Raw genomic sequence first — 144,179 nt, 5'->3', positions numbered from 1 at the left:
GTGTCGATATCTGCAGTTAAGGCGAGGTAGTCTGCTACCTGTCGGTCGAGTCGCTCTCTGAGGGTGGATCCCGAAGGGATGTGGCAATGCATAGGACTTAAAAAGGTCTGCATGTCCTCCATCAACAACACGTATTTAATGCGTCCTGTCCTTGCCGGCGTGGTCGTGGGAGGAGGAGGAGGATGACTTCCACTTCTCCCCCTGTTAGATTCCCGTAGTGCTGTGACATCACCCCTATAAGCTGTGTAAAGCATACTTTTTAATTTATTTTGCAAATGCTGCATCCTTTCCCACTTGTTGTAATTCGGTAACATTTCTGCCACTTTCTGCTTATACCGGGGGTCTAGTAGCGTGGAATCCCAGTACAGGTCGTTCTCCTTCAGCCTTTTTATACGAGGGTCCCTCAACAGGCAGGACAGCATGAAAGACCCCATTTGCACAAGGTTGGATGCCGAGCTACTTATTTCCCGTTCCTCCTCCTCACTGATGTCATTGAAGGTATGTTCTTCCCCCCAGCCACGTACAACACCACAGGTACCAGATAGGTGACAACGAGCACCCTGGGATGCCTGTTGTGTTTGGTCTTGCTCCTCCTCCTCCTCCTCCTCAAAGCTACATTCCTCCTCTGACTCCTCTTCCTCACAATCCTCTTCCAGCGTTGCCGCAGGTCCAGCAAGCGATGCTGATAAGGCTGTTTCTGGTGGTGATGGTGACCACAACTCTTCCTCTTCCTCTTCACGCTCATCTACAGCCTGATCCAGCACTCTTCGCAGGGCACGCTCCAGGAAGAAAACAAATGGTATGATGTCGCTGATGGTGCCTTCGTTGCGACTGACTAGGTTTGTCACCTCCTCAAAAGGACGCATGAGCCTACAGGCATTGCGCATGAGCGTCCAGTAACGTGGCAAAAAAATTCCCAGCTCCCCAGAGGCTGTCCTAGCACCCCGGTCATACAAATATTCATTAACAGCTTTTTCTTGTTGGAGCAGGCGGTCGAACATTAGGAGTGTGGAATTCCAACGTGTAGGGCTGTCGCAAATCAAGCGCCTCACTGGCATATTGTTTCGCCGCTGGATATCGGCAAAGTGAGCCATGGCCATGTAGGAACGCCTGAAATGGCCACACACCTTCCTGGCCTGCTTCAGGACGTCCTGTAAGCCTGTGTACTTATGCACAAAGCGTTGTACAATCAGATTACACACATGTGCCATGCACGGCACATGTGTCAACTTGCCCAACTTCAATGCCGCTATCAAATTCTTTCCATTGTCACACACCACTTTGCCGATATCCAGTTGCTGCAGAGTCAGCCACTTTTCCACCTGTGCGTTCAGGGCGGACAGGAGTGCTTGTCCGGTGTGACTCTCTGCTTTCAAGCAAGTCAAACCCAAGACGGCGTGACACTGCCGTATCCGGGATGTGGAATAGTACCTGGGGAGCTGGGAGGGTGCCGTTGATGTGGAGCAAGACGCAGCAGCACAAGAGGACTCAGCCGAGGAGGTTATGGAAGAGGATGGAGTAGGAGGAGTAGAGGAGGTGGCAGCAGGACTGCCTGCAATTCGTGGCGGTGTCACCAACTCCTCTGCAATGCCACGCATTCCTTGCTTGTCAGCCGTCAGCAGGTTTACCCCATGCACAGTGTAGGTGATATACCTGCCCTGACCATGCTTTGCAGACCAGGTATCAGTGGTCAGATGGACCCTTGCCCCAACACTGTGTGCCAGACATGCCATGACTTCCTTTTGCACAATCGAGTACAAGTTGGGGATTGCCTTTTGTGAAAAGAAATTCCGGCCGGGTACCTTCCACTGCGGTGTCCCAATAGCTACAAATTTTTTGAAAGCCTCAGACTCAACCAGATTGTATGGTAAAAGCTGGCGGGCTAATAGTTCGGACAAGCCAGCTGTCAGACGCTGGGCAAGGGGGTGACTTGGTGACATTGGCTTCTTACGCTCAAACATGTCCTTGACAGACACATGACTGTGGGCAGATGAGCGGGAACTGCTCAAGGCGGGAGACGAAGTGGCGGATGGTTGAGAGGGGGCAAGAAGGACAGCAGTGGTTGACGTGGCTGAAGATGCTAGGCCAGGAGGAGGATGGCGGCTTAGAGTAGGCGTGCTGCTTGTACTCATGTGTTGATCCCATAGGCGTTTGTGATGTGAGATCATGTGCCTACGCAAAGCAGTTGTACCTAGGTGGGTGTTGGACCTCCCACGACGCAGTTTCCTTTGGCACAGGTTGCAAATGGCATCGCTGTTGTCCGAGGCAGACACACAAAAAAAATGCCACACTGCTGAGCTCTGCAATGACGGCATTCTGGTGGTGGACACAGCATGCGTTGATTGGCGTGCTGTCGGGCTGACCCCGGGTGCCAATGCATGCTGTCTGACTGTGCCACTAGCTCCTTGCGACGACCCCCCCCCTGCTTCCAACTAGTCTCCTCCTCCTCTCTGTCTCCCCATCTGAACTTTCGCCCTGTTCTTCTTCTTGCCGAGCGGGCACCCACGTGACATCCATGGACGCATCGTCATCATCAACCGCTTCGCTTGTATCTGACAACTCAGAAAAGGAAGCAGCAGCGGGTACAACATCATCATCATCACACCGTACCTCCATGTGTTTAATGCTGCCTGCCTGATACATATCCCTGTTATCTACATCCTCTAGCAATAATGGATGCGCATCACTCATTTCTTCAAACGGGTGTGTGAATAACTCCTCTGACATACCAAGTAAAGCGGCTGTGGTGCTAGTTTTGGTGGTGGCGGCAGGCGGGTGAGTGGTATCTTGAGAGGTGCCTGAAGCTAAGCTGGAGGAGGAATGTGCGTCAAGGTTCCGAGCGGAGGCTGTACAAGATTGGGTGTCCTGTGTTAGCCAGTCAACTATGTCCTCAGAACTTTTCAAGTTCAGGGTACGTGGCTTCTGAAAACTGGGCATTATTCTAGGGCAAAAGGGAATCACAGCACCACGACCACGACGGCCCCTGCGGGGTGGCCTGCCTCTGCCTGTCATTTTTTTGGGGATTAGTGGTACTATAAGTGCAAGCTACTTTGAGACCAGATATGATTGGCAGAGCACACACTGTAGGCCTGAGACACCCGCTTGAAGACAAGTAACTGCTATTCAACCTATAACAGTGAAAAACTAATTTTGGTTTTAAAAGCACGCTATAGAGACACCAGATATGATTGACAATGTGCACTGGAACAGTTCTGCAGAGCACACACTGTAGGCCTGACACACCCGCTTGAAGACAAGTAACTGCTATTCAATCTATAACAGTGAAAAAAAAAATTTGGTTTTAAAAGCACGCTATAGAGACACCAGATATGATTGGCAATGTGCACTGGAACAGTTCTGGAGAGCACACGCTGAAGGAAGGACTGACAGAGCCGCTTGAAGGACACTGACTGGCTGCTATTAGCTTACACTAGAAACCTTTTTTCTTTGTAAAAGCACGCTAAAGAGACACCAAATATGATTGGCAACTGTCAAAGCACGCTGGAACAGGTCTACAGAGCACACGCTGAAGTAGGCCTGACACCCAGACGCTTGCAGACAACTAACTGCTCTTCTATTACAGTGAAAAAAAATTATTTCTTTTAAATCTAAAGCTTAAGCTATTGTAAAAACAGATATGAGTGGTGGCACTGACTGTGCAAATGGGCAAGGCATCCAACCTGACACAGAAGCTGGCAGGCAGGCAACTGCTCTTCTATTACAGTGAAAAAAAATGATTTCTTTAAAATCTAAAGCTTAAGCTATTGTTAAAACAGATATGAGTGGTGGCACTGACTGTGCAAATGGGCAAGGCATCCAACCTGACACAGAAGCTGGCAGGCAGGCAACTGCTCTTCTATTACAGTGGAAACAAAATTTTGGTTGTAAAAGCACGCTATAGAGACACCAGATATGAGAGGCAACTGTCAAAGTACGCTGGCAGGGTTGTGCAGGGCACACACTGAAGGAAGGCCTGACAGAGCCGCTTGAAGGACACTGACTGGCTGCTATTAGCTTACACTGGAAACCTTTTTTCTTTGAAAAAGCACGCTATAGAGACACCAGATATGAGTGGCAATTGTCAAAGTACGCTGGCAGGGTTGTGCAGGGCACACGCTGAAGGAAGGCCTGACAGAGCCGCTTGAAGGACACTGACTGGCTGCTATTAGCTTACACTGGAAACCTTTTTTCTTTGTAAAAGCACGCTATAGAGACACCAGATATGAGTGGCAATTGTCAAAGCACGCTGGCAGGGTTGTGCAGGGCACACGCTGAAGGAAGGCCTGACAGAGCCGCTTGAAGGACACTGACTGGCTGCTATTAGCTTACACTGGAAACCTTTTTTCTTTGTAAAAGCACGCTAAAGAGACACCAGATATGATTGGCAACTGTCAAAGCACGCTGGCACAGGTCTGCAGAGCACACGCTGAAGTAGGCCTGACACCCAGACGCTTGCAGACAACTAACTGATCTTCTATTACAGTGAAAAAAAAATGATTTCTTTAAAATCTAAAGCTTAAGCTATTGTTAAAACAGATATGAGTGGTGGCACTGACTGTGCAAATGGGCAAGGCATCCAACCTGACACAGAAGCTGTCAGGCAGGCAACTGCTCTTCTATTACAGTGAAAACAAATTATTTATTTAAAATCTAAAGCTTAACCAATTGTTAAAACAGATATGACTGGTGGCACTGACTGTGCAAATGGGCAAGGCATCCAACCTGACACAGAAGCTGGCAGGCAGGCAACTGCTCTTCTATTACAGTGAAAACAAATTATTTATTTTAAATCTAAAGCTTAACCAATTGTTAAAACAGATATGAGTGGTGGCACTGGGCAAGTAGGCACAGTATCCAATGTGAACCTCACACAGAAGCTGGCAGGCAGGCACCTGCAATTACATTACACAGGGAAAAAAAAAAAAAAAAAGCAGCCTGATGTTATAGCCCTAAAAAGGGCTTTTTGGGGTGCTGTCCTTACAGCAGAGATCAGATGAGTCCTTCAGAATTGTAGTGGACACTGAATACCCTAGCCTAGCTATCAATTTCCCTATCTAATCAGCAGCAGCTAAACTTTCCCTCCTCTCACTAAGCATGCAGCTTCAGAATGAATCGAAAATGGATGCTGGGAGGGAGGTTGGAGGGTGTGGAAGGGAGGGAGTGCTGCTGATTGGCTGGAATGTGTCTGCTGACCGAGAGGCACAGGGTCAAAGTTTGCCCAATGATGACGAATAGGGGGCGGATCGAACCGCCCATGTGTTCGCCCGCGGCGGCGAACGCGAACACGCTAAGTTTGCCGGGAACTGTTCGCCGGCTGACAGTTCGGTACATCACTAACTAGGAGTAAAGGGGAATGTCAAAGAAGGGTAAATGTGGTAGATAGTATATATAAGATATATATGTTTAAATATGTTTAATTGATATTCCCTTTCTATCCTAGACTTAAGATAAGACCCGGGACTAATGAAAGTATTTAGAAAATTGGGCAGAATAGATGGCCCACATGGTTCTTATCTGCCGTTACATTCTATGTTTCTACATTTCTATGAGAGGGAATGCGGCTAAAGTCAAGGAGGGTGGAATGGGGGAAGTGGTAAGATTCTCAAACAGAGCAAGAAGGTATTAATGATATGCTGCTCAAATAAAGTTCAAGAAACAAATTATAACTTTAACCCCTTAAGGTCCAAACTTCTGGAATAAAAGGGAATAATGACATGTCACACATGTCATGTGTCCTTAAGGGGTTAAAGAAGCTTGTGTAGGAAAATGAGGGAGCTTGAGATATGGACCATACAAGGAGCAATATGACTGAGAATTGGTGGGATGAAACACTTCATTGGGATATTAATTTAAAAGGACATGATATAGAAAGGATTAAAATAAAAATAGAAAAGGGGGCCGGGTATGTCTTTAAGTTAAACATGTTTTGAAGCCAAGTGTTAAAGACATTTTCAGTGATGATACAGGTGAGGATGTGGAAGCCTTATGGGTAGAAATATGCATTGCAGGAAATAGGGGATATCCATGAAAAATAGGAATGTTACAAGTCCCCAAACTTAATAATACTATTAGTACTGATGGGTAAAAGCATCGGCTATCTCAAATTAATAAGGTGGCACAATGGGGTAATTTGTTAATCTTGGGAGATTGTAATTATCCAGATATTGATTAGGCCAGAGGGACTAGTAATACAGTTAAGGGAAAGATAATAATTTTAAGTTTTAATTAGTAGAAGCACCAAGAATAAAGAGATGCTTGTCTGGATATTGGCATAACTATTAATGCCCAATTATTTTCAAACATTTAAGTTACGGAGCACTTAAAAAGAATTTACCATAATATGGTATCCGTTGAGATTAACTAAGAAATTTTTTTTTATTTATTTTGGCTGTACAAAAACACTTCATTTCAAAATGGCTAAATTCAATATGAGGGCATCTGTACAACTAATTAACTGGAAGGATATATTCACTGGCAAAACCACAGAGGAAGAGGATAAATGGAAGGTCTTTAACCCCTTAAGGACCAAACGTCTGGAATAAAAGGGAATCATGACATGTCACACATGTCATGTGTCCTTAAGGGGTTAAACAAATTCTACAAATGTACTTTTCTCGAAACATACCATTGGGAAACAAATATAAAAGAAGTAAATTAAAACCAATGTTTAGCCTAGAATAGGTATCACGAACGTGTTTGTACTTTCCCTGTTTTTTGTAATTTCCCTGGTTTTTTGAGACACCTTTGTTTGTTATGTAAACAAAATTGTAAACAAAATTGATAAAAAATAAAAACATTTCTTATGTTTAATTAACCCCTTAACGACCGCTGACGGTTCAGGACCGTCAGCGGTAAAACGTGCGTTTGGACCGCTGACGGTCCTGAACCGTCATAACGGTTTTGGGCTACTTACCTGATCGCCGTCGGTCCCACGGCGGCGATCAGTGCTCCACCCGGTCCAGGGGGGTTGCCTGTCTGCCCAGGCAGTCCCCCTTCGGCAGATCAGGACCCCACGGCCATGTGATCACTCGATCACATGACCGCAATAGGTGTCCATGTGTCTGCCTGCAGGGGGACTGTCTGTGCTGACAGGCAGTCTCCCTGCAAGTAAAAAATCCAAAATAAAGTGTAAAAAAAAAAAATATATGTGTATATATATGCTATATATACATGTATTATATCTATATATACCTATATATAATATATGTATATATATCATATATATAATGTCACACTAAGTGTATTTTTATATTTATATATACGTATATAATTATAAAAATACACTTATATTTAAATTACACACGAATATATACAATATATATAATAACTATATATATGGTATATATATATTATTATAAAATACAAATAATATGTTAATAAAAATAAATAACAAAAAATAAAAATAATTTTTAATAATTAAAAAAAAATTATATATATATATTCAGTTTTATTCTAACAGTATTTTGATATTGATATATATATATTTATATCAAAATATACTTAGAATGTAATGATATATATATCTATGTATAAATAAATAAATAAAAATAATACGAAATATACATATGTCCACATACATAATTACATAAATAATTTCATAAATATACACGTAGACGTCAAATATATAAATATGTATATATATTAAAATTCTACGTGCATATTTATGTAATATTTTTACCTAATTAAGTAATTTTAATGATTGCAATTTGAGGGACCTGCCTGCCAACCCAGGCCAAAAGTACAGATAATTTAATTTGGTAGCACTGTGTTTAACCCTGTAACTTTCTATGACACCCTAAATCCTGTACATGGGGGTACTGTTTTACTCGGGAGACTTCGCTGAACACAAATATTAGTGTTTCAAAACAGTAAAACATATCACAGCGATGATATTGTCAGTGAAAGTGAAGTTTTTTGCATTTTTCACACACAAACAGCTCTTTCACTGAGGATATTATTGCTGTGATATATTTTACTGTTCTGATACACTAATATTTGTGTTCAGCGAAGTCTCCTGAGTATAACAGTACCCCACATGTAGAGGTTTTATAGTGTTTGTGAAAGTTACAGGGTCAAATATAAGGCTTGATTTTACTTTTTTTTTTTTATTGAAATTTGTCAGATTGGTTAGGTTGCCTTTGAGAGCGTATGGTAGCCAAGGAATGAGAATTAGCCCCATGATGGCATACCATTTGCGAAAGAAGACAACCCAAGGTATTGCAAATGGGGTATGTTCAGCTTTTTTTAGTAGCCACTTAGTCACAAACACCGGCCAAAGTTAGCGTTTTTTGCATTTTTAACACACAAACAAATATAAATGCTAACTTTGGCCAGTGTTTGTGACTAGGTGGCTACTAAAAAAAACTGGACATACCCCATTTTGAATACCCTGGGTTGTCTACTTTAAAAAATATGTACATGTTAGGTGTGTTTCGGGGATTTATGACAGATAACGGTGTTACAATGTCACTATTGATACATTTAAAATATATATATATTGAAACAGCAATTTCCTACTTGTATTTATAGGCCTATAACTTGCAAAAAAAAGCAATAAAGCATGTAAACACTGGGTGTTTTTAAACTCGGGACAAAATTTTGAATCTATTTAGCAGTTTTTTTCATTAGCTTTTGTAGATAAGTAAAAGATTTTTCAAGTAAAAGTCCAAAAACATGTTTTTTTTTTATTTTTCACCATATTTTATTATTTTTTTTAAATACAATATATGACATAATATATATACTGGTATGTAAAGAAAGCCCTTCTTGTCGTGAAAAAAACAGTATATAACTTGTATGGGAACCGTAAATGAGAGAGCGGAAAATTACAGCTAAACACAAACACCACAAAAGTGTTAAAACTGCTCTGGTCCTTAACGTACAAACATCGCAAAAACAGGCCGGTCCTGAAGGGGTTAATATTCCCTTTTATGCTTAGCAATACATTACAGACCTTTACTAAGGCAGATTGATAGTTCACACTAAGATTTGTGATATTGAAATCTATGCAGCTGGTCTTGCGATCTTTTGAAAGTGGGTCAGATATCACCAATAAATGGCAAGCATGTTCAAGCCAACTGATTAAAATTTTAAGAGATCGAGACTTATTTTAAAAATGTGAACTTTTAACGTTTAAGGGAATGGACTGGACACTTGTGAATCTGTAATTTGTAGCGGTGGAGTGAGAGCACTTATTGTCCATAGATTGGGCACTTCTGTGGCATAGTACACCGCATAAGCAGGTGTAGATCCAGTGGCTTGGGGATTTCTGGCCCTATTTTATCCAACCTCTCCAAAAAAGCCATGGGACCCAACAGTTTTTAAGGGACACTCTAGACACTATAACCATCTCATTAAATTATAGAGCCTGGAGTGCTGTGGTGCTGTTCCTCCATTCAGTGTTATACAATTATTGAGCAGTTGAAAACTGAATAAGGGTACTTGGCCACCCGTAATATAGGTGGTGAAGGGATCTGGATCCAACCTTCAAGCAATCAGTCTAGTGATATTGTATATGTTCCATGTGTCATGATCTGCTCTGCTCTGTTCTGATGTCTGGACTTGGCTTCTGGTATCCAGTACTCTTTTTGCTATTCTTGCTTAGTTGTCCTTGTTTTTTTGGTTTTCTAGTCTATGTCTGGTTTTCTTCATGCTGGGATTTCTGGGTTCATTCCTATAGTTCGTCCCTGGATTTCCAAGTCTCCAGGTTTCCTTTAAATGTTTGTTTTATGTTGACACACCCGTTTGTTTTCCAACATTCCTTTCTGTTTCAGAGTCCTGCAGGCAGCTGCTCAAAGCTTCTGCCCTTTCTTGCAGGTAAGTGCTATATATGTCTACTTAGGATGTTTTAGCATACATTAGGCAGTGTAGGACCTGCCAGATATGGGGTACATTGGCGTTGTTGGCAGGCTTATGCAATGTATGATCATATAGTGTGACTAAATCCCCATGATTTACATATGTAGTACTTAGTTATTTCTCCTCTTGTTTTGCCTATGTTATCTTGTCTTGTTTTAGTTTGTATACCCAGCCCACAGTGGCGTACATACCAGGGTCGCAGGGGTCGCGGCTGCGACCGGGCCCGGCCCACCAGGGGGCCCGGCCGCCCTGCGACCCAGGTATGTACCCACAGGGCCAGCCTCTTCTGCTGGGGGGCCCAGGAGCCGGCCACCTCCGGGCCCCCAGAGGCTGGCCCTGCTGTCACCCGGCTGGCTGGCGGGCGCGCGAGGGAGCAATTTCCCCTGAGTGCTCCCTCTTCAGCTCCCTCGCGAACCGCACTGAAACCGGAGCCGGAAGATGACGTCATCTTCCGGCTCCGGCATCAGTACGCGGCGCGCGAGGGAGCTGAAGAGGGAGCACTCAGGGGAAAGTGCTCCCTCGCGCGCCCGCCAGCCAGCCGGGTGACAGCAGGGCAAGCAACACCACTGGACCCCAGGGAATCCCCCCAGCTCTCCCACAGGTAAGGAGGCTGGGGGGATTAAATTTAAAAAACAAACAAAAAACGTGTGAGTGTGTTAGTGAGTGTGTGTGTTAGTGAGTGAGTGTGTTAGTGTTAGTGAGTGTGTGTGTTAGTGAGTGTGTTAGTGTGTGTGTGTGTTAGTGAGTGTGTGTGTTAGTGAGTGTGTTAATGTTAGTGAGTGTGTTAATGTTAGTGAGTGTGTTAATGTTAATGAGTGTGTGTGTTAGTGAGTGTGTGTGTTAGTGTGTGTGTTAGTGTTAGCGAGTGTGTGTGTGTTAGTGAGTGTGTGTGTGTGTTAGTGTTAGAGTGAGTGTGTGTGTGTTAGTGAGTGTGTTAGTGTTAGTGAGTGTTAGTGTTAGTGAGTGTGTGTGTTAGTGAGTGTGTGTGTTAGTGTTAGAGTGTGTGTGTTAGTGAGTGTGTTAGTGTTAGTGAGTGTGTGTGTTAGTGTTAGAGTGTGTGTGTTAGTGAGTGTGTTAGTGTTAGTGAGTGTGTTAGTGTTAGTGAGTGTGTGTGTGTGAGTGTGTTAGTGTTAGTGAGTGTGTGTGTTAGTGTTAGAGTGTGTGTGTGTTAGTGTTAGAGTGTGTGTGTGTTAGTGTGTGTGTCTGTTACTGAGTATGTTTGTGTGCGTCTGTCACTGAGTGTGTGTCTGTCAGTAAATGTGTGCGTCTGTTCATGAGAGTGTGTGTGTGTGTCTTAAGCACTAACCTTTCTCCAGCGCCGGACTCCCTTAACGCTGGGGATCTCTCCGTCCCCATCCGCCTCTCAGCTCCGAATGCACATGCGTGGCAAGAGCCACGCGCACATTCAAACCGCCCATAGGAAAGCATTACTCAATGCTTTCCTATGGACGTTCAGCGTGTTCTCACTGTGATTTTCACAGTGAGAATCGCAGAAAATCCTCTAACGGCTGTCAATGAGACAGCCACTAGACGCTGGATTAACCCTCAGTGAAACATAGCAGTTTCTCTGAAACTGCTATGTTTTCAGCTGCAGGGTTAAAACTAGAGAGACCTGGCACCCAGACCACTTCATTGAGTTGATGTGATCTGGGTGTCTGTAGTGGTCCTTTAAGTGTATGTGTTTATGCATGCACTGGCATACATACCGCGGTCGCACGGGTCGCAGCCCTGCGACCAGGTGCCCGCCGCCATGTGTTGCGGCCCCAGCCTGCGCAGAGTAAGCACTCGCGCGGGGGGAGGGGCGGGGGGCCCGGATCAGTTTTCGCACCGGGGCCCCATGTGTTGTGTGTACGCCACTGCCAGCCCATGTACAGTCCTGTCCATTCATGCCCATGTTGTGTTCATGTTTTCCTCATGTCTTGTGTATATGTTCTGGGTTTAGCTTACTATCCTTCTCTGGTTCTGGGTTCTACTAGTTCTGTCTTGTTTTCATGTTTGGTGCCTATCTCTAGTCTAGCCTTGTTTCTAGTACTGGATACAATCTTGCTGCAGAGCCTCCCTATTCAGCTCCTGTGAGGTCTGCTTAATTTCCAAGCGCCTAGTTCCTGTTATCCGCATATGCTGAATCAGGGTCTTGGTATGTGGCTGCACAAACGCTGGTGCTCAACACCAGGGGGCGTGCAGTTACCCTGCACCAGACCCTGCTAATCCACCTCCACGCTGAAGACTCCCACTTAACATCAGGCATATTGGGTCCCGGTCCACGCACCGCCGCCTGGACACTGTGTCTGGGTTCCGGGCACCGGACTACCACCCTGACACCATAAAGCTCTGGTAGCATTGCTGTCCTTTGTGTACTTACTATTTGTGGCTGGTATGATGGTCAAATTTGTTTTTTCTCCAACATTTTCCAGCTTCTTATTTAATCATAAAATAGATGGTCTGTAATAATGCCACGTACTCCAAGATGGCATTTGGGGTCTATATCTAGCATCCAGAAAGATGAAGGAGGCACACCTCAATGCTATATGGGTAACTTTCCATGATTCCATTACACATTTTACTTGTATTTACAAGCAGTCTCAGCAGTAGAGTGAGGTATTCAACTACTGTAGCCTATATAGACCCTACTGTGTCTACTAGATTTCATACCCTTGAGTTGTTTAATATAAACCTTAAGTAGCAGTCTCCACCAGTTTCTGTTCACACAATTCCCTAAATTAGCATACAGTGTGTCTGTCATTCCTTCTCAAACGGACCCACCCCTGAGATTCCTTAGAAACTTTTTCATTATGCTATAGGATAGAATCTTCTTAAAAAAGTCACTTTACATACCCTATGAATTGTTAGAAGTAATAAATAAAAGTAACAAACAGACACACACACAGACAATTCCTTACCTCTGCGGTCATTTGAGTAATGGTCCCAATTCTACCCTGGGTCATAACGCGTCTGGTTGCGTTTTCTGCCATTAACTCAAAATCCCAAATTCTAACATGGCCCCCTTTGTCAAAGAGGATGTTATCAAGCTTGATATCTCTATAGATAAAAAAAAGAAATCTCTGATTAATCTTTTGTTGAAGTTAAAGTTTTTTTATTTTTTTTATTTTTATAAATAAGAAAAATAGCAATAGGCATGGAAAGAGATTGATGCAACCAATCAAAGCATTAAGAGGGAAAAATGACTGGGAAATAGAGAAGAGATACAGCAGAGGAGATTATGACAGAGAGAGAGAGAAAAGCTTAAACACTTTAAGTAAGGCAGAAGCAAGGAGATGGAAGCAGACTAGCTAAAGGATGAAGTACAGAGCAACAAATGAGAAGAACAGACAGAAAAGGAAACGTTCATGGACTAACCGATGGATGATGCTATGTCTGTGATGGAACTCAATGCCACATATCATTTCTGCTGAGTAAAATCTGATTGAAAATGTAAAAAAAAAAGTGTTAAAAGGAATACAACCTAAATAATAATAATAATAATAACAACAAAGTATTTAACCAGGAAAGGTACATTCAGATTACTCTGGTTTTAGGAAGGAAGGATGAAGGGCTGAGTCAACCCTGCCGGGATCTGAATCTGCGATCCAAGGGTTGAACAGATTCTATTGATGATGCATTAGCCCACTCAATGGCTTTGGTAAAAAAACATTGCTCTCATGTATCCTATCTTGTTTATTCATTAAACAGGGGATTTTAGACAATTGACACAGAAATTTGAATATTTAGCGAATCGAGCTGGAATATTTGGAGTTTATGATTTTTTTCAAATTTGACCTTAAACATTTTTATTCATCCACAATTTCCAGTTCATTGAACAAAGTCTCGAATTATATGATTTTCATGTTTCTATTTACCCAATTAGGTGTCAACCCACATTTCTGTCACTCTGTTACTCACATTGCATCATAGGTATCCATGTGATGTTTCTTTTTCAGGTAGGACGACAGGTTGCCACCACACATATAGGACTTCACCAAGAAAGCATGTTTCTGTTTCAGAAAATAGAGACTCAATATATTAAAGGAACATAAAGACTAGCACAAAGTTAAGTGCTCTATGGACAAGATAGTTATGTTTGGAGTAAAACATGAGTTTGAGAGGCGGCCAAACCCAGGCAGAAGAAAAGTCTTTCTGCAGCTATCTATATGGTCCACTGCTCCCTTAGAATATAATCAACTTAACCCCCATCCGCTCTTTGCTCGTGTATGATACCAGCATGACTTGAGAGAAATATCATACCCACTACATGAACCCAAACTGACCTAATCATCATTATATATAAACCAAAGTCTTCGATCTTTGAGTTCAGCTCATGAAAAATGGGGGCAAAACCAAAAGTGTTGCATTTATAATTTTTTCCAGTGTAGATTTTTTTCAGAATTCACCTGCCTACCTTTTCCACTTACCCTTTCTAGCAGTCATCTGTTATGTTATCAAAGGCAATTCTCCCTAATTTGCTACCGTCTGCTGCTTTTCAGAATTGCCGGATAAAAAATATTTTGGGCAGAAAGAGCACACGATTTTGAAATATTGAAAATCGATAAGTTACCTGCACAACATCCCAAATGCCTAAGCACATTTAACCCCTTAAGGACACATGACGTGTGACACGTCATGATTCTCTTTTATTCCAAAAGTTTGGTCCTTAAGGGGTTAAACAAATATAATGCCACCACAATGGAATTAAAGTGTAAGCAAGGCAAACTTCTTAGGTGATTCCCACCTAAACAATTGACCTTGCTTTAGCTAAAAGGCTAAATCTCCGACAGTGTATATGCATGAATTTAAAAAAAAGCAAAACAAAAAGAAAGCTTTTATTGTAACATTTAAAAAAATTATGAATAATGGTAGCTGATAAAGCAATCAAGCATGGCAATTCAAATCGGTGGAAGAAACAAATTATTAGCTAAGGGAAGTGTTTGGGTGTCATTCTTGCGCCTAAAAGTTGAGATAAACTGTTTAGATTAAAATAAATATTACTATTTTAGGCAGTGTATTTACCCAAGTTTCATTTTATGTTTTGGATTTTGGATATATAAATATGAATTCTACAGACATTGTGGAATGCGGCACTCTGCCTTTTAAGAAGACAGATGTGTGTCCATCACCTGCGACAGAAACCTGTTATTGGGCATATCCTCCCTTGAGGAAAACATTAAGGGGGTTTGTATATTTTTGGGGTGTGTTCTCCATTATTCATTCATCAAACTTTACAATAGGCACAATGCAGATTGATAGTGTTCTTCTGGCATTCACCACAACCAGATTCTGCCATCAGACTGTCATATAGTAAAGTGTTCTTCATCAATGCAGCCAAAATGTTTCCAGTGGTCCAGTGTTACACCACTCCAGTTCGCCATTGCGCGTTTTGATGCAAAGATTCTGCACAGCTGCTCGGCCATGGAAACTTTTTTCACGAAGTGATAGTTTGAAACACTGTAGTGATTGATGCAACAGATAAGAGATCTGTATGTGGTTCAGCAGTTAGCACCACCACTCAGAGAATGTGTGTAGTGTACCACTTTGTGGCTGGGTTGTTTCTCCTAGAATCCTTCACTACACAATAATAGCAAAAGCTCTTCACTACAGCCAATTCACTGTCAGTGTATTTCTATGGAGATTTAGCAAAGTGTTTGGTGTAATACCTTAACTCTATTAGTACGGATGTCCATTTTTGGCCATAATTTGTATATTTCTATTGATTCCTATGCTTTTTTTTACTGGTAAAAACATGGCATGGAAGAAAAATAAAAGGCAAATATCTCAATCAAAGTGGGTAGCCAATTTAATATAATTTCTGTGTTCGGTTTTATGGACTGTTATGTAAAAATGGTAATTTTACTGTAATTGAATCTTGCAAAAAAAAAAACAAGTTTTAAATAAAGCTACCATTTTTCCAATCTAATTGTGTATGGAAATAAACCTTTCAAGTGTAATGCACCAAATATGCACCACGTGCTGTTCCACTAGTTTATATTTGACAGGAGACCAGGAAAATTTTTAGAGTGTTCTGAACATAAAAACATAAAATGGTTACTTCTGAGGTTTCTCAATCAAAGGCTACATTATACAACTGACATTAAATTAGCATGAGGTAAATCAAATGCATTAATATTTATTCAGTAACAATGCCAGGTAATATTTTAACTATAATTATAACTATTTCACAAAACAGGATTCTATTTAATATATTATTCTGTCAGTCACCATGAGAGCACAAAAAGGTAATCTGAAGAAATGTCCTTAATTGGCAACTGAAATATAAAACTAAACAAAATAAGGATGTTTGCAAATCTGAGTTTAGAATCTTCATAGTATTTTTCCATCTATAAGACGACCCATATTTCTTTTTTTTTTAAATTCGTGTTTTATTGAGTTTTCAAAACAACCATGTGGGGGGTACAGAAGGGAAGAAGGGGAGGGGTATCCAAACGTATATATTAGACAGTTACAATATAATTGTTACAAATAAATCGTTACAAACATTACGCATTTTGCAGTCGTAAATACATACAGATGTGTATCTAGCCTGTTTTCGTTGGTCGTGCCTTGTATTTCGTGTTTGGGCATACAGTCTTCCCGATGTGCAGAGTAGCCTATATACGCATGGTAAATTATAGTGGGCTCTTAATGTCGGTTAAGTAGTTGCACCATCGTAGCCAATTATTGTGTGTGATGTCTCTATGTCTGGGTGTCGACGTAATCAACATCTCATGTCGCAGATACTGTTGTGCTTTGTGGTGTAGTTGCGTTGGTGTCGGGCAAGTTTGTTGTTTCCAGTGGCACGCTATAAGGTTGCGCGCAGCTAGTACTATTATAATCAATAATTGCTTGTCTTGTGTAGAAACCTGAGCAGGCAGTAGTAGGAAAAGACTGATGGAGGGTGTGAGTGTTCCACTCATAATTCCCAGAGATTTGCCCAGTCGTTGGACTTCTGTCCACAATGGTAGAATATTCGGGCATTCCCACCAAACATGACTCATGGTCCCTATATCATTAGTGCACCGCCAACATGTGTTCGGGGTTGCTGGGTAAATTTTATGCAATTTATGTGGTGTGAGGTACCATCGGTACAAAAGTTTCTTGTGTGCCTCTATGTGGGTGTAGCAAGAGGTTATGCCTTTTAGTGCCCCAAGTGACTTTAGCCATTGATCAGTAGTGAGATTTGGGTGTCCTTCTTTGTGCCATTGGATCGTAAAAGCAAAGTCCGTCAAACGGGGATGTTGCCTTAAGGCGGCATATCCAAGGGATAAAGCTTTGGCTTTGATTGGTGTCCTTTGGCACCTATTATATATAGCTATAAGATCAAGGTTTAGGGTGGGTGCGTGTTGAGTCGGGGCTTGTACCATTTCTTTAATTATGCTATTGAGTTGGAGGTACGGAAATATGTAGTTGGACGGTAAGGCATACCTGAGTTGAATATCAGGAAAGGGTATTATGGCCCCATGTTGATAGATATCAGTGATGTGTGCAACGCCCTTGTTTTTCCATTTATGTAAAGATAACCATGGGGAAATGGAATGCAGCGTTGTTATGGGAGCCCACAGGGAAAATTTCGCAGTGCTTGCTTGCTGTTTGTGGAGGTAGTCCCACATTTGGACTGTGATTCTAGACGTAGGAAGCAGTGAGGTGCTTTTGTCCCTGATATGTTTGGGTGTCCACAGTATGTCTACCACTGAGTAGTGTGGAAAATAATTGTTTTCCATGTCTACCCATTGGAATGTACGTGAGTGGGCATGTAGTTTGATTGCTGCTTCCAGTATTGCAGCCTTGTGGTACAGCATAATATTAGAAGGGCCTGTCCCTCCCCTGTTTACTGGAGTCTGTAGGAGCACACTCGGGAGGCGTGGTCTCCTATTTTCCCAGACGTATGTGTTTATAAGATGTTGGAGTTGTTTGCCTACTGAGGTGGACAAGGGAAGAGGAAGCATCCTAAATACATACAAAAGCTTGGGGAGGATTACCATTTTTACAGCATTAATCCTTCCAAGCCAGGATAACCACACATCTTTCCAGTTGCGTAGTGACCGTTGGCATAGTTGTGGGAGTGAGGAGAAGTTGAGTGTGTTAATTCCTCTAAGTGTGGGTGCAATTTTCACCCCCAGGTACGTTATATGAGTAGTTCTCCAGTCAAATTTATGTTTGTGAATCAATGATTGTACCATCACTGTCTGTAGTCTAATTGGTAGGGCTTGGGTCTTTAATTGATTAAGTTTATAGTAAGAGATCCTACTATACTCCTTGAGAACACCTAGGAGACAGGACAGGGATTTGCCCGGATCTGATAAGGTTATGAAAATGTCATCCGCGAACATAGCCAATTTAAATTCGTTGGGCCCCACTCGTATTCCCTTGATATGAGTATGGTTTCTGATTATATGTGCTAGGGTTCGAGGGAGAGTAAAAATAATAAGGGCGAAAGCGGGCAATCCTGCCTCGTCCCGTTTGTGATAGTGAATGGGCTCGAGACGAAGCCTGCGTTCGTGACTCTGGCTGAAGGCTGTTTATACAACGCCATGACCCCTTTGATAAAGGACGTTGGGAATCCATACTTAAGCAACACCTGTTCCATGTAATGCCAATTTAGTCTATCGAAGGCCTTCTCCGCGTCCAGCGCTAAGAGAAGACCTTCCATATGATGGGATTCCATATGAGCTAAAATATTTAGTATTTTTCTGGTGTTGTCAGACCCCTGTCTCTGTTTAATAAAACCTGATTGGTCATTATGGACAATACGCGTCAGTATTCCTTTCAGCCTCTCTGCTATTAGTTTTGCATATATCTTAGTATCACAGTTCAGGAGGGATATGGGTCGAAAGTTTGGACATACATCGGCAGGTTTGCCTGGTTTTGGCAGTGTGGAGATTGTAACGAGAATATACCCCTACACGCAGGATCCAGCTAAACAGAAGACAGTACAGAGGTGAGATACGTCTACCGGACCTTAGAATGGCCGGACTCGACGTATATAGGAGAAGTACAGAGTCAGGAACGATCCGAGGTCAAGGGCACAAAGTAAACGAGGACTAGCCGGGGTCTGGTACACAGGAAACAGCAAGCCAGCAAACAGAACAGACAAGGATAAAGCGAAAACGAAGTCAGAATACAAAGCCAAGGTCAAATATGGAGGAACACAACTGAACACAACAAGCGCTAAAGGGAACTGAAACAGAAACCACGATAGGGCAAGGAACTAAGGGAAAAGGGTAAGTATAAGTAGCTTCAAAACTAATGTGATTGGCTCCTGTCACTTCCACACCCCCAAAAGGTAAGTGTATGGGGTGTGTGGGATGACAGGGGCCAATGGGAGCCTTTTGGCAATTTAGGATCCCACTGTCTCTTTAAGAGCGCGCCCGGGAGTCGCGGCGCGCTCTTAGATTCAGGCGGGACACGTGACCGCATCTCGCGGTCACTGCCCGCCTTCCTGCCAGAAGCGTCGGATGAGCCGCGCGCGGCTCGTGCAGCCGCAGGACCGCGCGCGGCTTGAAGAGAGGACCGCGGCCGGCCCCTGGGAAAGGTGAGTAACGTTACAGAGATATGCGCTTGAAGCATCTCTTTCGGCATATTGCCGTTGGTGAAGCAGTGGTTTATAAGCTGTGTCATATGTGGAAGTAATGCCCCTGCAAATGTTTGGTAGTATAGGTTTGTAAAACCGTCAGGTCCCGGGGATTTATGTGTGGGCAGTTTAGTTATCACTGCAGCCACCTCTGATTCCGTGAATTTGCTCGTGATCTGTGCTATTTCCTCTTCTGTGAGAGTAGGTAGACTGACTTTGGATAGAAAATCTTGGATCTGGGCGGGGGTGGGAACATGTGTGCTCTCTGCCTCTTTGAGATTGTATAAACTACTGTAGTACTGTGCAAATCGTCTACAATGTGTTGCGGGTGTAGGATTTTTTGTTTGTCAGTGGTCAGTAGGTAGGCTATTTTGGAGTTTGGTAAGCGCTCTTTGAGCTTCGTTGCAAGTGCAGCGCCTGACTTGTTACCATGCGCAAAAAAATCTATGTCGGTACTTGTGTAAAATGTAATTGGTCTTCTCTGTCTCTATGTCACTCAGTTGCGTTTGTAAAGTTTTGAGGGCATCATATTGCGTTTGAGAAGGGTTTTGTTTGTTCGCATGAGTCAACTCCGTTATCTGTTTTATGAGGTCGTTATATTTAGCAGTTCTTTGTTTGTTTTTATAACTGGCATGTTTAATCAGGCTCCCTCTAATTACGTCCTTATGTGCCTGCCAGTTTGTATCAATAGAAGTGTCTCCTGTGTCGTTGAGTTCAAAGAAGGTGTGAATGTCCTCTTCAATGCTGCTAACAATGTGTGGGTCACTTAGTAATGTTTCATTGATTCTCCATGTGCCCTGACCTTTATGTGGGAAATGTTCCTGGAGTGTGATTAGTATAGGCGCATGGTCCGACCATGTTATTATCCCTATCTGGGCATTGCATACTTTACGAGTCATGGCGGTGGGTATTAGGAACCTGTCTATTCTGGAATACGAATTGTAGACCCGTGAGTGAAAGGTGAAATCCTTTTCAGATGGGTGTAATATCCGCCATATGTCCAGTAGGCCTGCTCCATGTATCGTCTGTCGTATTTGTTGTGCAATGTGGGTGCGTTTTTGTGAAGTTGAGTAGTTCACCGTGTGGGTGGAAGTCGTGTCGGCAGTGCAATCCAGTATAAAATTTGTGTCACCCCCAATGATCAAGTTGTTACATGGAAATTTATGGGCCAAGGATATAATTTTGGATACAAAGTCTTTTTGGTTTTCATGTGGGCCATACACGTTCAGTAATGTGAATGGGTCATCGTTTATAGTGCAATGGAGTAGAAGGAACCTGCCCTCTTTGTCTCTAACTTTCTTATAGAGTTTAAAGGTGACATCCTTGTGTATTAAGATAGACACGCCTCTCTTTTTTTTGGCATACCCTGCATGGAATCCTAAGGGGAATTGTTTCGATGCGAATTTGGGCATATTAGTCTTAAGGAAATGGGTTTCTTGGAAGAATGCAATTTGGGCTTTAAACTTAGTAGCCTCAGCTAGTGCGAGTCTCCTTTTGTGAGGGGAGTTAAGACCTTTAGCATTTAGCGACAATATTTTGAGTGTCATCATTGGTGAACATCATAGTTTGCTAGATATTCCTTGGGACATTGTTGGAGACGGTGGGGCAATAACCACCAGTAGACTATAGTGTGACGAGGCGGTGCCCATGCATTCGTATTACCTGCGTTTCCTGTTAATGTTATGAGATCCCCAAAATTAGATTCTATTTGGGTTTCCCACTGTGACATAGTTGTTATACCGTGCTGTAATCCTGTGTGTTTGGTACATTCAAACGTCCTGCTCTGTTTGTACAATTAGTTGTCGGACGTGGGTGTCCAAAGTCACTGTCAGATACCTTGGGGGGGTTTAGGGGGGAAGAAGGGGGGTACAGGGTAGTTAAGTGCCCAAAGGCAACTATGTACAAGATGACGTGCAGATCCGAAGCGTCTGCTGTCTGGTGAAATTTTGTGGCCCTTTAGCGCCTGAGTGGGGGGAGGGTATTCATGCGTGTATGTTTTACCTTTCTTTCTCGAGACCGTCGTGTTCCTGGATATAGGTCAACTATCCCAACAGATTATATTACATCAATAGAACATAAGTGGTTAAAACAGAAAGAAACTTAATAACAAATTAAAGCAATACATTTCCCATATGTGTGAACTGCCGTCAAGCAGTGATATATGCTCACGTATCATCAGGCGATGGGTATAAGAGTGCAGCGTGTCTGCGCTGGAGTATACATGGAATTGTCTTTCACTTGTAGCTAGATACTGTAAGCCAGTCTTTAGATACCATCTTTGAATATTGTCGGTGGGTCCCATCTTCAGTGTACCTGCCTTGTGTGAGTATAGGGAGGTTCCATTCTTCAAGAAGACGGAGTCCTTCTTGTTCCGTGTGAACTTGATGTTCCACTCCATTTCTCCTTATTATGAGGCGGGTGGGATATCCCCATTTATATTTGGAGCCCTGCGTCCCGTAGAGCTGCTGTGAAGGGCGCAAATTCCTTGCGCTTCGCCAATGTAGCCGCCGACAGATCCGTAAATAGTTGAATACCTGTGAATTTTTCCGGTATTGCGCTCGGATTTCTTGCCGTTCTCATAATTTTTTCTTTGGTCGTAAAGTAGTGAACCCGCGTCAGCACATCTCGCGGAGCGGTGGGAGCAAGAAATTTAGGGCGCGGTAGTCGATATATTCTGTCTAGATGCAGTTCTTCATCCTTTAGATCAGGACATAAAGCCTTGAATAGATTTGCGGCATATTCTTGGAGTTCAGCAGGCTTAATCTCTTCAGGTATACCGCGCAGGCGGATGTTGTTTCGCCTGTCGCGGTCCTCATGATCTGCCACTTTTGCTGCAAGTGCATTCAGTCGTGCATCAAATACTTCATAACCTGAGGCAAGATTATTGTGTGCTGATATTATTTCTTCTGTTTTTTTCTTCTAACTGGGAAGTGCGCTCGCAGATAGCTTTAATATCCATGCGGACATCTCTGGCAAGTTTGGAAAACTCAGCTTGTAAGTTATTTTGTAGTTCTTGCATCATTCTTTGCATTGCGGTCTCTGAGGCCAGTACTGTGGGATCCAGTGATATTGAAGTGCTGTTACTCTGTTCGGAGTAAGCTGTAGGGGAGTTAGGGCCGTCGGCGCCATTTTGAGGCTTCCCTCGCGTCGTCGTTAGTGCCGTGATTTGCAGCTCCGCCGGCCGGATTTTCGCTTTTTTCGCCGTGCGTTGGGACAGTCGAAGCAGGTCTCACTGATGCTGGTATTTGTGGGTCCCTTTGTCAGGTATGCTGGTGTAATCGCTGCTATTTTAGTTACCCTCGTCGGAGCTGATCTCTCACGCGTCCATTCTCGTGAGTAGCCAGGCCACGCCCCCGACGACCCATATTTTTGAGTCCAAAATGAAGAAAAAAATATTTTAAGCATCAAATAGAAAAACTTTGAAATTTAGAGTTGAATTCTGAGGAGAACAATACACTTCTGATTCTCATGGCTCCTCTGTGCTACAGTAGTATGTGAAGTTAATAACACCATTGTGGATTCTGAGAGACATCTCCCACAATATAGCAAGTGGTGTGGGGGCATGCTGGAATTCCCTCTGCTCCCTGATCCTCATTTTCTCCCCCATAAATATAAATCAGAAAGGAAGACCTACCTGAGGTGGAGCATACCCTAATATGGCTGCTCCTTTTATGGTGTAGCATGTCTCTGGAGTACCATTGGTGGTAAGTGCTGATGTCTGCTGCAGCTCCCACGCATATAGGGACCACACTATTCAGAAGTGCATCGATGGGAGGAAGACCAGGTATGTGTGAGGGCCGTAGCACACTGAAGCGCGGCAGGCGCCATCTTGGCTTAGGTCCCGCGCACAAGTGTTTTTTTTTGTCCTTGGTGGGGTAGGTAGTGTGTCAGGGTAACTGACACACTACCTACCCCACCAAGGACAGTAACAGCTCGCAAAAAAAAAGTATATGTGGTTATATCAGGGAGACTGAATTACATCTATTGTATTGCTACTTTCTAATATAGTTTCGTCCTAATGCAATACTAAAAGTTATCACAGAAGGGGACGAGGCCTGGCTTCCAAGTGAGCAAGACGTGTGCCGCATGAGCTCCTCAGTTGCAACAATTATTCTCCTCTACATTTGCAATGTTTGCATTGGCTTTGCCTTGCCTTAACTGGATTATGACTTGCTATATTATTAATTTAAAAGAAAATGAAGCATCCCAGGAAGTACAGGTGAACACAAGATATGTTCGAATTTCAATATTTTTTTCAACGGTTAATCCCAGAATAGTGACAGTTCCCACGTTTGGTTTTGGATGTTCAAAAAAACATCCTAGCATATATCTGGAAAATATCTTAAGGAAAATTTGAAAATTAAGTATATTGCCAAGGTGTAATTATGAAAGAAAGGCATTTGGTGTTCTAAATTAAAAGCAATACAATAGATGAATCATATTAACTTCCTCTCTACTAAAGTTACTGCCTTAGGGCCTACGTCCCACATCCACATAAACCACAGAAATAAAAGCTGCATGATCTCACGGAATTAAAACAAAAGGTATATTGGTTCTACAATTTAAAAGAATGTTGATTCTCTGTTAATTCAGTTATAATTCTTGCTATGATGGGATTACTAGCACAATTACTAAAATAGTGTCACTAATTGTTAATGAAGCCATACACTACATTTACCATGTGGGCAGATGCAGGAAAAATAATGTACAGGAAAAGTGAGCCATGAACAAGAAATAGTACTGAGATGAAAATGGCATCATAGGTTTGTTACCATAGTGATAATATGCTGAAATACTTAAATAAAAAAAAGAAGACAATCCCACAAATGCCCATGATAGAGGGTTTACTTGCCCAATTCACCTTGAATAAAAAGCAAAAATCTATGTTCATGGGGACTATGATGACATGCTTTTTCATGTCACACCCAAAAATCTTCTTTTACTGAAAACCTGAAACTACTTTTAAAAAACACTACATTTTTTTTAAATCAGGAGGCACGGGAACACAATGCATCATTTACCTGAAACACTGCACTCCAGTAGCTGGCCAACACCAAGACTTTGAGAACCTAATGTCTCTGGGTGTCTTAGGTTACCCCCCCCCCCCCCCCCCCAAAATTAACAAGTTACACAAAACCCAACCGAATTTCATCAGGGCGTCCTAAAATACTAATAGGTAAGATTTTCAACCCACTGATAAAATATATAACAGATACTGCACCAGTAGCAATTCACAAGTTTGTGTGGGGTGTCACTAACCATGTGAGCTTACAATCAAACAACCAGAAAGATATTAAATTTGAAGGTTAATATTAAAGTTTAACACAGAAAACACAAGTATAAAAGTAAAAGGGGATACAACAAAACGCTAACAATAGTGTTAAATTGTGCAGGAGCATGGCCTCAGCAACTCATCCAGAGTTCTTTTGGGATACATGCTCTCAAGTCTCCAGTTGAAGCAAAGACAGAATGATCATTGACTTTTTTTTTTTTAGCTCTCCATCCTCAATCACTTCACATTTGATGGCCCCATGCTAGGCTAAGACACCCAAAGGGGCAGCTAAAGCGCCAATATAAAGTTTCCATTTTGCTTGTCTCTCTCCCTAGTGACAAGCATCTTAGAAACAGAGCATGCCTCATGCCAATGAAATATCTTACCTAGGATATAATCAGACACCATGATCTCCCAGAATGCATGGGGGTTGCATGCAGGAGGGTTAACACTTACATAGTCCTCTGCAGTCAAATGGTAATTGTGCAGACATACTCAATAGAAAACATGCATACATTCATACAAAGACTGCTCACAAATACAACCTGCAAAGATAGACACGTGGTAGATGTGCAGCTGGCAAAGCATTGTGAGAGTTGGACAATTGATTATCTACTCTTTGGCTACTCTTGCACTAGAGGGGCTAAATGAAATTGTCTTGCAAATAGGGGCCCTCTTTGCATTAGATCTGCCACTGCCTTCCATATGATTATCATAATCTGATCACCTAAGTCAGGCTTCCCCAAACTTTGGCCCTCGAGATGTTTCTGAACTACAACTCCCATGATTCTCTGAATGAAATAGATAGGCTGAGAATCATGGAAGTTGTAGTTCAGCAACATCTGGAGGGCCGGAGTTTAGGGAAGCGTGATCTAAGTTTTAGAGCCACAAGAATGTGAGAGTTCAACAAAAGGAGAACAATTTTCCAAATATATTGATTTCATTTTGCATGAATTAAGGAAGAGAAATTTTAGAACCCACGCAAGAGACTGGCTGCGTGACCTGTAACCTGCAATCCACATCGGTACGAACCGGAGATCGTTGGTTCCCGAGTACTGGTGCTGGACTTACCTTCCAAGGCAGGGCTACCCAACAGGTAGATGCCCAGATGTTGTAGAATTACAAAACCCATGATGCTTTGTCATTGTAAAAGCATTCTAAAGGCATGCAAAGCATCATGGGAGTTGTAGATCAGATCAGTTTCCAAATATATCAGTTTCCAAATATATAAAAATAATGCTTCAATTAACAAAAAAAAAAAAGATTATGCTCTCATAACCCAATACAATGTTAATAGCAAAACAATTTAAATCATTTTAAATAAGTATTAACAAAACAGATGAAATAGTGGGTATCGATTGCTCTCGAGTACCCCCTCACCCAACAACCTAAGCCTAACCACCCTCAACTCAGAGAGGTACCTTAATTCTATTGACCTCCAGCAGCTGTCAGCTGATATTGATTCACAACTCCTATCCATCCCTTCCCTCTCCTGTCCCTCACTGGCTATCTCCACATATAAGACTACCCTAACCTCTGCCTTGAACGCTGCAGCCCTGCTCCAAACATGCACCGCGAGGAGGACACGCCCCCAACCGTGGCATACTAAATAAACACGCTACCTGCAAAGATGCTCCCGTTGTGCTGAACGCTCCTGGAGGAAGTTTCGCACCCAGGCAGACTTTCTCTATTATAGATTCATATTGTGTTCATACAGCACTGCCCTTGCCCTCACCAAACAGTCATACCTTTCCTCTCTCATTAGTTCATGCTCCCGCAATCCCAGGCATCACCTTTAACTCTCTTCTTCGCCCTGCTTTGCCACAGACGAGAGCTTTGCATGCTACTTTACCAACAAGATTGAACAGCTAAGGAAAGAATTCTCCCCACCCTGCCTTTCTCTTTCTCAACCACACGCTAGTGAACAAAAGGTGGCTGCACTTCTCCTTTCCTCTCGCCCTAACACTTGCCCGCTTGATCCTGTCCCATCTCACCTTATCAGATCTCTCTCCCCTTGTCTTGTGCTTTCCTTAACACACATCTTCAACTGCTCTCTCTCTTCTGGCATTGTCCCTGCTGACATTAAACATGCTACTGTAGTACATATCATGAAAAAAACATCCTTTGACCCATCCACCCAGTACAAATATCGTCCCATATCCCTGCTCCCTTTTTCCTCAAAGCATCTGGAAATGCTTGTCTTTACCCATATGTCTCACTTCCTCAATTCCACTCTACTGAGACCGCTCTTACCAAGCTTACTAAGGACCTAATCTCAGCTAAATCCAAAGGCCACTACTCCATACTAATTATTTTTTACCTCTCTGCTGCATTTGACACCGTTGATCATGCTCTCCTTCTTCAAACTCCTTAATTACTCAGTCTCTCTGACACTGTACTGTCATCTCTACCAACACTCATTCAGTGTCTCCTTTTCTAATGATACCTCCTCCATTCATCCTGTCTCTGTCCTTGGTCCCCTTCTATTTTCTCTTTTTACTGCCTCTCTTGGCAAACTTATTGCCTCATTTGGATCCCACTAACACCTGTACACTGATGACACCCAGATATATCTCTCCTCCCTGGACCTCTCCCCTGCTGTCCTGCAACGTGTCACTGCTTGCCTTTCCTACATCTCTGACTAGAAGTCCTCCCGCTTTCGGAAACTAATTATCTCTAAAACTGAACTCCTTGTCTTTATCAGTACTGATCCTCTTCTTTTGCTCTCCATTCAAGTCAGTGGAATCCATATCAGCCCATCCTTGCAAGCACGCTATCTTGGTGTCATATTTAATTCTAGCCTCACCTTTGAGGCTCACATCCAGCAAGTTACCAAATCCTGTAGATTCCATCTTAAAATCATAGCCCCCATGCACCCCTTTCTTACACAAGATGGTACCAAAGAGCTTGCCTATGCTCTAGTAATTTCCCGCATGGATTATTGTAACCCTCTCTTAGACTGTACGCTCGTTTGAGCAGGGTCCTCTTCAACCTATCGCTCCTGTAAGTTTTCTTATAATTGTCCTATTTATAGCTAAATCCCCCCCCCATAATATTGTAAAGCGCTATGGAATCTGTTGGCGCTATATAAATGCCAATAATAATAATAATAATAATAATAATAATAATGTGATCTCTGATTATCCAAAAATGATTTACAGTAAAGCTAATAACGTAAAAAGTAATTTGGCTCATAGCCTTTTACAGAGAAACATTAAACAATGGCAATTTGTTGGAACATAAGTGAGTCATAAATTAGGAACTTGTTCCACATGTAAATATCAGGAGAAAAAAACAAACACAAAAAAAAACAATGACTAACTTTGTTGGTACCCATGACAAAAAAAAGAATATACATTCAAACAATTTTTACATTGTTCCACTACTTATATTTGTTACAATGCAGTTGCGGCGCACAATACATAGGCTTAACAAACTGATGTTAAATTCCTGGAGTATTGTAATAATATTCTTAAGAATAAAAATAAACATAGTGTTACTAAACATTGTAACCCGTCCTTATCTCAATTGGAATATTTTTTTTTCTCAATTCTTTATTTGTGCGTGGAGGAACAACAAGCGAGCAGAGCCACGACAGCAGCTGCGAGCATTTTCATATCATTGCAAAGTGTGGCAATTTAATACAGCACATTTTTTTTTTTTTGTTAACATGAAAATAAGTTATGAGGCGTGAGTAGTTTGTAGTATACATGCCAAGTTAAAGATTCATATGATAACGTTAATTACGTTTAAGCATCTGGTATGATATGTAACATTACGTTTTCAAGAGGGGAGATGAGTATACTTATGGCAATATTACAACGTTATAGAAGATTGCAGTCTAAATGAATGTTTGCTACCGAAGTGATAGGCTAGATAGCCTGAGTTGCCTCTCTATGCGTGTTACATGTTGAGAAATAATAAAAATGAATGATTTTGAAACTAAAGTAAAACAAGCTCAAGTCATACAACTATTATTTGCTAAGCGAGGGGCGTTAGCTTTGAACATGAGAGGCTTCTAAGCGGTTCAGCCACTGAGCCATGGTTGAGCTCAGTAGTCATCCGCTAAGTATAGCCGCCATTTTATAACATGATAAAGACAAGATGGCCATGTCTGGCTACGAGATTAAAACAAGGAGGGTCTAGTTCCGTACATCAAGCTTGTTATGCTCGTTAATTCTTGAGGACCAAGACAGCCAACTAAGCATGTTAGTATATACAAGTGTAACTGTAAATAAACGCGCTATCCAATTTGAAGCTGAGGTGTAGCAGGGTAGGGTATGGTCCTTATTGCATGAGTGTGCCCTGTGTGGGGGACATTAAAGCTGTGTGGTGTAGTCACAGCTGTGGGGGGGGGGGGGGACTGAGCTCTGTCGTGATGGTGACCATTGTGTCTGGTCAGTGTGGGCCGCTTGTGGGTAGTGGGTAATCGCAACGTTGTTTGGGTGACCCCTTAGTCTAAGAGGCATTGAGGTAGTGGGAAGATATATATTAGACATCACAGAATTGTGAGAAAAGGGAGAGGTGTCATCTAAAGTTCGCCTTGGGAAACAGTCCGTGGCCGTATATGGACATCTGGTGCTCTTCTTGGTCGCTGACCCAGCTTTCAGGTCTCAGCTCTGCCGGGCGGGGTGGCCTGTGCGGTCCTAGGAACAAACTTACGGATTCCTGCCGGGTCCAAGCTAGCCATGCTAGGCTCCCCATTCGCAGCCGTCGGCATAATACCCTGGGCTCTTATGAGATCCTCCAGGTCCCGATATGTGCCCGCTCTGTGTGTTGCACCTTTAAAGGTGAGCTGGATGGTGCGTGGTTGGCTCCACCTGTATTGGATGTCCCGGGTCCGGAGCACTTGCAAGAGGGGTCTCAGGGACCGTCGCCAGCTCAGTGTGTGTCTTGTTAGATCCGGAAAGACCAGCAGCGTCGCTCCTTCAAAAGTTATCGGGGTCTTCCCCCGGACAGCCGCCAAAAGTAAGGACCTGTCCTGCAGGGATTGGAATCGGAGGATGAGGTCAGGTGTCATGTCCTGCGGGGCCCCTGCTGGCCTGGGGAGGCGGAACATGCTGTCCAGTTTCATGGCTTTGGCCTGTTTAGGCGGGAGGAAGGCTTCCATGAATCGCCGTATGAAATAAGGTAGGTCTGTAATCCCCTGTGATTCTGGTACTCCCCTTATCTTGAGGTTGTATCGCCTCTGGTGCTCTTCCAGTGTATTAATTTTGCCGTCGGTCTGCTGTAGTTTGTATTGTAGGTTTTCCAGACCTTGTTCTACCGCAGTCAGCCTGGTGGTGTGGTCGTTGTTGGAGATTTCTAGCTGGGTGAGCTTCGAGGTGTTGCTTTCAATCGCCTTTCTAAAATAGGCCATGTCTCCCTGTAGGTTTGCTCGGAGTTCTGCGAGCATCGCCTTTAATTGTGGTGCAGTGACCGGTTCTCTGTCCCCCGCTATTGGGGGGGTAGGTCCCGTTTGTTTTGCTGGAAGTGGCCCCTTCCCTCAGTCCTGGGGAGGATTCCTCCGAGGAGCACGACGAGCCCTCATTCAGGAGCGCCATTTTATCCCAAGCGGCCCTCTGTGAGCAGCGGAATAACTCGCCAATGTCATGGCTTATCGGGCTTTTGTCAGCCTTTGGTCGTTTGTTTTTGCGTCCCATGTTGTCAGGCATATAACAGTGGAGTTTGATTCCCCCTATTTCTTCCAATTTTTCAAGTTTTAGGGCAATAGTTTGCAGAGCACGGGGAAAGTGCGACTGCTCTGGTTCGCTGCTTGGCTCCGCCCCAGTTGGAATCATTTTAAAGCAATAGGCATAGATAAAGTGGAAAAAGTAGTAGAGGAGGATATGGACTACATACTGGACAACAAGGCAGCCCAATGGATTTACAATTGAATCTTTAAATTTTGGATTAAACATGAAAATAGACGAACAGGCCTGATTTCAACTATACAAGAAGTAAGTTGTAGAAATAGTAAAGGGATACACTTTATTAGTATCTTGGTTTCCTTTGAGGGTGAGATGGATGTAGATTATTTTCCTTAATTCTTACTTTTTGGTATATGACATTATTATTTGTAGTTTGTCTTCCATGGATTACACATATAATGCAAAAAGGGTTTTAAATAGTAGGTGAGGGATAGTTAGATAGGTATATATTCATTTGGATGTAAAGAGATTTCTCATTACTATGTATCCTATTATACTTTTTTTATTTTATTTTATTTTTTTCTTTCATTCTGATTCAATTTTTACATACTTTTTAATTTTTCTATTTTATTTTTGTCACTTAATTTAGATATTTTTATTTTCTTTAATTGGTTTAATATATTTTATTTTTCTCTATATTTTCTTCCCCCTTTTTTATATATCCTTTTCTCCTTTTTTCCCTATTTTCATAAGTATTTTTTTTTTTGTCCTTGCTAGATTCCCCCTTTTAGGACACATCCTTGTGGGATTTATCGCTGCATGTAAGTAATTATATACAGGGAGTGCAGAATTATTAGGCAAATGAGTATTTTGACCACATCATCCTCTTTATGCATGGTGTCTTACTCCAAGCTGTATAGGCTTGAAAGCCTACTACCAATTAAGCATATTAGGTGATGTGCATCTCTGTAATGAGAAGGGGTGTGGTCTAATGACATCAACACCCTATATCAGGTGTGCATAATTATTAGGGAACTTCCTTTCCTTTGGCAAAATGGGTCAAAAGAAGGACTTGACAGGCTCAGAAAAGTCAAAAATAGTGAGATATCTTGCAGAGGGATGCAGCACTCTTAAAATTGCAAAGCTTCTTAAGCGTGATCATCGAACAATCAAGCGTTTCATTCAAAATAGTCAACAGGGTCGCAAGAAGCGTGTGGAAAAGCCAAGGCGCAAAATAACTGCCCATGAACTGAGAAAAGTCAAGCGTGCAGCTGCCAAGATGCCACTTGCCACCAGTTTGGCCTTATTTCAGAGCTGCAACATCACTGGAGTGCCCAAAAGCACAAGGTGTGCAATACTCAGAGACATGGCCATGGTAAGAAAGGCTGAAAGACGACCACAACTGAACAAGACACACAAGCTGAAACGTCAAGACTGGGCCAAGAAATATCTCAAGACTGATTTTTCTAAGGTTTTATGGACTGATGAAATGAGAGTGAGTCTTGATGGGCCAGATGGATGGGCCCGTGGCTGCATTGGTAAAGGGCAGATAGCTCCAGTCCGACTCAGACGCCAGCAAGGTGGAGGTGGAGTACTGGTTTGGGCTGGTATCATCAAAGATGAGCTTGTGGGGCCTTTTCGGGTTGAGGATGGAGTCAAGCTCAACTCCCAGTCCTACTGCCAGTTTCTGGAAGACACCTTCTTCAAGCAGTGGTACAGGAAGAAGTCTGCATCCTTCAAGAAAAACATGATTTTCATGCAGGACAATGCTCCATCACACGCGTCCAAGTACTCCACAGCGTGGCTGGCAAGAAAGGGTATAAAAGAAGAAAATCTAATGACATGGCCTCCTTGTTCACCTGATCTGAACCCCATTGAGAACCTGTGGTCCATCATCAAATGTGAGATTTACAAGGAGGGAAAACAGTACACCTCTCTGAACAGTGTCTGGGAGGCTGTGGTTGCTTCTGCACGCAATGTTGATGGTGAACAGATCAAAACACTGACAGAATCCATGGATGGCAGGCTTTTGAGTGTCCTTGCAAAGAAAGGTGGCTATATTGGTCACTGATTTGTTTTTGTTTTGTTTTTGAATGTCAGAAATGTATATTTGTGAATGTTGAGATGTTATATTGGTTTCACTGGAAAAATAAATAATTGAAATGGGTATATATTTGTTTTTTGTTAAGTTGCCTAATAATTATGCACAGTAATAGTCACCTGCACACACAGATATCCCCCTAAAATAGCTATAACTAAAAACAAACTAAAAACTACTTCCAAAAATATTCAGCTTTGATATTAATGAGTTTTTTGGGTTCATTGAGAACATGGTTGTTGTTCAATAATAAAATTAATCCTCAAAAATACAACTTGCCTAATAATTCTGCACTCCCTGTATTGTGTTTTGGTATTGGTTTCATTTTAAATATAAGTCATTATACTTATTGTCTATAGATTTCGCCTATATGAAACATATCTAAGCCACTTGAGATGCTTTCCAGTGTGGAAAGCGGACTTTCTATGGTTGATCATATGTCCTACAGGATGAACTGCAGTGTTTTTGCATGTCCATTCCATTCTGAAACACATGCCATGTTCAAACAAAACATTAAAGAGGAGAAGTGGGAGGGCTCATCTCAAGGAAATTAATATGGATTTCAAGATAGAATGCAAGTGGCAAGGATTGTGCAGGAACACCAATCAAGTTCAACATATTGAGTATCACCCTCAGATGAACATTTATTTTAAAAGGAGAAAAATTACTGTAGGCAAAAAGATGGGTCTTGACCCCTAAACCCCAAACTAAAACAGTTAAATGCAAGAACCACAACATTTTCTCCATATACTCTGCAGTCTATAAAATACTTAAGAAAGTATACTTCATTTAGAATCCAATTCTGTAAATCACACATTCTTATTTTAAAACTGGAATAGGAGTTTTAAGGAGGGCAGAAACATATTTTATCTCATTTGAGGACAGACGTATGGAAGGTGCTCATCTACTTCAGTATCAAATGATACTGTCTGGAATACTGAACAAGTGGACAGTCACTGAATAATGCTCCTTCCAGAACATGCCTTTGTTCCGGTGAAATCATAAAAATTGGCCAGGAATTTCATATGCACCTAATAAAATCCTCTAATGGCTGAAAATAAGGAACAGGGATTTTCTGCTGATGTATGACTCCTGGAAAACTTGGAGGCCATTTCTTAGGGTTGAATTTAGGGTCTTGTGCAGGGTAACCACACAACCCCTGGTGTTGAGCACCAGGGTTTGTGCGGCCACATACCAGAGCCCTGATGCAGCTTAAGCGGATGCCAGGAGCTGATATTAAGCAGATATGTATCCAGTACTAGAAAATAAGGCAAGACTAGAATAGGCACAAAACAAGATAAGACAAAATTAGAAGAACCCAGAACTGGAGCAGGACAGAAAGCAGAACCCAGAACATGTACACAATACATGAGGGAAACATGAACAGGACATGGATAGGGCAGGACAGGACAGGACTGTACATGAACTGGGAATACAAGACAAAATAAAACAAGACAAGAGATACAAGGCAAAACAAGAGGAGATTTACACATACATAAATGGTCAAGATGTATGCAGCACACCGCTGCGCCAAAGTACTCCAATTACGGTGGGTCCTAACTGCCTAGATATGCATGACTAAATATACAACAATAAAACACACACAGTACTTACCTGCAAGGAAAGGAGCAGAGGAAATGAGACCACTGCTAGCAGGAACAGACTGAAACAAAAGGGAATAAATGGCAAAGGAATTTGTTTGGCAACAAAAAACAAACATTTAAAGGAATCCAGGAGACTGGGAATTCCAGGAACGGAATAAAGGAAAACCCAGCAAAAAGAAAACCAGACATAGAATAGAAAACCAGAAAAAACAAGAAAACCTAAACAAGACTTGTAAAAAGAGTACTGGATACCAGAAGCCAAGGCAGACATCTCTACCTTTGCACAGTTTTATCAAAATGTTGATAGACATGCCTGAAATATTGAAATTGTTCTCTTATAACATTTAATGAAAGTATCATTGTGATGGAGAACATTCAGTCACTACTGTCCATTCAGCATGTCAAGTTACAAGATAACTTGCTCATATATGCTCATACAGTCCTTTGAAGGAAGCCTTTCATCTTTCATACAAACTAGAATGACTTTCCTAGATATAGTTCTGAAATGTTTCACTAACTTTGTACTAATTTGTATTGTACTGACGTTTTCTTGTTTTATACCTACAATGAGAAACGTGTTAAACATTTTCATTGTGATACATTTTTAAAATCCATTTTGACATATATACACATCTATGCATGCCATGATTTTGTTTTTCTTTTTTTTTTTGGGTAAATTCTTACAGGCACACTAGATGGACATAATTCATGTTTCTTTCTGAATTATCTTCCAGTCATGTTTCATACAGGAATTTCAGATTCCCTTTGCGGATTAACAAAGAAACGTAAAATTCTCCGATACGTTAAATTCTTGACACATACACTAAAATGTTATACCTCCAATGATGGATTTCAAGTCATTAAAATGAAAAATAGTTCACATTACTGCTATATTTGCTGTAACACTGACCTACATTTATCCTGACATATATTTATAGGTGGACAACAACAAAAAAAAAACACAAGCTGATTACCGTTAAGTAGGCTGTTTCTTTACAAAATGATGTAGTCCGTATCTCGGAATTTGGAATATATGAACTCACATGTTGATTATAGAATACCTCTGTTAATTATGAGTGTTATTTCTGACTACAAAACAGCAAGTGTTATTTCCAATAATATAGAGTTTACTTTTAGGAATAGGAAGTCAGAGTCTCTTGTCTGGTTAAGTCAATAATATAGAAAAGCATGTTTTGTTTGGTTTTCACAAATCTCACACATGGAACTTGACAGTTTTCCAACCTTACTCTAATTGAAGGCTGGAATGTACATAATCCAACCAATAGCAAGTATGTGAAATGACCATTGGTAATGTCGAAATAAATAAGTAGTACAATACAAGATACTAAACAATGTCTAGGCTATAGTAATTTACATCTTGCAGCTAATGACACTGCTTAAATGCAATAGGATGTAGACATCCCACGATATACGAAGAATCTCTATGAAAGTCCTCTTCCCATCTAAAGGACTTCCAAGGTGATATTGAAACTGGAGAGCTTGCAATACTTGAAGGGGTAGAAACATTGGTTGGCTTTGGGGGCCTAGGTGAGCAACATAGTCCAGGCAACTAACTAACAGTTAAAGAGACATCTAGGAATTACACAAAAGCCATATCAGCAGGTAAACTGGAGTTGAGGAAACAGGTGTAACTGTCACGCTGCCCTCTGGGTCCGCTCCTGTTAGAGAGCGGTATGGGTCCCACGGGCGCGCATCGTTGCTGCGGCATTCCCACATGTCAAGGGGACTGCCGCCAGATTCCCGCCGGGTCCGCTCATGCACTGGAGTGGTCTGGAACGGCAGGCACATCTCGGTCCAGCAGCATTCCCACATGGTTATGGGAATGCCGACCATCACTCACCCCCGGTGATGGCTCCTCCTCCTCTCACAGTGGCAGGGTCTGTAATCATTAGAGATGCCGTCCGCTGCAGCTTTGTTAGATTTAAGGGTTTTTTAGTTAACCCTTAAAGTACCATTTCAATATTGCCACACACACACCTACAAACACATGCTTCCCTGCAGCCGATCAGGGAGCACCTTAGATTATTTAAACCTGTTTCGTCCATTGCTCTGTGCCCTGTCATGGTTTTCATTGTGGTTATCCGAGAGCGCGTTCCTTGTATTGATTCTTGTGTATTTAACCTTGACCTTTGGCTTGGCTCCTGACTATTCTGATATCTCCATTCCTTGACTCGTGGCTTGTTTGTTGTTTACGTGATTTCTGCGTTCTTGTCTTTATCCTGTCTTGTGGTTTTTTCCTTTATACATTAAATCTGGCCATTCTAAGGCCCGGTAATACGTCTTAGGATTTTCCTTAATTTTTACTTAAGTTCTGTGTGTTGGGCATCAGCTATTCCTGACAGTAACTCATTAACAAATCCAGAGAAGAGGTCAAATGATTGGAAATCAGGAACAAGGAATAAGGGGGATAAATTCATTGTACACGTATGCAAAGCTCCCTGGGTAATCTATTTTATATATAATTTTATAGCACAAACATATTTTTCAGCACTGTACATTAGATAAACTGCCACACCAAGGCAGTGTGCCTGCAGGGTAGAAGTTATGATGGCTCTGTTGACCTTAAGGAGTTGAGTGGTGGAGAGATTGAGTTTTAAGAATCGTGAAGTCATCCAGTCAGAAACAGAGGATCGGCAGTCGGTGACACATTCCCACACATGGGGAGAACGATCAGACAAGAAGAGGTAGATCTGGGTATCATCAGTGTATAAGTCATATTCTGCAAGTTGGTTTGGGTCTTACCTGGCAGAAGGATAAGGTCATGTTTTTTTCTGAGGTATGGGAAGGAAAATTGCAGTTTCTAACAATTTGGTTTAATCTTCCACATTTAAAACATCTTTGTTCTCAGAATAATGTGTTTAAATTTTCACCCTTCATTGGATAACTCCACCATCGTTCTGACAGAATTTTATATTAACGGCCATTAATTAAAACTCTGGAGCCTTTCTAACCTAATTTTGTTTATAAGAATGCTCTGCATATGAAGCCATGTCAAAGCCTATACATAATGTAACATTAATCCCAGTGCTACGTTGTGGGCAATTCAAAATACATGGACTACTATTGCACAATCATTTAGTTTCTGGATCCTCAATGCCACTGTGCTGTCTAACTGTAGTTTGAAAACAAAGAAAATTAGGGAATAAAAGAGCTTCACGTTTTGCAATGTACGCTGAGCTTCAGTGTCTGTGCAAATGTTCTCCTGTTTTGTAGCTGGGTATGTAGTGTCATAAGAGTAAAAGTAGTGTCACTTTCTCTTGCTTTCATCACCACAGAACAACTCCACTATATCAACCTTTCAAGGCAAATATGATTTATAAACTAAATAAAGTTCTTCCAACCGCTCACCAGGGCTATTAATTAACATTGGAGATTCTGATTTTAGAAGACAAGAAATCAGTGGAAGAACAAGGTTCATGCATTCTTACTATGGTACTATTTGATTTGCTATAAACCTCTCTTAATGGTGCTAGAATTTTGGTGGAGCGCGAGTTGTGTTCTCTGTAGCTACAATAACTCTGTCTCATTTAGAGGTCCCTTAGACCTTGGTATAATTCCTGAAGTTCCTTAAATTTCACCCTGATCTTCTCAAATACGCTGCTCAGTTATTTCCTTACCTCCCATTGCTCAGTTAAGGGCATTTTTTGAGTTAAACGGTATTAACTTTTAATATTTTGTTTAGACAGTTTTAATATAATTTGAAGGTGGTGGAAGTGGAGGGATACTAGGTTAAACTGGTACTGCGGAAAGATTAACATTGTCAGATATTTTGACTTTTTTCTGCTAAATGTTTAGTTCTTTTTTTTTTGGTAAACAGTGTTCGACCAAGATGACTAAAAGGACCACTCCACAACAATAAAGCACTCTAGTGAATTTTCAAAGTTATTATTATATCCATCTAAGTTATTATTTTTATTTATTTTTAAAAGGAGGAAACACATCGTTTGGTGATGTCCATGCATTCCATATTTCAAGCAGTCATTGCCTGCAAATAATTATTGTAAGTATTAAAAATTAACATTTTATTTATGATTGTGTTAATTTGTCCAATTACATTTGATCCCCTAAAATAAAGTATATAAAAATGGTAGTAATTTCAATGATTTCATATAATATTTTTGTTCTACCCCTCAAATTAAAGCTAAAAGTTTGCCCTTCAATTGCCTCTCAGTTGTTTCATTTCAACTCAATTGTGGTGGTGTACATAAATAAATGCCTAAATAATGAAAATTGTACCAGTGTCTAATTATTTCCAGATCTAACTGTACTCATCTTAATACTCCAGGCACCCAGACCACTTCTGTCTATTGGAGTGGTCTGGGTGCCAACTCCCACTACCCTTAACCCTGCAAGTGTAATTTTATAGCATGACAGGAGGCTTCATATTTGCTTAAGTCTCTCTTTACTAGAACTCCACAGCAGCACATTAACATAGAGAGAAAAACACCAAAGACAAAAACATGAGGTATCCATAAAAGGCTCCTCCCTACCAACCATTTCCTCTTTCTTTGCTGCTCCACAGACAGTACAGGTCAGAGTACCACTACCTCCTATTATTTATGGGTGGTTGTGTGTTTTTCTTATCTATAACTTGTAATTGTTATTTGGGTTTGTGTTACAGTATTTCTGTATTTAAGTTCTGTTTGTTAGGTGCCTTTTATTTTCTTTTGGGGATATTTTTTGCCCTGATGATTTAATTTTACTTGCTTTGTTCCCCTGGTGTTATTTGCCTTTGCGGTCGCCGTGCCGACCGTCAGGACCATGGAGTAAGACTCCTGCGGTCCCTCGTATGCTTGCCTTTGATTCCCGCCCGCCGGCTTCGTCCGCCGAGCGGGAATCCTCGTTTTTGCTCCCTGCCATGCTCACGTCCCCGCTCACTTGCTTGCTGTTTCCGGAGTGGGGACGGAGCAGGGAGCTACTCTGATTGCCGTGGGAGCCTCTGCTCCCGGCCGCCCTCCCCCCCGCGACCGCATGGTCGGACAGGGGGAGCGCGGCTCTTCACTGTGTCTGCCACGCATGTCACTGCCTTATTGTCACGTCTAAACATTTGTTATGAAGGAACACAACTGCAGATTTCGTATAGTTGAATATTTATTATAAAAAGTAAAAGGTATTGACTTTGGGGGAGGAGCCTAACCTCGAGCCGGAGCGGTCGCCATCTCCCAACGCTCCGTTCCCGACACGGAAAAACTGCCGATTCTCGGGGGAATCACCCCACACTGGAGCATAGAAACGCCGGCTCTACCAGGGGAGCCCACCAAGAGGCGACCTATGCCATTTTTACAAGCCGCCAAACCGAAACGCCAGAAGCGGAGATCTGGGGCCTACAGACCGCACACAGGCCTGGACCTGTCGGCGCTGCTCCAAGGCCTTGAACCCCTGGCCGACTCAGACTCTGAAGCTTACCTGCCCACCCCACCACCTACCCGGACACCGACTATGGGGCGTCGGACGCAGAAGCAGAATCCAGAGGCACCCACGGGGTCCAGAGACATTGGGTCCATGCTCCAACGGCAGCCACTGACAAAAATGGCGGCAAGGGAGCCTGAAGTCGAGCAGGCCGTAACGGATGGGATACAGGCCGACCCGGCCCCTGACCAGGTACCTCGCCCAGCAGGGGACACAGAGGGATCAGCCGCGGTCACACAACGCGACTTCCGTAACTTGGTTGCAGAGATAAAAGGCCTATTAGCAGCCGATGTGGCAGGAATAAAGAAAGACCTACAAGCGGTAAATGACAGGGTGGCAGTGTCAGAGGGCGACATCACCGACCTCCGTAGGGATCTGACGGTCCTATCGGACACGGTTTCCAACATGCATGCGACTCAACAAGCCCTGGCACTCCATTTCACAGCATTAGATGATAGGTCAAGGCGCAATCATCTTAAAATTCGGGGCATACCCGACCCAATCACGCCTGACGAACTCCCACATTATCTCCGGAGGCTGGTAGCCTCGGTGCTCCCACCAAGCCAGGCAAAGAAGTTTTCCCTTGACGGAACATATCGCCTGCCGTTACCGAGCAACGCACGCTTGCCTGGGACAAGAGATGTCATAGTCCGCTGTTCAACCGCGCAAGATAAGCAAAGCCTGCTGACAGCACTACGAGGAAAGACACCGCTAGCATTCGAAGGCGCCACACTCTCCTTTTATCAAGACCTTACCAGGTCGACTCTGCAGTGGAGAAGATCTCTGAATCCTGTTACCAGCCAGCTGCGAACAGCCGGGATGGAATATCACTGGAGATCACCTAGGTTCCTGGTGGTGTCTCACGAAGGGACGGTACATAAAATATCTACTCTGGCAGAAGCACCACAATTCCTGCGGAAACTGGGCTTAACGGCACCGAAGACAACTCCTGCTCAACAATCAAGCATTCAAGCACGGGTCCCACAGAACACCGACCCCTCCACCTCAAGGAGGCCTCAGACCCCCTCAGCGGAGACTTGAATATAGTGGACTATGTCAATCACGATGATGTAGTCTGAACTCTTTGTGATTAGTGCCATAGCGCACACAGTATGTCTCCCATGTTTTACTAGCGAGTTTTATTGGACTATAGTTTGACCAGAAATAGCTCCATTGCCCACCCCAGTCCAGAACGCTTAAAGGTGCCTAAACACCCTCCCACCCATAGTGAGAAGCTCCGGCTCCCTGAAGCTAGAGTGCCCACCCGTATGGTGGAGTGCACTCCCACACTAAAAAATCCCCCGCTCTCCCCCCCGCTGCCCCGTAGGTTAGGGGTACATTTAGAAGGCAGCTGAACCACTCATTTGATCCTTACTCGCAAAACCGTAGATACGGACTATGCCGCTGCTCTCCCTAAGCTATATTACCCTCATGTCAAAATGTCAATGTATGGTTGTTGTTTATTACTCTTTTCACCAAATTGTCTTTTCATGACATATGTTGTCTCATGTAACGTATTATGCACCCTACCCCTCTTTTATTTTTGTATCCAACCAAACGCTGACATAACAAAAAGAAAACCTTCAATAAAAATTGATTGACAAAAAAAAAAGGTATTGACTTTAATTCCAATTTACAGGTACTGTAGTTTTAAGTAATAAACGATAACTGAAGTCCACAATTATAAGCACTGTAGCTTTAAGTAGTAAATGATAACTGAAGTCCACAATTACAGGCACTGTAGCTTTAAGTAGTAAATGATAACTGAAGTCCACAATTACAGGCACTGTAGCTTTAAGGAGTAAACGATAGTAAATTGCAGACACTGAATCAATAAAGAGTCTCTTAGTAGAATCAACGGTTTAGGTGATAAGCAGTCACAATAGCTGTTCCATAGACTTTAACCGAAGCAAGACAGATGCAGCTAACTGAGATAAAGTATGAGTTGAAGTTAGCTGTAACGGTTTTGTATTATCGAAGGATTTTGGAGACAGGAAATAACAGCTTGAGATGCAATGCTTATCACAGAGGTTTTACTTAGCTTCCGGCACATAGAACACTGGTTCCCGAGATCTCCTCAGAGGCGTATGAAGAGTGTTTAATCTTTAGTCGTGGATGAGGAGAGGTGAAGGGAACTTTGCAGAGTCTTTCAGTCCGGTCTGGTAGCAGAGGCTTTCACAACGAAGTTGTAGCCGGGTTGTGAGTAAGGAACGTAGTTCAATAATCCAGCCTTGATCAGCTGGTGCAGTCAGATTAAATAGGCAGACCGTGTCATACAGGGGTGTGGCTAGGCTCCGTGGAACCAGGAAGTAAGAGGATACCATAGTTAAGGCATGACAGTACCCCCTCTTTAATGAGCAACCTCTGGGTGCTATTGACTTGGTTTAGAAGGGTAACGCTTGTGAAATTTGGAACTCAATTTGTCAGCATGAACAACAGAGGAGTTTTCCCATGTATCTTCATCAATTCCATATCCTTTCCATCTGATGAGGTATTGTAAGGAGCCACGATGGATCCTTGAATCCAGTATACTTTGAATTTCGTATTCTTCTTCACCCTGGACCAATATGGGATCAGGAGAAGTAGTGACATTTCTTTGGAAAGGGTCAGGATGATGAGGCTTCAACAAGGACAATTGATTGGATCGTTGGCATACAGAACAAGATTTGACATAAGATTCGATAGTTTGGTCTTGACGAGGCCACCAACAGTATCTTTTAGACAATTCAAGGGTCCTTTTCATACCTGGATGACCTGCCAGAGGAGAATCATGAATAAATTCAAGTACTTTAATTCTGAAAGAGGGAGGTACATAAATCCGGTCTTTAAAATAGTAGAGACCGTTTTTCTTGGATAATTTCATTGATTTAGGAAGTTCAAGAGCATCTTCACTGAGACCTTTAATGTCGTCAATAAGAGAAGATAAGATTCCAATGACTTTAGGCGAAGGAGGTTCTTGAGGAGTTTTGTGTTGAGAAAGGACAGCTCCAATTGCAAATTCCGAAGCATCCGTTTCAAGGACATAAGGATATGAAGGATTTGGAAGTTGAAGGATAGGAGCTGTTGTAAACTTTCTCTTTAATTCACCAATGACTGTAGGAGGAGGAGACTCCAGTTCGGTGTCAGAACAACATGAGGTTTTAGCTGGTTCTTTCGTAGACTGAAGAATTGGAATTTGCTGTAAACATGTTTCTTTACAATAATGTGAGTTAAAGGTGAGAGAGAAAGGAAACCATGAGATTTGAGGGTTGTGGTTCCTTAACCAGTTGATCCCTAATATAATAGGAAAAAATGGTGATGAGATAACATCAAATATAAGACTTTCCGTATGAGTATGATTGATGGTTACTTTTAGAGGGACGGATTCATGAAGTATTGGTCCCGATGAGATGAGGGACCCGTCAATCACTTTAACAGGTACAGAAGTTCTTTTACGAACACAAGGAATTTTATTCTTTGTTACAAAGGCTGAGTCAATGAATACTCCATTTGCACCGGAATCGATAACAGCCTTGGTTATGATTCTTTTATTGTCCCACTGTAATACAAGAACGATAGGGGACATTTGAGTATTTGCTGTAGAGGGAAGTACACTTAGGATGGAAGAGGCATGAGACTGCCTTCTGCCTTTTATCCGTTTCAATGAAGGACAATCAGAGACTAAATGAACTTGAGAGGCACAATACATGCATAGGTTTAATTGACGTCTTCGATTTTTCTCTTCAGGAGTGAGGGGACTTCTTATTATCCCTATTTCCATAGGTTTGATTGGTTCAGATGGGTTGTCAGGAGGCTTTGGAGCCCCTATTTCCATAGGTTCACTTGGTATGGAAGTCTTATCTGGAGCTTTTGAGGGAGTGAAAGGTTTGCGGTCTTTTGAATGTGAAAGGGCTTTTTCAGCCTTTCTTTCTCTTAATCTTCTGTCAATGCTGATTGATAGGCGAATTAGAGCGTTCAAATTAGTAGGGAGTTCTGTTCTAGATAATTCATCTTTTACAGCTTCCGATAAACCAATTCGAAACTGGTTGCGCAATGTGATGTCATTCTATTGCGTTTCTATAGCCCATCTTTTGAATTCAGCAATGTAATCTTCAACGGGTCTATTTCTTTGCTGTAGTGTTCTGATTGTTAAATCAGCTGTAGCTTGTTTGTTAGGATCTTCATAGAGAAGAGACATGGCTTCAAAAAATTCATCTAGTGAATCTAAAATGGGGTCATCGTTTTCCAGAAAGGAATGAGCCCATGACATAGGTTCACCTCTTAGAAAGGAAATAACCGAACAAACTTTAGTTCTTTCTGTAGGATAGGATCTAGGTTTCAAAGCAATTAAAAGTTTGCAAGAGTTGAGGAACTCCCTGTATCTGGAACGATCTCCATAGAACTTTTCAGGGTTACACACAGCAGGATCACTAGCCGAGTGCAGAGTAGTATGAGGAGTATGAGTTTGTAAATCTCTGATATAAGTGAGAAGTCTTTCATTAGTAACTTGCAGGTCTTGCACACTTTGGGTTAGTGCATTAACTCTTTGATTCAGCGTAGCTATAGTAGAATCGAAATCTGCTGGATCCATTACAATGGCTGGATTATTCTGTCACGTCTAAACATTTGTTATGAAGGAACACAACTGCAGATTTCGTATAGTTGAATATTTATTATAAAAAGTAAAAGGTATTGACTTTAATTCCAATTTACAGGTACTGTAGTTTTAAGTAATAAACGATAACTGAAGTCCACAATTATAAGCACTGTAGCTTTAAGTAGTAAATGATAACTGAAGTCCACAATTACAGGCACTGTAGCTTTAAGTAGTAAATGATAACTGAAGTCCACAATTACAGGCACTGTAGCTTTAAGGAGTAAACTATAGTAAATTGCAGACACTGAATCAATAAAGAGTCTCTTAGTAGAATCAACGGTTTAGGTGATAAGCAGTCACAATAGCTGTTCCATAGACTTTAACCGAAGCAAGACAGATGCAGCTAACTGAGATAAAGTATGAGTTGAAGTTAGCTGTAACGGTTTTGTATTATCGAAGGATTTTGGAGACAGGAAATAACAGCTTGAGATGCAATGCTTATCACAGAGGTTTTACTTAGCTTCCGGCACATAGAACACTGGTTCCCGAGATCTCCTCAGAGGCGTATGAAGAGTGTTTAATCTTTAGTCGTGGATGAGGAGAGGTGAAGGGAACTTTGCAGAGTCTTTCAGTCCGGTCTGGTAGCAGAGGCTTTCACAACGAAGTTGTAGCCGGGTTGTGAGTAAGGAACGTAGTTCAATAATCCAGCCTTGATCAGCTGGTGCAGTCAGATTAAATAGGCAGACCGTGTCATACAGGGGTGTGGCTAGGCTCCGTGGAACCAGGAAGTAAGAGGATACCATAGTTAAGGCATGACACTTATTAAATATACAGTGACCGTTTTTCCTCCAGTTTGTTTCCCTAATTCTTCTCATCTCCTCTGTTTGGGGGACATATCTGTTGGTCCCTGCTTTTGCTCTGGGCATGTGTGGGGTTCAGGTTTTTTGCCTACAGTTTTCTTTTCTCTGCTGCATGTGTGCTAGCCCTGCATGCTTTTTTCTATAGACATTTGTATTGCATGTTACTGGTCTATACTGACTTCTACATTGCACTGCATGCCTCCTGCATGTGACCCTGCTTGGCGTCATTACCCTCTTATTGACCTAGGACTGGTCTGGGACCCGCTTTCATCTCTAGCCTGCAAGCCCTAGAAGTCAAGATTCTACTGCATGTCTATTATAAGGATCTACATTTCCGCCTGCAATATACCACTGGGTCGTGGCCGCCCGTACCCATATACTGGCCTGCTTTGTCTTTGCCTTTATGATTGGCCTGCTTTGTCTGTGCCCCTTGATTGGCCTGCTTTGTCTGTGCCCCATGATTGGCCTGCTTTGTCTGTGCCATATTACGCATGCTATTGGCCTTGTGGCTCCATACCCTGGACTACGGTTTGTTGAGCCTGCATGCGTTTAATACTTGCCTCTTCCATACTAGGGGTGCTGCCCCTACTGCCTGCTAGTGATACCTGTTCTCTATCTCCTTAGGTATCACATACCATCATCTCAGACGTTATGGAAGCCTCTGCACAAGAGCAGAATTTGCAGGCACAGATTAATGCAGCTGTGGCCGCCTCTGTAAAGAAAAAACCTGGCTAGGGCCCTCCCACAAACACAAGCAGACAGGGGTGCGAGAGGAACCCCCCTTTTGGCAGACGACTCGGCTTAGTCAGACTCTCAAGAATTAGAGCAGGCAAGTGCGCAAATGCACTATTGGAAGGGTGAAGGCCCTGAACCACGCTCCCGGAAGGGCAAGGCTCCAGCGAAGCGACATGGTTCGAGGTTATCAACCTCGCCGGCCAGGCGCCGCCGTCTATCGGGCGCAGGGGAGGAGGCCTCCTTACCCCCCCTTCCATGGCCGTGCTGGATGAGTGGCGGGCTGACCAGTTCCCTTCAGATGAAGAAGGTGATTGGGACGAGGACCGTGGGGATGACCCCAGTTGGTGCTGGGAGGATGAAGGCACGCCAGGAACAGAGGCCCCCACGGCGACGCTGGGGGAACGACACCTTTCTGGATGCTACAGGAGAGCCTCTGTTTGACCCTCGGTCTATCCGGCACCCCAGATCCTCAGAATGGTCACTGCCCAACCACTTGGCACAGTTTGTGCACTACTGGGTCCGCAGACCTCTTGAAGGGGAGGCCCGCAAGAAGCTGAGGGCGGAATGCCCCAGACCCATCCTGCCGGACAAGGTGGCAGCGACCCCAGATTTTGACCCCATGGTGGCCACGTATTTGACTCATACGGGTCGGGACCCCAAGAAAGGGGTGGAGCGTAGCCTCCGTTCAGCGCAAGATAAACAGCTGGATATGCTGGGACCCCTGTGCAGGATGTTGGCCTTAGCAGACGAGGCCTACACAGAAGGTACGAGCCTGGACCCGGCCACCATGCGGGACTGGGCACTACGTTCCATTTGCCTGCTAGGCAATGCCAATGTGGCCCTCTGCACAGAGCGCAGGAAGACGGCTCTGTTCCGTATGGACAACAAGCTATCGGGACTGGGGTCCAAAGAATTCTGCCCCCTGGCTAAAGGCCTGCTGTCCGGGGAACCCTTCATTAAGGAGCTACATAAACACGTCAATCTGTTTACTTCCCTGGATAAAGCACAATCCTCCATTAAGAAGGTATTTTGCCCGCAATCATCCCGGGTTTTTGGATTGGCTGGACGACAGCGGGGTCATGTCTCCAGCCGCGGCTGGTCTTCGGGCCGCCACAGATCCCGTGGTCCTTCCTTTTTTCCGTCATACCAATCCAGAACCCCCTACACTCAGAGGGCAGATAGAGGTCATGGATACCGTGCCAGAGGATGGGCAAGATTTCCTACAGGTGAGTGCAACTCCTGCCACTTTCAATCACCCTACATTGCATGCGGGCAGACTGTTTCACTGCAGAGACAGGTGGCGGGAGGTGTCTTCAGATGTATGGGTCCTTCGGACGGTACGGGGTTATGTCATAGATTTCCATTCCCCTCTGACGCATGTTGGACCTCCGAGAGTCCCCATCATCGCAAGGGAACAACAGTCCTTGATAGATACGGAAGTTCGGGCATTGTTCGCCAAAGGCGCAGTCCAACAGGCCCCGGATTTGGGGGGCTTCTTCAGCTCAATTTTCCCAGTGAAGAAAAAGTCCGGAGAGTTCCGCCCAGTGATCAATTTATGGGAATTGAACACCTTCATGGTCTACAACCACTTCAAGATGGAGGGCATTCATCTTCTTCGGGACCTTCTCCGGCCGGGAGACTGGTTCACGAGGCTGGACCTGAAGGACGCTTACCTCTCTGACCCGGTGGACGAGGACTGTCGCAGATTCCTTCGCTTCGTCTGGAAGGGCGTTCCATTAAAATTCACATGCCTTCCCTTCGGCCTCAGCTCGGCTCCTTGGTGCTTTACCAAGCTCCTGAAGCCGGTGGTCTCCCGATTCAGGTCGGAGGGCATCCGCTGCATAATATATCTGGATGACTTGCTGATCTTTTGCGAGGACCCCTCCAGGCTCAGATCTCAAACACGCTCTGCAATCTCCTTATTGGAACACCTGGGGTTCGTAGTCAATCTGAAGAAATCGGCCTTGGAGCCTTCCCAGACGGTGGAATTCTTGGGTTTCGAAGTCGATGCGAAGGAATGCGTTCTTCGCCTGCCTTTGGCAAAGATAGGGACCATTCGGAAGGAGATAAGATGGACTTTACGGCAAGACCGGATTCCCCTTCGGATGCTGGCTCGCGTGGTGGGTCTCCTCTCGGCCTCGATACAGGCGATCTACCCAGGCCCACTACATTAAAGGGCCATGCAATGGCTGAAGGCTCATTTTCTACGCAGGAGACCCTCTTACGACCAGATGATCTCCCTGTCTCCGGACGTTAAGACCGAACTGCGCTGGTGGCTCCTGCACATGTCCGCCTGGAACGGCAAGGCGATATTCGAACCAACCCCAGATTTCGTGCTGGAATCAGATGCGAGTCTTTGGGGCTGGTGTGCCACGTGCGAAACCGGGTCCACGGGGGGCCCATGGTCAGACAAGGAATCAGAATTCCACATCAATTGCCTGGAATTGATTGCGGGTTCATTTGCGATTCGGAGCCTGGCGAACCACCTGTCGGACTGCTGCGTCCTCCTTCGGATGGACAATGTCTCAGCGGTGCAGTACATCAACCGCTTGGGGGGCGCTCGGTCTCGTGCACTATCGGAGGTGACGAAGGAGATTTACAGCTTCTGTTTCCAACGCAACATCACCTTACAAGCCGAATATTTTTCGGGAGAGTCGAACCTGACGGCAGACTGGTTCTCCAGACATTGGAGGGATGTCAGCGACTGGAAACTCCTCCGGACCATCTTCCTCGAACTCAAGTATCAGAGGGGTCCGTTCACAATGGATCTATTCGCCTCCAGGACGAGTCACCAGACCCAGAGGCTCCCGGATCCAGCGTGCACAGCGGTGGATGCTTTTCTCCAGGTGTGGCCTTCACGGGGAGCGTATGTGTTTCCTCCGTTCGCTATGATTCCCAGGGTATTGCTACAAGTTCGACGTCAGCGTGTGTCGCTGACTCCGCTATGGCAGAGTCAAGCCTGGTTTCTGGAGCTCCTGGATCTCTCCTGTTGGGATCCTCTTCTCTTACCGCCCTCTCGAATGCTACTCTTGGACTCCCGGGGCAACCCTCATCCCCTAGTGAGGGACGGTCACCTGCACTTGGTGGCCTGGAATGTCGAGGCATTATCGCAATCGGCTAGAGACCTTCTCTGGGATTCCTGGGCTCCCGGGACGAGGAGGTGCTCTCTCTCAGCATGGGGTTCCTGGTGTCGCTGGTGTTTGGAACGGGATACCGATCCCTTTACAGGCTCTGCAACTAGCGTGCTGAATTTCTTGTCTCACCTCTTCGACCTGGGTCGGTCATACCGCTCGGTTAACGTGACTAGGTTAGCTATCTCGGCGGCGCATGTCCCGCTTAGAGGTTTTCCCATCGGCCAGGATCCGCTAGTCTGCAGAATCCTGCGTGGGATGAGGCTGGCGCGTCCTTCGGCGCCTAAGTACTCTTCCCTCTGGGACGTATGTATGGTTTTAGCGTTCCTTCGGGATTGGCCTGATAACCAGGACCTTTCTCTTCGCCAACTTTCGGCGAAATTTACCCTCTTGTTGTGTCTGGTCTCGTTCAGATGTGTTTCGGATGTCTGGGCCTTCGATGTCGACGCTTTCACGTTTTCTCCAGAGGGGGTCTCCTTCAAGGTGGTTAGACGTACCAAGTCGGTATCCTTACTTCAGGGATTCGCCTAAACTTTGTGTAGCGAAGGCACTGGCTCGTTATGTAGCGGTTACCGCTCCTTTTCGCTCTTCTCCTTCTGGACAGTTGTTGATTTCGTATGTCAGACCCCACAAGCCGGTCTCGTCCCCTACCCTGGCTCGATGGATAAGATGGCTTTTGTCACTGGCGGGGGTGAATGCGACCTTCGGAGAGCATTCGGTTAGGGGCGCCGCAGCTTCCGGTGCTTTCATGGCAGGCGCTTCCCTTCAGGACATTTTGCGTTCGGCGGATTGGTCCCGTGAAGAGACTTTTCGCCAATTCTACTTTAGACCGTCGGACCATGCTTCTTTTGCTTTGCTGTCGGAGCGTTAAAACAGCAAATATGAAGCCTCTTGTCATGCTATAAAATTGTAGATTATACTAGCTTTAGTGTAACTATAATCTTAATTTTATTAATGACAGGAGGCGAATATTTCCCACCCAGTTTTTGTCCCCCCCCCCCCCCCTTGTTTAGATGGATTGCCTTGATTGTATTTCTGTTGAATTGTCTGGTCGCCTGGGCTAGGTTTGGTAGTCTGGGGTGATGTCTGGGGGAGTTGGGGAGGTGTCTGGTATATTGTATTGCCGGTATTTGGTGATGGATTTCATGTCTTTTATACTATTGGTACTGGATCGTGGGATTTATGTTTTATCAGTACATTTCGTTCACCAATCAGTGTTTTTCGACTCTGTTTATTTCGGTTCAGTTTAATGGCTCCACTGCAGTTCATAGAATCAACGGTTTGGCAGGACAAGATCCCATCCACTATTCAAAGTTTTCTTCCAGATGGCATTCATTGTTATGTTACGATTTCTCCTTTAATTAGTTTATTGTCTTTTTTTCGCAGCGTGAAAGAGGAAATGGTTGGTAGGGAGGAGCCTTTTATGGATACCTCATGTTTTTGTCTTTGGTGTTTAATGTGCTGCTGTGGAGTTCTAGTAAAGAGAGACTTAAGCAAATATTTGCCTCCTGTCATTAATAAAATGAAGATTATAGTTACACTAAAGCTAGTATAATCTACAATTATTGCAGTTTTCATAAACTGCAATATTTACCTTGCAGGGTTAAGTCCTACTCTAGTGGCTGTCTACTAGACAGCCACTAGAGGGACTTCCATGTTGATAAAACACGAAAAGTGTTTTAAAACTACGCTGGACGTCCTCAAGCTATGTGAGGACCTCCAGCGTCGCCGAAATCCCCATAGAAAAGCATTGATTCTATGGGGAGGTCTTATTCGCGTGAGTGGCCATTGCTGTGTATGCGCATTAGGTCTACCCCACCGGCTGACATTGGCGGGGGAGGAGCGTGGGCGGAGCCTGACCCAGCGCAGAGGGACATTGACACTGGACTCCGGTAAGTGACTGAAGGGGTTTTAACCCCTTCAGCAACTTGGGATGGGGGGTGGTAGAGAGAGCGACACTAGAGGGTCCTGCAGTGCCAAGATTAAACAGAGATCCCAACTGAGTTTTATCACAATAAGGGAGTTGTATTTGAACACACTGCTGATGAAACTAATTACTATATTTTTAATAAGGAACTTGAGGAAAATTCATTCCTGTGGCTAATCCAATAATCCATCTCTCCAATCTGTCACTGATACTTAACACGCATGACCTGATTGCGCATATGTTCATGCGACATTTCCCAGGATTTTGTCTAAATTAAAATATCCACTTTGTGCCTCATTCTCAAACCAACAAGCTAAATAATGGCTGTAGCCTAAACAGTAGTGACCTTGTGTCATCCATAAAGTTGGAAAATATATACAGCCAACAGAGACTTAATCTGTGAGACGGGTGATGTAATGCGTTTTTTAATCATCTTTCATTCTTGGCAACTATAAGAACGCTGTACTTTGCTTCATATTGATGGAAAATCCAAGAAATGCAAAACGGAAAACTAACAAATCGAATGCAATATTTATGTTGTATGTCTGTCTTTTTCTTTAACTACACTTTCATCTAAATTCTGCAAATATTCTGTTATATAGTGGAAATACAGCTCCCCTTCACAACCCTGATGGAAAGACGTAAACTTATGCCAATCACGAGCCAGCTAAGAGATCGCGGCATCCGTTATCATTGGGGAGCAGCAGGAACTCTGATTGTGCCCCACAAGGACACTGTTCTATCACTTTCGCCGGAGGAAGACCCCACAAAATTCATGAAGGACTTACAGCAACTGCAGGCATCGCCTCTAACTCAGGGAAGTAAAAGGTCCAAGGACGCGACCGGGGGGGAAGAAGAGCAAGCAGGTGGCTCCGGAGCAGAGAAGAAGCGGGGTAATCCACGCCAGCGACACCCCTCACCGCCCTGATGGAGAGAGACAGTGCCAGCTACCTACCCCTCCCCAGGGGACTGATAGCAGCGGAGGGATGCATACACTCACACCGGCCTCACTACTATATAACGACACTTATGATCTTCTGAACGGTTTTACTCGTATGATAAGTCCTTAAGGTTCTGTCAATAGACATGTATAGCCGCAGGACACTTTCTACACTTTTTTCCATTGGTAACCACTGTTTGTCTTTTCTAGACTCAATGTTTATAGTTTCATTGCTGATACCATGATTTTTATTTCACATACTTGCATGTCTTTGTTTTATATTGGGGGTACCCGGCACTGCATGACGAGCTATTCTGTCCTGTGTCTTCAAGTGACGCTTTCAGAGGGTAACCTTGACATTATGGACACAGCTTATGGTCTGACACACCGAGGTCCCTACTTACCTAACAGCAGACTGACTGATAGGCCATGACCTGCCCTTCGCAGAGGACACGGCATACACAACTGACCCCTCACCAGTACAGAGGGTCATCATACACGTAGGACATGGGGTCAGAACCGGGAGGGGGCCTTGACTAAACGGATAGCCCGTTACCCACCTTGTAAGAGACCCAAGCGCCAAAACTGATCACCACAGGACACAACGTCCCCCAGCAGCAGCACTGTATGCCCCTTATGTAGTGTGGATACCCACAAGTCGAATAACATCAACTGGCCCCAGGGCACACACATGAGCCATAATTTACCGACTGCCTTCATTGTACAAAATGTTTAATCCCGAAGAATGTTACTTCATTATTGTTGTTTTTCATATCATGATAACGTATATACCAGTTTATATGAATCACACACCAACGTTTTATGCAAGGTTAAGCTTGTTCATACAAAAACTTATGCAGACTTTCGACACACCATTTCTGTAATGTCTATGCAGCTGGTACTTGCTATTGTGGCACTACCGGCACTATGTACTAATCCGTCTGCATCCCAAAATAAAGAATTAAAAAAAAAAAAAAAAAAAAAAAAAAAAAAAAAAAAGAAATACAGATCAGTACTCTCCATATCTAGTCCATCATCCTACTCCGTCCATATCTAGTCCATCATCCTCCTCCGTCAGAAGACCTAACTAACATATGTTTTCAATATCTTACAGTTAAAGTAGACTAAAGTCCTACTATTTTAAGATTCAAGATAAATAAATACGGTCCTTAGGCTGGTCATGTGTAATAGTTTACACAATTAACACATAGGGAACATTTAAATAAAAGAACTAGGGAAACTATTGCTGAAAGAATAACGGGAATAATTGAATTGAAGGATTACAGAAGGATGAATAATTTGTGTAAAAAAGCTTTGTTTCCCGTTCAACATGATGTAATGCGGGGAGCAGATTATACTGCAGTTTATGTTTTTATTCCAGTAGACATAAGATAAAGTATATGCTATTGTTAAATGACCTCTGATCGGAATACTAGATACCTATAAATACCTATAAAAATTTCACGGGTCATTGTCACGAAAATGCCATTCCAAGATTGCTTGTGACTTGCTTCAGTGGGTTAAACGGTTAACGGTCTTTGTCTGCACTAGATCCAAATAATAAAAAAACATATCCACACTTATTCTAGTATAAAAGCTGCCACAACCAGGATAATTCAAGAAGGGAGTCCTAAGTTACCCCAACAAAAATAGATAAATAATACACTAAACACAATTTAGTTAAAAAACGAATATGAAACCACGTTACTCTTCTATAAGTTTCTTTGGTAACATGATTCCTATACCAGACAAGGGAAGAACTTAATAAAAAGAAGCATCTCATGTTCTAGGCCAGTTCTCCTGAGGAGGGGGATGGTATACAGGAATCACAGTTTTGAGGGATAGTTGGTACACTGGCTGAAAATGTACAATACAATATATTTATGTACAGGTGTTTCTGACCTCTTTGTAACTAGGTCGGTTCATCTCAGCAAACCCAGACAATTAAGACCTAACTAACATATGTTTTCAATATCTTACAGTTAAAGTAGACTAAAGTCCTACTATTTTAAGATTCAAGATAAATAAATACGGTCCTTAGGCTGGTCATGTGTAATAGTTTACACAATTAACACATAGGGAACATTTAAATAAAAGAACTAGGGAAACTATTGCTGAAAGAATAACGGGAATAATTGAATTGAAGGATTACAGAAGGATGAATAATTTGTGTAAAAAAGCTTTGTTTCCCGTTCAACATGATGTAATGCGGGGAGCAGATTATACTGCAGTTTATGTTTTTATTCCAGTAGACATAAGATAAAGTATATGCTATTGTTAAATGACCTCTGATCGGAATACTAGATACCTATAAATACCTATAAAAATTTCACGGGTCATTGTCACGAAAATGCCATTCCAAGATTGCTTGTGACTTGCTTCAGTGGGTTAAACGGTTAACGGTCTTTGTCTGCACTAGATCCAAATAATAAAAAAACATATCCACACTTATTCTAGTATAAAAGCTGCCACAACCAGGATAATTCAAGAAGGGAGTCCTAAGTTACCCCAACAAAAATAGATAAATAATACACTAAACACAATTTAGTTAAAAAACGAATATGAAACCACGTTACTCTTCTATAAGTTTCTTTGGTAACATGATTCCTATACCAGACAAGGGAAGAACTTAATAAAAAGAAGCATCTCATGTTCTAGGCCAGTTCTCCTGAGGAGGGGGATGGTATACAGGAATCACAGTTTTGAGGGATAGTTGGTACACTGGCTGAAAATGTACAATACAATATATTTATGTACAGGTGTTTCTGACCTCTTTGTAACTAGGTCGGTTCATCTCAGCAAACCCAGACAATTAATTAATTACCGTATATAAATTTCCCACATAATGCCTCTAAAATAAAATTTCATCTATGAACTCCTCCAAACTTTAAATGTATGAACCTTGATGAAATTAAGTGCTGTGTTGTTTCTCAAGCTCCTTCTGACAGTTTATGCCATATCTGATCATGCCACAGTGATTGGCAGGATATGTATAACTCGAGACACAAAATGAAGTTACACAGGACAAGGAAAACAGTAGATAAGTGATGCATATTACGGGACCTTAGAGTGGCTGGGCTTAACTTGCAAAATACAAGGTATAGGAATGTCAAGAAACTAGCCGAGGTCAAGGACTATAGAGGTACACACAATCAATAAACTAGCCAAGGTGAGGAACACAGAATTGAGAGTAGTTGAAACAAGCCAAGATCAATACACCAGGAATCAAAAATACATCAAATCATGTTTTCACATAACGAGAATGGAACCCACAACAGGGCACTGAGCAGATGTAAAGCTAAAGCATTTATAGGCCTGGTGCATTTCCTTGATAGCCACGACCCAAAATGTGAGTGGCGTGTCACCAATGTCATGATGATGTCATGAAATGGGTGTGGATTGATTATGTCATAAAATGCATTGTCCGGTGTCAAACAATGAAAATATTGTATGAGGATTTGGAACTGATGTGGTGGTTAAACTGATATCAGCAGTGGCGTACTAAAGGGAGGGGGGCGGGGGGGGGCGGTCCGACCCGGGTGCCACTCACTAGGGGGGTGCCCGGGGCAGACTCAAATGCCCCTCCTGCGCCCATCGCCGAGAGCGGTCTGCAGCTCCACAGAGCCGCAGACCATGGATCTCGCATGCTCTACCCAATCAGAGCATTGCTGCAGGTTACCACGGCAACGCTCTGATGGTCTCGCGAGATCCATGGTCTGCAGCTCTGCGGAGCTGCAGATCATAAATGAGGGCCACCGGACCACCAGGGACCCCACCGGACCACCAGGGATTTAAGGTAATTGTTTACCCCCCCCTGCATCACCCCCCTCCTCATCACATCACCCCCTCCCTCTCCTCATCACCCCCCTCCCTCTACTCATCACCCCCTCTCATCACCCCTCTCCCTCTACTCATCCCCCCCTCTACTCATCACCCCCTCTCATCACCCCCCTCCCACTACTCATCACCCCCCTCCCTCTACTCATCACCCCCCTCCCTCTACTCATCACCCCCTCTCCATCTACTCATCAACCCCTCTCCCTCTACTCGTCACCCCCCTCCCTCTACTCATCACCCCCCTCCCTCTACTCATCACCCCCTCTCATCACCCCCCTCCCTCTACTCATCACCCCCTCTCCTCATCACCCCCTCCCTCTACTCATCACCCCCTCTCCTCATTACCCCCCTCACTCTACTCATCACGCCCTCTCCTCATCACCCCCCTCCCTCTACTCATCACCCCCTCCCCCTACTCATCACCCCCTCTACTCATCACCCCCTCCCTCCCCTCATCACCCCCTCCCTCCCATCACCCCCTCCCTCTCACAATCACCCCCCTCTCACAATCACACCCCTCTCACAATCATCCCCCTCCCTCTCCTCATCACCCCCTCCCTCTCCTCATCACCCCCTCCCCTCATCACCCCACCTCCCTCTCACAATCACCCCCTCCTCTCACCCCCCTCCCTGAGCTCCCTCTCACTTCACCCCCCCCCACACCATCACCCACCCCCCATCACCCCCTCTCCCCTCATCACCCCCTCCCCCTCACAATCACCCCCTCCCTCTCATCCTCACCCCCCAAGCTCCCTCTCACTTCACCCCCCACACCATCACCCCTTCCCTCACACCATTATCTACTATACAAGCACACACACTGCATTCACTATACAAACAGACACAGACACACACTTATACATGTGTGTCTGTGTATCTGTATGTGTGTTGGTATATGTGTATCTGTATGTGTCAGTGTGTGTGTGTGTGTCTCTATCTGTATGTGTGTCTGTGCCTGTGTGTCTCTCTCTGTGTCTGTATGTGTGTGTTTTTATCTATATGTGTGTATCTGTGTCTATCTGTATGTGCCAGTGTTTGTCTGTGTATGACTGTTTCTTTGTAACTGCATGTGTGTACCTATGTGTCTGTGTATGTGTGCCAGTGTGTGTATATGTATGTATGTATATGTGCATTCATCTCAGCATTTCGCCTACACTACACACAAATACAACCCTGCATCCAAATGTCAACACTACAAAAAACAAACAAACTCATCCGTACATTCACTCACACATACTCCATACAAAAACATGCTTACATTCAAACACACAAACAGTGCTTGGTCCTAAATACATAAAAATAAAAACACTGATCAGTGCTAAAGACATTTAAAAAAATGTGCGGGTGTTTTTCTTTTACAATTTTTTATAGGGGGGGCTGGGGGGGTGGGGGGGTTGCCAAATATAGGATCCGCCCCGGGTGCCAAATGCTCCAGGTACGCCCCTGGATATCAGTAAATGCTCAGGGATTAAATTCCACCCTCGAAAGAGGTTATTTCTTTAATACTTTGATCAGGGAAAATGCACAGATTTGTTTTGTACAAGAAACAAATTGGAGGTCAGATGACATACAGCATTGTAGATATAAAAAGTTCCCTGTTATTTTCAGTTCATCGCTAAAAAAAATGAAAGAGGGGTTGCAATAATTATATCTAATTCAATCTATTTTAAAAGTATTTATCAAAAAGCGGATCCAGAAGGTAGATGTTTAATTTTAGTGTGCCAGATTAACAGAAAAACATACTTTTTAGCTAATATTTATCTTCCAAGTAAAGCTCCGGTTATATATGTAACAACATTTTAAAAAATAGTTGAGTCTGTACTTAAAGGTACCCCATTAGTAGCTGGTGACTTTAATTGTGTGGCAGACCCAAAAATGGACAAGATACTAGCACAGGTTCCCCCATTGTGGGGAACCCAAATAACTAAAAAGGGGGAGGGGGACATAGCGCATAAAAGCTATACGAGAGAGAAGAAGACTTAAAAAAAGGAAAAAGACAAAAATAGAACATGCCACAGTGATTGGCAGGATATGTATAACTCGAGACACAAAATGAAGTTACACAGGACAAGGAAAACAGTAGTTAAGTGATGCATATTACGGGACCTTAGAGTGGCTGGGCTTAACTTGCAAAATACAAGGTATAGGAATGTCAAGAAACTAGCCGAGGTCAAGGACTATAGAGGTACACACAATCAATAAACTAGCCAAGGTGAGGAACATAGAATTGAGAGTAGTTGAAACAAGCCAAGATCAATACACCAGGAATTAAAAATACATCAAATCATGTTTTCACATAACGAGAATGGAACCCACAACAGGGCACTGAGCAGATGTAAAGCTAAAGTATTTATAGTAGATAGGATATTTTGGGATTCTGTAAGTGTACCTATAATAGAGGACAAAACATAGTGCAAATATTGCTTTAAAATTAAAATGAAGCTTCCAATGATTAGAATGCACTCACATATTCCAGGACAAATAAAGCGTGTTATAGGTGCCTCCCCTTGGTGGAAGAAAAAGGGGGGTATGTTCCTTTAAAAGCTCCCTCCTCGAGTGATAGCCAATGGGGTATCCGGGTCAGCTAGGAGATTCACAGACAGCAGACCAAACGGAGTACTTAAATGGCAATTTATTCACTTGTAGAAAGGTATATGATAAAAATCATAAAAACAAATTAAGATAACGATGCTGGTCCTACGCGTTTCGTCCTTGTGCAAAAGGACTTCCTCAGGGACCTCTTTCAATGATCAGTAATCAGACAGGTACATAAAATCACAGCAGCATCCTAAACATACTAACAATGAAACATCTTATATAGGGCTAGTCCCTTAGAGTCATTGGTGGAATAGTGGGTGTCTTCAAATCCTGCAGTTCTAATTCGTCAGGGTGTTCTCCTTCAGGTGTATTCACTTTGCCGAGATGAAGAAAGCCGGGTCCGTTTCCCTTGTCGGCTACTTCCGCATTCGTCATCTGTGACGCGTGCGTCACGTGTGTCATCACGTGATCCTCATGCGTTCCATGCTCGGACCAAAAAAATGGCTGTGCGTTCCACAGCATAGAAAGCAGCCTAAGGGAGAGTTTTTCTTATACCAGATATTTATATATACGTAGCTGCAAGATAGAAGACTGTTAGAAACCATCTTTTCATCTAAAGTATAAAAAAAGGGTAATGATGTGTCCTCTATATAAATAAAAAAAAACGAATAATCAGTTTTAAGACATAATGATAAATGAATGAAAGACACAACTTCCTATCTAAGTTGGTCATTCATAGTGAGTGTTTGTGACTTTGCTGAAATAATAAAACATAATAAAATATAATAATAGTGATAATAATAAATAATGATTAAGAGATACTCATACTCATAACCATATTTTAACAAACCATTAAAGTGACATACAAAACATATCAATTGCAAAATCGTCTTGTGTAAAGTGACATGAATATTTATTTATATATTCAATTACAAATCCATATTGTATTAAAGTGACATAGCTAATACCATATTTAGTAACATGACTGATTGAACACTCGATATTTGTTCAATCCTAAACGGTAACAAAATTTTTAGTTACAACCCTCCTTAACCTCTAAATAGGTGTTTCTATTAATGAGTATTTGATTTTAATGTTAATATGTGATATATGGTGTGTTTTTCCCAGGCACAACAACTTCACAATTCATTAATTCAAAAAACAGACAATATCCATATCCACGTTTAAACCCCTTGGTGTAAGGGAACGTAATCTATGGATCCAATAAGATTCTCTCTGGGCCAACCTCTTTTCTTTATTGCCCCCTCTCCAATGTGGTTGTATCTGTTCGATCCCTATACAACGTAATCCCTTTAAACTAAATAAAGGACAACCATTGCAATGGAGGGGAACTGAATGTGTGTCCAGTTTCCTCTTTATATTGTTTATATGTTCCAGAAATCTTATTTTCAAACATCTTTTTGTACGGCCAATGTATTGGCTACCGCATGGGCACTGAAGGAGATACACCACACAGGTCGAGCGGCAGCCAATCTCTGATTTAATAGAAAACTGTTCCCCTGTCACAAAGCTACTAAATTTTGTTACCTTCTCCGTATTCACTTGTGAACAGGCTTTACAGCTTTTGCAACCCCTAAAGCCTTTTGGCCCTTTTATGTTATTTTTGAAACCATTTTTCAGAGCATAGCTAGGGGCCAATAGGTTTTTAAGGTTCTGTTTCTTTCTATAAATGATTTTTGGCCTTTTAGAAAGATGCTCCCCCAGGATGGGATCCTCCAACAAAATTGGCCAATATTTATGTAGACTCCTTTTGATTTTTGGATGGTCTACATTATATTGAGTAAAAAAAGCCTGTTTGAAATCTTCCTCTTTTTTCTTTCTACTGGGGCCGTCCACTAAGAGTTCATTTCTGTTTCTTTTCGACATCATATGAATTTCTCTATTTATCTGTTTTTGGTTATAACCCTTCTTAACCAACTTGTCAGCAATATGTTGAGCCTGTATCTGGAAGTCTCCAGTATGTGAGCAATTCCTTCTTACTCGGGTAAGTTGTCCCTTTGTGATGTCACAAAGGGACAACTTACCCGAGTAAGAAGGAATTGCTCACATACTGGAGACTTCCAGATACAGGCTCAACATATTGCTGACAAGTTGGTTAAGAAGGGTTATAACCAAAAACAGATAAATAGAGAAATTCATATGATGTCGAAAAGAAACAGAAATGAACTCTTAGTGGACGGCCCCAGTAGAAAGAAAAAAGAGGAAGATTTCAAACAGGCTTTTTTTACTCAATATAATGTAGACCATCCAAAAATCAAAAGGAGTCTACATAAATATTGGCCAATTTTGTTGGAGGATCCCATCCTGGGGGAGCATCTTTCTAAAAGGCCAAAAATCATTTATAGAAAGAAACAGAACCTTAAAAACCTATTGGCCCCTAGCTATGCTCTGAAAAATGGTTTCAAAAATAACATAAAAGGGCCAAAAGGCTTTAGGGGTTGCAAAAGCTGTAAAGCCTGTTCACAAGTGAATACGGAGAAGGTAACAAAATTTAGTAGCTTTGTGACAGGGGAACAGTTTTCTATTAAATCAGAGATTGGCTGCCGCTCGACCTGTGTGGTGTATCTCCTTCAGTGCCCATGCGGTAGCCAATACATTGGCCGTACAAAAAGATGTTTGAAAATAAGATTTCTGGAACATATAAACAATATAAAGAGGAAACTGGACACACATTCAGTTCCCCTCCATTGCAATGGTTGTCCTTTATTTAGTTTAAAGGGATTACGTTGTATAGGGATCGAACAGATACAACCACATTGGAGAGGGGGCAATAAAGAAAAGAGGTTGGCCCAGAGAGAATCTTATTGGATCCATAGATTACGTTCCCTTACACCAAGGGGTTTAAACGTGGATATGGATATTGTCTGTTTTTTGAATTAATGAATTGTGAAGTTGTTGTGCCTGGGAAAAACACACCATATATCACATATTAACATTAAAATCAAATACTCATTAATAGAAACACCTATTTAGAGGTTAAGGAGGGTTGTAACTAAAAAAAATTTTGTTACCGTTTAGGATTGAACAAATATCGAGTGTTCAATCAGTCATGTTACTAAATATGGTATTAGCTATGTCACTTTAATACAATATGGATTTGTAATTGAATATATAAATAAATATTCATGTCACTTTACACAAGACGATTTTGCAATTGATATGTTTTGTATGTCACTTTAATGGTTTGTTAAAATATGGTTATGAGTATGAGTATCTCTTAATCATTATTTATTATTATCACTATTATTATATTTTATTATGTTTTATTATTTCAGCAAAGTCACAAACACTCACTATGAATGACCAACTTAGATAGGAAGTTGTGTCTTTCATTCATTTATCATTATGTCTTAAAACTGATTATTCGTTTTTTTTTTATTTATATAGAGGACACATCATTACCCTTTTTTTATACTTTAGATGAAAAGATGGTTTCTAACAGTCTTCTATCTTGCAGCTACGTATATATAAATATCTGGTATAAGAAAAACTCTCCCTTAGGCTGCTTTCTATGCTGTGGAACGCACAGCCATTTTTTTGGTCCGAGCATGGAACGCATGAGGATCACGTGATGACACACGTGACGCACGCGTCACAGATGACGAATGCGGAAGTAGCCGACAAGAGAAACGGACCCGGCTTTCTTCATCTCGGAAAAGTGAATACACCTGAAGGAGAACACCCTGACGAATTAGAACTGCAGGATTTGAAGACACCCACTATTCCACCAATGACTCTAAGGGACTAGCCCTATATAAGATGTTTCATTGTTAGTATGTTTAGGATGCTGCTGTGATTTTATGTACCTGTCTGATTACTGATCATTGAAAGAGGTCCCTGAGGAAGTCCTTTTGCACAAGGACGAAACGCGTAGGACCAGCATCGTTATCTTAATTTGTTTTTATGATTTTTATCATATACCTTTCTACAAGTGAATAAATTGCCATTTAAGTACTCCGTTTGGTCTGCTGTCTGTGAATCTCCTAGCTGACCCGGATACCCCATTGGCTATCACTCGAGGAGGGAGCTTTTAAAGGAACATACCCCCCTTTTTCTTCCACCAAGGGGAGGCACCTATAACACGCTTTATTTGTCCTGGAATATGTGAGTGCATTCTAATCATTGGAAGCTTCATTTTAATTTTAAAGCAATATTTGCACTATGTTTTGTCCTCTATTATAGGTACACTTACAGAATCCCAAAATATCCTATCTATCATACATACCTTGTTATATGGTTATCAGCTGGGAGATAACCTTGGGAAGTCGTGTGCCTATAAGTTAAGTTTTTTGTGTATTTATATATTTTACATATTTTCACATTTGTTCACGGGTGTCCGTGTGTTTGTTATTAAAGTATTTATAGGCCTGGTGCATTTCCTTGATAGCCACGACCCAAAATGTGAGTGGCGTGTCACCAATGTCGTGATGATGTCATGAAATGGGTGTGGATTGATTATGTCATAAAATGCATTGTCCGGTGTCAAACAATGAAAATATTGTATGAGGATTTGGAACTGATGTGATTGTGATTGTTTTGTACAAGAAACAAATTGGAGGTCAGATGACATACAGCATTGTAGATATAAATACTTTTTAGTTAATATTTATCTTCCAAGTAAAGCTCCGGTTATATATGTAACAACATTTTAAAAAATAGTTGAGTCTGTACTTAAAGGTACCCCATTAGTAGCTGGTGACTTTAATTGTGTGGCAGACCCAAAAATGGACAAGATACTAGCACAGGTTCCCCCATGGTGGGGAACCCAAATAACTAAAAAGGGGGAGGGGGACATAGCGCATAAAAGCTATACGAGAGAGAAGAAGACTTAAAAAAAGGAAAAAGACAAAAATAGAACATATAAAAATTATATAGAAAGTCTGTGCTTTTCTGCCATCTTGGCGGAAAAGAGCAGGGAATGATGGGAGTTGAAGTAAAAAAGCCTCAAAAGGGACATAAAGAGGAAAAGAGGTAAAATTATGGTAAATGTAGTAAAGAAAAACAGTAGGGGAAATAAGGAGATAAGAAAAAAATAAACGTGTTGGCACATATAAAAAAAAGTATTAAAACTTGAAGCAAGCATGAACTAAAACTGTGAATAAATACAAATACAGACACAACAAAAAAAAAATAGAACTAATGGAAATAACAATTAATAAAATGTAACAAAATGAATAAGATCAAAATCTGCATTTTATCCATAGAGTGCCAAAGTATTTTGTTTAAAAACCCAACTTTAACACAAGACACTGCCTCTTGGTATAGAGTGGCAATATCTACCATGGTCAAAATATACTGTTTACCTGAACTACTTGGAATAACTAGGTGGCCTATGTGACAAGTGAAATTTTGTCTAATGTACCCCTAGTTGTCCAGGCTTGGGGACTGCATGAACCACCCATAACAATTGGTCTCTTGATCATCTTAGGCAGGACAAGTCGTTTTTCAACTACACAGGGATCTTGTCCATTCTGTGGTAATAGTTTTGCTTTGTGAAATCTAAAAATCAGACTATATTATTATTATTATTATTTTATTATATATATATATATATATATATATATATATATATATATAATGCAGAATCCAGCGCACTCGCTTATTAACTAAACAGTGATTTCAAATCTTAGAGATTGTAATAGTTTTATTGAAAAACACCTCACCTAGGCAAAAAATTATGGGGGTTTATTTACATTATATGATCATGCATTGCATAAGCCTGCCAACTACGTCAAAGTACCCCATATTCGGCAGGTCCTATCCTAGTAGCAGCCTAATGCTTGCTATTATGAGATTAATCCACTTACTTGGGAAATACTTCCTTACTGGGACTCTCTGCAAGTCAAGGCTAAATAGGGTCCTGGAATGAGGCACCTGTAACAGGGAGGGGTGCAAAACCAAGGAGTTGGCCTGGGACTCCCAAATATGAAAAAGAAACCAAGAGGGCGGCACTCACCTGAACATGCTTACATTATAGGGTGCTGCTGGGGCCAAAATATACAAAATGCAGAATCCAGCGCACTCGCTTATTAACTAAACAGTGATTTTTAAATCTTAGAGATTGTAATAGTTTTATTTAAAAACACCTCACCTAGGCAAAAAATGATGGGGGTTTAGTTACATTATATGATCATACATTGCATAAGCCTGGCAACTACGTCAAAGTAATAATATAGTCTGATTCTATACCAAGATATATATATAGTGCCAGCAAATTCCATAGCGCTGTACAATGGGTGGACTAATAGACACATAATTGTAACAAGACAAATGGACGCACAGGAACAGAGGGCTTGAGGGCCCTGCTCAATGAGCTTACATGCTAGAGGGAGTGGGGTATAGTGACACAAAGGGTATACGTAGGAGTAATGAAAAAGGTTGCAAGAAAAGTATTCACTGAGAACTTTTTGACAGTTGCAGGAAAGGAGTCATGGGGGGGGATTCATTATAGATTGCAGCGGTGCAATCTGGGAACACGTAAGACCACTGAGAAGAGGATTGCAGTAGTCAAGGCGAGAAAAAACAACGTCATGGACTAGCACCGTAGTCGGGCCTGGTGTTAAATAGAGGCGGATGAGATGGAAGCAGCAGGATTTGGTGATTGACTGGACATGAGGGATGAAGGAGAGGTTGGAGTCAAAGAGAACACCTAGGCAGTGAGCCTGCAAGGTAGAGGTGATGGTAGCGCCGTTGATTTGGAGGGAGACAGACACGGGAGTAGCAACACTTTAGGGAGGAAAGACAAGAAGTTCTGTTTTGGTCAGGTTGAGTTTAAGGAACTATATGCTTTTACTACTGTTTGGACTTTTACTTTAGAATTATTAGGTCCAAAAGTGACCCCAACAGAACTTAAGGTTAAGAGAAAAATAAGCTTTCACAAGCTAAATAAAGACTATTTTGGCTAGTGAATTACATTTCACTTCTCTGCTTTTCTGCCAGGTTTTTTTTTATCTGTCTTTCCCTTGCTTCTGCTTTAGTATAAAGAGCCTTCTGATGCATAACATCTGCACACAGCTGTACAAACTAGATATGTAGAAGATTGCTGGAATACACATAACCCATTCTATGGTATCCAGCTACATGTTCCGTGGTTTGAACTCATCCCAAACAAGTACAGTACATTCCTTAGCTTAAATTATACTTTGCTTATAGGTGTCATTGACCAAAATAATCTATGGATCATAATCAGAACATTTCACAATACAATTAGAACAGGAATATTTAGGCACACATAAGAACCTTTCTACATGAAAACGTTACCATTTTTCTTGCATGTCCTCAGTTGCCTGGATACCAGAGTAAATGTTTCCACTCCCATAAACCATGCTAATTCTTGCATACTTATGGCAAAGTGACAAAGACCAATTATTTCTGCGTCCCACCAAAAAACTATAGTTTGGATCTGGCATGTGATATTAAATCTATTTTAGAATTCATTAGTACTGTAACTTTTTTTAAATATATAAAACATGCACTATTTCACACAGTTTTGTGGCAAGCAATATGTTCTGAACTACTGAAGTTATATACTAAACCTATTTTATGTAATTTTATCAGACAAATGGCAGGTCTGCTCCCCCCCCCCCACCCCACACACACCCCACACACCCCATTGCCACTACTAGCCATACATTAATTTAATAATAACTGTGTTTCTCTACTCTTTAGGGCCAGTTTTACATCCACCTCTACAAGAAGCCCCATTTAATTTTGCTTGGCTCAACCCACCCAGATGCCCCTCCTCCCTCTCTATAGCATGCTCTTCCAGCTGTTTGGTACCAGAGCCAATCACCTCCTTATTACCTTCACATGCTATCAGCCTGCAGTAATACCATTAACTTTCTATGCCATCTCATGCCATCTCATACAAATTCCTCTGTTACCTTTTGTCTCACATCCACAGTTTACCTTTAGAATGTAAGCTCACGGGTAGGGCCCTCTACCTGTTGTATCAGTCTGTTCCTATAGCATTGTCTTTTTCCCAATTGTACAATGCTGCGGAATATGTTTGGCGCTTTATAAATACCAGTAATAAATAAGTTGCAGAGAATTGTGGATTGTTCAGATATATTTACACACATAGGTAAGATTTAGAGCAGCATTTCCCAATTGGTGTCCAGGGTTCCGGGAAACACCAATTGGGGTTCCGCCAAAAGTTAAAAAATAAAATGGCCGTGGGTAGCGAGGGAGCAGTGATTTCCCTGCTCAGTTTCCTCGCGCGCACAGCAGAGATGCTGGAGCCGGAATATGACGTCACTCCGGCTCCGGCATCACTAAGAGGCGCGCAAGGGAGCTGAGCATGGAGATCACTGTTGTATTTGCCTCTTTGTGTGTGTATGGCAGTGTGTGTGTGTATCTGAGTGTGCCAGTGTGTTTATGTGCCAGTATGTATCTGTGGGTGCAAGTGTGTGTATATGTCACTATTTGTGAGTCAAGATGTGTGTGTATCTGTGTGTCAAGGTGTGTGTCAGTATGTATCTGTGTGCCACTATGTGCCAGTGTGTGTGTGTATCTGTGTGTCAGATACATATACACACACACACGGCTACACACTGACACAGAGATACACACTGGCGCATATAAACACAGATATAAACAACTTGACACACACCGGCACATACAAACACAGATACACACACTTTGAAACATAGATACACACACCTTGACACACAGGTACATACACAGATACACACTGTGTGTCAAGGTGTGTGTATCTGTGTCAGTGTGTGTATCTGTGTGCCACTATCTACCAGTGTGTGTATCTGTGTGTCAGATTCATACACACTGGCATATACAAACACAGATACAAACACCTTGATACACTGGAACATACAAACACAGATACACACACCTTGATACACAGACACATACACCTTGACACACAGATACATACATACATACACACAGATACACACACCTTGACACACAGTGCGTATCTATGTGCCAGTGCGTGTGTGTGTGTGTGTATCTGTGTGTCAGATTCATACACATACACACAATGGCACATACAAGCATAAATATACACACCTTGACATATAAAAAAGGCGCAATTTTTATTTTTTTCCCCGGGGGAGGAGGGGGTTCCACGACATTGATGCACTATGTCAAAGGGTTTTACAGGAAAACTTAATTGGGAACTCCTGATTTAGAGTTCTTTTTACCATAATGTGAGTACATCATTAAAGGGAGGAATTTTAATGGAGGAGTTGCATCTCTGGTATAAGATGTGTTGAATTGTGAGGAACTGGACAGGGAAGACTTCAAAGTGGTGTTGGAATGGTGGTTATGGTGGTAAGCTAACATCGCTCAAGATAATTCATAAAAGGGTGAACTTTAATGAATTAAAAGTAAATAGAAAATCTAAGCAACAGTAGCAAAAAGCTGGAAAAACTTTCTTCAGCCCTGTTTTCACATCAGTGAAAAACAGAAATAGGTTGTGCCTTATAAATATAAAAAAAAAACTGTAGAAAAATAAATCAGTAAAACCAGTAAAAGTGAAAACAGTAAAATCAGTAAAAGTGAAAACAGTAAAGTCAGAGTAAAAATCAAAATAAAAGTCCAAACTTTTAGGTACAGCTGATAAAACAATAAAACAGCCTTTTGGGAACTCTTTCTTGGAAGAATAGAAGATAGAGGAATCAGAATTAGCCTTGGATCTGTATCAACATGAAAAAAAGAACATTGAGAAAACTCCAATAGTGCAGTAGATCATACCAAGAAAGTATAAAATATATAGGTCCTACTAACATTTACTAGAGCTAACACATGCTTTAGCGTGGTTCGCATTCAGTGGTGTTGATCCCCCACTGTTGGGATTATGGCGAAGGTGCGTTCTGCAGATGTCTCAGCAGTATAGTAACCAAAAGAAAAAAGGAGCAATAGTGCTCTCAGTATAAAACCAATTTAAAATATATAAGTGGTATTATACTCACATTTGGCTGAGCAGAACAGACCGCTCAATGTGTAGAATGTGGGTGGTATAATCCCCACCTAGGATTATTTAATGAGGCCCTCTTTGGAGCTGTAGACTGGAGACCAGGTTGATAAAATAAAAAGTGATAATAAAAAAGGTATATGGCACTAATTTAGCTAAAAGTAGCCAATACCAATATTCCTTTAATAAGACAAAGTTTAAAATAAACCAAAAAGGCATTTCACCAACAGGGCTTTTTAAGTGGTTACATTTCTTTTTTTTTCTATTTTCTATTTTTGGGATGTGAGGGAGTCACATGCATTTTAGGCAGCTGCCTCAATTCACTATAATTTATTTATGTTTGGTTACTCTGCACTGATCCTTCTGTTTTTGTCTTAAATACAAAAATGCTTGGCCTAAACTTTGAAATTCAGTGTAAAGTCCCCCAAATTATTAAGCTGCAGTAACCCTTGAAAATAATGATCTAAATAAGACACAAACCAGTTTATAAAATGATATTTTACCTGTGTAGGGATGTAGAATGTATATGACATCTTGTGTTAAAATATTTAAGAAACTTCCTTCCCTTCTTAAGTAACCCTAATCTTCATTATAAAGCAATTTATAGAGAACAAGTGGAATTGGTTTTCTAAGCCTTGGAGCCTGGCAGCCCAAATGTATTTACACATGCACCCACTTTTACAAAATCTTACAAAAATACATATCACTTTGATCTAATGGAATAATCACAACCGTGACTCCAGCCATTACAAAAAAGTCAAAATAAAATATTTCAGGACTTAATTTAGGAAAAAGTGTACTCATAAACCCATCCCAATGCTTGAAATGTTACTTTTGAGTTGTTGTGTATTTGGAAGAATTTGGAGGAAATCCGATGCGTTAATTTCCGAAGCACAGCTTTGAGTGATGAAGGAAAATTAATAGTAGTCACTTTATCATAGTTGACATCGCTCAGAAACTAAACAGAGAATATTTAGTCTAAATGTTTCCCTAACTATCCCAGTACGTGTTGTGTAAGTTTCTGTTCTTGGTCCCTCATGACCTTCCCCAATGAATGAGCCTTTGTACCTTCATTCACAAAAATGTATAACATCCACCAAAATGATGGTAAATTTTAGATCCTGAAGGCAAACTATTTACAGTCCACATCACATCAGAGAGGAAGATTATGGTCACTGCCCAGTGTCTGAACAGAGCACTTGTAAAAACACTTGGATCTACACCCAATGAAACGAGAAGTGGGACACAGAAAGCAGCTATTTACCTGACCCTGAACTTTCCATGACAGAAGATTTACTCACTAGCTGCCTTGTATTCATGTATAAGGGTCGGTATATTTTTGGAATAGTTTAAACACAAAAATGTATACTTGCTAATCCTGGGAAGTGAGGGCAATGAAAGGGCCTGACATATTTACATATAGACGTGTGTTCATGCAGTTAATTTCTTGCAACTTGCTAAATACAGTAACATGATATGGATAATTCTGACAGCAACATTATATGTGTATGATAATACAGCTAAATCCATCTAGATGTTCTGGAGGCATCAAAATACACAGCTATACAGAAGTGTGAGTGATTTCTAAATGTTTCCAGAGCGCAAACATATAATAGACAGATCATGTATATATTTCTCTAATTTTTATATTTGAATACCATGGGTCTATGTGCAGTATTTACACAAAATTCTACAAATATTACAATAGGGGTACAGTGGAGATATAGATTTCTTAAAATAGGCCCGTGTCCCAGAGTGTTCTTGTTTTTGGGTTAAAATGATATTTAGGTACAAATTATTAATAAATACATTAATTTTACTTTGCTCAGAGCAAATATCTAGCACGAAATACGTTGCCATTTTTTTTTTCTCCAGTTTTTTTTTGTCCTGTCACATTCTAATTCTAATTAAGAAGTAAAGGTTATGGTTTCTGTATATATTATCCAATTGAGGAGTTTTTCTCCCTAAGAGGCTTGGCATCTGGTCTTGCATTACCCTAAATGATTTCTGAGAAACAAAGTTTGCATACTTTAAACATGGAATATATTGATAAAAAAAAAAAAAAAAAACTAAAAACAAAAAAAAACACTTTCACATATTTTGTTGCTTTAAAAACAGCAAGAGATCTCCTATTGTTAATGTTTCATTATTTATCTTTTATCTCTATTTAGTAAGTTTTGGTAAATCTACTCCCATGAGTTCACTTGAATTACAGTGAGTAAAATGATTTAAACATTACTGGATATTCCATACTGATATAAAGATATGCAATCAAAGTGCAGCATATGTCATTTTTGCTAATACTTATCTTCAATGGATCGTTTGTAATCATGTACAGTTACTACATTACCATTGTTCGTTGCGTTTAGCTTCTGGCAATGCCATCAACTGTCAAATTTAGAAGCCTTACTGGTTTACCTCTAGATATATAATATAAAGACAGAGATTAAAGATTATGTTTTTTCCTCCTACTTAACTTTTATTTATAATCACATGAAATGACTGGACTATCAAAGAATGCATGAGATGTGTTTTTTTCAAATCTAGTTGGACTTTCCATGGATATGTTACAAAACACATGGCATGCAGTTCTTTTGGTTGTCTAAACACCATAAATTCCATACTTTGTGTTTTTAAACCTATTAGTTTGAGTTTAATTTAGGGCGGGGGGGGGGGGAATACTTTTTTTTTCCCATCCCAATCTGTTAATTATTGTCAAGCACAGATGCAGTGTCTTTGACCAATCAGTATATCCTAATTTCCCTGTCACATCAGTCTTGGGAAGGTTATCTCTTTCTCAAAAGTTAGCAAATGGTTCACCAGTTAAACTGTCAAAATAATCTAGTTACAGCTTTTAAAACCAATGAATCTGCTTTTATTTCTACCCAGGGCTGGGTTTACATCTCAGGTGCCTGTAGGCTTATGACGCAACTCCTTAACAGAGTGCTAAGCATGACTCTGATTCTACCATTTCTCTAGGTTTAGGACCTCCTTATTTGAGTAAACATTTAATTAGAACAGATGAATCTTTTAAATTCAGCAAATGTGGCATGAAAGTACAATAATGTTTATCCCAAAGAGTTGTACATCCCTATTGCCATTGCTCAGCAATGGACTGTACACACAACATTTGACATCCTTTTCTGAAAAGGATCTTTGTACTAAAAATTTTAGAATTTAGAAAAAAAAAAATCACACTTTTCAGACCATTTTTATAATAATTTAAATGAATATTTCTAACCACTAAAGTACTTTGGCCTCACGTGTTGAATTTCTATATGTGACCTAACCTATTGGGTCTGTAGAAACAAAAACAATTAATCAAAACACGGTTCGAATAGGGAGCAATTGAGAGAGAAGCCCAATATTCAAACTGAATTTGTCAAAGTCAGTGTGTCAAAGTAATAAACATCAAATCGTCTGATAGAATACAATAATGAGGCCCATGCAAACAATACTGTCTTAAAATACAACTGGACAGAGTGGTTTGGTAACTAAAGCAGACTGTAAATGGAAAATGTATGATGGAAAACATGACTACTTGTCAACTAAAGATTGAGTGTAACTTACAATTTAGGTAAGGGGTGCTAATTGGAGAATAATAAAATCTGAAGCAAATATAATGCATTGTTAATGTCAGGATTCCCCCATAGCTTCCTTCCGATCGGCATTACCCATATGACTTCTGGGTTTTGCCGATCCGACTAGGCCCGTGCATCTGTCACTCGCTTCCCTTTCGAAATGAAGCCGCAAAATTTATTTTTTCAAACATTCAATTTTCACATAGTGTATAGACCTGGTTCAAAGAATAAAAAGGCTGATTCTCTATCACCTATGCATCCTCAGAATGATGGCTCAATTGAACCTACTTCAATCATATAACCTTCTAAATATATTGGAATAACATCTCAATTTATAAACAAGATAAAACAAATTGATAATGAACTCCAAATTCCTATAAATTCCAGTTTGACTGAACAAGAAGGTGTTTACTTAAAATGAGATAAACTGTATATTCCTCCTTCTCTAAGAAGTGAAGTATTAGAAATGATCCATGATATTCCTCTTGCTGGACACTTGGGAATAAAGAAAACCATCGATCTAACAACCATGCATTTTTGGTGGCCTGATTTAGTCAATACTGTTTCATCCTATGTGTCTTCGTGTCATGTCTGTCAAAGATCTAAACCTGCCCTACAGCATCCTTATGGACTATTGATAAATTTGCCTGTTCCTGATCATCCATGGAAATTCATTTCAATGGATTTCATTGTTGACCTGCCGATATCTAAAAAACAAACCACTATTCTTGTGGTTGTGAATCATATCTCTAAAATGTCTAATTTCAAAAATTCCTTCTTCACTCGAATTATCCAAATTTTTCATCTCTAACATTGTACGACTTCACAGGTTACCTGATGAAATTATCTCAGATCGAGGTCTAAGTTCTGAAAAAAATTAGCACCCTCGGGAAAATGGGCAAACTGAGAGAGTGAACCAATGTCTGGAACAATATCTTAGATGCTTCTGTACTCATCTTCAAGATGATTGGTCATCGTGGTTACCTTTGGCTGAATTTGCTTATAATAACGCTCTACATTTAAGCACCAAGATGACACCCTTTTACTCCAATTATGGTTTTCATCCAACCTCTTTTTCTACTGATCTCATTTGTAGTTTAAATCCTTCAGTGAATTTTCAAATAGAAGAAATTACAAATTTGTTAAAAACTCTAAAAAGAAATCTTGAATCTTCCTCCTCAAGTCAAAAGAAAATTGCTGACAAAAAGTAAAGACCTTCTCCTGAATATAAAGTTGGAGATAAAGTCTAGCTTTCCACAAAAAATATAAAAACAAACAGACCATCTAAAAAGCTTAGTTCCTTATTCATTGGGCCATTTCCTATAGAGAAAATTATCAACGAAGTTGCTGTCAAATTAACTTTACCTTCCACGGTGAAACTCCATCCTGTTTTCCACCTGTTTCAAAAGGAAGCCGTGGCTGCATCCAAATTGCTCAATCAATTTGTGCCTTTCACATACCTTGTTACTTTGTTGCTGATTGCCGACAAAGCTCTTCTATTTGATTACCTGTGTATCGAACCTCTCTTGCTTGATCCTGACTACGCTGACTTCTCCACTCCCAGACTAGGAACAGAGATGACCACGAATTCCTCCATTCCTCCATATTCTACAGGGAACCTTAATCCACACTATTCTGGAAAAGACTTCCATGCTCATCATCCAAAGAAAGCAAGATAAATTCTCCAGTTACTGGATTCATAATTGGTTCAATCCGTATGTTTATTTGGAAGGATAAAAAGGGAATATGCTTGTCTGCCTTCTGGGTTCCAGTTACTCCTAAATTGCTCTATTGGAAGTAACCATTTAGCTGATTTTCTAATTTAATTCATTTATTGCCAGGATCGAATGGACTGTGATATATTTTCCCAAAGGAGTATCTATTTTATTTTGTGTTATTATTGAAGTCTAATGGACATTGCAATTTAATCCAAATCAGGATCTACTTCATTTTTCACTACTGAAGTCTAATGCTCTCTGTGAAGCAATCCCAAGCAGGATCTATCTTTACTTTTGCATTATTATTTCCAATTCATATAAAGTGGAAATACCAAAATTCAATAAATTATATTTTCTTAAACCCTTAAGGACCAAACTTCTGGAATAAAAGGGAATCATGACATGTCACACATGTCATGTGTCCTTAAGGGGTTAAAGTGACAGTATTACATGTATTCTTTCATATGCAGTTGTGTTCCAAATTATGTTTTTCTAAAAGTATCACAGTTAATGATGCAATGTAGAAAAACTCACATAGAATAAGTACTATGAATCATTTTTTTTATGTACAATCCATTGCCCATTAAAGTGAAACTATAAAAAAATGTTTTGGTGTGGTAGTGCTGTCAATTGCTTATGAATCATTTTTAGAGTATGCCTAAGTACTATTTATATTGTTAATAATAAATGATTAATCACTTCTGGTATAACCAAGGCAAATAATTGGGACTATGCACAGTGGAGTAGCCCTAAAAGTCAGTTTGATCCTGGCTGATAGGACTCAATTTGGGTATTAAGTATTTGGAGTTCTTTGTCACGTTACAACATCACTTGTAATCTTAAATCAGCTTGACGGACAGTGGTCCACCTTTACATTCTTTCCTTGTCAAATTTCCCATCTCACGTTGCATTATGGTGAACTTATTGTTCAATTTTTTTAGGGGAAGGGTAAGAAACCCTTCAGCACTCCAGATGTTGTGGACTACATTTCCCCTAATGTTTTGCCAGCATTATTGCTTTAAGAGCATTATAAGAAATGTAGTCTATAACATGTGGACTGCCAAAGGTTGCCTACCCCTGATTTAGGGTATTCCATTAACAATTGTCCCTGTTCTGTTTTAACTTATGCAATCTTGACAATGACTGTCAATATGGACATGCTCAAATTTATATAAACTGTACCATACTTAACTGATTTGCTAAATACGCTGGTAACTCAACAGCAATTCCACCATTGATATCAATATGAAATTGCAACAATTATTGGAGATATCATTACTTTTTAATGGAGTCCAGCTCATATGTCTATGTAAAAGTCTAATATTTCAATGCCATTTCCAGGGATCCAAACTAAGTTCAAGGATTGCCTGTAGTTGCAATACATCAAATAGTCATTAGGATGATCTAAAGGATTATGACTGACAGCCCTCAATCCATTGATTCAAAACCTCAACAGCAATGTGGAGATTGAAACTTAAATGCAGACTCCAGGTGCAGAAACCAAGAGAAATGCCTCTGGAGAGATAGCTCATGTTTCCACTAAGCCAAAAACAGTTGATTAGAAGATCCAGTTGATGATGTCACTGATGGGCTGATGAAAGTCTGATAATATGACTGAAATGTCTCTTAGAATACACATTTTTCCCGTTTTTTTAAGCGTCTCTTTGCTTTTCATATGCTCTTAACTTTACATTTATTAGGAAAACTATCAATTCCATTTATCTTGAATAACTCAAGTTCTATTATTCCAATAGAATACAATAGTACAATTGAATGAATATTAAAATATAGTGCAGATTATGTATACATTTATTAACGACAAGAGAAAAGAGTTAAAAGGAAATATAGAAGACCAACAAGCCAATACTTAAGCATCTGGACCGTGAGATCTTCAAATGTATCCAACTATGGGATTTAAAACCAGTTCGATGTGTCATGGATCAAATTCATGGAGAAGGAATAAGCTGTATAATGTAACAAAGAGACCAAGCATGAAAGCAATAACATGGAGATTTATTAATGTGTCACTGTCTCATTTACTGTAAATAATTTCTAAAAAATTAAATCTGTCACGTTTTCTCATCTGTGACCCCCGCCGTAGTTTTTTTTAATAATCTCCATTTGTATCAGCAACCATAAACTTGATTGTTTAATGAAAACAAAAAATTCTGTGAAAATGGACTGCGATTACTATACAGACACTTTATACTGTATGTCACTTTTTTAGATTTATTTAATATATAATCAATATGACAGGCCATCAATATTCCGAACACTTTGATATGTTAATATCCCCCATATTCCAGTTACTACCACCAACACACATGAAAGCCTACAACAATCAAGAAAACACCTACCTAATGGTTGCACTCACAAGATATAAATGAAATAAGCGCCTTGAAATACACTAAGGGATATTGCTGGACCGCTTCCACTGGAGGGTGGTGGATGAATAGGCAGACTCAAAAGGCTCAGGAGGCAATCAGGAAGCAAACTGTATAAAAAGGAAATTTATTGAGGCACAATTGCCCAATAGAATATATAAAAAAAAAATCATGTAAAAACAAATGAATAAAATCTGTTTTTTTATTCATTTGTTTTTACATATGATTTTTTTTTTCTGAGGTCATCACTGTGTGCCGGGACACCATAAAACCTGTACATGGAGGGTACTGTTTTACTTTGGAGTATCCTTTTTTCACATTGAAATTTGCCAGATTGGTTACGTTGCCTTTGAGACCATATGGTAGCCCAGGAATGAGAATTACCCCCATCATGGCATACCATTTGCAAAAGTAGACAACCCAAGGTATTGCAAATGGGGTATGTCCAGTCGTATTTAGTAGCCACTTAGTCACAAACACTGGCCCAAATTAGCGTTCAATATAGTTTTTTGCATTTTTTTTACACACAAATATGAACATAATCAGTCTGGCAAATTTCAATGTGTATATACTGAAAAATGTAATGTGCTATATATGACCCTGTAACTTTCCAAAACAGCATTAAACCTGTACATTGGGGGTACTGTTATACTAAATACAAATATGTGTACTTTATTGCAGTAACAGGTAACAGTATTATGCTATTCACAGTTAAAATGCCATGCAGAACTAAAAAAAAATAACAAAATGTCTTATTTTCTCACAATTTTTTTTTTTTACATTTTATTCATATTACATTATGCTTAATATACAATTATTTGATTTGACATGAAAGCCCTTTTTCTCCTGAACAAAATTAGATATGATAAGTGTGGGTGCACATAATATGAAAGACGTGAATTGCGCCTGAACAGACATATAGCGCAAATTCAAGGTTTTGTTTACGGTTTGATTTGATCACAACTTGTACAATTGGCTCAGTCCTTAAGGGGTTAAGAAATACAACATTGATTTTTGTTGAAGGAGAAGTATAGCCTTGCTTTAGAGAAGTTTGTTTTTCATGCTTGATGAGGTGCGTTGCATCTATATAATATATAAGAGCGCATCTTGTGACGAAGTTAAGTGTGCTTGTGAGATTTCTTCATCTTCACAAAAGTTCAAGCAGATGTTTCCAACTAGTATGTAATTGTTGCTACATTTCACAAATCAGTCTTGATGATTTACCGCTAGGATTACAATGTTCCAAAGTTAAAAACCCATTTTGATGGCAAACTGATTGAGCTGTAAAACATTTTATAATACAACTAATGCCGTTAGTCTCAATTCCAGGCAGTTTTCAAAAATCTAAATACGATGTTTCAAAATAAGCAGGGACTCTCGGAAGAACAATTGTATCTAATGAAAAACAAACTTTGTTTTGCGTGCTAGTCAGATCTTCATTTAGAGTTATCTTAAGCAGTAGTCCTTTTTTAGGTTTTAATTAAATTTAATAATCTATCATAACTTGTAAGTTACATAATTAAGATAAGGCAAAGATTCAAGTCAGTAGAAAGATTTGCCTGTTTAAGTGACCATGTTTGGCGTTTCTGCTCAGACGTGGAGGATGCTATTTGAACAGCTGAGGGAACTCTTTGTATAAGTTGGATCCAGAGTGGAGAAAAGCTAGTTTTCGCATACGGACTCTGATATTGACAGACATTTAATCTACCTATTAAATAGAACATTTTGCTTTAACCCATGTCCTGTTTGGTATTTTGCTCTGATCTGATGGGATGGTACCCAGCTGCCATGGTCCATATTGGTACTTAAAACAAAGGCCTCCAATTTATGTTTTGTTTTTTTAAAATCTGTTTTTCACATGATTTTAATAGTTTGAAAAAGGTTTTAATATTTGTTTTATATATATTTGCTATTTTAATATTTTGATCATAATTTTAAATGTTTATCCAACAATATAAATGATTTGAAAAGCGTATTCAAATATAATGAATAGAGGCCTAAGTCAGTGGAAAACGGCTTGTCGAAACGAAGTCTGCAGTGAATTAAGGAAATTTGTCACCAGACTAAAGAGCTGTCAGAACAGTGCTGTGGGAAGGTAGGCAAGTGATTTTTTTTTTTTTTTTATATTCAGTATACATAGAATTAGAGATGGTATAGTTTAACATAAATATTATATTATGGTATTAAAAAACTGACTGTGCTCCTTTAAATACTACCACTCACTATATCAGGAGACGAGGGGGTTGGTGAATAACTTAGGTTATGGTGTAGGACAGTGGGATTTGTATGTTTGAGGCCCTGGGCTGATGTTGCACTTGGGTAGAATCCCTATGGTAGTGATAACACTAGAAGATGGACTGCTGTGCATTCTGAGAGGGTGGTTGGTGCAGAGCCTGATTAAGTGATCACTTTGATATTTGTAAGGTCTAGCAAACAGCTGTTGCATTAAGCCATTCTCCAACTTTTGAGGAGTTCAATCATATGCATGAGTACTTTTTTTTACATGTATACATTAAATATGTTACTACAATATTGATTTTGCTCTTAAATGTAAATTTATGCAGCAACATTGAACAATCAAGTACTACATTTAATCCATATTGCATACGCTAATGCATAAAATTTTGTTAAGGAGCCAGTGAATTTGGCTTATCTTTTACAGAGTCATCAGTTCTTTCTATGTACTTTGTGAATATTGAGGCCAAGCACCAAATATGAAGACATCACCATGGCATTTTCATTTTTACTCAATCAGAAGCAATGATTATAGGCTACAAGTGATCTGATTTAAGAATACAGTTGCTTTAGTGGAATAACCTAATTATTCATGAATTTGTGAAACTGCAACATACTGATTCTCTAGTATTATAAAAATGAAACAGTTGTTCTGTTGAACATATTTGTTCTTGCATAGAACATTGGTTTGGGGGGGGGCGGGGCCGGACCGCCAAGCTGGTCGGTCGCAAGACAGACCAGCTCTTGCAAAAAGCTTAACCATTATGCCAAAAAAAACATGATTTTGTCCCTTCTGCTGACCAGCAACAGCGGCCCTCGACAGGCAGAGTGCACTGGATCCAGGGTGAGGCTGGCTCAACGAGTATTAGTCCCCTGGAGGAGAAATCTCCACTACAAGTTGGGGCCTACTCCGGCGGTGAGTGGAGCAGACGGCCGCTGCCCCACTATCCTGCCCAACGATGCCCAGCCGAGAGCTCAGACCCCCGAGGAACCAGTCCTGCCCCCTGGACTGGGGGGGTGATCCCGGTCCTCACCCCGGTGCCTAAACCACTACTACACGACTAAGGCGTAGCAACACTGCTAAACTGATCCGCAACCCAGGAGCTAAACCTTAGATGGCGGAAGCTGCGCTCAACAGCACCAAGAACAGATTGCAAGAAAGTGGTCCCCGCACATCAACCGCAACCAACGCGGATCAGAAACACCAGCAAATCTGACACCCACGAGTTCGGCGGCACGCACACTGGCACCCTAATGAGTTACTTACCCCTGGAGCCTCATCACCAGCTCTCGGCTCTGTTAAGGAGATGGGCCAGCAATCGGCGGCGGAGAAAGAGGCACAGCAAGCCAGCGCTCTCGCACAACAGCAGGGACCACCAGCCCTTACCCCACGACATGCCGCTCTCCAGTCTGGGTCCATCGAGCCGGATGCCGCATACCACTCCCGGACTGTCGTACAGCACCTGACAACCAACCCCGCGAGAGTCGCAACACAGACAGACCGCCGGACAGCAGCAGGAACGTGCAGAGCCCACAGAGGGCACAAGCTAAACAGAGACACAAGGGGACTCTTTGAAAATCTCCTAATCTTATCTTGTCTTGGTGTAAACATGGCAATATCGAAATTTCACCTGTCACAATGCACCAGCCTTACTCACTTCACTCATGGGTAGCTATAGGGGTCTAAGGGGTGATATATTGCCTCTCATATCTAAAGCAAGTATCCAGCAAATGTTAAAAAGAGTGTAATATCTGCATGTAACCTTATCCTGTTCCTATTATACCAAAAAAATGTGCACTGTCTAGCAACTACCCTTCTTGTTATCTATGCCAAGCAGCTCGAGGAATGCCGTTGGGGTACCTAGAGCCAGTTGTAATCACTATATGCACTGAAAAAAAAAATTAACAAGAAGAACATTGGTTTAACCCCTTAAGGACCAAACTTCTGGAATAAAAGGGAATCATGACATGTCACACATGTCGTGTGTCCTTAAGGGGTTAAAGAAAATGGTAGTTCATTCTTGCATTGGAATTATACAGGCAGCGAACCAAATTTTACACATTTACTAGGCAAGGGCAGGCTACTGTACCCCGGCGTTTACATTGCTCTACCAGGGCTAAGGTAGGCATGTTGTGTGTGGTGGAATGTAAAAGAGCGACTGCATACATATACAGATGAATCAGGCATTGAGGTACGTAACTCCATGCATATTTGGGTCTGGTGTCAGCTATCGGTATATAATTATGATTGTTACACCTCACTTGTCAAATAGGTGGTGCGAACTAGGTAGCAGTACCCAGAGGCGGGGGGGGGGGGGGGGGGAGTAGACTGGTGCTTGTGACAGTCGGTCAAATGGCCTAGGGGAGTTATCTAAAAGAAAATACAACAATCAGTTAAAGTTGTAAGATAACACAAGAGAAAACAAAACTTAAGCTTGTAAAGTAAAGCAGAGTGTTGGTCTGTTCTCAGGTCGGGGCTGCCGCCTGTGAGTCTGACGGGGTCTGTCGCGGGGTGAACGGGATCATTTTCACCGGGTTCCATGCATGAGGGGGTTTCTGTGCGGTGGTCTTTACTGGACAGACTGTCCTGCGGTAGTCCCAGGTCTCACAGCAACGCTGGTGCATCTTGTAGATCCTGTAGTGAGTAAGTGGAGTCTCCGTGTATGATCAGCAGTAAGCGGTACACGCACCAGCGGTAATGTATATTTTATTGTTGCATAATTGAGACCAAAGGCTTAAGGGACCTCCGCCATGCCATGGTCCCGCTTGAGAGGTCCTGATAGAAGGCCAGGGACATATTCTCAAATTGGAACAGCAATGAACCCTTGAGGGCCGCTAGCACTGCTGTTTTGTCCATACTGGTCTGGAAATGGACCATTAGGTCCCTAGGAAAAGCGTCCGGTGCTTTAGCTGGTTTCGGGATGCAGAAGAGACCACCCAGAGCTACTGCCTTAGCCTGTCAGGGTGGCAGCAATGCTACCAGAAGTCTTCTCATGAGGTGCGGTAATTCAGCTTCTGGAACATCATCCGAGATCCCTCTGATTTTTAAGTTGCTCCGGCGTCGATTATCCTCTTGTGCCGTGCAGCGGTGTTCATATGTTTGGGTCTGCCTTTGTAGTTCCTGGACAACTTGTTGAAGTGTTTCCATGTGCTGTGTGCCTTTGTGTGAGGCTTCTTTGCCATGTCTGCTTGGAGGGTGTGTTTTAAGTCTGCCAGGAGCTCTTTCAGTACAGCGGTGGTAAGTGGAGCCGAGTCTGGTGCCAGTGGACTTGGTTTTGGCTTTGTAATAGCTGGTAAGTATTCCTCCTCACCCTCTATGGACAGCTCGTCAGAGAGGTCTGAGCAGCCGCCTGAGAGGGCGGCCATTTTGGGTCTGCTTGCGTCCTGTGCCTGCCTCCATAGTTCTCCGATATTCATCCCCATGTGTGCTCTGTCGGACTTAGACTTTTTATTTTTGCGACCCATGTCTTCTGGGCTAACTGGTGATATCTCCCAAGCTCAATTAGTCAGGGGAACAGCTCCAATAATCGGTTTTCAGTTGCATGAAGCCCAGAGCTTCAGGAACATGCGACCATCTGCTTCAGTGGCAAGTCCTGTCCTCCCCCCAACATATTTTATCCAGCCCTCTCAACATAATTTATACAGCCCCTAGCACATATACAGCCCCCAGCACATATACAATCTCACCAACATAATTTATACAGCCCCTCAGCACATATACAGTCCCTCCCACATATTTTATACAGCCCCCAACATATTTTATACAGCCCCCCCAGCACATATACAGACCCCAAGCATACGCTTGTATATATATATATATATATATATATATATATATATATATAGTGCATCCTTGCACTCAGGCTAAACAATATATATATATATAAATAAAATACCAGGTGCCAGTCCCAGAGGACAACGAAAAACATACAAAATAGATTGGGTCTGCAGTCATGGTTTGCGTTAAAAAAAACCTGCTGCTTTATTTACATGAAGAAAAAAAGTCCAATGAGATCGACGTTTCAGTCCCTTAAGGGGATTTTCATCAGGATCATGTAACAAATTATGATAAAGGTTACTTTAGCTACTGTACCCAGAAAATAGTTGGCTTAATAAATATTCGAACGGCTCTTGTGATGGGCTAACTTTCGTATATAACTGAACATTACGAAATTAACGAAAAACTGCATGAAATAATAGTTTGAGAAATTGGTGCACAAGTGCGTTTGTGCGCATGCTCCCGAAAGCCCACTAAACCTAAGTGGGATACGAACCGGCTGGAAATAGCTGAAAGACAGTACTATAGCCTAATCGTTCGCATAGTTTGTGTATGTGTGTACATGCGTGTGTATATATATATATGTATGTGTGTATGTATATATGTATATGGCGTGTGTGTGTATATATGTGTTTTATTTTTGGGTGGGGGAGAGGGGTATGAGGGTATGATTGCATGCCGTGAGGGGGCAGGATCCACAGGACCCAAGCAAAGCAAGCCCAGGGTCCAATCACTATTAAAGACGGCCCTGGCCACATGTATGTGCATGCACAGTGCTGCCACAGCCCTCCACAGAGAATCATAATATTCAATGACTCTCTATGGCAGAAGCATTTGTGCATGTGCCTATGGTCCTCAATGCTCTGAGAAGCATTGGACTGAACCATTATTCTCGAGCCACATCTCCAGGATGACATCAGATGAGGAGGAAGCTGCGCCGGCACAGATGGAGACTTTGTACCAAAAAACAAAGAAACACAGGGCGCCACAATCACTATGTGGATAATAAATAATGGGGGTAAAAAAGGAAATAAAAGATCAAAAAATAAAGTTAACAAGAGTTTATTAATAACAAAAAAATCCACAATGGATAGCACTGAACATGTGCAGTTAAAAATATATATATAAATGAAAGGGCCACAATAGGCCAAAGACCCTTAGGTATAGCAGCTTAACACAACATAATACTGGACTGAATAAACAAAGTGCTAATGCCAAAGTGCAAGTGGAGATGGAAAATAAAGTGCACAGAATAAGCCACTTGATAGTTCAAATAACCTAAAGGCAAAATATTGCACAAACAATAAAACCAGCATATATGCTAATAAAACCGCTGATACCAAACTGCAGGGTCACGTAATATGCTCAACGCGTTTCGTCTTGCGACTTCCTCAGGAGCGTCTTCTCTCTTCAAAATCCTCTTCCTTTTTAAATCCGCCGGTTTGAAATGTCGTTCACAATGCACGCGCCGCATCACGTGCGTTGTCATACGTCATGACGTACGCGTGATCGGCCCGCGCATGTGCAACCATGCTGGACACAGGATATCTTTATTGATACTTTACACAGCCGCACAAAGGACGCTCTATAAAAAACATCCATAGAAAATGCGGTTTGAGTGTACATCTCCTGCCTACCCCCCAGCTGACCCCTAACATTCAATTCTATCAGCCTAAGGGGTAATATAAATAATACCAATAAAGGAAAAGGGAAAAAAAGAAAAAAGAGAAAATATATAATTGATAAAAATAATATATAACGTTAAATAGGGTACAAAACCCATAAATGTATATAAATATAAATAGATAAAAGTGTTGGGTGGAAAAAAGGTCTATTTATATTCCCAATAGGTAACACAAAACATACAAAGTACATTAATTGATCTATAAATACATCAAAGGTAGAGATATGTTGAATGAAAAATATGTACATATAACAATACATAATAAAAGCATCATATGAAAGGACATCAAGGTCCGCAGAGAAATCTTCGGGCTCACGAAAATAATCCTTCACATAAATAATCCTTCTTACAAGGGATAACTAGAAAATGACTAAACGAAAAATGTAACATCATAAAAATGAAGATATATAAAAGTATAAAAAAGTGTCAAGCACTCTCAACATCAAAATTCAAATATATATTAAAGACAACTTCTAATACATATATTGAAATATTACTTCATAAAAGAAAAGAGAATAGAAGAACATGGAACATCAGTAGAAATAACAGTAAAAAGGTGTGATAAAAACATCAATCCATAAAAGCCAGTATATCCAAATCTGTATTAAGCCCAGAGGGGGCAGAGGACTTCCTTTTGTATATCCACTCTGTCTCCCTCATGGCTAACATTCTTTCAGTATCCCCGCCCCTCCAGTGTGGTACAATTATATCAATCCCAATACAGATAAAATCCTTAAAATCAAATTCTGTAGGGAATTTGATTTTAAGGATTTTATCTGTATTGGGATTGATATAATTGTACCACACTGGAGGGGCGGGGATACTGAAAGAATGTTAGCCATGAGGGAGACAGAGTGGATGGCAATGCAATGTTTAGGTACACTACGTTTCATATTCTTATTCTTGATTCCATTGAAATGTTCCAACAATCTTACGTGAAGTTTTCTAATCGTCCATCCTATATATTGGACTCCACACTTACACTGTAACATATATACCACATACTTGCTCTGACAATTGATAAAATGTTTAATTTAAAAAATTTCTTTGGTCACAGTACTAGAAAATTCCGTAGTCTTGTTTTTCTGGAATTTACATGTACTGCACCTACCATTTTTAAAAAAACCTTTTGGTTTTTCTGATAAAAAATTAACTTTCTCATTTGTAATTTCTTTTTTGGGTAAAACACTAGGAGCTAAGATATCCCTTAGATTATTAGTTCTTCTGTATATTACCTAAGGATTTCGAGGTAAAATCTTTCCTAGATATTTATCTTGCAGCAAGATAGGCCAATTCTGGGGGGCGGGGCCCGACCGCCATGCCGAGAGGTCGCACACGAGGCGAGCTCCTGCAGAAAAACGATCTTAAAGCTTGTAATTCGTTAAAAATACTTACCTGCAGCTTGGAAGAAACGGTCCTGCGGGCAAAGAGGGGCTGGTGCTGAGGCCAAACAGATCACAAGCGACTGGACCTCGGAAAAGGCACATCGGCACCGCCACAACTGGGGCCTACCCGGGCGGTGAGTGAGGTGGACGGCCGCCACCTCGCTATCCTGCTCTGCGGTTTCCTCCCGGAACTCTGCTGCCACGTGGTAGGGGCCCCGTATCCCCCCCCCTTTGGACCGGTGGGGGTCATCCCGGTCCCAGGAGACAGTTCCTGCAAGCGTCTGGAGCAAAGAAGACCCTCCGTTACCAAAATGGCGGGCAAGACTGAAATGGCGGCAAAGCCAGGAATCATCAAGGCTCAGCAGACCGAAAACATCGGGGAGGTGAGGCAGAGGGGCTCCCCGACACAAATGCTCCTAAGCTTACCGATCTTTTAACTGTGCGGGAATCCCGGATCTAGCGGCGCTGAACAGCCGGTGTATGCTCCCCGACCCCTCACAACGCAACACTGCCGCTCAGACAGACACTCCTGCGCGCCAGCTATCTCACTTGGAGGAATGGGTAGCACCTAGGGACTAAACACACTAAACCCTCTCACCAAGCAAATGATGGAATCAGATCAGCATGAACTGTCTGTGGGAATCCCCTGGGGACTGTGCTGCGGATCGTGGGGATGGCTCCTGACCCTCCGGCCTTCTACATATATTGTCCGCTGGACCTCACACAGACGCCTGCAAGCTTACAGCAGTCGGCGGACGCCGGCGCAAACAACAACCACCGCAGGTGCACCAAAGGACAGAGCATATGGGCACAGAACCCCCCACCCGGCTTACCTGTAACCACTGCTTCTCGGCAGATCGGGAGTTGGCTGACCTCGGGCTACGCGGAGGACACAAGTCAAAATAATCCACCCTAACACGGGGGAGGACTGCTGCACGCCAGCATGGACTACCCACCTTGCAGGGCACCAGTGGACTTTGCCAGAACCTCGGCTTACTTGGCGGACTGTATGTTTTATGCTAGAATGCCATCTATTGTATGTTTAACCCTTTCTGACATGCATGTTGAGACAATCATAATTTTTATGCCATGTCTGCTGCCATGTTGTGCTAATATCTACCCTTGCTCAGCAGATTGTGTGTATAACAGTGCCTAGCTTGAACAAAATTATTGTTGCATGAATAGCCAGGCCGGGGAGCCTTCCCATCCTCCCTATTTCCATATCCTAAAGCCTGTGTACTACTCAAAATGTCTGTCAGACCGCACAAAATGTCTGTATATACCTACCTGCATATAATCCTGGAGCATACCTAACCCTTGGGCATGCCAGTCTTATCTGCTCCATTAAACTGCGACCAACCTATATGTCTAAAAAGTCCTACAAATATTATTACTCCAACATAGTTGAATCTACTTACTCAAGACGTATGATCCTAGCCTGATTGTATAATAACATAAAAATATGCCGATACTTCAACGCCATGAATGTACGAATAATGCTGTTATATCTCTCGTTACTGCTATTGTGGCAATGTCAATGCTTTGTTAACCCCTGCACAAAGAAAAATAAAGAATTAAAAAAAAAAAGATAGGCCAATTCTTTTTAATTGATTTCTGTATTAAATCGGCCTTGTTATTAAACTGTGTCAAAAAAAGCAAATTCAGAGCATTTCCTTACATCATTCGTATTTCTATTGCTTTTTAACAGAAGGTCTTTCCTCTGTAGACCTTCTACCCCTCTCTGGGTGTTGGACAGAAGTTCTCTAGGATAGTTTCTATCTAAAAATGTCTTATTTAAAATTTGAACCTGTTCCTTAAAAACTTCCTTCTCTGTGCAATTTCTAAAAACCCTCATATGTTGTCCTTTAGGAATGTTAGTTAGCCATTTACGATGATGACAGCTTAAAAATTCAATAAAACCGTTCCCATCAGTTGGTTTAAAAAAAGTTTTACTTTGAATTTTTCCTTCTTTTAAAAACAAAGTTAGATCTAAAAAGTTAATACTCGTGTCATGGATTTCTTCTGTAAATTTAAGACCATATGAATTAAGATTAATATAGGCTAAACTCAGCTAAAAGACTCCTGCTCCCCTTCCAGATAATTAGAACATCGTCTATATACCTCCTCCATTGCACCAGGCTCGCACCAAACTGATTATTATGCCAAATATTACTCAATTCCCAATCTGCCACAAAAATATTGCATAACTTAGTGCGAACCTGGTGCCCATCGCTGTCCCACACGTTTGAAGGTAATAGACTCCCTCGAACCAAAAATAATTGTGGAACAGGATGAATCTGATGAGGTCTAGGATAAAACACGCTTGTTCCAAATTCATCTCAGGATCATTAATCAACACATTTTTCACAGCCTTAATGCCTTTCTCATGATCAATTACAGTGTATAAAGATGTCACATCCACTGTCACCCAGAGGTAATCCTCTTGCCAATCTAGACCTTCAAATTCTTTAATAATCTGGGCGGAGTCTTTTGTGTATGGTCTTGCCAACGTCACATATTTTTGTAAAAATAAATCTATATATTGCGAGATGTTACTGGTCAATGACCCAATACCACTAATAATAGGTCTCCCTGGTGGAGACTTGAGGCACTTATGGACTTTGGGTAAGTAATAAAAGACAGCTGTTCTAGGAGAGGAAATAAAAAGATAATGAAACTCATCCTTATTTATAATATCCTTATCCATACCCAATGTTAAAATATTATGTAATTCCTTTTTAAATTCGCATGTGGGGTTACCTCTTAAAGTTTTATAAGTATTAGAGTCCCCTAATATTCTCTGTGACTCTTTCATATAGTCCTCTCTATCCATCACAATACTCCCTCATTTATCAGCTTGTCTAATCACTATCTCCTTATTGTCTTTTAAGAATTTTAAAGCTTGTTTTTCAATTTTTGTCAGATTTTCTTTGCCTCTATTTTTAGAGAGTTTCTCAAATTCGCTCATTATCATCTCACAAAACACGGGTATATAATCTACTTTTTCCCAAGTGGGAAACAAACTTTGATTTATTTTTCAAACCTGAATGGCTAATCCCTGGTGTTGTAGTTTCCACATCAAGTCCCTCCGTTCCAAATCTACCTCTTTTTTCTTTTCAAAAAATCTTTTAATCGTTAGCTTTCTTAGAAACTTTTGGTTGTCAATAAATAATTCAAACATATTAGGGTCCGTTTGTTGGGCAAATTTTAGTCCCTGATTTAAAACTTTTAATTGTTCCATAGTAAAAACTTATTTTGATGAATTAAAAATGCCTTCAATGTTCTCTGTTTCATTTAATCTGACATTTCCCCTTCCTCTATTTCCCCTTAGGCCTCCGGTTGCTTTTTTTGGGGGGTGTTTGGGTAGTTTGTAGAGGGGAAAACCTGTTCCTGTGGAACCAAATATTCTGACCTCGTTGATGAGTGTTCATTGGGCGGTTCTCTAAAAAAACGTTCTGTTGATCAACCTTATCCCTTGTTTTGCTATTTGTCACATTTCTCTGTAGCTCTTTCCGTCTTACTACCTTGTCTAATTCATCATGGTTTACACCTCTTATGTTATAAGATTCCCTACTTTCTTCTCTATTCTCCTTCCTATTGATTCTAGATGCTATAGGGGTATTGTCCTTTTATATCTCATTCTACCACCATCATAAGATCTAGTTGTCGTTTTTTATAGAGCATCCTTTGTGCGGCTGTGTAAAGTATCAATAAAGATATCCTGCGTTCCAGCATGGTTGCACATGCGCGGGCCGATCACGCGTACGTCATGACGTATGACGACGCACGTGATGCGGCACGTGCATTGTGAACGACATTTCAAACCGGCGGATTTAAAAAGGAAGAGGATTTTGAAGAGAGAAGACGCTCCTGAGGAAGTCGCAAGACGAAACGCGTTGAGCATATTACGTGACCCTGCAGTTTGGTATCAGCGGTTTTATTAGCATATATGCTGGTTTTATTGTTTGTTATTGTTTTGCCTTTAGTTTATTTGAACTATCAAGTGTCTTATTCTGTGCACTTTATTTTCCTTCTCCACTTGCACTTTGGCATTAGCACTTTGTTTATTCAGTCCAGTATTATGTTGTGTTAAGCTGCTATACCTAAGGGTCTTTGGCCTATTGTGGCCCTTTCATTTATATATACATTTTTAACTGCACATGTTCTGTGCTATCCATTGTGGATTTTTTAGTTATTAATAAACTCTTGTTAACTTTATTTTTTGATCTTTTATTTCCTTTTTTACCCCCATTATTTATTATCCACATAGTGATTGTGGCGCCCTGTGTTTCTTTGTTTTTTGGTACATATATTTGTGGTTAGAGTGACCTCTACACAGAGGCTTGCCTGCACGTGTTCTTTCCACTGCACCCCACCTACCTTTCATTTTATCTTGTATAGATGGAGACTTTGCGCTGGAGAAAATGTGAGTAATTAAATTTTTATTTGTTTAAGTTTGTTTTTGTTTTTAACATTGGGGGGTAGAGGAGTATGGCGGGAGGGGGGGCTCAAAACTTATATATAAAGGGGTGTTTACATGAAAAATATTGTCACACCTTTATAAAATAGCAGTAAGACCTCCAACTTGAATGTGTATTGTAATAACAGACCATTTAGAAAAATATATTATGGTGTGTGTGTGTGTGCGTGTTTTTTTCCAGACATTTTAGACTTGATGAAATTAGATTTCCCCACCATCAGCAGAGGAAAGGGTTCTTTACATTAAGAACACAAATATTACCTCTTCATGCAAATAACCCCACATTTAATTAGATTATGTGGACTTTAAGACTGCTGAAATATGCTAATTAGATAATGGCATATAAAAGGTTATGATAAATATGTGAGAACTTGTCCATGGAAAAATCTAATGCTTGTTCTGCATTTTTGGGGACTTTTCTCTGGTGTCTGCAAAAAGAAGATACCATAGAATTAACCCAGGAGAGCGGTCAGAAATGGGTACTTTCGACATGAATTTGACAGAGTTGGGTGGTGTGCAATAACTTACTGTCTTTGTTAGCATTTGGTGCACACAGTTGCTAGGTATGCATCAATCCTCATTTCCCTTATCTAATTACAAACAGATGTAGTAAGTGGGGAAAAAAGTCTAGAACACAGAGGTAATAAATCAACAGTTTCTTAGTTTAAAAATGTATATTTCATGGAAATTATGCTTGTACCTCACAGGGCACAGCATGAAGATTTAATTTAGATTAGAACCACACACCCCCATTCAACTCTACATCGTAACCCCTGTGTGCCAACAATTGGCTAATGATTCTTATCACCTAACAGACCAGAGAATAGGGATTTAATTGCTAAAAAAAATTCCTCTAAAATATAATGAAAAATCTTATATTTTACTAACTTTCTACAAACTGCTGTTCATTATCAAAGGCGCTTCAGACTTTGAAAATATATTTGTTAAGGTCTGCGATGCACAGATTATCATAAGCATAACATGCAGCTAAGCCCACTGATTTATTTCTTTGATTTATTTATAGTTTAAATAAATGTATAGTACTTTAATTGAATCTAAATCCAGTACAGACCTACTACTGTTTTTAACACAATGGAGTATAGTCAGAAGCCTTCGGGCTCAAGTCAGTATCACCATTTAGTTATTGCCTGACCTGTTACAATCCATTGGCTTGGCCTCTGACTTCTACCTCTTAATAAATATTGTAGAATTCTTGGAATTCCAGGGGACAGCTTCAGAGGTCTGGCTTTTTTCTAACAAGTGAGTCATTTAGTAGTCTGTTTTCAGGAAGCCTGGGTTGGCATTGCTCCATCACAGAAGCTGCAGCTGTGATCTTTGCCATATAAGGCCAGTGACAGAAGAGAAATGCAATTTAAAGAAGATTCTATATTTTCACACATTAATTCCGCATGTGCATGTTCCACGAATGCCTTGCATAAATGTTGTTTTACTTATTGATTGCATTATCAAAATAGAATAAGCGTGGTATAAGCATTCGTGTGGCTGGGTTTAGTTTTAACATAAAAATACAGAGTACATTATCCCAAAGGTAAGTAAATGCTACACTTTATATAACGTACAAATTTCGGTTTTTATAAAGGTGATTTCCCCTCCCCCTTTAAAAAAGCAGCTTTTAAAAAAACACAAGTGACAAAATGCAATTAACCTGTTTATTTTCAATTTTTTTTTTGTTTTTCTGTTTTTATAAGAAATACAGTTTAAAATGTGGGATTCACATGTAGGCTTAATATGTTTTGTATGTATTGCTATTAGTGATACATCCATAAATATTATGGTTTGTTAACTATTAAAGAAATTGTTGTATACTCTAAATTTCTGAGAATTTCAGAGAAATGTACAGTGACATAGCAAGTCCCAAAATACCCTACTGTAAACGTTAATACTGTATGCTAACTGAAATCATGCCTGCTGTGAGTAATGAAATGATTAAGACGATAGTCTAACAATGCCCAAAGCATCCCTCAGGTCCTGAAAGGGTAAATAAACTTTTATAAGAAGGGTTTATAATCGAAACTGTTGTATAACTGAAATCAGGAAGAAACTGCATCAGAAGCATTATTAAATCAGGTCACGCTAAGAGGATGAATTATAGGGGCTCTGGGAAGGATACTTTGTGTGCAGTCCTCATGTGTGATAATTTAAAGTGTTGGAATGGTCTCTGTGGTAACATTCTGTTTGTCTAAAAAGTTTGCTGGGACTCGATTTATGTTTATGCGACAAAGATTTTCTATAGTGTAATGCACAGAAACACACAGTGCTATCGCAGGAGGCTACTATTTTAGTGGGATAGCATTGTCTTCTTTGTCTGGCAGCATGTGAATGATGTGCACAATTTATATTTTTGGTCATAGGCACTGTTAGGGGGAGGCTGAAGCCTGGATCTATGACTCTTCAACTAAACATCTCTACTGGCAGTGGTGGTGGTAAACAGGGCCGGCCTCAGGGGGGTGCAAGATGTGCCGCCGCATAGGGCGGCACAGCTCACACATGGCCGGGTGACAGGTGTGCAGGGCAGAGCTAGAGCAGGTACCCGGGTGGAGGATTTCATTATTCTCCACCTGGGTCTATGAAAAAAATAGCGAGGCATGGGGGGCAGAGCTTACCGAGCGGCAGGGGCAGAACTTGTCGCGAGGTGGACGCGGGACTAACATGGCATCGGGGGCAGAGTTAAAAGCTCCCAGAATTCCCTGGTAACTGCTGCACAGGAAGGGGGAAGCAGGAAGGAGTCCCTGCTTCCCCCCCAACAACTAGATTGCAGCTGCACTCCCTCCACTCCTCCTTTTCAGTGAATAATGAAAAGAGGTAAGAGTGTGTGTGTGTGTGTGTGTGTGTGTGTGACTGTCTACCTGTGTGTATGTGTGTGTGTCAGTGTCTGCCTGTGTGTGTGACTGTGTGTGTGTGACTGTCTGCCTGTGTGTGTGTGTGCGTGACTGTGCGTTATTGTCTGCCTGTGTGTGACTGTCTGCCTGTGTGTGTGTGTGCTCGTGATTGTCTGCCTGTGTGTGACTGCCTGTGTGTGTCTGTTTGCCTGTGTGTGTGACTGTGACTGTTTTCCTGTGCGTGTGACTGTCTGCCTGTGTGTGTGACTGTCTGCCTGTATGTGTGTGATGTCTGGCTGTATGTGTGTGACTGTCTGCCTGTGTGTGTGACTGTCTGTCTGTGTGTGTGTGTGTGACTGTCTGCCTGTGTGTGTGTGTGTGACTGTTTGCCTATGTGCATGTGTGTGACTGTAACTTTGCCTCTGTGTGTGACTGCCACTGTGTGTGTGTGTGACTGTCTGCCTGTAATTGTGTGTGTGACTGTCTGCCTATGTGTGTATGTGACTGTTTGCCTCAGTGTGACTGTCTGCCTGTTACTGAGTGTGTGTGACTGCCTGTAACTGTGTGTGAATGTCTGCCTGTAACTGTGTGTGTGACTGTTTGCCTGTGGGTGACCATAACTTTGCCTGTGAGACTGTAACTTTGCCTGTGTGTATGTGACTGTCTGCCTGTAACTGTTTTGTGTGTCTGTGTGACTGTCTGCCTGTAACTAAGTGTGTGTGACTGTCTGCCTGTAAGTAAGCATGTGTGGCTTTCTGCTGTTAGTTAGTGTGTGTGACTACCTGTAACTGTGTGTTAATGTCTGCCTGCAACTGTGTGTGTGACTGTCTGCCTGTAATTGTGTGTTTGTGTTTGTGACTGTCTGTGTGCGTGTGCATGTGTGACTGACTGCATGTGTGTGTGTGACTGTCTGCCTGTGCGTGTGCCTGCCTGTGTGTAACTGTCTGCCTGTGTGTGTGTGTGTGACTGTTTGCCTGTGTGTGACTGTAACTTTGCCTTTGTGTGTGACTGCCACTGTGTGTGTGACTGTCTGCCTGTAACAGTGTGTGTGCAGTGGTGTATCCTGGTTTTGTGCTGCCCTAGGCAGGACAAAACTCAGGTGCACCCTCCGCCCGCCCGCGCCACCCCCACCCAACCCTTCCCCCGCCCCGCCTTCTAAATACACACACACACATTCACTGACAGATACGCATACACTAGCTAACAGAAACACACACACACACTAACAGACACACTCACTAACAGACACTCACTAGCAGATACACACACACTCACACTAACAGACACACACACAGTCACACACACACACACACACACACTAAGGCATACAGACACACACACACACACACACACACACTAACAGACATACAGACACGCACACACACACTAACAGACATAAACAGACACACTAACAGACATACACACTAACAGACATACACACACACTAACATACATACACAGACACAGTAACAGACATACACACACACCCACTAACAGACATACACACACACACACACACACTAACAGACATACACACACACACACACACTAACAGACATACACACACACACACACACTGACACACACACACACTAACAGACATACACACACACACTGACATACACACACACACACACACACACACTAACACACACACACACACACACACTAACCTACACACACTAACAGACATACACACACTAACAGACACACACACACACACTAACGGAGATCCACTAACAGACACACACACACACACACACACACACAATAACAGACACACACTAACAGACATACACACACACACAATAACAGACACACACTAACAGACATACACACACACACTAACAGACACACACTAACAGACATACACACACACACACACTAACATACATACACACACACACACACTCACTTTTTTATTTTTTTTATTTAACCCCCCCAGCCTCCTTACCTTTGGGAATGCTGGGGGGGGGGTCCCTCTTCCCCTGGTGGTCCAGTGGCTGCTGGGCGGCGCTGGCGGGCGGCTGGCGAGGGAGCACTTCTTCTGAGCTGTCTGCTCAGCTTCCTCGTGCGCCGCAGAGTGAGGCTGGGAGCCAGAATATGACGTCATATTCCGGCTCCCAGCCTCACTCTGCGGCGCGCGAGGGAGCTGAGCAGACAGCTCAGAGGAAGTGCTCCCTCGCCAGCCGCCCGCCAGCGCCGCCCAGCAGATCGCCCGCCCAGAGGGCTTGTCAGTTAGCCGCAAGGGCATTTGGGGGCAGCGTTTTTGTCGCCCCCTGGAAAATGCTGCCCAAGGCAAATGCCTTGTTTGCCTCGCGGCTAATACGCCCCTGTGTGTGACTCTCTGCCTGTAACAGTGTGTATGTGTGTGTGTGTGTGACTGTCTGCCTGTAACTGAGCAAGTGTGACTGTCTGCCTATGCCTATACCTGTGTGTGTGTGTGTGTCACTGTCTGCCTGTACCCGTGTGTGTGTGTGTGTGTGTGTGTGTGACTGTCTGCCTGTAACTGAGCGTGTGTCTGACTGTCTGCTTGTAACTGAGTGTGTGTGACTGTCTGCTTATAACTGTGTGTGTGGTTGAGACTGTCTGCCTGTACCTGTGTGTGTGACTGTTTGCCTGCACCTGTGCATGTGTGACTGTCTGCTGTAACTGTGTGTGCGGGATGGTCTGCCTTTAACTGTGTCTGTGTCTGTGTGACTGTCTGCCTGTTACTGAATGTGTGTGTGACTGTCAGCCTGTAACTGTGAGTGTGTCTGTGTGACTGTCTGCCTGTAACGGAGCGTGTGTGACTGTAAATTTGCCTGTGTGTGTGACTATGATTGTCTGACTGTAACTGAGCAGTCTGGCACCTCTGGCCTGCGTTTTTGCTGGCTGAGACCATCAGAAGCTGTCTTCCGAGCTCCGGCCAATCAGTGCGTTGCTGTGGATTACCACAGTAAAGGTCTGACACTGTAAATGCCTGCGCTAACAAGGCAGTTACTCATAGACTGCAATCGGTGAAGGGGCAGACCAGATTCCCAGCCCACTGGAATAGCATAATAAATATCTCCACCCTTTAGGAGGTATGCAAGTTGGACAGGGAGACGGACTGATGTGATGTGGGCTTCACTTACAGAAAGGTTGACAAGCAGTCATGGCCAACTTCATTTAGAGAGCCAATGGCCAATGATGTGCTCTTGTCTGAGCAGATAAATCCTTTTCACGGTGCTTATTGGTGACTGGTTTTCCCAGAAGCAAGAAACCAGATGAACCAAACCTGTGAAAGGTGGGACAGGGACTAAAATCAGAACTGGCTACTTACCTGGCCAGCAACCTATTTTCTTGAAATTATAAAATGATATACATGCAAATTTCAAAACAAGTAGCTAATTTTATAATTATTATTGACTGCACCATTAGTGCAAAAACAAGTTAAATTGGTGTCTTGATGCTAGTCTCACAAGTATTGACACATTTCTATCTGCACAAGTGGTGGAGGTACAGTTAAGAAAATGAAGAGTTTAGAACACAATTTTTATACATAACCTAACCCTTATAGAATACCCACCCAGAGAAGTTTTTAATTAAATTAAACCAGAATACTAAAGCGTAATACCGGCCATATAGTGGCCGGACTTAAGGCGATATAGATTAGTACAAGAAAGACCAAGATCAGGGAGACAGAGAATACCGTAAATGAGTAGATAAGCTAAAAGTCAAGGACTTAAAGACTGGAGAATGGTCCAGATACAAGCCACGGTCAGATAACGTAAGTACAGCTGCAGAAAATGCGCTCTCGGATAACCACAAAAGCAAATTCAGAAAAGAGTATAGTATAAGGGCCAAAATTAACTTACATAGCACTAGGAGGGCAGTGACTGACTGGTTGCGGTTATGTGATTTCATAATGTGTGTGCGACATCTGTGTGATGACGCACGCTTGTTTGCATTATTATTTGGGCCAGGGAAGGCAGAGCCATATAACAGTTCCAAGTGCAGTGGCCAGCGTCAGGTAGAATGCCGGGGTAAAGAGTGGCTGCAGAGGATGCAGACAGAAGCAGCAATATGGGTAAAGGGACATCCTGCGTGGGAATGCGCCCATTGATCGCTGAGACATGTGATTGATTTTATTTGTATTGTATATTTTTTGCCTTCTCCTTTTTGGTTTATTCCAGAGATTGTCTAACTCCACCTAAAAATAAAAGCTAAAGAATTAACTAATCCATTGGTAAATGTCTGCATTCATTTAAATTCTCAAAATGTTTATCATCCCAATTGTCATTTTTGGCTCGATCCATTAATCTCCTTTGACAGATCACTTTAAAACTGATTTTCAGTCTGCACCTAATGATGTAACCAAAAAAAGTTTGCTGAGATTGTTGAAAGGAGAGTGAATAATCTTCTGTTTTGTATGCTCTTACATTAGCTTGACGTGCATTATTTTGGTTAAAAACAGATATAATTTTTCTTTTTTGAAAATAATAAAAAGGGACATGAAAACCACATTTAGTAGGCAGAGGAGATAAGAGGGAGTTAGGGGGAGGAAAGGAAGAGACTTATGGTATAATAAATCTGAGCCCGAACTCAATTACATTTATTTATTTATTTATTTTAAGGAAGTCATCCTCTCAAACAATACTTTTGGCTAATGAGTCAAAGTATATCCACTTATTGCTATCAATGTGTTTGGCGATTATGATGACAAGAGAACTTTAACATTCCAGTCCAGTCCAGTCCTATCAGAACCAATTAGGGAGTGAGTGGTCAGTGTGTATGTACTATTTAAGTACCTGAGGTTTTTTTTTTTTTTTAGGGAGACTCCAGCTTCCATAATTTCATTACAATTAAGTTGTCATGGTGAGAGGAGGTCCCAGGCTTAGTCTTACTTGCAGGGGCTTCCTTGAGAAGTGTAAATCAACGGGGAAAGCAAGGATCAAATCCCAGTTACACCATCCCTCCAGTAAGTGTCCCTGGCTTAGACATCTAATAATATAGATAGAGCTTGATATATCTATAACCATATATCTCTAGATATCTATATCAATCTACCTCAAATCCTCATACATTGAAAGCTCATTTGAGCAGGGCTTTCTTCACCTTTAAATGTCCACTTTCTATAACTGAAATTGTTATTGCTAAATACATGCTAATAAGTAGTTCTGGATTATGCTACAAAATATCTAGCTAAGCCATAGCATAACAAAAACTAAAAAAAAAAAAAATTATGCTTGTGCCTGGTTGAGTGGCCAATTTAAAAAAAAAAAATCAGAGTACCCTGTTGTCATGTCTAAAGGCATTGATTTACACAAACAGTGTGTTGAGAAAAAAAAATGAATGCCAGTCTTGCCTGTCACTGTTGAGGTTGAAGTCCTTGTCCACAGGATTATAAAGCATACAATATAATAAATTAGGAAACCCCAGAAGTCGGCAATTTTGGTGTAACGGTGGTTTTATTCAGTCATCTCCATCTTGGATTGAGAAAGACACCTTGTGTATCGAAACGTTGACTCTCTATGATGACTGAATAGAACCACTGGTACACCAAAATCACCAGTTTTTTTTTTTTGTTTATAACTGTAAGGCTATACATTTGTTCTTTTCCAAATTAAACATCTTAGAGGAACACTCTGGGCACCTAAACTACTTCATCTCAATAAAGTGGCGTGTGCCATGTGCCATCCCTTTTTACACTAAACTTACACTAAACTTGAAAACATGGTCATTCTGAAGGAATTTCATTGGCCCTTAAAATAACCCACACCTCTTCATCTCAATGAAGTGGTTTTGGTGTAGTGATCCAGTAGGTTTAACCCTGCAATGTTTACATTGCAGAGTTAAAGACACCTCCAGTGGTTGTTATACTGACAGCCACTAGAGGTACTTCCTGCTGCAGCAACATAGTAAAAAGATATTTAAAAAGTACACTTTAAATGTTCTTTTAAAACATTTGTCTCCCTCAATTGAATAGGCTAGTAGGAGGACCCTGAAATTTGACCCTAAAGACAAATATACTGAGCTGCAACAAAAGAGGGACAGAGGGATTTGGGTCAAAAATAGGGACAGTTCCTACTAAACAAGGACACTTGGAGGTATGCTCCATAAGTAATATATCACATGCTTCTCCAAATCCATCCAAAAAAAAACCCAACACCTTTGTATCGTGTGATCCCAGTTTCATGCGTATGGATTTTTGGCTCAAATTAATTTCATCCATGCAATAGTTTGCAAAACAATTACTAGAATAAAAACTAAAATAGTACAAACATTTACCTGTGTACTGCAATTTTATACAATGTTATCAAGATTTTTCTCGTGTTGTCACAATAAACCACGAGCTTTAAGGTCTCACTCATTAGCAGCAGCTGCCATTTACAAAGAGGAACTAAGGAGAAGGAATTAGTCTCCTCTGCCAATCTACTGATATATCAAGTTGTAGGAGAATGTCTGCATAATTATGGAAGGTAAAAATAACATAAGAGCAGGCAGCAGAGCAATAAAGTCAGATGCGATAGCTAGAGATTAATATATCAAGAAACAATAGCAGGCACAGGAGGGGCATGAGCTGGTTACATGTCCATAGAAAGGGTCCGTGTTTTATATAACATATTATATAACATATATTAATACAACATATACATAGTATTATATATTTATATAACATATTAACGGCACTTATATCGCATATCTAAACCTCATTGAGATAGACGTATACACTATATAATCTCTAAGGGCCTTAAGATGGCTTGGAAATGGAGGAATACTAATTATGTCACTAATAAACAATAAAACACATAAATAAAAAAAATTACAAAAATGCTAGACTCACAATATAACACTTGTAATTTAGATGATGTAAGAATAAAGGGTAGGGAAATTTAGATAATTATTAGAATAAATAAATGTTTGTTATTGCCTTCTGGATGAAAATTAGTTGATGCGATTTTAGGAAGGAGTGAATATTAGACGCGTAATACATATACAGAGCATAGGGATATATTTGTATTAACCTAAGTTTATTAGAAATGTACTAGAACATGGTATCTCTAAACTAGAGGGGGCATAAGAAGGCATGTAATACCCTAGGGATTATAACCAAACTAACTTGATCTAAATATCTTTAACAACAAAAGTCCCTTTAGAATTATCTATGATTTTCTTCACGGTTATATTATTCACCCGTAGGATATTACTATAATTCTTCATATTCAAAATATTTTGCTCAATCATATACCACTTTTCTGATCAAACAGTGAAGAAAATCATAGATGATTCTAAAGGGACTTTTGTTGTTAAATATATTAGTTCGTTTTGGTCCAAACTGAAGACTAACATAGGTATAAAAGATAAGATAATAAAACAAGTACCTATGGAAATAATCGAATACAACTTTCCAGATATGACTAAGTTAAAATAGACTAACAATAAAAATGTAAAGTTGGCAGATTTCTTAGAAGGTTCGCAGTTTAAAACTTATGAACAACTAATAATGGAATATGCTATACCCCCTCAGGATTTTTTTTTATTTGGTCCTCATTAAAAAATGTATAAAAGAACATCTTATAACTACACTAAAGACAAAGATCTTGGAAACATTAGAGGGTATTTTCGCTATGTATTCCAATAAAAATATCCTTTAAAAAGCTCAATGTTTTATTAAAATCATGGAAAAAGAAAAAAAATGCGATATCGCAAACCGCTTGGTCTAAAGATTTAAGATTAGGTATAAAAATTAATACATGGAGGAAAATCTGGATACAGGTTGGGAAAGTTACACACTGTCTAAATATCCAAGAATTTTGTTTCTACTAAAATGCATAAAATTGATTCTAATCATTCCGCTTTATGCTGGAGGTGTGGAATAATTGAAGGAACATTCCTCCATATTGGGTGGTCCTGTAGATGGTTAATAAAATTTGGATTAAGATCTTTAAATTAATTTCAGATATTTTAAAGTTGAAAATTAAGGCATTTCCAGAAAAAGCCATTTCACATCTAAATCTGGATAATGTTAAAAAAAAAAAAAAATGTAAATCCTTGACTATTCAGTTATTTATGGCTATGAAACTGGTCATTTCGAGAATGTGGAATGAAAAACAAGAAATCCCTCTGATAGCAGTAGTGAATCAAATGAACTTTCATGATGGAAAAAGGTTATTTTTCGGCTTTTCAAAGATTTGGCTCATACAAAAAGATATGGGATCCCTGGCTTAGAGTGTATCCAGACAGGAGTAATGTTTAAATCAGTATTGCTTAAGACTTTTTAATTCGGTGGAGGGTGCCACTCTTGGTCGCGCAGGCTCTGCCTTTGTCTTTGTTTTGTAGGAATGGAGTTTCTTTATAGGATATAACTTAAGATATATTGACAAATTAGGAAAGGGAAATCAATTACTGATATTGAATATAGAATACCTATTTCGATTGTCTGGTTGGAAGATTGTGTTATTTATTTATTATGTCAACATTTAATAAAGAACAATTTTAGAAGAAAAAAAAAAGAAAGAAAAATGATCCGTGGAACAATGAAAAGGAACATGGGTCCTATGTGTCAGGGTAATAATAGCACACTGAGTGAGCTGCTCAGAGTTTTTATGGTCTGAGTAGGGCAGATTAGCAGGTGGTTTTCTGATACTGGAGAAATGGCCCTGGCTCATAACCACATGTCTGGTCATGCTGTTATCATAAAAGTGTGTATCCGTAAACCCTAACCAAGATGGTCCTCATATGAACCAGATATTCCAAGGTAAGTATCAGTTACACTTTGTAATTAGGGTTTTTAATGCAGTGTGATGTCACTCACCATATAATATGTGATTTCTAAGTATCTACTAAATGTAAATATGTGTATCTGGTTTTCATAGTTTTCACTATAATCAAACTTGTCAGTATTCACACACTTTTATCAGAACTCAAACGTTTCCCCTGTCCATGGGAAAATGTGCCCCTTGTGACTATGCAAGGACCATTAAGGCTTGCAGTGGTACACTTCAGGCCTGTCGACTAGCAAGGTTTAACTTGTGAGTATAAATGCGCTATAACAATACATCAGCAGGGTTGACAAAGATATCATTTCCATATTGAAATGGTGCCAGGTCATCCACTTGGGCTGAAGTGGCATCACTGAGTTTTCTGCATCTTCAATTACTGATAGGGGGCAGTGGTCAAAGTATGTTGTGTGTTACTGTCATGTTCATTAATAAATATGCCAGAAGAAACGAAAAAATATATCCTTTTGGTGTAAATCTGGAGATGTCAGAATTGAGTCTTAGCTTTACTCTGAAATGTGTTTGGTTCATTAGCTTCCAAATGTAATATAAAATCCTGTTTAGACTATTGTACTATAAGTTCAATATCCATCAAACGGAAGAAAATTATTTCAGAGTGAGACTTTCCCTGTATTTCTGGCTCAAGAACATAAACATGTGACTTATTTTATCCATTTTTAACCCCTTAAGGACCAAACTTCTGGAATAAAAGGGAATCATGACATGTCACACATGTCATGTATCCTTAAGGGGTTAAACTTATATATTTGTTTTGCTGAACTCAAAATAATTTTGGGAACCTAGGATTAGTGTGGGAACACCAGCCCTTCTGACTCATAGCATTGTAGCGGGGGAATACCTAAATAAAACTAAAAGAATCATTGACCACAAAAATGCAGGAAGAGGGGGTAATATCATGGGAAATAAACTACCATAATTAAAATGCTAAATATAACTAGTAAAAAAAAGTAAAGTTTAGATTATCTTTTAATGTGTTCATTTACATATACACATTCATATTATTGTATGCCAAATGACCTGCCAAATATGTGGTACATTTGTGTTGTAGCGGGTTTATGCAATGATCATGATATGATCATGTATTGTAACTAAATTTCTTTTTTTCTTTCAGGTGAATTATTTTCTTCTTCCTCATTTTTTTACGATTACATTTTGTGACATTTGAAGTTGTTGTGTAAGTCTGCTGAAACATGTTTGTAGGAACTGTGTCTCATGGGAAAATTGAATGTCTTTTCACTATTGATGTTCTTGATAAATTCATTTTATTTTATCTCCAGAACACAATAATGGCATTCTTTTCCCCACACACTCACTTTGTTATGTATCATAAATTAAATTATATATTTAGGTTAAGGTAGTGTAGGGGTGGAGAGCTAGTGTTTGAGTACTGTAGGGGTTTATATGTCGTGTTAGTGTAGTGCTTGAAGTTTATTTTCAGTAGAATAATCCAAGGGAAGATATCTCTAATCTCTACTGCTCCTACCGATACTTCCCCCAACCACACTCCCTCTTCTGTTCTATGCTCACTTGCCCTTGCAAAGTCAAAAAAGCTTTCTGCTCTGCTTCAGTCCTCCTGCCCCACCACCCGTTTCCTTGATCCAATTCCTCACATCTCATTCACACTATCTCCATCTCTTGCTCTGCCCTTCACAAAAAATATTTAATCTCCCCATCTCCTCTGACATATTTCCTTCACCCTTCAAGCATGCAACCATGAAAGGAAATTTGCCAGAGAAGGCTACCATTTTCCTCCAAGATTCTTGAGAGAGTTGTGTTCGTAAGATTGACTGACTTCCTTAAATCCAACTCTCTGCTTGACCCATTGCTTGACAGAGTGAAACATCTGCATTGTCATACTGTCAAAATGGCCCTGACCAAAGTATCCAATTATTTAATTACTGCTAAATCTAGCGGTCACTACTTTTTTCTAATTCTCCCTGGCATTTGTGACACTGTTTATCATCAACAACTTATTTGCATCCTTTTTTGGGGGGCTCTTCTACTCCGCACCATTTCTCTGTTCTTTTTCTCCAAGGCTCTGTTCTTGTTCCCCTTCTGTTCTTTATCTCTACTGCCTGCATTGGTAAACTCATTAGCTACTTTGGCTTCCAATATAGCTTCTGTGCAGATGACATACAAATCTGTCCTCTTCTGATCTCTCACCTTACCTCTTGACTCATGTCTCTGACTTCCTCTGCTATTTATAACTGGATGGCTGCTCACTTTATTAAACTTAACCTGTTCAAAACGTCATGTCTTTACTCAAGAGTTGCTACTCCTATGTCTATCTCCCTCCAAGTCAATGGCACTACCATCTGCTCTATCTCACAGGCTTGCTGCCTTGGTGTTCTCTTTGACTCCAACTTCTCCTTCACTCCTCATGTCCAGCCAAAACCCCAAATCCTGCCGCTGCCATCTCAAAAATTTAGCGTACATCTGCCCATATTTTAACATCGAAGGTGCTGGTCCATACTGCTTTGCTCTCTCACCTCGACTCTTGCAATCCACATCTCAGTAGTGTTATGCATTCCCAACTTGCCCTGTTACAGTCTATAATACAGTGGCGAGTCTCATCTTTCTGTCTGCCCGCACCTTCCATGCCCTCCTCCTCTGTCAGTCCCGTAATATATAGTGCTCGGTTTAAAATTCTGATACATACACCCACCCCCCCCACCATCACCTTATCCTACAGGTAGCCACTAAGGGAAAGGTTACACACCACCCACGCGGGCCACAAAAGGCTCCATAACCAAGCCGAACTCCCCCACTTACTCACCAAGCACTGGGCCACAGAAAAGCGATCCACAGACTCGCAAACACCCCAAGAACAAAATAGTGCAGCCCACCAAGTAGACAAATCGGAATAGATACACCCTACACCAGGCCTGGTGGCACCTGCCCCCCGATAAACATTACAAGGGGCAGATAGCATATTAGACCAGGGGGCTGCACTCACCTGAACATGCATAAGTGGGGTGCTGCTGGGGGCCAATTTATACAATATACAAGATCTAGCGCAACTAAACAGCAACTTCAATGTTGACAGATTTTATTAGTTATAAAAACACCTAATTCTAGGTAAAAATAATGGGGGTTTAGTTACATTATATGATCATACATTGCATAAGCCTGCCACAACGTCAATGTACCCAATCTTTGGCAGGTCCTACTCTAACAGCCTAATGTCTGCTCTTATGAGATTAACCCTCTTACTTGGGGGATAAATTCCATCTGGGGCTCTCTGCAGTACAAAGCTAAATAGGGTAGATAGCAAGCGCATCCCCCAGAGCACTAGGCATCCCAAACCTTACAAGGGATAACGAGCATGAAGGTACAGTGGATCTGCAGACACAAGAGTCTCGCAACACCCCGGCAAAGTGAGAGGTTGGGCCTACCACACAACTGGAGATCAGCTCATGGTAATAGGGAGCTAGGGAATGAGTGCCCGATTACCCCTATATCACCACAATCCCCTCATTTTTGTCTTCTCTACCCCATTCCCATCCCATCACACCAATAACGAACCAGAGAGGAGCCACATGCATATGTTGTATAATTGAAAAGACGGAGATATTGTACAAATGGATTATTTACCTCTTCCATTTTTCCCTTCTGTACCCCAAAAGGAATAAAAATTGTCAAATTGAAAAAACCCTGGTACTTGCTTACAAATCTCTCCTTAACACTGCTCCTACCTACCTATCATCTCTAATATGTATCTGTGCTTTCCAAACCCCTACACTCTGCTGAAGACCTGTGTCTATCCTCTGTTCATACACTGAACCCTGACACCCACTTTTTACGACTTGGCTGTAATGTTCCTATGGAACTCCCTTCCCAGCTTCATAAGACTCTCACCCAGTCTCCAATCCTTCAAACAATCATTGAACACTCACTTCTTTAGGAAAGCATATCAATTTTCTCCTGTCCGCTGCTCACACCCTTATTGCTAAGTTGCGCTTGCAGGACTATTTGCGGATGACTCCTTTCCTTTCAAACAGCCTGCCTACCCCTCCCAAAGTAACCTCTATTTCACAAACTTGTCTTTTGCGCTCTCCTAAAGGGCCACACTCCACTCTCACCTCCAGTTCTGCTACTTTGCCACCTTGTTGTTTGGCTGCTCTCCCCCTCGATGCCCTTTCTATTGTGTTTTTATACCACACCTCCTCTACACTGTAAGCTCGTTTGAGCAGTGTCCTCATCAACTTATGGGCTTTGTACCATTTTGTAATTGTCTCATTTATTGTTAAAGCTCCCTTTTGCAGAACAAGTTGGTGCTAATAATAATAATTAGACTAGATTTCCCTCCCTAAACCTTGTTGACCCACCTTTTGCTTTCTCTCCTGTAATTGTGTTATCCAAAGAAAAACTAAGCCTTCATTGTAAACTATTTTTGGCACTTTTTAAATAATAATAAAACTAAGAATAGACAACAGGTCAAGAGTCCCTGCTTATGGCTGATACAGGTTTTAGCTCACTTGTGTAATTACAGAGAATCTTAGCCAGCTGTAGACTGATCCCACCCACAAGGACAGTCCAGGTTCAAAATGCTGGCAAGTCCCCACTGCAGGGTACTCAAGGTGATCATTTAGGCCTTCATTTAGCCTGGTGATCTGATATGTCTCTAGCAGAGGACATATGTCTGGCCTGGAGGGTGAGTAGAAACCAATTTTTTTTTTCTTTGTTCACAACTCATGTCATTGTAGATGGGCCTACTCACACATAGCATGCATTATATACTTTTGATAGTTGGAGGCTACTAGAGTTTCAAGATGTGACATATTCCTGAAACATCTTTCAGGATTAACTGAACATTAATGACATTTGATATGTTGTGAACGTCATGGGCATGGTTTCATCTCAACATGTGCTCACTTGTAAACACACTAGGGACATAACACATACTCATTGTAGTCTGGTAGCCAGGCAAAATTAAATACTGCAGTTCAATAAATATATCATAGGGAATATGGAAAGGACAATCCTAAAAACATCAAAAGAATGAGGGGAGTAATGGCTAATTGAAGACTGGCACATCATAAGGTGCCTCTTTGTAAGGAAAGTAACCCTGCGTGGAAAACCTGATAAAAACTGAGTAATACTTTGCTAGGTGAGATGAATGGTGGTTTGCTAACATATCTGTTGACTAGTGATGTCGCGAACATGAAATTTTCCATTCTCGAACGGCGAACACGAACTTCCGCAAATGTTCGCGAACGGGCGAACCTGGCGAACCGCCATAGACTTCAATAGGCAGGCGAATTTTAAAACCCACAGGGACTCTTTCTGGCCACAATAGTGATGGAAAAGTTGTTTCAAGGGGACTAACACCTGGACTGTGGCATGCCGGAGGGGGATCCATGGCAAAACTCCCATGGAAAATTACATAGTTGATGCAGAGTCTGGTTTTAATCCATAAAGGGCATAAATCACCTAACATTCCTAAATTGTTTGGAATAACGTGCTTTAAAACTACTCCCCCCTGGCCCCCACCCCTGAGCGGTGGGTGGGGCCCTAAACAAGAATAAGGGGGGGACCTAATGTCCTCCCCCCTGGCCCCCACCCCTGAGAAGTGGGTGGGGGCCCTAAATACAAATTGGGGGGGGGGACCTAATGTCCTCCCCCTGGCATCCACCCCTGAGCGGTGGGTGGGGGCCCTAAATACAAATGGGGGGGACCTAATGTCCTCCCCCCTGGCCCCCAACGCTGAGCGGTGGGTGGGGGCCCTAAACACAAATTGGGTGGGGACCTAATGTCCTCCCCCCTGGCTCCCACCCCTGAGTGGTGTGTGGGGGCCCTAAACACAAATTGGGTGGGGACCTAATGTCCTCCCACTGGCCCCCACCCCTGAGCGGTGGGTGGGGGCCCTAAACAAAAATAAGGGGGGGGGACCTAATGTCCTCCCCCTTGGCCCCCAACCCTGAGCGGCCAGTGGGGGCCCTAAATACATATTTAACCCCCCTCCCCCAGGTGACTAGGGGAACCCAAACCCCTAGTCACCCCTCCCCCAAAAAATAAACTCCTACCTACCCCCCACACCCTAAAAATAATGAGGGGGGACCATTTAACTAAGTACCTTTAAAAATAAAAATACACTTGCCATTCAATGTTTTCTTTCTTCTAAAATCTTTTATCAGCCCCAAAAAAGGGCAAATAAAATCCATAATGACCGACGCAATAAAAAAAAAATAAAAAATAAAAAACAAGCGCAAAAAAAATAATCCATCTTCACCCGGCGAGGGCTCCGTGCAGACTGAGCTCTGCAGGGCGGGTGAAGGCTTATAAAGCCTTGCCCCGCCCTGCAATTAGGCTCAGAGCACTCCGATTGGTGGGTTTAAGCCATCCAATCAGAATGCTCTGACAGGTAAATGAAGAGACTGACAGGTAAGTCTCTACATTTACCTGTCACAGCACTCTGATTGGTTGGTTTGAAATCCACCAATCAGAGTGCTCTGTGTCATTTTACAAGTCAAATTACAGGTACTTAGTTAAATGGTCCCCCCTCATTATTTTTAGGGTGAAGGGGGTAGGTAGGAGTTTATTTTTTGGGGGGATGGGGTGACTAGGGGTTTGGGGACCACTAGTCACCTGGGGGGGTGGGGGGTTATATTTTCATTTAGGGCCCCCACCCACCGCTCAGGGGTGGGGGCAAGGGGGAGGACATTAGGTCCCCCCCCTTATTCTTGTTTAGGGCCCCCACCCACCGCTCAGGGGTGGGGGCCAGGGGGGAGGACAATAGGTCCCACCCATTTGTATTTAGGGCCCCCACCCGCCGCTCAGGGGTGGGGGCCAGGGGGAGGACATTAGGTCCCCCCCGTTTGTATTTAGGGCCCCCACCCGCCGCTCAGGGGTGGGGGCCAGGGGGAGGACAATAGGTCCCCCCCTTATTTTTGTTTAGTGCCCCCACCCACCGCTCAGGGGTGGGGGCCGGGGGGAGGAAATTAGGTCCCCCCTTATTCTTGTTTAGGGCCCCCACCCACTGCTCAGGGGTGGGGGCCAGGGTGGAGGACATTAGGTCCCCCCATTTGTATTTAGGGCCCCCACCCATCGCTCAGGGGTGGGGGCCAGGGGGAATACATTAGGTGTCCCCCCCTTATTCTTGTTAAGGGCCCCCACCCACCGCTCATGGGTGGGGGCCAGGGTGGAGGACATTAGGCCCCCCTCACAATTTTTATTTAGGGCCCCCACTGCCACTCAGGGTTACTGGTTGTGTGGGGATAATGTATAATAAGCACAGGTTACTGGTTGTGAGGGGATAATGTGTAATAAGCACAGGTTACTGGCTATGGGGGAGATAATGTATAATAAGCACAGGTTGCTGGCTATGGGGGGGATAATGTATAACTAGAAAAGCTACAATTTCTGGGGAAATTGTGAAGTGTTCTTGCCTCCACCAGTAGTCTACAACTGGAGTGGGCGGAGTAACTGTTATGATTTATTTATATAGCACATTTAATTGCAATGCTGTTGCCCAAAGTGCTTCACAGTTACATTAAAACATACAGTTATAAAAACATTAGCAGGTGTAAAAGGCTTTGTCTATGACAATACTTGCTGCTGCAGCCTGGCACTGGTCAGAGTATTATGGCGGTTGCCATCTTCAAACTGTCGTATTTTAAAAACTATAAATCCTACAGTGAAGAGGTTTATATTGTGAGAATCACAAGACCCAGACCTACATTTTGATGTATAGTATGTATCTGAGATATTAACAATGAAGGCACAGTCGCAGTTTAGAAATTGCCCTTCAAATGTGAGCTTTGCAGAGTGGAGTTTCAATGAATGTCAATGGACTGCGTGAGTTGCAAACAAATGGTCATATTGTGAAAACTATTCGGACTATGGCTTAGCCGTGGACATTTTTAGTGACAGCAGGGGCAGCTGAACGTTTTGATATAAGATTTGTGTAGGTGGGCCTGAAAATGAGGGAGTGGTGGCAGTTTAGAAATCATGTCCTGATTTTTCAGCTTTTGCCAGCTCCCACTCTAGCTTTGCCATTCATTCCTAAGGGACAAATTTCGCCACAAGAACGATGATATTCCGTGAACCATTCGGCGAAACGTCCCACAAAGTAATAGCAATCCGATCGGGAACAATCTGCACGTTTCGGTATATTTTCGTCTATGTAGTGTAAAAACTGTGGGAGGAGTTAGGGTGGCAAATTTGGCTATAATAATAATAATAATAATATATATGTGAGATAACAGTAAGTGGTCTTGCTATGCAAGAACACTTAATAATAATAATATATATGTGAGATAACAGTAAGTGGTCTTGCTATGCAAGAACACTTAATAATATATATGTGAGATAACATTAAGTGGTCTTGCTTTGCAAGAACACTTAATAATATATATGTGAGATAACATTAAGTGGTCTTGCTATGCAAGAACACTTAATAAACACAGGTTACTGGCTATGGGAGGATAATGTATAATAAACACAGGTTACTGGCTATGGGGGGATAATGTATAATAAACACAGGTTACTGGCTATGGGAGGATAATGTATAATAAGCACAGATTACTGGCTATGGGGGGGATAATGCATAATAAACACAAAAAAAATGAATGCAGCTTTAGAATTAATCTAAATTGTATGCTGTCTAGGAGGTGGGAGGGTCTGGGAGGGAGGGTCTGCTGCTGATTGGCTGGAATGTGTCTGCTGACTGTGAGGTACAGGGTCAAAGTTTACTCAATGATGACGAATAGGGGGCAGACCGAACATCACATATGTTCGCCATCCGTGGCGAACGTGAACACGCTATGTTCGCCAGGAACTATTCGCCAGCGAACCGTTTGGGACATCACTACTGTTGACCAATGTCAGTTATTGCTTTGGGATCAAATAGTTTGGGGACACATGGTCCTAGCATGGTCTCTGAAACAGAACAGACATGCAGGCACTAAAACTTCAGCTTCCCATTTTGAAGTTATTAAAAACTTAAGCTCAGACCATAAGAACTATAGTTCCCTCGGTTAATCTTCTGATGGGGGGATGAAATGGAAAAGATGTGTTCTATACTTATCTTTGTAAACTTTTAAAATATATCCATATAAGAGGACTAAGAAGAAATAAGGGTTTATTTTCTATATGGTGATCCATTCCCACGCCTTCTCATCTTGCCTTTTATTTTATTTTTGGCTGATTAGAAGCAGCATATACAGCAATATATGTTGTAGTGTCTGGACAGTGTACATAGTTTGTGTAGCAATGTAACAGCAATGGTGAGTGTGTGTATAATAGTGTTGGCAGCAATATAAGTAGCAGTGTGTGTGTGTGTGAACACTTGACATTTCTGAGTTGGCCATTCTGGACCAACCCTGTCCTCTCTCTAATGGCCATTCCTCAGCCTTCGGCATCCAGGAGATCGATGTATAGTCTGAGGGGGTGGTGCCATGCACAGATCAAGCTCCCTAGACTGAATACAATGATCCCAGAGTCCTGGATCATCTATTTTCCATTCAGAAAAAAATACCTTTTAACAGGATGAGTAGTTACACCTTTTAGGTACGTGCCTGTGTGCTGGTGCTTAATCTGCCTAAAGGGAAATCAAGGCCTGTGAACAGAGTGGAATATTCCGAGGCAATGGCCCATATGCATATGTATTAATATATATACGAAAGAGGAACACAATTTAGTACTTTAACTGCCCTGTTACAGTTGTGTTTGACACATTATATAAAGAATAGAAGAAAAAAAGATATGTAGGTTAAAAAAGGTGAACCCTTTTTTGAGCTTACAAAGTTTGTTAAGTCCATCCAGCATTCATGCATCTCACTGAAGCAAGCCTGCCTATCAGAATTCAGTTTCTGCTGACAGATGTACTCTTTCCATACCACAGAAAAGCTTGTCAGTGCGGCCAGACTCTGCTGCTTGCCAGATAAGAAAGGAAACTCCATCGAATACAATAGTCCCAGTGAGGTTATGTCAAATGTTGATGAGGTAACCTGCCATAAGGACACATACACTGGGAGATAAACAATACACAAGTCAAACCGTGTCTTTTCAAACACTGTATTTCGATGAAGGGGCTGGATATTTTTATTCCCTATTTAAATATTTTTAAATCCTTTTACGGTTTAATATCAGTAAAGTGTTTTAAATAGTAGTAGCATGCATAAGAAAAGTATTTTTTTTTTATTTCTCCATAGAGTTACAAGACTGTTGCTTGAATTCATCACAGTATAGATCTTAAAAACAATTCTAATCCAATAATTGTTCATGAAGCAGACACCTGATAAAAAGTTAAATGAAGATTAATTTAGTGCAATCAGGATTTGATACATGGGAAAGAGCAAAGAAGGCTCGGATCATTAAAAGAAAACATGAATAAATAATATTAACAATTCAACTTCAGTAAGAAATTAAGAAGAAAAAAAAAGACCATACAGATACGTTGAGGTAAGCTATTATTTGAAAAACAGAGAATATGAAAATTCAAAAGTTGGTCTTCGGTTAGTTCCCGTTTTATTCTCAAAACATTTTTTGCTCACCTGTGCCATTACAAACAGAACCTGGACCATTTGCACATCAGACTAATACCACCAAAGAGGGCAGTCCACATGAAAAATACCGTCAATTCCTCGCTGCACGAGAAATACAGCAAGGATCATTTGGAAGTTGTTGGTTCTCAGAGAGAAGATAGTGGACCAACATTCCGTTAATTTCAACATCCCAATACATATACAGTAGTAAAGGGTCAGCGCTGATAGAACAAACTGGGAAAAGTGAAATTAAGGCAGCTTTCCTCCAAAAGGAAGGGAATCCCTCTGTCCCTATAGTAGTGAGGCAAGTCCAAATTAAAAAGACACTGGAGAGCATATTATAACCAGCCAAAGATGCCTTAAAAACAAAAATATAAAATGAGATAAATAGAAAATTAAATATTAAATATATGTACAAGATAGAAAGTCCAATAAAAGACGATGGTATATACCTTCCGGAGGAGCAATCACAAACTTGTTCAAGGAAAATGTTCTTGTTGGGATATCAGATGTGGTCCATATGTGGAAAGAAGGAGAGGATAATGGTGCAGTCTGTCCAGAAAATATAAAAATAAGAATAAAAGTATATATGGTCTTACTCAAGTTTTTTAGAGCTTTAAACCAGCTCTAGTAGGAAAGGCGTATAGTAGTACAATACCCACGTATAGGATACGTGAAGAATGGTTTCAATGATGTGTGGACTAAAAAATAAAAAGAAACAACAATAGTGCTCACTGTATAAAATCAACCAGAAGAATAAATAAGAGAATATTACTCACATTTACTAGAGCAGACAAACTGCTCTATGGAAAGGGCATGGGTGGAATAATCCCCACCTAAGGATTTTTTTTAGTAGTTCTTACTAGGAGTAAAGTCAGGATACCAGGCAATAAAATAATAAAAGATTAATAACATAGTAAAAAGAGTAAAATGACACACTCAATGTAAAAGTAGCCAAAATACCTTTATTAACACAGTAGTAAAACAAATTAAATGTCCACTATGCGTTTCGCCACAAGGGGCTTCTTCAAGTGTACATAGTATTAGCCTGGCACATGTGGGTTTATATAGGGGCCCAAGCAATCCGAAAATTGAAAATGATGTCTTATTTGACCTTTGACCCTAAATGAAGTCACATGACATGTTTAAAAGATCAAAGGACATATTAACAGGAAGTAGATGAACTAAAAACGATAAAAACAATGTTACGTACATTTGAGCTGGAAAAACAGCTCAGTGGGCCTATGCACCACAAGCAGAATATGCCCAAACCTTGAGGGCCACAAGGTAAAAAAGGTATTGTATAGGAAGGAATAGGATGAATTCTTAAAAAGTTATAAAAACTCAAAAATTTCAAAATCTACATTCCGACCTTTTGGGGCCATTTTAGATGCTTTGGATTTTTATCATGGATTAGAAAATGTTTTGATACAGAGTGGTTGAGTTAACCTTTGATAATATTGCAGCAATGTTCTGCCAAACTTGTTTTTAAACATCGTGAGGTCATCCCAACGTATTAGAGGCCACAAGGGCACTCCAAAACGTATATTACATTTTTAGTAGTACAACAGGTGAGATCTCTAACTTCATAAGACATTTTAGTGTTAGTTGATATAAAGTGTGCAGTTTCTGATTTTATACTCTGATCTGTGTTTCTACACACCGTACATCTATTAAATTTAAAAAAAAAACCTGTAGCTTGTGGTAAGAAAGATGACAAATGGCTGGGTTTAGCCTTAATGTAATTTGTGGTCAGAATAGATCTGAAATTTGGGGCACCTCTAAAAACGACATTAGGCTTATCTGGAATAAAATCCTTTAAAATATCACCTTGTTTTAAAATGTGCCAATGTTTATTAATGATTTTTCTCACGTTATTGGTTTGATTATAAAAATAAAAATTGACTGGCATAAAAGACAAGTTGTTAATATCTTTAACCTTATCATCTAAGAGGTCTGATCTGTTTGTTTGGTAGATTGACGTCAAACTTCTGTTCAGGTTATCTGCTGAATATTTTTTATCAATACATTTTTCTTTAAGGTTCTGGACTTGTTCTTTAAAATCTACTTTGCGTGAACAGTTCTTTCTGAAACATAAAAATTGACTCTTGGGTATTCCGTCTAGCCATGGTCTATGGTGGCAGCTTGTTTTATCAATGATAGTGTTGGTACAGATCTTTTGTAAAAAAAAAAAATTTCGGATGAATAATGCCATCTTGTATAAAAAATTGAAGTAAAAAAAGTTAATAAAATTGTTGCTGAGTTCTGAAGTTAAAATTATACCATTGTTGTTTATGTTAAGATGGTTTAAAAAAGTGTTTAACGAATGTTCTGAACCTTTCCAAATAAAAAAAGAGATCATCTATATATCTAAAATAGGAGACAAGGTTTACTCTCCAAGCATGCTCCCCCCAGATGGCTTCTGATTACAATTCGACCATAAATAGGTTAGCATAGCTAGGGGCAAACCTGGACCCCATAGCTTTACCTTGCTTTTGAATGTAAAATGAATCTAAAAAACACAAATTATTATTTTTTTTAAATGATTTGGATACCTTGTATAATAAAATTAATTTGTTCGTCTGGGATAGGTTTTTTCTGCTTGTAATATTTGAAAAACCGCATCACAACCTTTATTGTGTGGAATAATTGTATATAGAAATTGAAAGTCGCAAGTAACTAAAATGTAATCAGGGTGCCAGATAAAATTATTTAAGAAGCGGAAAAGAGTCATGGAGTCTTTAAGATACAACCATGATTTTAACCGAAGGATGTAATAGAAAGTCTATATACTCTGAAAGGTTGAATAGAACAGAGTTTTTTCCAGAAACTTACAGGATTTTTTTTTCTTATTTTTGTGTATTTTTGGTAAAAAATAAATTACTGGGATTTTAGGGTAGGGTACATAAAGATAATAATTTTTTGTGAAAATGTTCGATGCAAGGCCTTCATTTAAAAAATGTTTTCATGATTTTTTGACGGAGGGGATCGGGTTTGATGGTAATTTATAATAATCAATTGGATCATTAAGTTGTCTAAGTGCTTCATTAGAAAGCATCATTAGAAAGAATCATTAGAAAGAATAACTAGATCCCCACCCTCCCCCCTTTGTCCTCTGGCTTAATGACAATACTTTCGTCTTCTCGTAATTCTTTAAGTGCTTATTGCTCCTGACGGGATAAGTTGTGATTTCAAAATTTCAGCTTTTTTATGTTCTCCAGATCACTGTTAACTTACTTTTCAAATACTTCTATTGGGCCTGATTTAAAATTGGAAGGATAAAAATTTGAACTTTTTTTTTAAAATTGGTTCTTACTATTGAAGGTTCATTTATAGAAGAAGGGTTATAAAGGTTAACAGTTTTAGAAGTTAACCTTTATCACCCTTCTTCTATTAATGAGTCTTATCAGTTTCTACTTGAAGAAGCCTGTTGAGGTGAAACGCGTCTAGGAACCTTTTATAATTTTTGTGTTAATAAAGGAATTTTTGGCTATTTTCAATATTGTTGCCATATTCCCTTTTTCACTTTATTATTTTATCAGTTTTATTCCATTTTACTTTATGTTATTTTTTTTATCCTGTCCTGACATCATTGTTTTATCATCTATAAGAAGCACAAATAATCCCAAGGTGGGGATTGTACCACCCATACGCTGTACATCGAGCAGTGAGCCTGCTCAATATTCTGTGAGTATATTTTATACTTTTTATCCTTTTAAATAGAGATACAGTGAACACTATATTTTATTTTCTCTCATTTCCACTTCACGCATTCCAAACCAGAGCTGGATTTAAGCTCTGGATATTGTGAGTAGTTCCTTATTAATATACCTAATATTGAGTATACCTATATACTGTACCATTGGAGTCCTCTCTCTTCTGCTTCTCACTTACATATACCACTGGACAGCCAGTCTTTACTCATGTTGTTTTACAAAGATCTTTCCCTACTGCAGTGGATTACCTTACTCTGGACTATTGCAGAATTACCTGGACTTTCCAAATTTTAACAAGTATTATTTCATATTATTTGTTCTTTAGGCGCACCCTTTTCTTCTTTTTATTTCACTAGAGACCATGGTTAGATGGAATATCCAAGAGTCAATTTTTACGTCTCAGAATGAACTGTTCACGCGAAGTAGATTTTAAAGAACAAGCCCAGAACCTTAAAAAATAAGTTATTGATAAGAAAAATATTCAGCAGATAACCTGAACAGAACTTTGACGTCAGTCTACCAAACAAACAGATCAGACCTCTTAGACTATAATGTTAAAGATAATAAGAACTCGTCTTTTATGCCAGTCATTTTTTATTTTAATAATCAAAGTAATAACGTGAGAAAAATCATTAATAAACATTGGCACATTTTAAAACAAGATGATATTTTAAAGGATTTTATTCCAGATAAGCTTAACGTCGTTTTTAGAGGTGCCCCAAATTTCAGATCTATTCTGACCACAATCTACACTAAGGCTAAAACCAGCCATTTCTCATCTTTCTTACCACAAGCCAAAGTTTTTTTTTAAATGTAATAAATGTACGGTATGTAGAAACACAGATCAGAGTATAAAATAAAAAAACTACACTCATTATATCAACTAACACTAAAATGTCTTATGAAATTAAAGATCTCATCTGTTTTACTACTAAAAATTTAATATACCTATTGGAGTTCTCTTGTTGCCTCCAATACGTTGGGATGACCTCACTAAGTTTAAAAACAAGATTGGCAGAACATTGCCACAATATTATCAAAGGATAATTGTTTATTTTGTTTTAACATTCTATATATCTAATAAGGGTCTACAGTTTTAAGTGTATTTATTTTTATGTATATATGACCGCCACAATGCCTACACTTTTAACACTCGTTAGATAAATTGTATTGCTTTTGTTTGCTTTGGAGGGGATTTGCAGGGGGTGCACAGACCCACTGAGCTGTTTTTCCAGCTCAAATGTACGTAACATTTTTAGTTTATCTACTTCCTGTTGACATATCCTTTGACCTTTTAAGCATGTCATGTGACTCATTAAGGGTCAAAGGTCAAATAAGACACCATTTATAATTTTCTGATTGCTTGGGCCCTATATAAACCCACATGTGCCATGCTAATACTATGTATACTTGCAGAAGCCCCTTGTGGTGAAACTCATAGTGGATTTTTTTATTTGTTTTACTATTGTGTTAATAAAGGTATTTTGGCTACTTTTACATTGAGTGTGCCATTTTACTATTTTTACTCCGTTATTATTTTTTTATTATTTTAATGTCTGGTATCCTGATTTTACTCCCAGTAAGAACTACTCAATAAATCCTTATGTGGCGATTATTCCACCCACGCCCTATCCATAGAGCAGTGTGTCTGCTCTGGTAAATGTGAGTAATATTCTCTTATTTATTCTTCTGGATGATTTTATACAATGAGCACTATTGTTGTTTCTTTTTTGGTCCACACATCATTGAAACCTTTCTTCATGTATCCTATATTGGGGATTGTACCACTGTATGCCTTTCATACTAGAGCTGGTTTAAAGCTCTAAAAAACTTGAGTAGGACCATAAATACTTTTATTCTTATTTTTCTATTTTCTAGACATACTGCACCATTATCCTCTCTTTCTTTCCACATACGGACCGCACCTGATACCCCAACAAGAACATTTTCCTTGAACAAGTTTGTGATTGTTCCTCCGGAAAGTATATACCATCATCATTTACTAATGAACGGTTTTATTTACTTTAAGTACTTAAAATCCACAAGTGCTGTAAATTAACCAAAATGCAGTATATAGCTAAGGTGCTGTATCTGTACCATAACTTTATTATATACACCATATATAGCATTTCTGCATATTTGTCTTGCATTTATCTTATATTTATAGCATACAGCACTTAAGATAAATGTTTAACACTGATTTGCAAACATAAAATCTATAAAAAAAACGAATGATATATCTGCTTAAAACATTATTACTACAATCAAACACGTAGTAGTTAAACTTAAAACATAAGTATTCTTTTTCCCCTATATTTTTTTTTCAATTTACAGTTTTTTTTTTAATTATTGTACGCTGTACATAACCAAATCAATATATAAGCATTAAAGTGTACATTGGTTGTCAACATAATCAATATATAAGCATTAAAGTGTACATTGGTAGTTATCATATAATGCAGGGCTTGCATTTAGTACATCATAACATGGTGCTGGGCATCTGTCTGCCTGCATTGACGGTGCTATTTGGATTTAACAGAAACATTTAGTATGGTGCAGGCTAGCATGCTGCAAACTATAATAATGTCTCCATGGAAAATTACCTAAGGACCAGGGTATAAACTTAATAGCATGTTGACGGCAGGAGGCTTGATTGTATACTGGATCTGCGGTTGGGGATTATCGCCCGGAGGATGCTCCCCCGGTCAGTCTCGGGAGTCGTATGTTGCAGTGTCTCGGACCTCCACTCTAGTGTGGCTTGGTGATAGGCTCTGGTTGCATTGGGGTCTGCAGACCCAGTACGCTGTAGAATGCTTCTGGATCATCCGCCATCGTCAAAGTATGGATGGCATCTCCGTGGGTGGTCTCAATAGACCCTTCCATTCCCCACCTATATTTGATGGAACTGTCTCTGAGTCTTTTAGCTACTGGTGCCAATTTCCTCCTTTCCACCAGGACAGAAAAGGGGATGTCGCCATATACAGCCACTTTGCATCCATCAAGGGTCAAAGCACCTTGAGCTCTGGAGTGGTTTAGTATAGCATTCCTCACTGCTATCTCTCGTGTAACGGCAATGGTGTCTCTGGGGACTCCCTCTGGCGCAGCAGCAGATTTGCGCAGTCAAAATGCTGACTTAATGTGTGGTGGTACACACACAAGCAAGTATATCCCAAAGTGTAATTGCTCAAACACCAGTGAGGTATCCCCTACACCTTCACAAATACAGTAATATAGTACAACAAATAGGTGGAGCAGTGAATAACAAATATTGTAAATACTTCCCTCTCTTCAATATTACAGCCAAAGAATACAACTGAAACAGAAACAGAGGGAGATACAATAGTGTAAATCTGATAAAACAAAAGTGTATCACTATATCTTTAAATGGCACACTCACAAAAAAAGAGCCATAAAATAACCTGGCTCTAGTCTGGATTGCAGTAGGATCTTTAAGGGAGATCCAAATCCCACTCCAGTGGATAGGAAAGATGGTACAGGAACAGTAACTGCTTTTAAATTCATAAATTTATTCCAGAAATAAAAGAAAGCATAAAACAATGTCCATATAGTCACCAAGACGCGTTTCGCCGAATAGCCTTCTTCAGTTGTTGAATATTCGATATAAAAAGTCTATTTTCTCCTTTTATGTGCTTGATTCTGGCGCCTTTTTCACCCGTGGACCGCATAACATCGACTTCCGGTTTCGTCTGTGGAACACATCGCTTCCGGCTCTGCGTTCATTTCACATGTCATCCGGCCATGTGATCGGGTGGCGCAATGTCCGTGGAACGCACGTGCGTCTCACCTCTCCCCACATCCGCCTCTCTCTCCAAAAAAAACGGCGGACGTGACGACTGTGGAACACACCTGCGTTTCACCCACGAGAATTTAAAGGAATATGTACTTTAAAACAGGAAATACATTCTTATCAAGAACTGACTTTCATAAAAGTACATTGATTATTTATAATAAAAGAAAAACATAATAGACTCTCATCTTATAAATATATAAGATGACATGAAATTTTACAGAGAGATCAATAGTAGTACAACATCTTAATATGTGCAAATGATGATAGAAGATAAAAAGAAGGATTTATGAGGATAGATGATAAATAAATGAACAAAATATCAATATATAATACTGTGAAAATATGCAAACACTTATTAGCATTATAGGAAACTCTTATGTGCCACATATATATATATATATATATATAATAAAAGATATCATAAGAATTAAATAATCAATATTTAAAATATACTAAAAAGTTATAAAAAGTGGCATAATTCAAAATCTTGATTCAAACCATTTGGAATGAGAGTATTAAAGTTGTATATACATCTCATTTCTTCTTCACCAATCACCTCCCCTCCAATTTTTTGAGACTAATTTAATTGCACAGAACATTAAATTCTTTGGATTGCTGTTGTGGCATTTTTTTATAATGTTGTGAGACACTATGTGTCTCTAAACCTTTTTTTATATTTCGTATGTGTTCAGCAATTCTAGTGTGTAGGCATCTAATAGTTTGTCCAACATAAATTAAATTACAGGGACATTTTAAAACATAAATCAAATTTTTTGAGAAACAAGTTAACTGATCTTTAATAATGAATTCTTTTTTATCTTTATATGAAAATGAAGTGATGTGTCTTTTTATACTATTTGTTTCCCTACAAGCAAGGCAGGATCCACACCCATAAAACCCTTTATTTTTATTTTAAAAATGTGTTGAAGGTTGTGCTCTAAAACTACTTTTCACTAAAAACTGTTTTAAATTCTTGCATCCGCGATAAACTATTTCCGGTCGGTTGGGTAAAATTTGGCTTAATACTGGATCTTCTTTTAAAATTGGCCAGTATTTAGTAACAATTTTATTGATTTTGTGATTATTTCCACTGTGATTGCATATGAACGGCATATTTACTACATGTCTATCAGCAGCTTTTTTGTGTGGCTTTTTATAACGTATAAGATCCTTTCTATCAATCTTTTTAACTTCTTCAATGCAGTTCTGTAATATTCCAGTCTCGTATCCTTTATCTAAGAACTGCTCTTTAATTTTACCTACTTGTCAAATATAGTCTGTTTCTTGTGTACAGTTCCTACGTACTCGTAGAAACTGACTTTTTGGTACATTTTTGAGCCATGGTGGATAATGGCAACTACTCATCTCGATGTAACTGTTGGCATCAACATCCTTAAAGTGGTTCCTAGTGTTAATGGTAGAATTTGAAAAAGGCGCCAGAATCAAGCACATAAAAGGAGAAAATAGACTTTTTATATCGAATATTCATCAACTGAAGAAGCCTATTCGGCGAAACGCGTCTTGGTGACTATATGGACTTTGTTTTATGCTTTCTTTTATTTCTGGAATAAATTTATGAATTTAAAAGCAGTTACTTTTCCTGTACCATCTTTCCTATCCACTGGAGTGGGATTTGGATCTCCCTTAAAGATCCTACTGCAATCCAGACTAGAGCCAGGTTATTTTATGGCTCTTTTTTTGTGAGTGTGCCATTTAAAGATATAGTGATACACTTTTGTTTTATCAGATTTACACTATTGTATCTCCCTCTGTTTCTGTTTCAGTTGTATTCTTTGGCTGTAATATTGAAGAGAGGGAAGTATTTACAATATTTGTTATTCACTGCTCCACCTATTTGTTGTACTATATTACTGTATTTGTGAAGGTGTAGGGGATACCTCACTGGTGTTTGAGCAATTACACTTTGGGATATACTTGCTTGTGTGTGTATTATTGTATATAGAAACTGTTTATCAGTTGCTATTATCCCCTAAGTATTGTTCCGAAATAATATTTGAATATGGCCTTCATAGAAAACAGAAATTATCTAACTGCTAACATTGACTCTGTCTTTGGCAGCAATACAACAATATCTGTAAAAGACACATATAATAACAAAGATATGTGTAGAAACCATTTAGAAAGGTCTTTAATAAAAGAAATGAAAGCTAAATGGGAAATAGCCACTCTCAATAAGTATGTAAGAGAGAAAATCACTCCTAGAGGATTAAGATTTTATAAAGATCCAGCTTTTGATAAAGATGACCCGTTTTTTATAGAAGGGTGGAACAAGATGTTGGATGGATTCTCGTTTAGTGCCATAGGATACATTGTATCCAGACGGGAAGAACATCTAACAAATCTAGATACCGAAATTAAGAAATGGAGAGATCAACTAAGCGAAACAACTAGTCCAGTAATTTTTAATAATATAATAGAAGAGATCAATAAGAAAGTAGAAAAAATTGAAAAAGAAGTGATAGAAGTAAAAAATAAAAAATATCTTCGAGATATTAACGATTATAAAACAGGAAACGTAAGGATATACCACAAAAAGGAACAAAATGAACCAAATCAATATAATGAGAATAGGAGAAACAGAAACACTATCCAAAGAATAGGGGGCAATACCCAAGAAATAAAATCACAATATATGAGGAAAAAATATAGAGAAAACAGATCCCCTTCCCGAAATACTAATAGACATCCAAATAGGGCAATTAATACTAACAGAAGCTACAGTGAAGTAGTAAGAAACATTAATCAATACCAAAAGCCTGTTGAAAGAACACAAAATTTAAAATATAGGAGCAACGAGGAGAGAATCCCTAATAGAAGAACACAGAACTTGAGATATAGAGAAGAAGAGGGGAGAACACCCCCCCCCCCAAAAAGGATTACGACCAACAATAGATTCCAGTGTTTGGAGAACCTCCCAATAGTCCCTTTTTTTCAACAGGACCCAATTCAATCAAAACAATTGATACACCACCAAACACGGGAATCTCCGGGCAAACGGAGAAGGTCGCTCGAAGACGGAGAAATAGACGAAAACCTACTACCGAAAAGAGGAAGGAATTAGCAACAGAGGGTATTTTTAATCTGACAAGGTCGACACTAGAACAAGTCCACATCCAAGTTTTAAATAAAGGTCTTAAATTTGCTCCCACTACAGATTTTAATGAATTTAATTTTTTTATAGATTTAAATAGATTTATTAGAAACTTATCTTTGAAAAAATTATTTTTTAATAAAGATTTTAGCACTACCGAAATATTAAATGAAGAATATATACACACAGAGCTCAAACAAAAATCACAGTTTTACCCTAGATTTATGGTTTCAGATGAAATGAAAACCTTTGAAAAAAATATTATTCGAGATGTACAAAAAATTTAAAAATTGAACAAATTTCAAAAAAACCTCTCTATTAAAGAACAGAAAGCTATAAAAACACTCAATAATGACCAACATATTATTAAACCTGCTGACAAAGGAGGAGGCATAGTGATCTTGAATAAAGACGACTATGTCAAAGAGGCAGAAAGAATTCTTTTAGACACAAATACTTATAAAAAATTATCTAACAATCCAAGTTCCAGCATACAGAGTAAGTTTGAACAGTATATAAAAAAGGGGTCAGAAAAGAAGATTCTTAAAGAAAAAGAAGCAGAATATTTGTGTATTAAATATCCCATAATCCCAGTTTTTTATTACCTTCCTAAGGTACATAAGGATAAAACCAATCCACCGGGAAGGCCGATTATTGCCGGAGAAGATTCTGTTTCATCTAGGGTATCTGAGTATATTGATGTCCTGTTACAACCTGTAGTAGTGAAAACAGTTTCCTACCTCAAAGATACTATACATATTCTGCAGATTCTTAAAGATATAGTATGGAGAGAGGAATATTTATTAGTTACCTGTGATGTTAGCTCGCTATATAGTATAATACACCATAATATAGGTATACAAGCTGTGCAATATTTTTTGGAGAAATCGAGTTTTAAACAGGAGCAAATAGATTTTATACTTGAAGGAATTTTACTCATTTTAGAAAACAACTTTTTATGGTTTAACCCCTTAAGGACCAAACTTCTGGAATAAAAGGGAATCATGACATGTCACACATGTCATGTGTCCTTAAGGGGTTAAAGACTCATTTTTTATGCAAATTACTGGCACAGCTATGGGCACCAAATTCGCTCACAGTTATGCCAATCTTTTTATGGCATACTGGGAGGATAAAATAGTGTATTTACATCCTGCTGCTACGAATTTGGTGTCCTACCATCGATATATCGATTACATATTTTTAATTTGGAAAGAAGGAGAGGAAAGCCTCAATCTATTTTTAAATGATTTAAATGTTAACAGTTGGGGGATTTTTTTAACTTCCACATATAGTGCACACAAAATTAATTTTTTAGATTTAGAGGTTTTCATTTCAAATTCTACCAATAACACTAGGAACCACTTTAAGGATGTTGATGCCAACAGTTACATCGAGATGAGTAGTTGCCATTATCCACCATGGCTCAAAAATGTACCAAAAAGTCAGTTTCTACGAGTACGTAGGAACTGTACACAAGAAACAGACTATATTTCACAAGTAGGTAAAATTAAAGAGCAGTTCTTAGATAAAGGATACGAGACTGGAATATTACAGAACTGCATTGAAGAAGTTAAAAAGATTGATAGAAAGGATCTTATACGTTATAAAAAGCCACACAAAAAAGCAGCTGATAGACATGTAGTAAATATGCCGTTCATATGCAATCACAGTGGAAATAATCACAAAATCAATAAAATTGTTACTAAATACTGGCCAATTTTAAAAAAAGATCCAGTATTAAGCCACATTTTACCCAACCGACCGAAAATAGTTTATCGTGGATGCAAGAATTTAAAACAGTTTTTAGTGAAAAGTAGTTTTAGAGCACAACCTTCAACACATTTTTTAAATAAAAATAAAGAGTTTTATGGGTGTAGATCCTGCCTTGCTTGTAGGGAAACAAATAGTATAAAAAGACACATCACTTCATTTTCATATAAAGATAAAAAAGAATTGATTATTAAAGATCAGTTAACTTGTTTCTCAAAAAATGTGATTTATGTTTTAAAATGTCCCTGTAATTTAATTTATGTTGGACGAATTATTAGATGCCTACACACTAGAATTGCTGAACACATACGAAATATAAAAAAAGGTTTAGAGACACATAGTGTCTCACAACATTATAAAAAATGCCACAACAGCAATCCAAAGAATTTAATGTTCTGTGCAATTAAATTAGTCTAAAAAATTTGGAGGGGAGGTGATTTTAACAAAAGGATTGGTGAAGAAGAAATGAGATGTATATACAACTTTAATACTCTCATTCCAAATGGTTTGAATTAAGATTTTGAATTATGCCACTTTTTATAACTTTTTAGTATATTTTAAATATTGATTTTTTATTTCTTATGGTATCTTTTATTATATGTATTAAGGCCTTTTGGCCTGTAATTGTGGGAGGGGCGTATGACACACCTCTTCCATACTTAAGGGACACCCCTTACCTGGCTCCATATCGTTTGAGGTCAGCGCTGCATCATTTCCACTTCCGGGTCATCCAGACGCCATTTTACCTGATTACTCCATGAGTTTTTTTAAGCAGAGCTGTGTCAGGAATCCAGCCACAGGCTTTTCCGGCCTACCACCTTCTTTCTTCAATCCATCGCCGTGGATGGTGTCCAAGTGACTCACAAACTGTAAGTCAACCTACCCGTTATGCCAGGCATCAGTCCCACGGCACCATGCACGGGTCAGGTCCTCACTTTACGGCTGCATTTTGTCTAAGTCTGTTCTAAAACCATTGCATGTTCATGCATATCATTCGTTTAAACCCCCTACCGGTCTTTGGGTGTACTACAGGCTTCTTAGACATTATCGCATTTCATGTACAAACCAACGAACCACTGCATTTTCGCCTACACACTGACCCCTACCGGTCATTCAGTCTACTACAGGCTTCTCAGACATTATTGCATTTCATGTACAAACCATCGAACCACTGCATTTTCGCCTACACACTGACCCCTACCGGTCATTCGGTGTACTACAGGCTTCTCAGACATTATTGCATTTCATGTACAAACCAACGAACCACTGCATTTTCGCCTACACACTGACCCCTACCGGTCATTCGGTGTACTACAGGCTTCTCAGACATTATTGCATTTCATGTACAAACCAACGAACCACTGCATTTTCGCCTACACACTGACCCCTACCGGTCATTCGGTGTACTACAGGCTTCTCAGACATTATTGCATTTCATGTAAAAACCAACCTTGCTTCATTTAAACGATTGTCATTTCGGTTTGTGTTTTCTGGTCGGCACTTATTCATAGTATATTCTATGCACGATTGCTGTTCGCATTAAAATGCATACGGTTAAGCTATTCATGCTAACTTCTGTTTCCCTTCATACTAAGATTCGGTTATTCTGCTATGTATTCACATAGATCTTTTTCGTGAGTTACATTTCATCATTTTATGTATTTACATTTGGTTAAAAAGTTGCTTGGTTAAATAGACAGGCCATTTTCATGCTATTTTTATGGTATCACTTATTACATCAAGGGTATGAAACCAGCTAACATTTCTGTATAGACATTGGACTCCCACGCTTACTGGAGTTTTTTTTTATAATTATCCATTTCATTACAATTAAATCAGCCTACGTTACAGGCCTCATTTCTTTGTTGTTAACCATGACACAAGGATTTAATTCCTTTTCATGCATACTCGGGTTGAATCACACGTACTGATCCAACCAATCATACGTTTCCTGCACAGTTATCGGTTAAACTTTCAAATACTTATTTTACACGATCTTAGGTTGTCTATTTTGTTTCAGTTTGCTTATTATATATATATATGGTTTTAATAATAATAGTTATTTATTTTTACAATGCAGATATTACATGTATATTACTGTTATGGTTAGCCTACATTACGGCTCCTTTTTCTGTCATGCTCGTACGACATACCACGAGTTTCTAGGACACGGTCCTATTTTCAAAGAGTATAATGGAGATATGATGTTATTACAACCATGTACATTACGATTACATGGCACTAACTATTCAGGCCATTTCTTATCATACTCATACGATATACCACGAGTATATAAGAACACGGTCCTGCCTTCCACAGAGGGTTTCGGGTTGAATCACACGCATTGGTTCAACCACTCATACGTCACGTTACAACATTTTCTGCATAGATTGTCATTTCACATAATTTCACATGGCATTTACAAACTCAGGCCTTTTCTTGACACACTCAGGCGACGTAACACGAGTATTCAAGAACACGGCATATACGTCTCACAAGACTTTCGGTTTTTGAATCACACGTTCTGGTTCATACATTCACTTTACAGCAACATTTATGATTCTGCATATTGTCACTTCACATTAAAAAGTCCCTTGCATTCCCAGATCAGTTTAGTGACATGCATATCATCTGATCACCTTCCATATATACACATTACACGGCCAATCCCCTGCTGCCAGGTATCGGACTCAGCGTAACGCTTGTCACCAAGCATGGGCAGTCATGTCACTATCATACTCATAGATTTTGCACCTCCCACACATACTGCTAGAAGCCTAATCCCAGCCTATACAGATTACACAGGTCTCACAGGATCCATTCTCACTCGATCCCTTTTTAGGTTTATCCAGGTTTTCATACCTGTCGAATCTCAAAACTTCATACATACTACCAGGTACGTAAGCCTGCTCACGTTGTAGTTCACATACGTTTCATTCTTCTAGGCCATAGAGTACTGGCAAGTTAGGGGTATAGGCCCAAATAGGTACCTCCCTTCTTGGCATTTCTGCCTATCGTTTAGTGGTCCGCGAGGCCAACACCCCGCCTCAACGTTTCGGAGGCAAACGCCATCGGGCCACACGTGAGTTAGCCGCCTCGCAATATTATAGAGAGGGCCTCACCGGTCACTCCCTCCCCCTGTTTTCTTTTACTATCACCGAGAGGCCTACGATTGCTGCCACTACGACGGGTGGCCTCAATAACCCCTCGCGCCAACTCATAGACAGAGCCTCTCATAGCCACTTGGCAACTAGCAGGGCCTCACCTGTCACAAACAAGATACATTTTTCGCCTTTCAGGCCTAGTTAGCCTGCCAGTATCACCCCTGGGGAATCGGTCACTACACCCCTTACCATGGCTGGGTCGGCCGCTGCGACCCCTCCGGCACTGGTTGAGTTGCAATCACTTTCTCCAGCCATCTGTTTCAGGGCACATGCTAAATCATGCTAAATCTGTGTCCAAATAAAATGTATCCCAAAACTATACTTAACATCAATAAACATTTCTGTACTTACGACATTACTGCCACATCATCCATCTAGACATTTGGTGGAATTCATTATCTCGGGTCTATCAGAAGGATTCACACAGGCCTCATACACATGCCTTCCGGAATCCTGGAATGTCCTAATTTACAATCCGCACAACAAACCCTACAGCGGTGGAGGCACTCATCGCCAGGAAGTGGCAGAGGACTTCCTATGGGGGCCCTTCCAGTCCCCTCCGTTCACCACATGGCGGACAAACCCCATCGGTATTGTCACGGGGAAATCTTCTCACAAACAGAGACTTATTATTGATCTATCAACACCTCACACCTCTGCCACTCCTAGTCTGAACTCCCTCATACCCTCTGAGGAATTTTCACTGCAATATTCCACCATAGATCACGACATTACGGCTATCATGCAGGCAGGGGCCGGAGCATGGCTCAGTAAGACTGATATCACAATGCTTTCAAGTTACTGCCTATCCACCCTACACGGTGTCACCTGCATGGTATCAAGTGGGCAGGGAACTACTATTTTGCTCACGTTTAACATTTAGGTTCCAAAGTAGTCCGGCCATTTTCGACGTATTCGCCGAAACCCTATGCTGGTTTTATTAAATATAGCCAGATGCCCTACAGTTATACATTATCTGGAGGATTTCTTACTGGTCGAGGAGAATATTTCCCCTCCCAGTAGCCTAAAAGAAACCATCAGTCTATTCGAACAGGTGGGTGTCCCAGTCTCCTCCACCAAGACTGAAGGACCAGATACCTTCATCACATTCCTGGGTATCATACTAGACTCAGCCACCATGCAAGCTAGCCTGCCACGCCCAAGGTAGAAAACATTCTGATCAACATAATCTCTACATACAACTCGGTACTTGCAACCGCAAGAATTACAGTCTCTGCTTGGGTCACTGAATTTTGCCATTCGCATCATACCTCAAGGCCGGGCTTTCATCTCACAACTCCTTTACATGTTTCCCACTTTTAGACATGATGGACACAGGTCACCCCTGGATACCCAAGCCACGGCAGGCGTAATTATGTGGAGAAAATTTTTAACCACCTTGAATGGTAAAAGCATGTTCCTTCCAAAATTGTCTGACTCCTCACCTACCATTTGGTCAGACGCGGCGTCTACCACAGGTTTTACAGCAATTTTTCAGGAACGAATGGCTTTGGGGCAGCTGGCCTTCAGAAGTTCAGGACCTGGAGGGTTTTTCCACTACCTCAGCTCTGTTTGAGATATATCCCATCATGACGGTTGCCGTGGCATGGGTGCATTTATGGTCAGGTTCGTCTGTACGTTGCTACTCAGACAACCAAGTAACTTGTCACATTATAAACAAGGCCGATCCAAATCACTGACTATTATGAGATTCTTGAGGAAACTCACTTGGCTGGCTGCATGTCATAATTTTTCTCTTGTTTTGTATTGATGTTCCAGGTGTATGTGACACTGCTGCTGACAATTTGTCTCGCTTTAATTTCCAGGCTTTTCGTCAAATACTCCCGTCAGCCGCACTCACAGCCATGAACACCCCACTATTCCACCATCTAGTAATGGACTAGATGCTATTATGCAACATAGCAGAACATTGTCCCAATTAGCACTGTCTACTAATACCCGGGAAACTTACGATAGAGCTTTCATTTGATTTAAAGATTCCTTTCTGAACACAACATCTTACAACCTTTCATCGTGACATCCTGGTTGGGCTTTGCTTCTTTTTGCCACCTCAAACTCAAACTATCAAACAACACAATCAAACCATATCTGACAGGCATCCAACATCACATGCTAACTTTACAACCAGACAAATCAAGTGTCCTCCTACCAATTAAGAACATCCTTAGGGGTATTCAGAGATCCGAACCCCCACGTACGGCCCAGAGGCTACCCATAGATTTCCATATTTTTAAAGACTTATACAATTCACTAGATTTAAACCCTTTGCCAACAACACAAACCTCATCGTTAAAACCGCCATATACGTAGCCTTGTTTATGGTTTCTTGAGACCAAGAGAATTTACCGCCATCAGCACAACACAGTCCACTCACATCCTACTTCACTCACACTTAACAAAACACATGGACTATTATATCTTGACTCTGCCTCACTCCAAAACCAGTCAACATGCACTTTCAGTAGAGGTTAAGTACTATCCTACTCACAACAGATGGAGCCCCGTCAAACTACTGGACTCATATACCCAGCATAACAACGAACCACCATCTCAACCACTTTCAGTCTACAAGGTTCGGTACTCACTACCACCACCTTTATGACACACGTCAGGTCCTTACTTACACAGCTGGGCCTCAAATCAGCTAACTATTCGGGCCACTCCTTCCGCATAGGAGCGGCCTCCACAGCATCCAGTGCAAACATTCCAGTTCATGTTATCAAGTCACTAGGGCCCTGGAAATCATCGGCTTACTCTAGATACATACCTAACCCGGTACAAGAAGTAAGAAATGCCTTTCAAGACATGTCTGGTTAAAGTATGTATATTGCTGGTATGTAATAAATTTGATTTTCTACTTTTGCCCTCTTTATTTACAGGCCTACCTCATCGTCGGTTCCGGCACACCACAACCGACTTGCTCTTTTAATACCATCCTACACTTATCAGTGTTTGTATCTTCTGTACTATCATGAGCCCTTAACACAAGTATTAAGGCCTTTTGGCCTGTAATTGTGGGAGGGGCGTATGACACACCTCTTCCCTACTTAAGGGACACCCCTTACCTGGCTCCATATCGTTTGAGGTCAGCGCTGCATCACCCTCCCACCCACTCCTCATTATTAACTCCTTTTCTCTTTACATTTCTTCTTGGTGGGCCCTCTTTATTTACAGGCCTACCTCATCGTCGGTTCCGGCACACCACAACCGACTTGCTCTTTTAATACCATCCTACACTTATCAGTGTTTGTATCTTCTGTACTATCATGAGCCCTTAACACAAATATATATATATATATATATATATATATATATGTAGCACATAAGAGTTTCCTATAATGCTAATAAGTGTTTGCATATTTTCACAGTATTATATATTGATATTTTGTTCATTTATTTATCATCTATCCTCATAAATCCTTCTTTTTATCTTCTATCATCATTTGCACATATTAAGATGTTGTTCTACTATTGATCTCTCTGTAAAATTTTACGTCATCTTATATATTTATAAGATGAGAGTCTATTATGTTTTTCTTTTATTATAAATAATCAATGTACTTTTATGAAAGTCAGTTCTTGATAAGAATGTATTTCCTGTTTTAAAGTACATATTCCTTTAAATTCTCGTGGGTGAAACGCAGGTGCCTTCCACAGTCGTCACGTCCGCTGTTTATTTTGAGAGAGAGGCGGATGTGGGGAGAGGTGAGACGCACGTGCGTTCCACGGACATTGCGCCACCCGATCACATGGCCGGATGACATGTGAAATGAACGCAGAGCCGGAAGCGATGCGTTCCACAGACGAAACCGGAAGTCGATGTTATGCGGTCCACGGGTGAAAAAGGCGCCAGAATCAAGCACATAAAAGGAGAAAAGAGACTTTTTATATCGAATATTCATCAACTGAAGAAGCCTATTCGGCGAAACGCGTCTTGGTGACTATATGGACATTGTTTTATGCTTTCTTTTATTTCTGGAATAAATTTATGAATTTAAAAGCAGTTACTGTTCCTGTACCATCTTTCCTATCCACTGGAGTGGGATTTGGATCTCCCTTAAAGATCCTACTGCAATCCAGACTAGAGCCAGGTTATTTTATGGCTCTTTTTTTGTGAGTGTGCCATTTAAAGATATAGTGATACACTTTTGTTTTATCAGATTTACACTATTGTATCTCCCTCTGTTTCTGTTTCAGTTGTATTCTTTGGCTGTAATATTGAAGAGAGGGAAGTATTTACAATATTTGTTATTCACTGCTCCACCTATTTGTTGTACTATATTAATGTGTGGTGGGTCTGTGCTCCGCCTGATACCCACAGTGGCAATCAGGCTCTGTGTAAATTGCAGCAAGCTCCCTCTGCCGACCCTCTCAGGAATCCCTCAGAGGCGTATGTTACAGCACCTGTGTCGCATTTTCAGCGTGTTTACTGCTCGGCTGAGCCGCTGTACTTGGGAGGAAAGGGCTTCAATTTGCGAGTTGGCAGCCCGCAATTGCTTGTCTCTGGCATTCTCCCGCTCCTCCACCGCTCGCACTTTCTGGTGGACCACCCCTGCTGGTTATAATATCCTCACCACTGTCTTTTTAGAGTGGCGCTAATTCTCTACACCTTTTTATATATTTTCTGTGTATATAAGCCATGTCAAACAAGCACATACAAGTGATTTTTTTATTTATTTATTAATTTAATTATAATTTGTTTGTCTTTTATTTATTTTTATTTTTTTAATTTTAGTAATATTTGTCCTTCTCTTCTTCCTTTTTGACTTTTCCCTCCTACTCAACTCTCTCTCTCCCCCTAATGTCTCTTTTGATTTCCTTTATCTTCTGCCGTTGTGGCAGATCTTTCACACTAATATTTACTTGTGCTTTCAATATTATTAATGATGGAGACTGTTTCTTAAGTCTAGAGGTGTGTTGATAGTTTTTTCTTTAATGTGCGCCGCCCGTGTCTCACACATGCACTCTGTGCGCTGGTTGAGCAGTGTACACATGTGCGGTTGGTTAGCCTTTACACATGCGCTTGGGGTTTGAGCGCATTCACCCTCAGCGGCCACCGTAGATCTCTCATACTGAAATGATGCAATCACGCATGTGAACGTGCGGTTGGTGGCCCGTTCTCTCCGTGGTCTTTTTCAAAGTGGTGTGTTCTCAGGTATTTTCACTTATTATCAATCATGCAATCTTTTCCTCCCTTTTTCTAAGCCATGTACTTGCTCATTCCTTTTCTTGTTTTTTTTTAGGTCTTTATGTATTAATCTGATATATTGATGGAATCATTTTAACACATGTTTAGCTAATGAATTTTGTAATTGCACTTTGATTGATTATTTTATGTGTGTATATTAATGCAATTTTGTCACTGTGTTGTTAGCTTGATAAAGACCTGGTTACAGGTCGAAACATTGCATTAAATCTGCCTGGAAGTGATCACAGTGAGTGCTTCAGGTTTTTTTTTCACAAATGCGGATTCCTTGGGGTTTGCTGACCCATGCTCAGTAGCACCCTGTGTTAAAAACTTGTGACTGAGTGCAACTCTCCCTTTTTTCCTACTTTAAACAAGCACATACAGTCACAACATTTACACCAGATGCCTAATATCATGTAGGACCCCCTCATGCTGCCAAAACAGCTCTGATGCATTGAGGCATTAACTCCACTGAATGTGTCCTGTGGTATCTGGCACCAATACATTAGCAGCAAGTCCCTCATGTCCTGAAAGTTGGGGCGTCCGTGGATCAGTTTTGTTGTTCCAGCACTTGCCACAGATGCTCAATCAGATTGAGATCTTGGTAATTTGCAGGCCAAGGCAACACCTTGAACCATTTGCCATGTTCCTCAAATCATTCCTCAATATTTTTTGCAGTTTGGCAGGGTGAATTAACCTGTTAAAAAAGGCCAATGCCAAGAGGGAACACCACTGCCGTAAAGGAGAATATATGGTCTGCAACAATCTCTAGGTAGGTGGTACGTGTCAAAGTAACACCCACATGAATGCCAGCACCCCAGAACATAACACTGCCTCTGCCATGCTGCCTTCTTCCCATAGTGCATCAGTTCCCCAGGTAAACATCACACACATACCTGTGATTCAAAAGACCAGGCAACGTTCTTCCATTGCTTCATGGTCCAGTTCTGTTGCTCACATCCCCATTAATGCCCATTTTCTGTGGTGGACAGAGTTACAATACACAGAGCTGGGCACATTAAGGAGATACCCATAACTATCCCACACAACCAGGAGTACTGTGATGAATTACACAAAGTGCAATGCAGAGACTACCACAAAGTACAGTGTCTTTGTATAATGTTCCAACTCTTTCTATTTAAAGCGGCACTATCATGGCAACATCTGTTTGTTTGTTTTTAACCCTCCCAACTCCCCACTCCTTTTGTTACTTACATAGGCATGCCCAAGGGGTGTGCCGGGTGTGACTGGGCACACCCTAATACCCACAGCCCGCGTTATATGCCTCCATGGGCCGGTGAGGGAGATCAAAGATCTCCCTCACCGGCCCACAGGCTTGGAGGGAGGCACAATAGGACCCGTGGAGCTCTTGCCAGCAGCATTGCATAAGCCTGCCACAACGTCAATGTACCCCATCTTTGGCATGTCCTACACTAACAGCCTAATGTCTGCTCTTATTAGATTAACCCACTTACTTGGGGAAAAAATTCCATCTGGGGCTCTCTAAATAGGGCCCTGGGCTGAGGCACCTGTGACAGGGAGGGGTGCAAAACCAAGGAGTTGGCTAGACTCCCAAATATATATATGAAACAAGTTGGCGGACCATGATGGGGGTGGTTTGGTCCTGTGGCGCCGCTTCATCGACGATGTCTTGATCATCTGGGATGGTTCTCCAGAAGACCTTGATTTATTTTTGGGCCAAGTTAACAACAATGAATATAATTTGAAATTCACTTCGGTATCCAGTAATTCTACTATAAATTTCTTGGATTTAACTATATATGTAGAACAAAACCAATTAAAAACAAAGACGTATTTTAAGCCCACAGACTGCAATACAGCCATTGAAAATTCCAGTACTCATTATCCTCCTTGGCTCTCCAACATTCCCAAGAGCCAATTTACCCGGCTCAGAAGGAATTGTACAGCCAGCTATATGTTCTTAGAACAGTCTAAGATTGTTCAACAAAGATATGCTGACAAAGGGTATAATGTGCAAAAAATGGAGACATCTAAATCTGAAATATTAAATTCTGACAGATCATTATTTTTGACTAACAAAAATGAAGAAGGTTTGGAACTACTAACAGCTGAGCAAATATTAAAAAATAGATTCAGATGGAAAAATAAAAATAAGGATAAAAATGATAATACAGACAAAAGAAAAAATAAAAACACCAATAAAGACACCAATAACAAATTTGAATTCGCGTTTGTCACACAATATAATTCCCAAGCGAGACAGGTGGAAAAAATCCTTAAAAAACATTGGTACATCTTAAAGAGAGATGAGATCCTAAAAGATGTATTACCAGATTTTCCTACAGTAATCTACAAAAAATCAAGCAATTTAAAGAATAAACTGGCACCTAGCCTATTACCTACAACTCCCTCTTGTAACAACTTTCTCAAGGCCCAAATACAAGGGTTTTATAGTTGTGGCCATTGCTCTACATGCATATACCTCAAAAGGAAAATCCAAGATTTTATGGGTACATACACGAAAAAAACATACAAAATAAAAAACTATATTCATTGTTCCTCTACTTTTGTAATTTACTTATTACAATGTGGCTGTGGAGCCCAATATGTCGGACGCACATCCAGAAAGTTACATATCAGAATACTAGAACACCATAACAATATACGTAAAAATAAAATTGACCACAGTGTACCAAGACACTGTAATTCTTGTCCTTCATTCTCTTGGAACACTCTGCAAGTTTTTGGAATAGACTCAGTTCAACTAGGGTGGAGAGGTGGAGATAAGCAACAGGAGTTAGTTAGGAAGGAGGCTTGGTGGATTTTCAATCTAAAAACCTTAAATTTGGGACTCAATCAAGAAATTGATTTACAAGGTCTCATCTAATCAGTTTTCCTCATGTGTTCTCCTTGGTGTCGATGTTCTTTTAATAAGATGTCATGTTTTTTCTTTGTTTGTATATATAAATATATAATTTTTATATGTAGATATATGGAATATAATTTTTATGTAATATAACTACATTATAGTCTAACTTTCTGATTCACATATAAGAATCCTTACAATTTATTGAACCATCATACATATTTTCTAATTTCCTTGTGCATAAGGAACTTATGATATTCACTTACATATGGGTTTATATAACTCCTTAATATTGTTTGTACTAGCTAGATTTTTTAATCCATCCCCACTTATAACCTTATATTTACATATGGGTTATGTATATATAATTTCTGTACTAACGTTTGTAATATATTATTTATATTGAGATCTACAGATATACCCATGCTTTATACTTCAATAACATAGGTGATTTTGCCACTATATATGATTTTTATTAGTAGAATGTGTACGGTTATCTTCTCAGGCGTATTTTTCGCCTTTCTGTGCTTTCTGTTCCCTGCAGGCAGCGGTCTTTCCAGCTGACGCATGCGCGTTCAGTACGCGCATGCGCACTATTACCCGGAACTGTTTGAGAGGCTCCATGTATTTCGCGCCAGATTTATGCGGTTCACAAGTGAAACGCATGTTTGATTACATGTGTACCGGATTATGAAGATGATTTATGACGGTATATAAACTTCCAGAAATGGACCCATGGTTATCCCTGAAGAAGTCCGATACCCGATAGGACGAAACGCGTTGGATATAACCGAACTTCAAATGTACTTATAATTGCTTTTATTTATTTTTATTTATTTGAATGCTGTATCTTCTTCCTGGCTCTGGACTGTGGATACTCGATTGTCATCACCAGGAGTTCCATATGTATATGGAGAGATGCCTTTTTATGCTGCTATTTTGTAAGTGCAATGAATAAATGTGAATTTGTATATTTCTAACATACTTCACTATATTGCATTTTTTTACATTTACATATATCGTGTTGGAGGATATCTTTACTCATCACACTACCCCTGAGAGGGTGAAAGGCCTGAATTATCGTTTGTTTGTGAGTGCATTTCTAATCTCACTTATATCACCACTCATATTTACTTTTTTACGCTATGAAAGTTATTTCAATTTTCACACAGATTCCAATTAAGGAAATTTGACCTATATCAGGTTGTCCTTTTGTATTTTATCTATTATACGTATTCTGGGTGGTTTCCACTTTTGTCTGTTTGCTGTATATTTCCACAGGTGGTTGTGAAGTTCACCTGGAGCTATCACAGTATACGTGTATTTCTTTAGTGTATATACTTAGTTTTTTTGCTTCATGAAACAAGGGGGGGTTGGCTGCACTCACCTGAACATGCATACATGGGGGTGCTGTTGGGGGCCAAATTATACAATACACAAGATCCAGCGCACTCACCTATCCACTAAACAGAAACTTCAATGTTGAAAGATTTAGACATAGAAACATAGAATGTGACGGCAGATAAGAACCATTCGTCCATCTAGTCTGCCCAATTTTCTAAAATACTTTCATTAGTCTCTTATATCTAAGATAGCCTTATGTCTATCCCACGCATGCTTAAACTCCTTCACTGTATTAACCTCTACCACTTCAGCTGGAAGGCTATTCCATGCATCCACTACCCTCTCAGTAAAGTAATACTTCCTGATATTTTTAAACCTTTGCCCCTCTAATTTAAGACTACGTCCTCTTGTTGTGGTAGTTTTTCATCTTTTAGATATGGTCTCCTCCTTTACTGTGTTGATTCCCTTTATGTATTTAAATGTTTCTATCATATCCCCCCTGTTTCGTCTTTCCTCCAAGCTACACATGTTAAGTCCCTTTAACCTTTCCTGGTAAGTTTTATCCTGCAATCCATGAACCAGTTTAGTAGCCTTTCTCAAAAACTCTCTCTAAAGTATCAATATCCTTCTGAAGATACAGTCTCCAGTACTGCGTACAATACTCCAAGTAAGGGTCTCACCAGTTTTCTGTATAATGGCATGAGCACTTCCCTCTTTCTACTGCTAATACCTCTCCCTATACAACCAATCATTCTGCTAGCATTTCCTGCTGCTCTATTGCATTGTCTGCCTACCTTTAAGTCATCAGAAATAATCACCCCTAAATCCCTTTCCTCAGATGTTGAGGTTAGGACTGGGTTTTTATGTCCAAGATGCATTATCTTGCACTTATCCACATTAAATGTCAGTTGCCACAACTCTGACCATTTTTCTAGTTTACCTAAATCATTTGCCATTTGGCTTATCCCTCCTGAAACATCAACCCTGTTACATATCTTAGTATCATCAGCAAAAAGACATACCTTACCATCAAGACCTTCTGCAATATCACTAATAAAAATATTAAAGAGAATGGGTCCAAGTACAGATCCCTGAGGTACCCCACTGATGACAAGCCCAAGCTTCGAATATACTCCATTGACTACAATCCTCTGTTGCCTGTCACTCAGCCACTGCCTTACCCATTCAACAATATTGGAATCCAAACTCAAAGATTGCAGTTTATTGATAAGCCTTCTATGTGCAACAGTGTCAAAAGCCTTCCTGAAATCTAGGTAAGCAATGTTTACTGCACCACCCTGGTCTATTATTTTAGTTACCCAATCAAAAAAAATCAATAAGATTAGTTTGGCATGATCTCCCTGAAGTAAACCTATGTTGTCTCTGATCTTGAAATCCATGTATTTTTAGATGTTCCACAATTCTAACCTTTAACATGGTTTCCATTACTTTCCCCACTACTGAAGTAAGGCTTACTGGCCTATAGTTGGCCGACTCCTCCCTACTACCTTTCTTGTGAATGGGCACAACAATCGCTAACTTCCAATCTTCTGGGACTACTCCTGTTAACAATGATTGGTTAAATAAATCTGTTAATGGTTTTGCTAGTACACCACTAAGCTCTTTTAATAACTTTGGGTGTATTCCATCAGGTCCCATTGACTTATTTGTCTTTACTTTTGACAGTTGAAATAGAACCTCCTCCTCTGTAAACTCACATGTATTAAATTACTTATTTGTCCTTTTTCCTAACTGAGGTCCCTTTTCCTTCATTTTCCTCTGTAAATACTGAACAAAAATATTCATTGAGGCAGTCAGCTAGACCTTTATCCTCATTTACATACCTTCCTTCTTTTGTTTTTAATCTAACTAATCCTTGTTTTACTTTCCTTTTCTCATTTATGTATCTAAAAAATGTTTTGTCCCCTTTTTTACTGACTGTGCTATTTTCTCTTGTATGTGAGATTTGTTTTAAATATTTTTATTGTAGTCAGGTCATAAACTTGGTTAACAAACATTTTTTTTGTAGCGTGCAAGTGCCTGCGCAGAGGCATGAATCTTGGTACAGCGTTATAAGCCATTGGTTGCCTGCGCAGAGGCGGGTTTGGCATTCTTTATGCATTTTAGTTATCTGTCATACATTGCGGTTTGTGCATGTCTGGATGTGCACGTTTATTTTATGTAGATGTTGTGGTAGACATTCAGGTACTTTTTTGGAACGTGTCGTGAGCTTGTTGCGTCTAATTAGTCCCTGTGTGCTTTGCGTGTGCTAGTGTTTTCGACTATTTGTTGCGTCTTTTGGGATTATTGATGTTGCGTTGGATTTTTACTTATGGCTGTGTGTAGTAGGTCTTTATATGAGAGTGTAGTGTAGTGTAGTTGTGTGTGGCATATCTCCTGTATGTTATCTCTTCTGTCCGCCCCAGCAGTAGTCCCGCTCGTCTTGGCCTCTCGCCGTGCTTACTGCTGTAGATTTTGCAGGGGTCTGGCGGATGGTTCGGTGTCTAGTTTTTCTATTAGTATTGTGTCCTTGGGTCTTTTGTGTGTCTCGTCGTGTTGGCCCCTTCTACTACGTCGGCTATATATTCGGTCTGTGTGTTGGGTGAGTGTGTTTGTGTGTGTGTCCGTTTTGTGTAGTTTCTGACATTGTTTTAGCGTGTTTCGGACGTGGTTGTGTAGATTGTTCGATGTGTTAGTTTGTGTCTCAGTGGGGATCGCCGTAGTGAGTAACCATGTTCGTGTGATGTTTGATTGTCTTCACTCCTTATGGTAGCTTGGTCTTTTTTTTTTGAGTCTGTAGTCGTCTGTTTTGAGAATGTTGGGGGTAGGAGAGGGCTGTGGGGGGAAAGCAGGGGATGGGGTTGGATGTCTTGTCTCGCGTTGCTGCTCCGGCTCGCCGCGCCCCGCGGCCTCCTGAACCCCTACTCGGGTCTGTTGTTCATCCTCCCTCTCTTTCTGCAGTTACTGTGTTATGTGGCGGTGTTGAAAGGAGTCTGAGGTAGTATGGTGTATCCAGTGGAACCAACATTTTATGTAGCGGTCCCTTTGTGTCGGGGTATTGGCTTTCAGATCCTCGAATTTCCGTGTAGCTTCCACCTCCTCCACCCATCGTCTCAATGGGGGTGTGGTGGTCTGCTTCCAGTATATGGGGATGGTCGCCTTGGCTGCGTTAAGTAGTCTGGGGATGATGGATCTGGCGTATGCATGTGTTGTCATGGTGGTTCGGTGTAGGAGGAAGGCGGCCGAGGTCCTCGGCAGTAGTTCATCTGTTATGTCCTGTATCATTTTATGGATCGTCTCCCAGTAAGGACGGGTCCTGGAGCAGGACCACCAGATATGTGTGAACGTGCCCACCTCCTCCTCGCATCTACAGCAGGTGTCTCGTATCTCTGGGGTTCTTGCGTGAAGCGCCGACGGCATCAGGTACCACCTGGTGAATATTTTGTAAGAGTTTTCCTGTAGGGGCGCTGATCCCGGCGTTTTCTGTATCAGGGTGATGGTTTTGTCCCATTCTGCCTCAGTCATGGGTTCGTCTAGATCTTCCTCCCAGTTTCTAATGCAGGGGGGCGCTAGTAAGTATCTGCTTGCGATCAGGACTGAGTAAATCTGCGATATAGCTCGTGGCGGTTCCTTGTCCTGTGTGCATAGGAGTTCGAATGATGTTGGGTCTCTCAGGAGGGATGGTTTTTAAGGGATGGATCGGGCGTATTGTGCAATTTGCACTCTCGCCAGTGTGTGCATGAATGTGTGTGGTCGGTCCGGGAAGAGTTCGGTCAGCTGGCGGATATCGAATGGGCGTTGGAGGACGTCTTTCATGCGGAGGATTGGTTTCTGTCCTATCGCTCCCGGGGATGGGCCGGATTCTCCTGCTGGGAAGTCCGGGTTGCCCCTCAGAGGGAGGAGTGGGCTCGGGTCTGTTGTCAGGTATTGTTTCGTGCCCTGCCTGTGCCAGACTTGCATTGTCGCCACCACAAAGGGATTGGTGATGTGTTTGTGTCTGTACGCTGCTTTGGGGATCCATGGTAGGGTTCGGAGGTCACAGTTGGTCATATCCGATTCCAATTGGGTCCATGGTTTGGTGCCGCTAGACACCGACCAGCTGATAATTCTCGTAAGGTGTGCAGCGTGGTAATATTTCTCAAAATCTGGCAGCGCCAAGCCCACTCGGAGTTTAGGTAGGATCAGTTGGGAGTGTGCTACATGTGGGGATCTGCCCTTCCAAATAAATCTGCGGACTTCTGTCTTTAGCATTGAGAAGAACGTTTGCGGGGCAAATATCGGTACTGTTTGGAATATAAATAGCAGTTTGGGTAGTAGCGTCATCTTAACCGCATTCACCCTTCCCAGCCACGAGCTATAGTATGAGTTCCATTTGTGTAGTTCTTCTGTTGCTGTTTTCAGTATCAGGAGGTAGTTGTGCGTGTATAGATCTGCTGGGTTTGGTGTTAGCCAGACTCCTAAGTATCTCATGCGTTGGTCGCACCAGCGGTATGGGTGTTGCCTCTGGATCGTTTGTCTGAGTGTGTGGTTGACGGTCAGGTTCAGGATCTCCGACTTCGAGTGGTTGATTTGAAGGTTCGAGAGGTGGCCGTATAGCTCGAATTCCATCTGTATGGCCTGTAGGGAGGTCACCGGGTTCGTGACTACGAACAGAAGGTCGTCTGCGTATGCCAGGATTTTATGGTGTGTGTTTCCAATTGTTAGTCCTTGTATGTCCGCATTGTGTCGTATCGTGTTGAGGAAGGGTTCTAACGTCAGCGCAAAAAGTATGGGCGAGAGCGGGCAGCCCTGTCTGGTTCCGTTGTGTATCTGGAAAGGGTCCGATAGCGCGCCATTGATCCTGATTTGTGCCGTTGGGCACGTGTATAGCGCCGCCACCCAGGTGAAGTATTTTGCCCCTATGCCAAGGTGTCGGAGCGTTTCGAACATCAGGTCCCAGTCTACCCTGTCGAACGCTTTTTCCGAGTCTGTTGACAGGAGTAGCACTGGGGTCTTTTGTGTTCTGGCATGTGCTATAATGTTCATGGTTCTAATGGTGTTGCCCCTTATCTCCCTGCCTGGGATGAACCCCGTTTGGTCGTGGTGGATAGTTACAAGCAATAGCGGTGCCAGTCGGGTCACGAGGACACTTGCCAGGAGTTTGAGGTCCGTATTTAGCATGGAGATCGGGCGGTAGCTAGGGCATAGTGTCGGGTCTTTTCCCTCCTTCGGAAGAAGGGTAATGTTTGCCGAAGTGAATTGGGTTGTCGGTATGGCTCCTTCGTGGATGGAGTTGAGGGGAGTTTTGGTACGGTTTCCTGTGTAAAGATCTTGTAGTACTGGAGCGGAAGGCCACCTGGTCCCGGTGCTCTGCCTGTTTTCACTCTTTTGATAGCGTGTGCCAGTTCCTCCGGTGTTATAGGTGTCTCCAGTGTTTCTCGGTCGGCCTCTTCTATTTCTGGCACATTTGCTGCGGCTAGGTATCTCTTGATGTCATCAATTTTACTGGGTCGTGGTGCTCCTGGGGCCTCCCGGCGGAGGTGGTATAAGTCTTGGTAGTAGGCTTGAAACGCTGTGGAAATCTGGTCCGGCATGTGCCTGAGTCACTGCGTCTTTGATTTTTGGGATGTAAAGTTGGGTTTTGCGTTGTCTCAGTAGGTTTGCTAACAATCTCCCGTACTTGTCCCTGTGTTCGTGTATCATGTGTTTGTAGTGCTGGTAGGAGCGTTGGATCGAGCGGTTGAGGTGTGTGGTGAGTTGATCTCGTTTGGATACTAAGTCCCTGTACGTCGTCGTGTCTAGGGTGCGTTTGTGCCTGGCCTCTAGGTGCGCTATCTCCTGGCTGAGGTCAAGAACCTCTTGCACCGCCGCCTTCTTGCATGTTGCGCATATCGCTATGATTTGGCCGCGTATCACTGTCTTGTGTGCCTACCAGCATGTCAGTGGCGTCACATCGTCTGTCTCATTTTCCTCAAAATATTCTTGGATGGAGTGGCTGATCTTGTCTACTACTGTTACGTCAGTGAGGATCGATTCATTCAGTCTCCATGACATCTGCCTGGCTCGAAACAGCGGTGATTTCAACCGTGTGCAGATCGGGCAGTGGTCCGACCAGGTCATTGGTAGGATCTCTGCGGTGGTGAGCAGGGTCAGGTTTTGGTGTGGTGTGAGAAAGTAGTCCAGTCTTGTGTACGTTGAATGAGTCGTAGAATAGAAGGTGTAGTCGCTGGTCGATGGGTGTAATGCCAGCCAGCAGTCCGCTAGTTGGTGGTGATGAAGGAGGCGGAGTGTGTTTGCGTATCTGTTGCGGGAGTTGTGCCGTGTGTGGATGAGGAGTCTTGGTCTGGATGTAGTGTCAGGTTCAGGTCTCCACCGATAATCAGAGTGCCTTCTGTGAATTTCATCAGGGTGCTGAGCACGTGTCTTAGGTGTTGTTTCGTGTTAGGGGCGTACACGTTGGCAAACGTGTAAGTTTGGTCCAGGATTGTGCCTTTTGTGAAGATATATCTTCCTTGTTTGCATCCTATGGTGGCTTTCTCCGAGTAAGGGACTCGCCTGGAGAAGAGAATGCACACTCCTTGTGTGCGCCTATCGGGGTTGTTGCTGAAGTATCCTGTTTGGTAATTGCGGTCCTTTAGGGCCGGTGCGCTGCCTTCTTGGAAGTGTGTTTCCTGGAGGAATGCTATCGATGCCTTGTAATGTTTCAGGTCCGTTCGGCCCAGAGGCCGACATCGCCCGGGCGGCCAGGGGAGACGATTTGGTTAGGTGGTGGGGGGGAAGAAGGGGGAAGGATGGTGCGGGGGGGGGGGGGGGGTTTGTTGGTGTAGTGTGGTGCAGTTGTGGTCACGTCTGGGTTCTGTAATAGGTTTGTGTGGTCTTGTTTTGTCTTAGGCGATACGTGATGTGTACAGGTTAATGGACAAGTGTCCCGGTGGTGCGACTGTTCGACCGACCTGTTGGTAGGTCTGGGTCGACTCCGGGAGTTGTGTGTCCCCTCTCCGGAAGGGGGTCTTATGTCCTATGCCTGTGGGGGTGTCGAGCTGTGTGTCTGGGATGGCTCGGCCATGGCGTCCGCCGAGTTTATGTGGGTTTTGTAGTTTGTGGTGGGTACGTGGTACGTGGTCTCCCGTTTCTTCAGTGGCTGTGTGTTTGGAGCGTCCGCTCTGTCTCTCACTGTATTTCATGTGTGGGTCATCAATGGTACGTTAAGTGTGCTATTGCTGTCCCTCTGCCGGCTTAGGGTAGTCAGTTTGGTTGGTCATCTCGCCAGCTGGTCCACGGGCGTGATTGAGTTGGGGGGGCCTCTGTTTGCGGGTCTTGTGGATTTATCGTTGTGTTCGTGCATCGTATTGGTTTTGTGGGGCTAGGTTTTGCTGGGTCAGGGCAGTCTAGTGTGGCCTTGGGGTGGACCGTGTCGTGGGTCAGGTCTGGGAGTGCTGTTTCGTGGCCTGTTTTGAGTCTCGCGTTCTGGTGTATTGCAGGTGAGGGTTGGGGTGAGGTGTTGTAGCGTTCTCCGTCACATCATTCAGCGGTGTCCTATATCGTTGTTCCTCCCTCGTGTTCCTCATCTCTAGGTCATGTATGCTGTCAGATTTATTGTTAGGGGCTTGCCTGATGCCGTATTTGGGTGGGTTCGGGTGAGGTGCGCGTGTATGGGGAGCGTCATACATGCAGCAACATTTGTAACATTTGTAACATTTACATCATTAAAGACAATTAAATCCCATAGTGGTAATTTCCGTTTTGTAAGCTTACTAGTTTTCTGCGAAGGTTTGTTTTGCTTTTTGCCTTTATGCGACCTAATTTGGGGTGGTTAGGCGTATGTATTAGCCTTAGGCCGTTTCATATCTGTGCCTGGTCCCTCTGATCAGTACCTGGTCCGGTATCATGGTGTCGATATATAATTAATCTTTTTTTTTTTTTCTCCCCCCACTTG

Source organism: Pelobates fuscus, chromosome 13, assembly GCF_036172605.1.
Source record: "Pelobates fuscus isolate aPelFus1 chromosome 13, aPelFus1.pri, whole genome shotgun sequence".
Taxonomy (NCBI): domain Eukaryota; kingdom Metazoa; phylum Chordata; class Amphibia; order Anura; family Pelobatidae; genus Pelobates; species Pelobates fuscus.
Note: the sequence above shows the minus strand (reverse complement) of the source record.